The sequence below is a fragment of the Triticum aestivum genome, chromosome 3A (genome assembly GCF_018294505.1).
Source record: "Triticum aestivum cultivar Chinese Spring chromosome 3A, IWGSC CS RefSeq v2.1, whole genome shotgun sequence".
In the NCBI taxonomy this organism is placed as follows: Eukaryota; Viridiplantae; Streptophyta; class Magnoliopsida; order Poales; family Poaceae; genus Triticum; species Triticum aestivum.
Window position 1 is genome coordinate 231,248,799 of NC_057800.1, and position 144,179 is coordinate 231,392,977.

The window sequence follows — 144,179 nt, forward strand, 5'->3', positions numbered from 1 at the left end:
GCCTTTGAAGCTGAAATTGGGACGGCTTAAACGCCATTGTAATGACATGGGAACACTCATGGCGGCTCTGGTGAAGTATGCCAACTCTAATAGTACCAACGACCCCGAGTCTGAGGATGACAAGACATGGAAAGGAAAGAAGAGCGGCAACGCCAAGGGGCAGCAGCATAATCCGGCAGGTCATGCGAACAATGGTAAACGCAAGGCAGATAATAGCTTGGACTTTGTGGCTAACACCAACACCCAGGATAACGGTCAGCGGCGTAAGGGTAAACCGCCCCAGCGGGGTGGAGGGTCAGGCCTCAATCTAGAGCGCATGTTAAATCAGCCTTGCCCAAAGCACGGATCAAAGGAGAGACCTGCTACGCATATTTGGAAAGGTTGCTTCATTATGTGGGAGTTGAAAAATTCAAATCTTTTTCAATATCATAATGGACAGCCCGGTGGTTCAGGAGGCGGTTTCCATGGGCCGGGTTATGGTGGTGTCAGTTCCGGTTCAGGGTTCGAGGGCAACCAAACCGGACATGGCAATCAGAACAGTCAGGGCAACCAAGGAGGTTACAACCATCAGGGGAATCAACAGCAGCAACAATCGGGTTATCAGAGCAATCCAAAACAGTTGAATAGTGGGCAGTATCATGTCTTCACCACTAGCTTATGTAAGCACGATCAGAAGCTTCATAAAAGAGCTGTGAACTCTGTTGAACCGGTGGTACCTCATTATCTGCGCTGGTCTGAACAACCCATCCTGTGGAGTTGAGAGGATCATCCACCCTGGGTTGACAATCCGGGTCATCTGGCTTTAGTGCTGGCACCCCAAGTTGGGGGGTATAAATTTACCAAGGTGCTTATGGATGGAGGAAGCAATATCAATATCCTTTACTATGAAACCTTTCGTCGCATGGGGTTAACAGATAAGAATCTTAAACCGTCGAACACGGTGTTTCACGGGGTAGTGCCTGGTATATCGGCATACCCGATTGGCAAGATAGCTCTGTAAGTTGCTTTTGGAGATGATCATGATTCAAGATCAGAGGTGTTAACTTTTGATGTGGTGAAAATCAAGATTCCATATCATGCCCTGTTCGGACGGCCTGCTTATGCTAAGTTCATGGCAAGGCCTTGTTATGTTTATTTGCAGCTTAAGATGCCGGGTCATAAGGGGGCCATCACGGTGCATGGGAGCCAGAAGATTGCTTTGGAATGTGAACAAGGTGATGCAGCTTACGCTGAGTCAGTTTGTGCCACGGAGGAGCTGAAATTTTACAAAGACAATGTTGATCCGGTAGATATGACTTCTCTCAAGAAGCCAACTACTGAGGATGATCCGGCACTGAAGTTTAAATCAGCCGAGGAGACTAAGCTAGTTGACTTTGTTCCCGGCGATTCATCCAAGCAGTTCAGCATCAACGCTAACTTGGATCCGAAATAGGAAGGCGCGCTCATCGAGTTCATCCGTGAGAACCGGGACATCTTTGCATGGAAGCCTTCTGACATGCCAGGTGTACCGAGGGAACTCGCTAAGCACACCCTTAATATAGATCATAAGTTTAAACCCGTCAAGCAGTTTCTTCGCTGCTTCAACAAAGAAAGGCGTAAAGCTATTGGTGAGGAGGTAGCCCGGCTCTTGGCAGCAGGGTTTATTGTGGAGGTCTTTCACCCTGAGTGGCTAGCTAATCTGGTGTTGGTACTTAAGAAAAACGGCACTTGCCGTATGTGTCTGGATTACACAGACTTAAACAAAAGCATGTCCATCTGACCCCTTTGCTCTCCCTCGAATCGATCAAATTATTGATGCTACAGCAGGTTGTGACCGTTTATGTTTTCTGGATGCTTATTCTAGTTATCATCAGATCAAAATGGCTGTTAAGGACCAGGAGAAGACAACCTTCATAACTCCCTTTGGAGCCTTCTGCTATGTTTTATGCCTTTCGGGCTCAAAATGGATCACTTCGTCTGGAGTGATGCTGCTGATGAAGCACTTGCAGATCTGAAAAGTCAGTTAGCCGAGCCACCCGTCCTTGCGGCTTCGGTTGATAAGGAGCCCTTATTGCTATATGTCGCTGCTAATGCCCGAGCTGTTAGTGTGGCTATTGTTGTGGAGCGCAAGGAGGCTGGGAAATATTAGCCGGTTCAACGGCCGATTTATTATATCAGCGAGGTGCTTATCGAGTCCAAACAGAGATACCCACATTGGCAGAAACTGGTGTATGTAGTTTTTATGGCCAGCCGGAAGCTCAAGCATTATTTTCAGGGTCATCCTATCACAGTGGTTAGTTCAGCCCCCCTGGGAGATATCATCCAAAATAGAGACGCAACTGGCCGGATTGGTAAGTGGGCTATTGAGCTTGGACCTCACGGGCAAAAATATACACCTCCCATAGCAATCAAATCCCAAGCACTTGTGGACTTCATCAATGATTGGACAGAGTCGCAAGCACCGGAGGAAAAGCCAGACAACACTTATTGGACTATTCACTTTGATGGGTCCAGGCAATTGGAGGGTTCGGGGGCTGGAGTCATATTAACTTCCCCATGAGGTGATAAGTTTTGTTATGTTCTCCGTTTATTGTTCCCTTGTACTAACAATGCAGCTAAGTATGAGGCCTTGCTGCATGGTCTTCGGATGGCTAAGGAAATGAACTTAAGCCAGGTTAAGTGCTTTGGTGACTCGGACCTGGTGGCTCAGCAGGTATCTGGCACTTGGGATTCCAAGGATCCACTTATGGCAGCATATAGACGAGAGGTGGATGCAGTGGCTGGTCACTTCAAGGGTGATCAAGTGGACCATATAGACCGGCAGAAGAATGAAGCAGCAGACACTTTAAGTTGCTTAGGCTCTCAACGTAAACCGGTGCCACCCAATACCTTCCTCGATGTACTGCATAATCCGTCAGTGAAGATTCCTACGGAGGAGGATTTGGCTATGCCCGACCCGAAGGCTCAATTGGTGGCGGCTCTTCATGTTATTCTGGATTGGACGGTCCCGTACCTGGCATACATGAACTGGGGCGAGTTGCCATATGACGAAACCTTGGCCCGACAGATAATCCGGCGATCCAAGTCAATGACCATTGTCAATGGGGAGCTACATCATTGTAGCATCACACGAGCATTTCAGCGTTGTGTCTCTCCTCAAGAAGGTTGTGAGATCTTGCATGAGATCCATGAGGGAGATTGTGGTCACCACGCCGGTTCAAAATCCTTGGTGGCTAAGGCTTTTCGTCACGGCTTCTATTGGTTGACGGCTCATGCTGATGCTGAGGATTTGGTAAAGAGGTGTGATGGTTGTCAAAGGTTTGCACGCCGTGCTCATGTTCCGGCCCAAGAATTAAAAATGATCCCAATAACTTGGCCGTTTGCAACTTGGGGGCTCGATATGGTTGGACCTTTTCAGAGGTACAAGGACAAGAAGACTCACCTGTTGGTAGCAGTTGATAAGTTTACCAAGTGGGTAGAGGCAGAGCCAGTCAGTAAGTGTGATGCAGCCACGGCGGTTCAATTCATCAAAAAGGTGGTATTCCGGTTTGGTTTTCCACACAACATTATCACTGATAATGGTACTAATCTTTCCAAGGGTGCTATGGAGGAATTTTGTCAAGGAGAGCACATCTGACTTGACATGTCATCAGTGGCTCGCCGCCAGTCGAATGGTCAGGCAGAAAGGGCCAATCAAGAAATTTTGAGAGGTATCAAGCCCCAGCTTATGGTTCCTTTAAAGCGGACACCAGGTTGTTGGGTGGAGGAGTTACCTTCCGTGTTATGGAGCATCAACACTACACCAAACAGATCTATGGGTTACACGCCTTTCTTCATGGTTTACGGAGCAGAAGCAGTTCTCCCTAGTGACATACGTCATGACTCGCCCCGTGTGGCGGCTTATGTTGATGCTGATAATGAGAAAGCACGTCAGGACTCACTGGACCTGTTAGATGAGGAGCGTGATCTTGCGGCAGCACGTTCAGCGATTTACCAACAAGATCTGCAACGTAATCACAGCCCCCGTGTTAAAACCAGGACTTTTCAAGAAGGCAATCTGGTGCTCCGGCTCATCCAGGATCAGACTGATATGCACAAGTTATCCCCACCTTGGGAAGGGCCTTTTGTGGTCAGAAAAAGTTTGCACAATGGATCATACTACCTTATCGATGTTCGAGAGCACAAAGACTCATGTAAATCGGAGGAGGAGACCAAGAGGCTGTGGAATATAGCTCATCTTCGGCCTTACTATACTTAAGCCACAGGCTCTTTTTTATGTACATAATTATGACAACGTATATATTATGATCAATATAATAAACCGGAGCCTCAGCTAAAGCAGGGTCTCTATTGTCTTTACATCCAGTATGTTTACATAAGGGCTACTGTTCATAAAAGCGGAGTTCTGCTGATTCGGTTTGTTTAGCCACACATATGAAATCACTTGGGGGCTTGGTCGTATCGGAACCTGAGCTACACCTCTTGATCGGATTAAAGCCAAAGGGAAATCACTAGGGGGCTTGGTTGTATTTACACCATAGCTACACCTCTTGATAGGCTTAAGGCCAAAAGGAAATTATGTGGGGCCAAAGAGAGTGTTGCACCAGCACAACTCAAACATAGGCACCCGCAGAGCACAGCTCACATGTTGCTTAGGGGCTCTTTGCTTCTCAAAGAACAAAGAGTCTGCACCTTTGCAATAGGCTATCAATCCAGGCTTGGAAGCCAGGTGTATTCACCTAAAACCCTGGGTTATCCTGCCTCTTTAAGTAAGCCACTCCGTCCAGGTAAACCTGGTATGACCCGTCGAATGTTTGACAAGTCAATCTCATAGACCCTGAACTTGTCAAAGTTAAAACGATGATTGGTTAAAGATTGAGGTCCATCTTAAAAGGCTTTGAAAAATAGTTTAACTCAGTGGCCTGGCAGCCCATGAAAAGCCTCGATTTAGGGTCTGGCAGCCCATGAAAAGCCTTGCATATTCTTCTTGTGTTTTTTTGCAAAGTTTTTCTTTTTTTATATTCATAAGTATTTTCTGATAAACCGGCGTTTATTACAACCCGTCGTGGCTTACAATGCTAAATTGTTTGTACACGTTCAGTTATAATCTGGCGTTCATTGCGCCGGTCTAGTTTTGACTACAAGTCACCAGTAGAATATGGATAAAACTAGTGTTTATCATGACCCGGTACGGTTTTCTCGTAAACCGGCAACCCTGGAAGGAGTCATAAATACTACAGATTGGTGTCATCATCCTTTTTCGAACAACCATGGGTCAAATAAACGAGGTAACATGTATTCTCTATTTTGTATATCTGGTTGTTTTAAAAAAACAACCTTGGCTCTACACCTAGGCCATATATTTGGGCATCATGACCCGTCCAGCGGTAAATCGCCAGGACCCTTTTTCAGTCTCTTATATGCAGGAAGAAGTTAACACATAGCCATTGCGGATTATGCATATAATAAAAACCCCAAAAGCATGGTGAGTTATCAGTATCCAGCAAAATAAGTATGCTCGATGGCATAACAGACAAAGTGTTTGAGCTAGCCTATTACAAGGCGTTTTTATGCCCACACAAGATGATTGTTTCAGCAAGAATGGTAGGCTGCAACGATTTAAACCGGCCTTCGGTTCAGGATTCATCACCGGGACGACTTGAAGATTGCGGGTCATCTTGAGTCGGTGCATCATCCTCCTCTCTACCCAGTGGCTGGAAGTCAATGGTTGTCCAATCGATTCCAGTTGAAGCTTGGAAAACGGCTTCTTCACTTATAAGGGGGGAAGGATCAATGTCAGGGGCATTAGTGTGCTTACGAATTGGCGGAACAAGATCCCCTACATCATGTATCGGCGTAGGATATCTTTTCTGATCAACATCATAAACCGAGTGATAATGAGACAGATCCGTTTCATACGCCAATTTTCTCGCTATGGGTCGCATTTCCCTTGTTAGCCTTCGGAGATCATCATTGTTAAAATCTGTACCATCTTCCTTCATGCTGGGGTAGCCTTGGCCGATATCTGCCTGTTCAAGATCTGGAATCCATGCCTTGGCCCGGATTAGCGCAGTCAGCGCGCCTGACCTTGAAGCTGATCTTTTGAGTTCATCCAACCAGGCAGGCAACATGGACATCTTCTTGATAGTTTCTTTTATCAGTGTTGGAGGAGGCCTGTTATAAGCAGCAGTGCAGATAGCCCGTTGGGATCCGGAATACAACTGCTCTATCAAGGTGTAGGCTGCCTTCAGCTTCATCCGCATGTCAGAGCCCAGATGAGTAATGCGGGTCCCTGTGACATTGCAAGCATCAGTAAACCGGTAATTTATATAGTAGAATGACTTGAAAAATATCAAATGAGGATACTTACCAAATACAGCAGAGGTCATAGCATTTATTTGCCGCTTTAAACCGGTCAGTTCTTCGACCACCGGTTTAAGGGCCGCCTCTGCGTCTTCGGCCTTTTTTTTACTAAAGGGGCCTTCTCCGTGTCCCAATCTGCACGTTCCTTCTTGAAGTTTTCCTTCAGCTTCTCCATGGCTGTTAAGGCATTGGTCGGTTCCTCTTTGGCTTTAGAAGCCTCCACTTGCTGAGATTTGATGTTCTCTTGAAGATCAGCGGTTTGGGAGTCCTTTTTGCTCAGCTCAGCCTATAAAGAACAGACATGTCATCAACAGGTTGTATATATTTGAAGTACCAAGCGTATAACAAGTTATGCACTTTGCACTTGGGGGATAATGCCTACTCGCTTCATTCTAGAAAATTATTTCAAGTCCCAAGTGTATAACAAGTTATGCACTTTGCACTTGGGGGCTAATGCATATCTGCTCAAAAGTAACAGTGGTTAAAGTCCCGGTTCACCATGGAAAGGTAAACCGGCCCTTGGGGACTACACAGGCGATAGTTACGAGGATACAATGCTAAAGTACCGGTTCATTTTTAAAGGATCAACCAACCCTTGGAGGATAAGTATGCAGAAGTATGGTATTATGAAGTCCCGTTTTTTTATTACTATGATAAATTGTCCCTTGGGAGCTACTGGAATTGGTACTTACAATTGGACTTAAGAGAGAAAAGGATTTGTACTTACTTCATAACGTTCCTTCATCAAATTCACTAAACCGGCTTCATAGTCACGGTTTGTGTACAGACGGTTCAGAAAACCAGAATGGAGCTCTTGGGCATTAAGGTGGGCATAGCTTGATAAATCGGTGCTCCACTTGCCTTTCTCCATGGTAGCATGTTCTTCTTTGGCACTATGTTTTGCCAGTACAACAGGATGGCCAGGGGAGGTGTGGCCAACGCCAGTAATGATAACCTCATCTTCCTTGTCGCCAACAGCCTTTTCTGGAGTTGATAGAATATCAGTAGCCTTAACTGGACTAGAAGGTCCATCATCAGTTCGGACTGGACTTGGCGGTTTATCAGCTTGCACAGTGGTATCAACTTCTGCTTGTTCATCAACATTATGATCTTGAGGGGGCGGTTCATCAAATGTGGCCTCAGTATTTGGACCTTCCGGTTCCGTAGTCGGCTCCGGTTCAATCACCACATGGTCGTCAGACGGGTTATGTTGGGGATATTACTACTAGAGGTAAACCGGCCTTATGTAGCCGGGTTGACTCTTTGAAGATTAGAAGCCCATGAAGATGTAAAGATGCTGGCGCTTTACGGAGGGCCCAAAGGTGGGTTACACTCTGTAAATGTAAACCGTCCTAGTCATGTAACTTGTATAGTAAGATAGAAAGAGAGAGGTCGAACCGGAAACGTTTATAATCCGGCTTCGGGACTCTGTAGCCCGGCGGGCGTCAACCTATGTATATAAAGGGACGACCCGGACGCGGTTTATAGAGAACAACAACTCAAGAGCCAGACAAAGTGGATTCGCTCCCTGGCCTTCGAAACCCTTGCAATACCAATCACAACTAGACGTAGGCTTTTACCTTCATCGAAGGGGCCAAACTAGTATAAACTCCCATGTCCCCTTGTCCAGTTTAACCCCTTTAAGCTAACCCGTTGCGATGGCTCCACGACTAAGTCCTTTCACGAGGACATCTGCCGTGACAAACCCACGACAGTTGGCGCCCACCGTGGGGCTATCGCACGATGGTTTTGAGTTCTTGAAGGGCAGCTTCGATGGACTCAAGGGATATGCTGTGGGCCGGATGACAAAGAGTCGCCACGGCAAGCTCTACATCGACAACGCAGGATGGGGTCCCGAGGCTGATTCAATCGAATACGGGTACCGGGTCCCCTTTGGTGGGATTCACGTCTTCATCGGCAAGATCGGCGAACTGGCCCCCAAGCCGGACATCTGCACCGACATCATCGAAATGGCTCGGCGTGCAAGTCCTTCACCGGTTCAGCCCGAGGCAAGGCACGTTTTCGTAGGTGTCGTCCATGGATCGGGGTACAAGGACGGACCGATGTCCGATGGAGAAACCATAGTCTACTCTGATGACGAGTCTTCTGGAGAAACCGAATCGCTTTACCAGTTGCAGGACGGCCGGATTGAGGGAGGATCCGAGGGCAACAGTATTCCGGATTCCCCCGGTCTGCCAAACCGAACCACCATCTTCATGGCCAGCACACAATGGGCGCCTCATTCATCTACCGCCACAGCAATGCTCTCCGGTTCAACGACGGCCACACCAGCGGGGGCAGGAAGCTCGGCACCACCTCCGGCCCAAGTCTTGTCTGATTTGTTTGATGCTCTGGCAACATTGATGTCCGCAGAGGTAGACACAGCAGCCAGGGATCAACACGATGCGGAGATTGTAAAAGTGAAAGATCAGATAGCCCAGGCTAAAGCGGACCTGGCAGCAGAGAATGCCAGGATGGCTACGGAGCGGGCCGAGTTGGAAGCACAGGCTTACCGGATTAGACTGGATCAGAATGCTTCAGAGGAAGTCATGAGAAGAAGGCACCGATCACGTCTCCCGTTGATTTATGAGCCGCAGAATCTTTTCAACACGCCAGGTGCAGGAGCTGGTAACCAACCCACGCTAAACCGGGTGGGGGCGCCGGGAGTAGGAGCGCCGGTTCAGCCGCGCACGACGGACCTGCCTCGCCAGAACAACATTGTGCCATCAACGCCGCCCGGGCATTATTCCAACCCGTTGGACAACATTGTGGCCGCCGCTTCACGCCTGGCATCCCTCCCAACTGACGGCGAGTCACCAGTTGCAGTGGAAGCGCGTCGGGCCAGGGATCTCCTTCAGATAGCACTAAATCAACAGCAAGCATATTCACACAGCCGTGAGAGGATCCATTCCACTCCCCGTCCAAGCCGGACTTATAGCAAACACGTGGAGGACAAACCGGCCATGTCCAGTAGTGCACGTCGCCGAAATTCGCCACGAGGGAACAACCCGGCTGGGGGAGGTGCTAATGCGCAAGATGTTGTGGACCATGGCCGCGCACGTCGAGAGGCCGAGTTGACAGCTCGACACGGAGCACGACAGCATACTCCGGTTCACCCCACCGCCTCCATGGAGCCAGGGCGATGTTCAGTTCCTTAGGGGTACCATGTTTAACTCCCGCTTTGCGTAATGTGCGACTACCCAAGGATTTCAAGGGACCTCGTAAGGTACCAAATTACACCGCTGATTTGCAGCCAGAGGCATGGGTGGAGAGCTATGAGATGGCAATGGAGATGTTAGATGTGGATGAAGCAGTGTGTGCTAAATATTTCACCATGATGTTGGAAGGAACAGCTCGCACTTGGTTGAAGAGCTTGCCGACCAACTCTATTGGATCATGGGACGAACTGAAGCCTCAGTTTATCCAGAACTTCAAGGATACGTGTAAGCAGCCAATGTCAATTGTAGATCTGGACGCTTGTGTCCAAGAGGAAGGGGAGTCCACGACCTATTGGGTCAAACAGGTCTCGGCGATTTTGCATTCATCAGATCGTATCAATGCAGACACTGCAGTGTTAACGTTAGAGGGCAATTGTTGGTTCAAACCGTTGAAACAGAAGTTGGGAAGGCTCAAACATCACTGCAACGACATGTCAACACTCATGGCCGCTTTGGTTAAATATGTCGATTCAGATAATACCGAGGATCCAGATTCAGAGGAGGACAAACTGGAGAAGGGTAAGGAAAACGGCAATGCCAAAGGCCAACAACATAATCCGGCAGGCCATGGAAATGCTGGTAAGCGCAAGGCTGACAGTGGTTTGGACTTTGTCGCAAATACCAACACGCAGGAGAACGGCCAGCGCCGTAAAGGCAAGCAGCCCCAGAGGGGTGGAGGTCCAGGCAACAGTTTGGAGCGTTTGTTAAATCAGCCCTGTCCAAAGCACGGATCGAAGGATAAACCGGCATCACATCTCTGGAAAGATTGTTATATCATGCGGGATTTCAAGAATTCCAATATGTTCCAATATGATAGCAGCCCGCCTGGCGGTTCAGGAGGAGGTTTCCACGGGCCGGGTTACGGAAGTGGTGGTTCTGGTTCAGGGTTTCCAGGCAATCAAACCGGACACGTCAATCAAGGACACCAAGGCAACCAGGGAGGTTACAACCATCAGGAGAGTCAGCAACAGCAGCAGCAGTCGGGTTATCAGAGCAATCCCACATAGCTGAACAGCGGGCAATATCATGTCTTCACTACTAGTTGGTACAAACGTGATCAGAAGCTTCACAAAAGGGCAGTCAACTCTGTTGAGCCAGCAGTACCTCAGTATTTACGCTGGTCGGAGCAACCTATTTTGTGGAGTAGAGAGGATCACCCCCCCGGATTGATAATCCAGGTCATTTGGCCTTGGTGGTAGCCCCTCAAGTTGGGGGATACAAGTTCACTAAGGTGCTCATGGATGGGGGAAGTAGTATCAATATTTTGTATTATGATACATTCCGCCGTATGGGGTTGACAGGTAAGGATCTTAAACCGTCGAATACGGTATTTCATGGTGTGGTGCCTGGTAAGTCTGCATATCCTGTTGGTAAGATAGCTCTGGAGGTAGCTTTTGGAGATGACTACGATTCAAGGTCAGAAACATTAACATTTGAGGTAGTGAAGATCAAAAGTCCGTACCACGCCTTGTTTGGGCGGCCGGTTTATGCTAAGTTTATGGCAAGGCCATGTTATGTTTACCTACAGCTTAAAATGCCAGGTCATAAGGGGACTATCACAGTACATGGAAGTAGAAAGATTGCTTTAGAGTGTGAAGAAGGCGATACGGCTTATGCTGAGTCGGTTTGTGCCACGGAGGAGTTAAAATTCTATAAGGAGCAAGTTGATCCGGCAGACATGACCTCCTTAAAAAAGCCAACTACGGAACATGATCCAACATTGAAGTTCAAATCAGCTACAAACACTGAAATGGTTGACTTTGTCCCTGGCGATTCATCCAAACAGTTCAGCATCAGCGCTAACCTGGATCCCAAATAGGAAAGCGCGCTCATCGAGTTCATCCGTGAGAATCGGGACATCTTTGCATGGAAACCTTCTGACATGCCAGGTGTACCGTGAGAACTCGCTGAGCACACACTCAACATTGATCCTAAATTCAAACCGGTCCAACAGTTCCTCCGCCGTTTCAATGAGGAAAGATGCAAGGCTATAGGTGAAGAGGTAGCCCGTTTGTTGGATGTTGGGTTTATTGTGGAAGTTTTTATCCAGAGTGGTTAGCCAATCCGGTGCTGGTTCTTAAGAAAAACGGCACTTGGCGCATGTGTGTGGACTACACAGATTTAAACAAGGCTTGCCCTGCAGACCCCTTTGCTCTCCCTCGCATTGATCAGATAATTGATGCTACGGCGGGTTGTGACCGTTTGTGTTTTTTGGATGCTTACTCTGGTTATCATCAGATCAAAATGGCAGCTAAGGACCAGGAGAAGACAGCCTTTATAACTCCCTTTGGAGCCTTCTGCTATGTTTCCATGCCCTTTGGACTCAAGAGTGCCCAGGCAACTTACCAGCGATGTGTTCAGAATTGCCTTCATAAGAAAATTGGGCGCAATGTTCATGCGTATGTGGATGATATTGTGGTCAAATCCAGAAAGGAGGGGACATTGATAGATGATCTACGGGAATCCTTTGACAATCTCCGGGTTTACAAGATGATGCTCAATCCGGAGAAGTGTGTTCTCGGTGTCCCGGCAGGTAGACTCTTAGGCTTTCTGGTTTCAAACAGAGGCATTGAGGCTAATCCGGAAAAGATTGCAGCAATTACATCCTTGGCTAAACCGGCGTGTATTAACGATGTGCAACGTCTGGCTGACCGGATTACAGCCTTGAGCCAGTTTATCAGCCGCCTTGGAGAGAAGGCCATCCCCTTATATCAGATGCTCAAGAAAATAGATAACTTTGTCTGGAGTGAAGCAGCTGATAAGGCGTTTGAAGATCTGAAGAGGCAGCTAGTGGAACCGCCCGTGTTGGTAGCACCGATCGATAAAGAGCCATTATTATTATATGTGGCTGCTAATGCCGGGCTGGCAGCGTAGCCATTGTGGTAGAGCACAAGGAGCCTGGCAAAGAGTATCCGGTTCAACGGCTGGTTTATTATATCAGTGAGGTGCTCATTGAGTCAAAGCAGAGGTATCCACTCTGGCAGAAACTGGTGTATGGGGTGTTTATGGCAAGCCGGAAGCTCAAACACTATTTTAAGGGCCATCCTATCACAGTGGTCAGTTCAGCCCCTCTGGGTGACATCATTCAAAACAGAGAGGCAACTGGCCGGATTGCCAAGTGGGCCATTGAGCTTGGACCTCACGGGCTCAAATATATACCCCGCACAGTGATCAAGTCCCAGGCACTTGTAGATTTCATCAACGATTGGACAGAGTTACAGGCACCTGAGGAGAAACCAGATAATACGTATTGGACTATTCATTTTGATGGATCCAGATAGTTAGAGGGTTCAGGGGCTGGAGTCGTATTAACTTCCCCACGAGGTGACAAGTTTTGTTATGTCCTCCGTTTAATGTTCCCTTGTACTAACAATGCAGCTGAATATGAGGCTTTACTCCACGGTCTTCAGATGGCTAAAGAGATGAATTTGAGCCGGGTCAAGTGCTTCGGCGATTCAGATCTAGTGGCTCAGCAAGTGTCTAGCACTTGGGATTCTAAGGACCCACTCATGGCTGCATATCGGCGAGAGGTGGACGCAGTGGCTGGTCACTCTAAAGGTTATCAGGTGGACCATATAGACCGGCAGAAGAATGAAGCAGCAGACGCTTTAAGTCGTCTTGGTTCCCAACGTAAACTGGTTCCGCCCAATGTCTTTCTTGATGTATTGCACAATCTGTCAGTCACAATACCAATCGAAGAAGATTTGGCTATTCCTGATCCGGAGGTTCAGTTGGTGGCAGCTCTGCATGCCATACCAGATTGGACGATCCCATATCTGGATTACATGAACCGGGGCGAGTTACCAGCTGAGGAAACGTTGGCTCGACAGATAATCCAATGGTCCAAGTCCATGACCATACTCAATGGGGAGTTACATCGTTACAATGTTTCAGGAGCAATTCAGCGATGCGTTTCTCCTCAAGAAGGTTGTGAGATTTTGCGAGAAATTCATGAAGGGGATTGCGGTCACCACACCGGTTCAAAGTCGTTGGTTGCCAAAGCTTTTCGCCACGGTTTTTACTGGTTGACGGCGCATGCTGATGCAGAGGATTTAGTCAAAAGATGTGATGGATGTCAAAAATTTGCCCGCCGTGTGCACGTTCCGGCTCAAGAGTTGCGGACGATTCCAATTACGTGGCCGTTTGCAACTTGGGGGCTGGATATGGTTGGACCCTTCAAGCGCTCCAAGGACAAGAAGACCCATCTATTAGTAGCAGTTGATAAATTCACTAAATGGGTAGAGGCAGAGCCAGTCAGCAAGTTGATGCAGCCACGGCGGTTCAATTCATCAAAAAGGTGATATTCTGGTTTGGCTTTCCACATAGCATTATAACAGACAATGGTACTAACTTATCAAAAGGGGAGATGGAAGAATTCTGTCAACGTGAGCACATCCGGCTTGATCTAGCATCAGTGGCTCACCCCCAATCTAATGGTCATGCAGAAAGGGCAAATCAAGAAATTCTACGGGGTATCAAACCAAGGCTTATGCTTCCCTTAAAGCGGACGCCGGGTTGTTGGGTCGAGGAGCTACCTTCTGTGTTATGGAGCATCAACACCACACCCAATAGTTTTACGGGTTACACGCCTTTCTTCATGGTTTATGGAGCGGAGGCGGTTCTTCCTAGTGACATCCGTCACGATTCGCCCCGTGTGGCAGCTTATGTTGAAGCTGATAATGGGAAGGCACGTCAGGATTCTCTGGACCTGTTGGATGAAGAGCGGGATCTTGCAGCACCACGTTTGGCGATTTATCAACAAGATCTTCGATGTTATCACAACCGTCGGGTTGAAACTAGAACCTTTCAAGAAGGTGATTTGGTGCTCTGGCTCATCCAGGATCAGACTGATATGCACAAGTTATCCCCCCCTTGGGAAGGACCCTTTGTGGTCAGCAAAAATCTGCACAGCGGATCCTACTACCTCATTGATGTTCAAGAGCATGAAGACTCACGTCAATCGGAGGAGGAGACAAAGCGGCCATGGAACGTAGCTCTCCTTTGGCCTTACTATACTTGAAGCCATAGGCTCTTCACCTGTACATATTTATGATAGTGTATATACCATATAATAAACCGGAGCCTCCATTATAAGCGGGGTATCTGTTCTTTCTTATATCATATGTGTGCTTTACAAGTTAACGGTCAAAGCGGAGTCTTTGTTAAACCGGCTTTAGCAGCTGCATAAAGATAAAGAAAATCACTAGGGGGCTTGGTCATGTTTGAACCACAGCTACACCTCTTGATAGGCATTTCAGCCACACAAGGAAAAATTTGTGGAGCCAAAGAGGGTATTGTACACAGTACAGACTCAAACATAGGCACACGCTGAGCATCGCTCACAAAGTTACTTGGGGGCTCTTTTTTGCAAAGCAACAAAGAGTTTGAAAGGACCCTCGTAATTGGCTATCAAGCCACGGCTTGGAAGCCTGGTGTATTCACCTAAAACCACGGGTTAACCTGCCTTCATCAAGTAAGCCACTCCTATCCAGGTAATCCTGGCATGACCCATCGAACGTTTGACAAGTCAATCTTTTATAGACCCTAAACTTGTCACAGTTAAAACGATGATTGGTTAATTGGAGGCCCATCTTAAAAGGCTTTGTTAAATGGTTTAACTCAGAGGCCTGGCATCCCATGAAAAGCCTCGGTTTGGAGCCTGGCAGCTTGTAAAAAGCCTCGCATATTTTCCTATTTTAATTTTGTTTGTTGACAATCATAAGTATTTTTTTTGATAAACCGGCGTCCTTGACCCAGCTTGCTTTCCAACCACCAGTTGTTGGCACATGATCAATTATAAACCGGTGGTCATTAACTCGGTCTAGTTTGACTAAATCACCAGTGTTATAAAGAAAATCCGGTAGTTATACCGGTCCGGTTTAATAGATAGACCGGCATTATGAAGATGAAATTACCAAACGTATCGGGTTGGTGTTAAACACCTTTGCTGTATACACGTTTGGTCAATCAATGAGGTATGTTCTGTACATTATTTTTTGTACAAACAGTTGATGATTTAGCTAAAGTACTATATACTTCTTAGATATCATGACGTGTTTAGCGGTAAACCGCTAGACACTTTTAAGTTTTTTGGACCCAGGAAGGCAAGTCATCATAGGCTATGCATAAAATATACCCTGAAGGGCGGCACAGATTGTCACAAAATGTTATGAAACATGCTCGATGGCATGGCAAATAAACAAAGTTTCATCTATCCTATTACATGAAGCTTCAAAGCGGTTCAAACAGTGCCATTGTTTTTCATAGTAGCCATATAAACTGGCGACCGGATCAGGACTCTTCATCACGACAGTTTGACGGTTGCAGATCAGTTGGTGTTGGAACTTCTTCATCCCTCCCCCGCCGCTGGAAATCAGACGTTGACCAGTCGATTCCGGTTAAAGCTTGGAACACTGCCTCCCCATGGATAAGATCAGAAGGGTTAATATCAGGGGCATAAGTGTGCTTATGAATCGGAGGCACAAGTTCTTCAACTTCATGGATATCGGCCGGCTGTCTTTTCCCTTTTGCATCATAAAACGGTTGAAAATGGGACAAATCGGTGTCCTCAGCCAATTTGCTGGCCGCTGGCCGCATCTGTTTGGTCAGCCACCGAAGATCATCATTGTCAAAGTTTGAACCGTCTTCTTTAACGCCTGGATATCCTTTAATCATATCCTCCGCTTCAAGGTATGGAATCCAGGCCTTGGCTCGAATAAGGGCGGTTAATGCTCCTGCTCTTGCAGCGGCTCTTTTCAACTCGACAATACGCGCCGGTAACATGCCCAGCTTCTCAAGGGTCTCCTTAATCAATGTTGGCGCAGTTTTGTTATAAGCTGCTGTACTAATGGCTCGCTGAGATCCAGAGTATAGCTGCTCAACCAATGTATATGCCGCTTTGAGCTTCATCCGCATATCTGCACCAAGATGAGTGATCCGAGTTCCTGCCAAAGATTTTATCAACATTTTGGTCAGTTTTAAGATTCATTGACTGGTGCAACATACATAAGTAGACACTAGACACTTACCAAAGATAGCAGAGGTCATAGCATTGATTTGGCGCTTCAAACCGGCTAGTTCTTCAACCACCGGTTTCAGAGCTTCCTCGGCATCTACAACTCTTTTGGTCAAACCGGCTTTTTTGGTTTCCCATTCAGCATGATCTCGGTTGAAGGATTCTTTCAATTTTTCCATTCCAGCCAGGGCCTGCGTGAGCTCCTCTTTGGCTTTTGCAGCTTCGCCTTGTTGGGACTTCACATTTTCTTGCAAGTTAGAGTTTTGGGCATCTTTGCTTCTCAGTTCAGCCTGCAACATTGAAGGTATATTCAACAAAACAACATATTTATGCACAAAGTATAAAGCATATAACAAGTTATCCACTTCATACTTGGGGGCTAATGCCTATTTGCTCTCAAATACTACCCTCTATACAAGTCTCCAAAACAATGCAAGCATTATCCTTGACACTTGGGGGCTAATGTATGTTTGTTCTAAACCGGCGGTGTGGATTAAAAGCCGGATTAACTTGCCAAGTTAAACCGTCCTTTGGGGGTTATGCTGCAGAATGTTATCTAATTCTTTTTCAAATATGAGTCTTATCTATGATTGAGGACACGCCTTTGCAAGGATCAATGATGGGATGCTTGAAGTGTTACAAAGACCCGGTTTATGATTAACAATCATAAAACGACTCTTGGAGGCTACTTGGAATAGTATTTCAGCTATAAATCAATGTACAAGGGAGAAGCATTTACCTCATATTGTTCTTTCATCAAATTCACCAAACCGGCTTCATAATCCCGGTTTGAGTGCAGACGATTCAAGAAGCCAGAATGAAGCTCATCAGCGTTAAGATGAGCATAGTTTGATAAGTCGCTGCTCCATTTACCTTTATCCCTGGCAATTTTCTCTTCTTTGGCACTATGTTGAGCCAAAATGATGGGATGACCAGGAGAGTTGTGGCCTGTTCCAGTAATAATAACGTCATCACCTTGGCCTTCAGGATTTTTGGTGGATGATGATGGAATTTCAGTGTCTTTCATTGGATTAGCCCGGTTTGGTTCTGCCGGATCAGTATCAGGGGCGGCAGGCTCAGCATCTGTTGGTTCGTTAATATGTTGGCTATCAAGGCGCGGATCATCAAAAGTTGTTTCAGGATGGAGGCCTTCCGGTTCACCAGTCTGCTCCGGTTCACCTCTTGGTTCTTCTTCTTCAGCAACAGGGTCTTATGGAGGATTGGTGACCTGAGTTTTCTTGCTAGGTCTCGCTTTGGCCCTGCAAACAGAATAAAAAAGGATTAACATCCTGTTCAAAAGATGTAAGGCGCATTGAAAGGAAAGGTTTTTTCATAACTTACCCGGCCACAGTTTTCAAAGGGGGGAGTTGAGTTGCTGTCGATTCACCAGAAGAGGAAGGAGGTGTCACCTGATAATTTGAATCGGGCGGATTAAGAGGCTGTCTAAAATAACCTGCCTTGGGTAAGAATGGTCAGAAGTAGGAGAGACCTCAGTCCGGCGCTTCCGAACCAGAGTATCAGGTAAACCGGTAGAGGTGACCTGTTGGCCACTATGCCGGGTTGTCCGGCGAGCTTCATGCTATTGAGTCTTCAAAATAAATGTTGGATTCAAGTGAGCAAGAGGATGAGAAAAGCTTGCTTTCCGGATTGCTTGGCGAGTTTTTTGTGTTGGCATAGAGTCTGAACCGGAGGAATGGGTAATTACCTCTACGTCATCAGCCTGACTAGCTTCTGCCTCCTCCTGAGGAAGATCATTGTTAACAAGATGCATAAAAAGAGAGCCAAGTGAGTCAAGTTCTACCTCAACTTCTGGGTCATCAGTATCATCATCAAGTTCCATATTAATCCAGTCAACCGTTTTCCGCTTTGACGTCCGCTTTACGGCTTTGGTCTTCGGGCGGGTTGGTTTGACCACTTTGTCTCTAGTTGGCTTTGCCGCTTTCTCTATGGATTTCCGTTTCCAGAAAGGGTCATCACCCTATATATATACAAAGAAGAAGGGTTACAGCTTATATAAGTTAAAGATATTAGAGATGAAGAGGAAGTGTAATGCTTACAGCAGGCGGTTTGTTCTTGGTATAGAAAGGACTCAGACCGGATTGACTACAGACCAGTTCTGATTCATTCAAAATTTTCTTTACACCTTCGATAACTTCTTCCTCAGATAATTGGATATTGCAGTGGCATTGAGGATCGTCAACTTCGCCGGTATATTCACACATTAAACCGGGACACTGGCTTAGCGGCAAGATACTCCAGGATATCCAACAGCGCACAAAATCCACGCCCGTTAAACCGTTTGCCATAAAGGCCCGGAGCTTGGCAATTTGAGGAGCGTATTTTGCCCTTTCTAAAGAGCTCAAGCGTTGTGGCATTGGGTGAGTATTGGATAATCTATGATCACGGAAGCCGGGGAGGGGATTTTCATCCTCAGGCGAAGTGTCTCTGCAATAGAACCATGTTTGGTTCCATTCCTTTGGGTGGCTATGGTGTTTGGCATGAGGAAATTCCACTTCTTTCCGCTTTTGAATTGAGACACCACCAAGATCTGTGTTCGGGCCATTCACAAACTCTGTGCACCGGTTTAAGTGAAAGAAATCCCGGAACAATTCTGCAGTTGGTTCTTCTTGTAAATAGGCTTCACAGAAGACTTGGAAATTACATAAGTTGGAGACTGAGTTGGGACCAATATCTTGTGGATGCAGTTGGAAGCTGGCAAGTACATCTTGATAGAATTTTGACCCTGGCGGTTTGAAACCACGACCTATATGGTCAACAAATATTACCACCTCGCCTTGTCTTGGGGTTGGAGGATTCTCTGTTCCTGGAACTCGCCATTTGATCTCAGTTTTCTTAGGCAGAGAGCCGATGCTAACCATCTCATTCAATTGATCCTTAGTAACCCGAGAACGATCCCAGTTGCAGGCAGTGAATTGTTTGGCCATTGCAAAGTGAACAAACTGAAAATGAAAGGTCGGTTTATAAATTATGCATGATTATACACAAGAGACAAGGGAGTAAGAAACATGCTGATATGATAAATGGTACAACCCGGAGACTAGTATAATGAGAGAGAAAGGTAATGCTAGCACATGGTTGATCAGACACTGTTAAACCGGAGCACAATTGTGAAGGTAACATGCTCTTCCGGTTTATTAGAGGGCTAATGGCATAGACTATTTATACAATGCTAAACCGCTTATATTCGTGCGAGGAGAAACGGATCTCACAGGAGCATAGAAACAAATCTCATAGTGATGTATAAAACTTTTGGATCTGAAGCTAAGACAGAAAAGCAAAAATAATTGGATCTTGAAGGGGTGCAGAACTGAAGCAATTTTTGACAGACTGGATCAGTTCGTTGCGCATAAGGATTTGTGATGACCATGGTAGGTAAGCTACGGCAAGAGATGCATCAAGCATGAAGTGTCCATCTATTAAAAGGAAGAACAGGGAAGAATAGCACTGATGAACTTCGGAAGAACTGTGAAGAATTTCGAAACCCTAGAACAGATCTATGGTGAAAGAAGCAGAGAACTTACCGGAGCTGGTGAGGAAGCGGAAGGGCGCCACAGTATTCTGGTGCATTCAGGGTGATGCAGCGGCCAAGGTCGGAGCAGAGGCGACGGTCGACAGTGGCGGCGGAGCTCTAGAGGCTGAGCGGCGCGAGGAAGACGACGCGAAGAGGCACGGGGGGAAACGGTGAAAATGACCCCTCGGTCCTATTTATAAGGCGAAGTGATAAAATGGCAAGTACGGGAATCGAGGAGCCCAAAAAATGGATAAGTTAATAAAGGTGTCGCCTCGATGACTGGATATATATTAAATGAAGGAAATCTCTGACATCAACGGATGGATGACGTCACGACGGTTTATCGTAATTTTGAAGTATGACGTCACGGTGGTTTACAAGATCAAAAATGAAGATAAGAGAGAAGATTTTTTCTAAAGTGTGGAAGATTGACATGAACAAGTTCAAACCAATATGGGGCCTAATGTTGGGGATATTACTACTAGAGGTAAACCGGCCTTATGTAGCCGGGTTGACTCTTTGAAGATTAGAAGCCCATGAAGATGTAAAGATGCTGGCGCTTTACGGAGGGCCCAAAGGCGGGTTATAGTCTGTAAATATAAACCGTCCTAGTCATGTAACTTGTATAGTAAGATAGAAAGAGAGAGGCCGAATCGGAAACGTTTATAATACGGCTTCAGGACTCTGTAGCCTGGCGGGCGTCAACCTATGTATATAAAGGGACGACCCGGCCGCGGTTTAGAGAGAACAACAACTCGAGAGCCAGACAAAGCGGATTCGCTCCCTGGCCTTCGAAACCCTAGCAATACCAATCACAACTAGACGTTGTCTTTTACCTTCATCAAAGGGGCCGAACTAGTATAAACTCCCGTGTCTCCTTGTCCGGTTTAACCCCTTTAAGCTAACCCGTTGCGATGGCTCCACGACTAAGTCCATTCACTAGGACATCTGCCGTGACAAACCCACGACAGGTTATTCACCTGAGCCTTCTTACTGGGTCTAGCCTTGGCTCTAAAAAGAACATATGCAAAGGTTAGCATAGCATACAAAGTGTAAAGCATCAAAAGATTGAGTTGAAATACTTACCCAGCAACGGTCTTAAGAGGAGGGATTTGTGTGGCCGTCGATTCACCAGATGATGAAGGAGGTGTTACCTGATAATTCAAATCGGACGGATTAAGAGGTTGTCGGAAATAGCCTGCCTTGGGATAAGAAGTGTCAGAAGTGGGTGAGACCTCACGTCGGCGTTTTCGAACCGGGGTGTTCGGTAAACCGGTCGATGTGACCGTTTGGCCACTGTGCCGGGTTGTGCGGCGAGCCTCGTGCTGCTGCTTCTTCAAAAGAAATTTTGGATCCAAGTGAGCAAGAGTGTGAGAAAATCTTACTTTCCGGACTGCTTGACGGATTTTTTATGTTGGCACAGGGTCTGAACCAGAGGAAAGGATAATTACTTCTACATCGTCAGCTTGGCTGCCCTCAGCGTCCTCCTTTAAATATCATTGTCAATGAGGTGCATGAAAAGTGAACCAAGAGAATCAAGTTCTACCTCTGCTTCCGGTTCATCAGGGTCGTCATCAAGTTCTAAACCGATTGGTTCAGTTGCCTTCCTCTTGGAAGATTTCTTAACAGCCTTCATTTTTTGATGACGAGCCTTAACTGTTTTCTCCTGAGTTTTCTTTTTCCAGAACGGGTCATCACCCTGTTTAAAAGATGGGCAGAGGGTATTAAAAGTTGCACAGTTCAAAAATATCAGGTGTAAAGCGGAAGCAAAACAATTCTTACAGCGGGCAGTTTGTTCTGTGTGTAAAAGGGACTTAACCCGGTCTTGCTACACACAGCTTCCGGTTCATTCAGCATTTTCTTGATAGACTCAGTAACTTCATCATCTATTAGCTGAATCTCAATATGACGTTGGGAGTCTTTTACGTCTCCAGTGTACTCACACATTAAACCGGAGCGGCGACTTCACAGCAAGATACTCTAGGTTATCCGGCAATGAACGAAGTCCACACCTGTTAAACCGTTGGCCATGAAAGTTCTAAGCTTGGTGTTTGTGGTGCATACGAGACCCGTTCCTTGGCACTTAGTCGTTGCGGAAGCGGATGAGTATTGGCAAGTCGGTGATCACAGTAACCTGGTAGATGGTTCTCATCTTCAAGAGAGGTGTCCTTGCAATAGAACCAAGTTTGATTCCACTCCTTTGGGTGACTGTGAAGTTTGGCGTGAGGAAAGCTAACATCCTTCCTTTTCTGAATGGAGATGCCACCGAGTTCATTATTTGGCCCATCTACGAATTTAGTGCGACGGTTTAAGTGGAAGAAATCCCAGAACAGCCCGACAGTCGGTTCTTCTTGTAGATAGGCTTCACAAAACACCTGAAAGTTGCAGATATTGGATACATAGTTTGTCCAATATCTTGAGGGTGGATCTGAAAGCTGGCAAGTACAACCCGGAAAAACTTGGATCCAGGCGGTTTAAAACCACGACCCATATGATCAACAAACACTACTACTTCACCATCTCTCGGGGTAGGAGGATTTTCCGGACCAGGAACTCGCCACCGGATTTCATTCTTCTTCGGTAAGGTACCAATTTTGATACATCCGTTTAGTTGCTCCTCAGTAACCCGGGAAGGGGCCCAGTTACAGGAATATAATTGTTTGGCCATTGCAAGTGAAGAGCTAGAAAGGAATAATGCCAGTTTATGATTCATTAATGACAATGCATAAAGTACAACAAGTTGAGGAAAAAGGAATTCAAGCATGTAAAATTGATAAACCGGAGGAAGTTATAAACTGCCTACGACAGAGTGTTTATAAGTGGTAAAGCGATGAACGGTTTACAAGGGCACTAATGGCATATGACAGATTATTTTCTACAGAGATAAACCGCCTGTGCAGGTAAAGAAGGTACAGATCTGAAGCAAAAATGGCTAAGTGAAGAAAAATAGGTTTCACAAAATCACGTTCGTGTTTTGGATCTACTACAAGCCAGGAAAAGAAAAAGATTTAGACCTATAAAAGGTTGGTCCTGGAGCAGTTCATTAAGGAACAGATCAAAGTTTCTATGTGTATAAAAACTTTCTTTGATAACCAAGAAAGGGAGCACTAGAGCTATCGCACAGAGCGTATCAAGCCTAAGGTCTACTGTCTAGGGACTGACGAAGAACAAGAGAGGAACGCCATGAACCTATAGGAACCCTAAAATGGATCTACAGAGGAAGGAGGGAAGGACTTACTACGACTGCAGAAGCAGCGGAGGTGCGCTGCGGTTCTCTGGTGCGAACAGGTTGATGCAGCGGCCGGCGGTGAGGCAGAGGCGAGGCTTGACGATGGCGGCGGCGCTCGGGTGTAGAGACGTTGCGAGGAAGAAGAAGGGATGAAGAGGCAATGGAAGAAAAAGGAAGGGGTCCTCCGCCTTATTTATAAGGACAATGAGATAAGCGGCAGGCGCGGGAATCGAGGAGCCCAAAAATGGATAGATAACGAGATTGTTGCCTCGATTGTTGGATGCTCATTAATAAAAGGGGTATCTTTGGCTTTAAATGAACAGGTGATGTCAGGCGGTTTACTACAAATCCGGAGGATGACGTCAGGGCGGTTTACAAGATCTATGCGAAGGTGCAAGGGGAGGAATTTTTCTAAGTGTTGAAGATTGACATGAACAAGTTCAAATCAATCTGGGGCCTAATGTTGGGGATATTATTACTGGACATAAACCGGCTAGGAGTGGCCGGGTTAACTCTATGAGGATTAGAAGCCCAGGAAGACAAAGGATGGTGGCACTTTATGAAGGCCTAAGTCCCAAAGGCGGGTTAAGGCCTGTAGACATAAACCGACATTATCCTGTAACTTGTATTGGAAGATAGGAGGAATATAGACCGAGTTGGACACGTTGATGATCCGGCCTTGGGACTCTGTAAACTGACGGGCGTCGACCTATGTATATAAAGGGGTGACCCAGCGGCGGATTAGGGAGAACACACAACAACCCAAGAGCCAGGCAAAGCGGATTTGCTCCCAGGTCATCAAAACCCTAGCAATTCCATCACAACTTGAGTAGGCTTTTACCTTCATCGTAAGGGGCCGAACCAGTATAAAACTCTCGCGTCCCTTGTCCGCTTTAACCCCTTTAAGCTAACTAGTAGCGATGGATCCACGACTAAGTCCTTTCACAAGGACATCTGCCGTGACCAAACCACGACAGAAAGTAAACTAGCTAAAAGCTACAACTATTCTTTTTGGTTTTTCTTAAGATTTTTCAAACACACAAGAAGAAGGTTTAGAAAATAAAATAAACTAGCATGGATGGTACAATGAAAAAGCATGAGCACCGACAACTGGAATGAGTGTGTGAACATGAATGTAATGTCGGTGAGAAATATGTACTCCCCCAAGCTTAGGCTTTTGGCCTAAGTTGGTCAATGCCCACGGGTCGAAGCTACTCTCTCCGCTGTACTGAGGAGGGTCCTCAGGGTGCAACTGGTTGGCGATCTCCTCCGGATCCCACTGATAAACTGATTGTCGATATGGGTCAAGTGGTGGCTCAGGCTCGGGCTCTAGGACTTGTGTCAGCGTCCAGTATGCATAAATGTCCTTGGGTAAGATGAGGTATGTGCCTGAAAGTATGTTAAACAAAGAGGGTGCAAGCAAGGTAATATCTCACAGTGAGTTTTATTAAATATCAAATTATACTTAAGCATCTTCTTCTTATTTTTAACAATAAAATCATGTGCTACCATACTCTTATAATCTAGAAAAATAGGGGGCGGCAACTTTTCCTCTTTCTCATAGTGCCTAATAGGTATCTCAAAGTGTTCAGCAAGGCGTGAAGCAAAGATGCCTCCGAAGATGGGGCCCTTTGTATGGTTCAGGCATGATCATTTAGCAACAATAGCCCCTAAGCTGAAAGTTGTATCATGAAACAAAGCATGTCGCAAAATGAAAATATCAGGAGCACTAAGATTTCCACTGTTCCCGCGAGCAATTAAGCATCTACTAGAAAATATCGCAAAGTAACATAGAACAGGAAAATGTATACTAGTAATTCTTGCATCGGAAACTTTCCTAGTTTCTCCTACAGCAATTCTATCAATAAACCCATCCACATCACTACGATGTGGTTCCTCGATGCTGCCCTCAAAGGGTATCTTGCAGACTAGACCAAAATCATGGGGTGACATCTCCTTAACCTCATCATATAAGTGAAACTACACTGAAGGTGGTGACTTCTTAGCATGGAAATAAAAAATTTGCATGAAAATATTAGTGAGTAGGCGATACTGTTTGCGCTGGTCGTGGAGGAAGTTGGTGAGGCCTGCATTCTCAGCCAAGTAATAAAAGTCATCATGAATTCCAACGGCTCTTAAGAACGCATCACAAGGCCATTCGCACGCCCGAACCTTCGCAGTGCGAGGAAGATTGTATTTTAGCTTTTTATTCTCCTCATTCTGCTTATCCTTCGAGCTTCGGCTCTAAGAGCCCCTCAATAATCTCTTCAACATTTTCTTTTTCTGAAAAGTTTCTGAAATTTTTAGTGACTCAAAATAAAAGTGAACCAAACTCAGGCCATATCATGCATTAAAACTACTTTGGACCATATAAATTTGACATGCAAGCTCAAGAACAGGTTCACCTTAGCAGCAAAAATTTGCAACAAATAAAGCACTAGAATAAAAATTAATTGGACCATGGGAGGAGTCACATGCCGAAGAACAATCTCCCCAAACAGTTTTGTGAATGGAGCTTTGAGCAAGGAGATCGAAAATGGCAGCCAGATGAGCTAGAACACGGGTTTGAGCTATGGGAGGATTTTTTCTGGAGGAAGACAAAGTGAGTTGGTGCTGGAATAAGTGGAGGGGATCCATGTGGGGTCCACGAGGCAGGGGCACGCCCAGGGGGGTGGGTGCGCCCTGCACCCTCGTGGCCAAATGGTGGGCCCCCCTGGTGTGTTCTGAGTGCCAAAAATTCTTAAATATTCTACCAAAAATCATATATCATTTTCAGGACATTTGGAGAACTTTTATTTCTGGGTATTTTTATTGCAAGGATAATTCAGAAAACAGATAGAAAATACTATTTTTTGCTTTATTTAATCTAAATAACAGAAAGTAAAAGGAGGGTACAGAGAGTTGTGCTTTCTAACTTCATCCATCTCATACTCATCAAAAGGAATCCACTAATAAGGTTGATCAAGTCTTGTTAACAAACTCTTTCCAAATAACATGAAACTGGAGAATTTTCAAATAACACTAGGTTACCACAACGGGGATGTGCATGTCCCCAACAATAAGAATATCATATTTCTTCTTGATAGTAGGAACATGGAATTCAAAACCTCCAATAGTAATCGTTGAAATTTTTCCAATAGAATTGGTAATGTGGACTTTGAGGTTGTTTCCTTGGAAAGTGTACCGTATTCTCATTACCATTAACATGAAAAGTGGCATTGCCTTCATTGCAATCAATAACAGCCCCTGTAGTATTCAAAAAGGGTCTACCAAGGATAATAGAGATACTATAGTCCTCAGGAATACCAAGAATAAGAAAGTCCGTTAAAATAGTGACGTTTGCAACCACAACAGGCACATCCTCATAGATACCGACAGGTATAGCAGTTGATTTATCGACCATTTGCAAAGATGTTTCAGTAGGTATCAACTTATTCAAATCAAGTCTACGATATAAAGAGAGAGTCATAACACTAACACCGACTCCAAGAACACATAAAGCAGTTTTAACATAGTTTCTTTTAATGGGGCATGGTATAGTTGGTATCCCTGGATCTCCTAGTTTCTTAGGTATTCCACCCTTAAAAGTATAATTGGCAAGCATGGTGGAAATTTTAGCTTCCGGTATCTTTCTTTTATTTGTAACAATATCTTTCATATACTTAGCATAAGGATTCATTTTAAGCATATCAGTCAAATGCATACGCAAAAAGATAGGTCTAATCATTTCAGCAAAGCGCTCAAAATCCTCACCATCCTTTTTCTTGGATGGTTTAGGAGGAAAAGGCATGGGTTTCTGAACCCATGGTTCTCTTTCTTTACCGTGCTTCTTAGCAATGAAGTCTCTCTTATCATAATGTTGATTCTTTGATTGTGGGTTATCAAGATCAACAGCACGTTCATCTCTACATCATTGTTATTACTAGGTTGAGCATCAACATGAACATCATCATTAACATTATCACTAGGCTCATCTTCATTACCAGATTGTGTTTCAGCATCAGAACTAGAAATATCATTGGGATTCTCAGGTGTGTCAACAACAGGTTCACTAGAAGCATGCAAAGTCCTATCATTTTTCTTGTTCTTCTTCTTAGAAGGACTAGGTGCATCAACATTAGTTCTCTAGGAATCTTACTCAACTCTCTTAGGGTGGCCCTCAGGATACAAAGGTTCCTGATTAATTTTACCCCCTCTATTCACAACTCTAACAGCATTATCATTTTTATTATTATTTAATTCTTTGAGCAAATCATCTTGTGCCTTAAGCACTTGTTCTACCTGAGTGGTAACCATAGAAGCATGTTTACTAATAAGTTTAAGCTAACCTTTAACTCTAGACATATAATCACTCAAGTGTTCAATCATATAAGCATTACGTTTCAATTATCTACCAACATAAGCATTGAAGTTTTCTTGTTTAACAATAAAATTATCAAACTCATCCAAGCATTGGCTAGCAGATTTATTACGAGGAATATCACCTTCATCAAATCTATAGAGAGAATTTACCTTTACTACCTATGTCGGGTTATTAAGACCATGTATTTCTTCAATAGGTGGTAAATTCTTAACACCTTCAGCTGTAATACCCTTTTCTTTCATAGATTTCTTTGCCTCTTGCATATCTTCAGGACTAAGAAATAGAATACCCCTTTTCTCCAGAGTTGGCTTAGGAGTTAGTTCAGGAAGTGTCCAATCATTATCATTACTCAATATATTATTCAATAGCAATTCATCTTGCTCAACAGTTCTTTCCCTAAAAACACAACCAGCACAACTATACAGGTGGTCTCTGGAAGCATCGGTTAGTCCATTACAAAAGATATCAAATATTTCATTTTTCTTGAGAGGATGATCAGGCAAAGCATTAAGTAATCGGAGAAGCCTCCCCCAAGCTTGTGGGAGACTCTCTTCTTCAATTTGCACAAAATTATATATTTCCCTTAAGGTAGCTTGTTTCTTATGAGTGGGAAAATATTTAGCTGAGAAGTAATAAATCATATCCTGGGGACTACGCACACAACCAGGAGCAAGAGAATTAAACCATGTTTTAGCATCACCCTTTAATGAGAACGGAAATAACTTAAGGATATAGTTGTAACAAATTTTTTCCTCATGACTGAATAGGGTAGCTATATCATTCAATTTAGTAAGATGTGCCACTACAGTTTCAGATTCACAGCCATAAAAAGGATCAGATGCAACCAAAGTAATTAACTCAGGATCGACAAAGAAATCATTATCCTTATCAGAAATACAGATAAGTGAAGTAGCAAAAGCAGGGTCATATTTCATTTTAGCATTCAAAGACTTTTCTTTCAGCTTAGCTAATAGTTTCTTAAGATCATATCTATTTTTGCAAGCAAAAAGGTCTCTAGCAGTTTCTTTATCCATAACATAACCCTCAGGCACATCAGGCAATTCATATCTGGGGGGAGAATCTTCATCATCACTTTCATCAATAGTATCTATTTCAATAATTTCATTCTCTCTAACCCTAGCAAGTTGTTCATCAAGAAATTCACCTAATGGCACAGTATTATCAAGCATAGAAGTAGTTTCATCATAAGCATCATGCATAGCAGAAGTGGCATCATCAATAACATGCGACATATCAGAATCAATAGCAGGAGTAGGTGTCGCAAGTTTACTCAAAACAGAAGGAGAGTCAAGTGCGGAGCTAGATGGCAATTCCTTACCTCCCCTCGTAGTTGAGGGAAAACTCCTGGTTCTTTCATCTTTCAAGTTCCTCATAGTGATCAACAGATATAAATCCCAAGTGACTCAAAGAATAGAGCTATGCTCCCCGACAACGGCGCCAGAAAATAGTCTTGATAACCCACAAGTATAGGGGATCGCAACAGTTTTCGAGGGTAAAGTATTTAACCCAAATTTATTGATTCGACACAAGGGGAGCCAAAGAATATTCTCAAGTATTAGCAGTTGAGTTGTCAATTCAACCACACCTGAAAGACTTAATATCTGCAGCAAAGTATTTAGTAGGAAAGTAGTATGGAAGTAACAGTAAGGGTGACAAAAGTAACAGTAGTAGTTTGTAGCAGTCCTAATAGTGGCAATGGAAAAGTAACTAAGCAAAGATCAATATGTGAAAAGCTCGTAGGCACTGGATCAATGATGGATAATTATGTCGGATGCGATTCCTCATGCAACAGTTATAACATAGGGTGACACAGAACTAGCTCTAGTTCATCAATGTAGTGTAGGCACCTATTCCGAATATAGTCATACGCGCTTATGGAAAAGAACTTGCATGGCATCTTTTGTCCTACCCTCCCGTGGCACCGGGTCCTATTGGAAACTAAGGGATATTAAGGCCTCCTTTTAATAGAGTACCAGACCAAAGCATTAATACTTAGTGAATACATGAACTCCTCAAACTACGGTCATCACCGGAAGTGGTCCCGATTACTGTCACTTTGGGGTTGCTAGATCATAACACGTAGTAGGTGACTATCGACTTGCAAGATAGGATCAAGATCTCACATATATTCATGAAAACATAATAGGTTCAGATCTGAAATCATGGCACTCAGGCCCTAGTGACAAGCATTGTAACATCCCAAATTTTCAATTTGGAATGTTATACATTAGATCATCCTTGCATATCATATTTTACTGCATTTTGGTTGATCCTAGAAAATTCTACGCAACTCAAGGACCCTCGGAGAGAGTTGGGGATTTCGTTATTTTCATATTTGAGTTTTCTCAAATTTTGAAAATAGGATCATTTGATTTGATTTATTTTATCTTCAGTTATTTCTATTATCAAAATACGAGAGAGGGAATAAAATGACTTTCCCAAACTAAAGAAATATTGAGGATTTATTAAAAAAAACAAATAAGATTTAATTTTGGATTTTTTGCTATTTTAATTGAATTTAGGAAAAATGTGTGTTTTTCAATATTGCATTTAGGCCCCAAATAAATGTTCATCCTATGCGGCTTGATTTTAGAAGCCGGGGAAAATTTATTTTGGGATTTTTGGAATCCGTTTAATATTCCTTTTGTTGTTTTTTGAGCGTAACTATTTAAAAACTACCCGAACCGACTTTGGGCCGTAACCAGCCAAGACTCCGCCTGGCCGGGCCCTTAAATAGTGCCGCCCGAGGCCCGAGCCAGCCCAAGTCACCACGCCCCCAAACCCTAACCCTAGCCCCACCGCGCCGCTGCCACGCTGCGCCACCCCTGCGCCGCCTGCCCGCCGTGCCACGCCGCCACCGCGCCGCCGCCTGCCCGCCCCGCTGCCCGCCGCCGCCGCCGCCGTTCGCCGGAGTCGCCGGAGGTAGACCTCATGCCGCCGGTTTTTCTCAAAAACCAATCGGTTTTCCGTCAGTTTTGTTCAGTTTTTTTAGTTTTGTTTTTTTTAATAAATCAGTTTTTCCGGTTTATTTATTTAGCGAGCGTTCGCTCATTCGTTCATTTTAACAAACGGGTTCATTGTTTAGATTCAGTTAACGAACGTTCGTTCGTTAATCTGTTCGTCGTTTTTCTTTATCTCGGATTAAATCCGCGATTTTTGTGATCGCGATTCCTGATCCGATTTTCGTTCTACTATAACTTTTCGCTCGTTTATCGGAATCAGGCGATTCAAGCGCCTGGAGTTTCGTCTTGAAACCCTCTTTCCGTTTAACCAACTCAAACAAGTTTTTCCCACTGTAAAAATTGCCCTAGAATCCAGAATAGTAAACGAAGCTTGTTTCTTTTGCCGTTTGTTTTTTGTTGCTTCGTTCGATTTGATTCTTTTTGCCAACCGGAGTTCTTAAGTTGAACTTTCTGGTTAGATCTATTATTTGAGTTTTACCTGTGCTTTAGTGGAGTACTTATTGTATGCTTGTTTGCTTGCGATAGAGTACCCGGAGTGCGCCGCTTGCTACTTCGAATCTCTAGGTTTTGCGGATCATCAGCAAGGCAAGTAGCACTTTGATCATACCTCCTACTACCTAGTTTTTATTGCATTAGATCAATCCTCACACATTGCATGATTAGGATCTAATTAAATTGTGGGTTTGGGAAGTAGATGAGGTAGTACCTATTACCTATTATCATCAAACCTTTGGGAGTTACTTCTACGTTTGCTTATTATGCCATGCTATGCTAGTAGACGTGGATTGGGTGAGTGTATCCATGACAGATGTGAGATTGTTAATTAAATGGTTTATCTAAGGTGGCAACTTAAATACACATCTGGGTGGATTGAGGCACCTGGGTATTCCAGCGATTGCCTGTTTTCTTTTGGACCGCCACCCAGGCTCAAAGGGATCATGAGATTATTCATGCTAGAAACTTCCGTGTGCAGCCACAAGCTACTATGGGCTCTATCATAGTTGAGTAAGTCGTGCGAACTCTTACAGTGGTAGACTAGCAGATGTAGGGGAAAGTAGGTGTAACGGTCTACCCGATTGTAAGGTGCTAGCGCTTCTGAAAGATATGTCTCGGTCATCCGTTTCTCAAACACCCTGTATTGCGAGAAATCAAATGGAGGCGATCGAGTCTTGTTGGGAAATGTGTGCAAACCTCTGCAGAGTGTATAAACTAATCATGGTTAGCCATGTCCCCGGTTATGGACATCTTGAGTATCTAGTACCTGGATTATCATGTGAATCTCATCATGTTACTCTAAAATAAATATTGTCGGGTTTTGTTTAATGGTGATGTTTAATTGGGATTGAGAATGCTGTCAACCATTCTCAATGTTTAACAACTACCATGATAGTTAAATAAAATTTATTCCTTTGCAGTAGGGAAAAATTGGCTTTACGCAAAACTATAACCATAGAGCTTTCCACCAGCCAAATATGCATATAGTATAGCCTATTTTCTTCCATTACTCTCTATGTGTTACATTGCCTGCATATTCCATGTGCTGACCCGTTTCGGGCTGCAACATTAATGTTGTAGACTTTTTAGACGACGACTAAGGTACTTTTAGGTCGCGGTTCTATACTCATTGATGCCGTTGGAGTTGATGGACTCACTTATCTTCCAAGCCTTCCGCAGTTATCGTTATTAGATGGCCTTAAGCCATATTTATTGTAATAAGTTCTCTTTTGAGACTCTCGATGTAATAAGTGTGTGATTGCTACTCTGTTATAAATCCTTCAAGTGTTGTGTGGTGCCAGCATTACTGATCCAGGGATGACACCTGAGCACAGAGATTGGACCGTTTGAGGTCTAGTCGCTACAAGATGGTATCAAAGCACACGCTGACTGTAGGACACGACCACTAAGCTAAATACCTAGATCACTACTCACTCTTCTCACTCTGACCTCTCTTCTTTTCTACTCTTCTAGGATGGCGGATGGAAGGAACAAGTTCACGCAACTGGATGAAGATACACCCTTTGGACGTCACTTGAAGGAAGTCACTAGTTACCTGAACATAGGAGTACCAAGCTTCACCGAAATCTACAACGCCACTCTACCTGAAGAAGAGCGCTGGATGATTCAAGTTCAAGTTCCAGGAAGGACGTTCATGCCAGTCACTGAGCCCATAGAGTTTTCTTTGATGCACCAACTTGGAATCTAGGAAAGAGCATGGCAGCTCACATCGCCATGGGACGCATTGGAGAAGTTTACCGCAATGATCTCAAGGATACTATCTACCAGATTTGTGGGCGCCGAGATGAGCACTGGGAGATGATCAGCACTAGGAAGGATAGATCAGTTGCAGCTTTTATCCGGGAGTTAAACCAGCACATACGACGATAGGAGAACCAGATGTGCACAGATATGATAGATCTGAAGAAGGCGAGGACAAGAATCAAGGAACTGGAGGAAGAACTCAAGGCTACACGTGAAGATTATGAAGAGGAAATCGAAGTATTAGTGGAGAAGAATGACGATCTGATCAAGAAGATTGGAATATTTATGGGAGGCCCTACACTAGTAGAAGAAGACGAAGAACCCAAGGAAATTCACCCGGAAGACTACATCATCATCGACTACACCGACTCGGATCCAGATGATAGCGATGATGACTATGTTGATGAAGCTGGAGCAGATATCATGGAGTCTGCAACCGAAGAAAATTTCTAGTAGACCACCCCAACAGTAGTAGTAGTCCACCATGTAAATATAGTAGTCCGAGCACTTTTGCGATAGTTAGATCGATTGTATGCCCTTGTTTGATTGATTGAATGAAGTGAATTGTTTGCTTTTGCCTCATGTGCATATGAGTAGTGTTTTCTCTCTAGACCCCTCTCTATTCTTAAATCTCATCTTTTCTAAACCCTCAGATGCCTCCAAGACGTGACCCCGGATTTACTTTCCCACCGGAGCTCACCCAGTTGATCCAGCAGCAGAACACATTGATGCAGTTGCTAGTCCAGAATCAGAATCAGGGGAACAACAACAACAACAACCCACCACCACCACTACCTGTTGATCACTTAGCCCGTTTTCTTAGGCTGAATCCGCCGGTGTTTTCCAGTAGCACCGAGCCGATAGTAGCAGATGATTGGCTCCACAAGACAGCTAGGGAGTTGACCATGGCAGGATGCACATATGCGGAAAAGGTGAAATTTGCCGCACATCAGGTTGAAGGACCCGCGGCATCATGGTGGGAGAATTTCACAGCCACTTTCCCTGTCGACACTGTCACATGGGACCAGTTTCAGCAAGCTTTTCGTACTACCCGTGTTTCAGCAGGAGCTATGGCCATGAAGAAGTGAGAGTTTTGCAACTTGCGCCAAGGAGGACGGACAGTTGGCCAATACGTGGAGGACTTTAGTAAGTTAGCACGTTATGCCCCAGATGACGTTGCTACGGATGCAGCTAAGCAGGAGAAGTTTCTGGAAGGACTGAATGATGAGTTGAGCATGCAGTTGATGGTAACAACCTTCAACAACTACGAGGAGTTGGTAGACCGTGCTCTCATGATTGAAGGGAAATAGCAGCAAATTGAGAATTGCAAGAGGAAGTATGGACAAGGGAAGTACAATTCAGGAGCTCAGCAAAAGCCACGTTTTACCCCTAGACCGGGAGGACATTTTCAGCATACCCATGGAGGAGGTAGCTTGCACAATCACAATGGCACAAAAAATGGTAATGGGAATGGAGGAAGCAACGGCCAGAACCACACCAACCCCAGCAAAGAGAGACCTGAGCCAAGTCACTTGCTTTAAGTGCCAGAAGACTGGACATTATGCCAATGAATGTCCTAAATCCTAGAATGGAAATGGCAATGGAAGCTCTGGGAAGAAGCCGAACCCTTTCAACAGGGGACAGGTGAACCACGTTAACGTGGAGGAGGTTGAAGAGCAGCCGGATGCAGTAACCGGTAAGTTTTTCGTTAAGTCATTTGTTGTACTCGTTCTTTTGATACTGTTGCATCACATTCATACATATCAAGGGGATTTGTTGATAAGTATAATCTGCCCACCAAAGTTCTTAGAACACCTATGTTAGTAAGCTCACTAGGAGCGGAGTATATGGCTAGCCAAGGATGTTTTCAAGTGCCATTGAGTATAGGTAGGCATGTGTTTCCCTTGGATTTAATCATTTTGGAATCACAAGGATTGGATGTAATTCTGGGTATGGATTGGCTGTCAACGTATGGAGGAAACATCGATTGCGCCAGTAAGTCGATCTTGCTTACCACCCCAGAAGGCAGAAGGATCAAGTATGTATCCCGACATGTGCCAAAAAGGACTCAAGTAAATTGTTTAACATGAGTTGTCCAGGAGGTAGTACCAGTGGTGAAGGATTTCCCTAATGTATTTCCAGAAGAGTTGCCAGGCATGCCACCGGATAGAGATATTGAGTTTTGGATTGAGCTTTTGCCACGCACGGGGCCAATATCAAAGAGACCATACAGGATGCCCGCAAATGATTTGGTGGAGATTAAGAAGCAGATTAAGGAGTTACTGTATAAAGGATATATTCGCCCAAGTTCTTCACCTTGGGGATCGCCAGTACTTCTAGTGGAGAAGAAGGATGGATCGTTAAGGATGGTTGTTGATTATTGAGGATTGAATGAGGTAACCATTAAGAACAAGTACCCACTACCGATGATCAATGATCTGTTTGATCGATTGCAAGGAGCTAAGGTATTTTCCAAGATCGATCTGCGATCAGGATACCACTAGTTGAAGATTCGAGAATAGGATATACCCAAGACGGCTTTTACCACCAGGTATGAGCTGTACGAGTATACCGTTATGTCATTTGGACTGACTAACGCACCTGCATATTTTATGAACATGATGAACAAAGTGTTTATGGAGTTTTTGGATAAGTTCGTCATAGTGTTCATTGATGATATCCTGGTTTACTCGAAGAATGAAGAGGAGCATAAGGAGCATTTGCGTTTGGTTCTTGGAAAGCTCAGAGAACATCAGTTATATGCCAAGTTTAGCAAATGTGATTTTTGGTTGAAGAAAGTTGGATTTCTCGGACACGTTATATCTGGAGAAGGTATAGCAGTAGATCCCACTAAGGTTGACACTGTGACAAATTGGGAAGTGCCAACAATAGTTGGAGAGATCCGGAGTTTTCTTGGACTTGCAGGATACTACCGGAGGTTTATTGAGAATTTCTCAAAGATTGCAAAGCCTATGACAGAGTTGCTGAAGAAGGATACCAAGTTCATATGGACTGAGGAATGTCAGGCCAGTTTCCAGGAGTTGAAGAAACGTTTGGTTACATCACCTCTGTTGATTCTGCTAGATCAGACCAAGGATTATGAGGTGTATCGCGACGCTTCACGTCGAGGACTTGGAGCAGTGCTTATGCAGGAAGGAAGAGTTGTTTCATATGCCTCACGACAGCTTATGCCTCATGAGTTAAATGATGCTACGCATGATTTGGAGTTAGAAGCCATAGTGCATGCATTGAAAACTTGGAGACACTTTCTCATTGGAAACCATTGTGAGGTGTACACGGATCACAAGAGTTTGAAGTATATTTTCACACAGAAGGAGTTGAATCTCAGGCAAAGAAGATGGTTAGGGCTCATCAAGGATTATGATATGAGATTGCATTATCACCCCAGGAAGGCTAACGTAGTAGCCAACGCGTTGAGCTGTAAAATTCATGTCAACACCTTAATGACGGGAGATTTACCAAGGGAGTTAGCTGAAAATCTTCGTGAGCTATGTTTGGAGATAGTCCCGAGATGCTATGTAGCAGCATTGGAGATTCAGTCTATGTTGATGGATAAGACCAGAGAAGCCCAGAAGACTGATAAGGAGATTGCCTCTATAAAGGAGAAAATTAGCAAAGGAAAAGCTAAGGGATTTCGTGAAGATGAGCACGATACCTTATGGTTTGAAGACCGTGTTTATGTGCCTAATAACCCGGAGATCAAGAAGTTGATTCTGCAAGAGGCCCATGATTCACCATATTCGATTCACCTAGGAAATACCAAGATGTATATGGAGTTGAAGGATATTTTGCTGGTGGACTGGAATGAAGAAGGATATTGCGGAGTACGTAGCGGTTTGTGATGTGTGTCAGAGAGTAAAGGCTGAGCATCAGGAACCAGCAGGATTGCTACAGCCATTGTCGATACCCAAGTGGAAGTGGGATAAATTAGGCATGGATTTTATTACGGGTTTGCCCCGAACTCGTTCAGGCTATGACTCGATTTGGGTTGTAGTTGATCGTTTGACAAAGGTAGCTCATTTCATTCTAGTGAAGACTACCTATACCAGTGCAAAGTTGGCAAATATATACATGACCAGAATCGTATGTCCGCATGGAGTTCCAAGGAGCATTGTATCAGATAGAGGAACCCAATTTACCTCAAAGTTCTGGAATCAGTTGCATGAAACTTTGGGTACCAGGCTAGAATTCAGCATAGCTTTCCATCCGCAGACAGATGGACAGATCGAGAGAGTCAATCAGATTTTGGAGGATATGCTAAGAGCTTGTGTGCTAGATTACGGATCTAGTTGGGACGAGAATTTGCTGCATGCAGAGTTCTCTTACAACAACAGCTATCAATCCAGTTTGAAGATGGCCCCTTTTGAAGCCTTGTATGGAAGGAGGTGCAGAACCCCATTGTCGTGGGATGAAGTTGGAGACCGCCAGTTGTTTGGACCGGATCTGATTAAGGAGTCTATTCAGAAAGTGAAATTGATTCGTGATAGGCTCAAGGTAGCTCAATCCAGGCAGAAGAGCTACGCAGATTCTAAACGCAAGGAGACAGTTTACGAAGTCAGAGACTGAGTTTATCTTCGAGTATCTCCACTTCGAGGAGTTAAGCGCTTTGGAATTAAGGGAAAGTTAGCGCCACGTTTTGTGGGACCATACAAAGTTTTGGAGCGTATGGGAGAAGTTGCTTACAAGTTGGAATTGCCCGAAGGATTGTCAGGAGTTCACGACGTGTTTCACGTTTCCCAGTTGAAGAAGTGCCATGCAGAGATGGCTGATATGCCGCTGAGAGATACATTGCCACTGGAAGCAATTCAGTTGGACAGTGATTTGACCTATGAGGAGAAACCAGTTAAGATTCTAGAGTATGCCAGTCGAGTCACCCGCAGCAAGGTTATCAAGTGTTGCAAAGTTCAGTTGAGCCACCACACGGAGGATGAATCCACCTGGGAGCGAGAGGAAGAATTGCTGAAGGACCACCCTCACCAGTTTTCTAGCCAACCCGAATCTCGAGGTGAGATTCATCTTAAGGGGGGTAGGTTTGTAACATCCCAAATTTTCAATTTGGAATGTTATACATTAGATCATCCTTGCATATCATATTTTACTGCATTTTGGTTGATCCTAGAAAATTCCACGCAACTCAAGGACCCTTTGAGAGAGTTGGGGATTTCGTTATTTTCATATTTGAGTTTTCTCTAATTTTGAAAATAGGATAATTTGATTTTATTTATTTTATCTTCACTTATTTCTATTATCAAAATATGAGAGAGGGAATAAAATGACTTTCCCAAACTAAAGAAATATTGAGGATTTAATAAGATTTTATTTTGAATTTTTTGCAATTTTATTTGAATTTAGGAAAAATGTGTGTTTTTCAAAATTGCACTTAGACCCCAAATAAATGTTCATCCTGTGCGGCTTGATTTTAGAAGCCGGGGAAAATTTATTTCGGGATTTTTGGAGTCCGTTTAGTATTCCTTTTGTTTTTTTCTGAGCGTAACTATTTTAAAAAAATCCGAACCGACTTTGGGCCGTAACCGGCCAGGACTCCGCCTGGCCGGGCCTTTAAATAGTGCCGCCCGAGGCCCGAGCCAGCCCAAGTCGCCCCGCCCCCAAACCCTAACCCTAGCCCCACCGCGCTGCCGCCGCCACCCCCGCATCGCCGCCGCCGCGCCGCGCCGCCACCGCGCCGCCGCCTGCATGCCCCGCTGCCCGCCGCAGACGATCGCCGAAGCTGCCGCCGCCACCGTTCGCCTGAGTCACCGGAGGTAGACCTCACGCCGCCGGTTTTTCATGAAAAACCGATCGGTTTTCCGTCGGTTTTGTTTGTTTTTTTAGTTTCATTTTTTTAAATAGATCGGTTTTTCCAATTTATTTATTTAGCGAGCGTTCGCTCGTTCGTTCGTTTTAACGAATGCGTTCATCGTGTAGATCCACTTAACGAACGTTTGTTCGTTAATCTATTCGTCGTCTTTCTTTTTCTCGGATTAAATCCGCGATTTTTCTGATCGCGATTCCTAATCCAATTTTCGTTCTAGTATAACTTTTCACTCGTTTATCGAAATTAGGCGATTCAAGCGCCTGGAGTTTCGTCTCAAAACCCTCTTTCCGTTTAACCAACTCAAACAAGTTTTTGCCACTGTAAAAATTTCCCTAGAGTCCAGAATAGTAAACGAAGCTTGTTTCTTTTGCCATTTGTTTTTCGTTGCTTCCTTTGATTTGATTCTTTTTGCCAACCGGAGGTCTTAAGTTGAACTTTCTGGTTAGATCTCTTGTTTGAGTTTTACCTGTGCTTTAGTGGAGTACTTATTGTATGCTTGTTTGTTTGAGATAGAGTACCCGTAGTACGCCGCTTGCTACTTCGAATCGCTAGGTTTTGCGGATCATCAGCAAGGCAAGTAACACTTTGATCATACCTCCTACTACCCAGTTTTTATTGCATTAGATCAATCCTCACACATTGCATAATTAGGAGCTAATTAAATTGTGGGTTTGGGAAGTAGATGAGGTAGTACCTATTACCTATTATCATCAAACCTTTGGGAGTTACTTCTATGTTTGCTTATTATGCCATGCTATGCTAGTAGACGTGGATTGGGTGAGTGTATCCATGACAGACGTGAGATTGTTAATTAAATGGTTTATCTAAGGTGGCAAATTAAATACACATCTGGGTGGATTGAGGCACCTGGGTATTCCAGCGATTGCCTGTTTTCTTTTGGACCGCCACCCAGGCTCAAAGGGATCATGAGATTATTCATGCTAGAAACTTCCGTGTGCAGCCACAAGCTACTATGGGCTCTAGCATAGTTGACTAAGTCGTGCGAACTCTTACAGTGGTAGACTAGCAGATGTAGGGGAAAGTAGGTGTAACGGTCTACCCGATCGTAAGGTGCTAGCGCTTCTGAAAGACTATGACTCGGTCATCCGTTTCTCAAACACCGTGTAGTGCGAGAAATCAAACGGAGGCGATCGAGTCTTGTGGGGAAAAGTGCGCAAACCTCTGCAGAGTGTATAAACTAATCATGGTTAGCCGTGTCCCCGGTTATGGACATCTTGAGTATCTAGTACCTGGATTATCATGTGAATCTCATCATGTTACTCTAAAATAAATATTGTTGGGTTTTGTTTAATGATGATGTTTAATTGGGATTGAGAATGCTGTCAACCATTCTCAATGTTTAACACTACCATGATAGTTAAATAAAATTTATTCCTTTGTAGTAGGGAAAAATTGGCTTTACGCAAAACTGTAACCATAGAGCTTTCCACCAGCCAAATATGCATATAGTATAGCCTATTTTCTTCCATTACTCTCTATGTGTTACATTGCCAGCATATTCCATGTGCTGACCCGTTTCGGGCTGCAACGTTAATGTTGCAGACTTTTCAGACAACGACTAAGGTGCTTTTAGGTCGCGGTTCTATACTCAGTGATGCCGTTGGAGTTGATGGACTCACTTAGTTCCAAGCCTTTCGCTGTTATTGTCATTAGATGGCCTTAAGCCATATTTATTGTAATAAGTTCTCTTTTGAGACTCTTGATGTAATAAGTGTGTGATTGCTACTCTGTTATAAATCCTTCAAGTATTGTGTGGTGTCAGCATTACTCGTCCAGGGATGACACCTGAGCATAGAGATTGGACCGTTTGAGGTCTGGTCGCTACAAGCATTAAGCATAGCAAAGTCATAGCAACATCAATCTTAGAACATAATGGATACTAGGGATTCAACCCTAACAAAACTAACTCGATTACATGGTAAATCACATCCAACCCATCACCATCCAGCAAGCCAACGATGGGATTACTCATGCACGGCAGAGAGCATCATGAAATTGGTGATGGAGGAAGGCTGATGATGACGATGGCGACGGATTCCCCTCTCCGGAGCCACAAACGACCTCCAGATCAGCCCTCCTGATGAAGATTAGGGCTTGGGCGGCTCCATATCGTAAAACATGATGAATCCATCTCCCAGATTGTTTCCTCCTCGAACGTGAATATATAGAGTTGGAGTTGAGGCTGGTGGAGTCTCAGGGGGCCCACGAGGCAGGGGGCGCGCCCTAGGGGGGCGCCCTGCACCCTCGTGGACAAGGTGTGGGCCCCCTCATGCTGATCCTTTTGTCAGTATTTTTTATTAATTCCAAAACGTGTCTCCATGGATTTTTAGGTCATTCTGAGAACTTTCATTCCTTCACAAAAATAACACCATGGCAATTCTGCTAAAAACAGCGTCAGTCCGGGTTAGTTCCATTCAAATCATGCAAGTTAGAATCCAAAACAAGGGCAAAAGTGTTCGGAAAAGTAGATACGTTGGAGATTATCAATGGCCATCGCATTGCATAGACGGTGGCAGCGACGAGTCCTGCTGTTCGAGAGGAGCAGGGTCAGTGGCGGCGTTAGCCATCAGGGAGGCGGACCGGCGGGGAGCGTTGTTGCCCATGGGTGTCGTCTGAGCGACACGAGCGGCCCGGTGCTTGACACGAACACAACGAGCGTCAGCCATAGGATCGACGGAACGGCGGCGAAGTGAACGGTGGAAGAGAAGCTTCGACATGCCCCTACCTGGCACGCCAAATGTCAGATTCAAGGATCCATAGCCCCAAGAAAGGTTTGAACTCTGGGGCATGTGTGAAGAACTCAACCAATCTAGCGTACCATCCCGTCGCCCCACGACCTAGCTCGTTTCACGTGAACAAGGGCGAAGATGAATGTGACAGTCTACCCAGGTTCGGGCCACCTTCCGGTGTAAGACCCTAATCCTGATTTGTGGTGGATTAACCTCACGAGGGGCTGAGGATGAACTAGTACAAGGAATGAACAACCTCACGAGGTTCGGGGGTGAGGGAAATGAGTCGGCCCCCTCGACGGTGGTGGCTAACCTATACTTATAGTGGCCTCAGTCCTCTTCCCCCAAAACGTAGGCGGGAAGGGATCCCACAGTGGCCAATTTGAAAGGGGACAAGTAGTACATCTTATCCTGACGAGAGGTGGTCTTCGCCTGCAAAGGCTGTTGTCGTGATGCAGAGGTGGGCTCAGCGATGACACATGTCCTGCCGCGCTGGTGGTCTTGGTCTCGTAGCATCGGAATGGAAACCTTTGCCAGATTCCTCAGGAACCCACGCCTGCTCTTGCCTCCTTAGCACAGAAGAGGAAGCTGCCTCCTCTGCAGCCACTGGTGTCCGCCTGCCTTAGTCGTCATGGCTTGCGTCATCTGAACCTCATGAGGTTGGGTACCTGCATAGAAATCTCCGCTCCTCAGGAGGCAGCCTGGGGAGGCCGCTCCCTCGGGAGGTCTTGGTGTCGTCCGCCTCACGAGGGTTGGACCCTTGCGAGGCTCTTGTCTTGATAGTATTGGAGACGTGCCATACCGGGCCATTGAAGGAGCCACTCCATGGGCTGCACGCAGGCAATTCTGGCCACCCTGGTTCCCAGAATGCTGACAGCATGTGGGCCCCCCGTGGCTCTCCTAATCCTAACTCCAGCTCCTTAAATACCCAAATATCCCCCCTATACCAGAGGGCACACTGATATGTCTCCAACGTATCTATAATTTTTTATTGTTCCATGCTATTATATTATCTGTTTTGGATGTTAATGGGCTTTATTTTACACTTCTATATTACTTTTGGGACTAACCTATTAACCCAAGGCCCAGTGCAAATTGTTGTTTTTTTGCCTATTTCAGTGTTTCATAGAAAAGGAATATCAAATGGAGTCCAAATGGAATGAAACCTTCGGGAGCGTGACTTTTGGAACAAACATCATCCAGAGGACTTGGAGCGGACGTCAAGAAACGAACGAGGAGTCCACGAGGCAGGGGGCGCGCCCTCCCCCCGCGTGGGCCCCTTGTGGCTCAACCGACCTACTTCTTCCTCCTATATATGTTCACATACCCTGAAAACATCCAGGAGCACCAGGAAACCCTATTTCCACCGCCGCAACCTTCTATACGCAAGAGATCCCATCTTGGGGCCTTTTTCAGAGGTCCGCCGGGGGGGGCATTGATCACGGAGGGCCTCTACATCAACTCCATGGCCCCTCCGATGATGTGTGAGTAGTTTACTTCAGACCTTCGGGTCCATAGCTAGTAGCTAGATGGCTTCTTCTCTCTCTTTGGATCTCAATACAAAGTTCTCCTCGATCTTCTTAGAGATCTATTCAATGTAACTCTTTTTGCGGTGTGTTTGTCGAGATCCGATGAATTGTGGGTTTATGATCAAGTCTATCTATGAACAATATTTGATTCTTCTCTGAAATCTTTTATGCATGATTGGTTATCTTTGCAAGTCTCTTCGAATTATCAGTTTCGTTTGGCCTACTAGATTGATCGTTGTTACAATGGGAGAAGTGCTTAGCTTTGGGTTCAATATTTGGGTGCTCGATCCTAGTGACAGAAAGGGAAACGACATGTATTGTATTATTGCCATCGAGGATAAAAAGATGGGGTTTATATCATATTTCTCAAGTTTATCCGTCTACATCATGTGATCTTACCTAAGGCGTTACTCTGTTCTTATGAACTTAATACTCTAGATGCATGCTAGATAGCGGTCGATGTGTGGAGTAATAGTAGTAGACGCAGGTAGGAGTTGGTCTACTTTTCATGGACGTGATGCCTATATACATGATCATGACTAGATATTCTCATAATTATTCGCTTTTCTATCAATTACTCGACAGTAATTCGTTCACCCACCGTAATACTTATGCTATCTTGAGAGAAGCCACTAGTGAAACCTATGGCCCCTGGGTCTATTCTCCATCATATAAGTTTCCAATCTATTTTATTTTGCAATCTTTACTTTCAATCTATATCATAAAAATACCAAAAATATTTATCCTATCATTATTATCTCTATCAGATCTCACTCTCGTAAGTGATCATGAAGGGATTGGCAACCCCTTTATCGCGTTGGTTGCGAGGTTCTTATTTGTTTGTGTAGGTATGAATGACTTGCGTGTGGCCTCCTACTAGATTGATACCTTGGTTCTCAAAAACTGAGGGAAATACTTACGCTACTTTGCTGCATCACCCTTTCCTCTTCAAGGGAAAACCAAAGCAGTGATCAAGAGGTAGCAAGAAGGATTTTTGGTGCCGTTGCCGGGGAGTCTACGCACAAGTCAAGACATACCAAGTACCCATCACAAACTCTTATCCCTGGCATTACATTATTTGCCATTTGCCTCTCGTTTTCCTCTCCCCCACTTCACCCTTGCAGTTTTATTCGCCCTTTTTCCATTTGCCTTTTCTTTCGCTTGCTTCGTCATTATGGCTAGTCCTTTATCTACCCCTTTATCTCGCGAGAATGAGGTCCTTAATTTTAAACAAAGGTAGGGAGAAAATCTAAAAGATGCTTGGTTCAGAATTTGCAATGCGCAAAATAGATCTACTAGGAAGCAATCTACTTTCGTTCTTCTTCGCAATTTTTATGTAGGCATCATTCCTTGGAATATATATATATATTCTTGATACCATTACCGGAGGAATATTTTTGGGTAGCCATACTTTTGATTCTTATAATGCTATGATAGATTTGTTTGGCACACCACCTCTCTTGGTTAATGGAACTATGTTAACTTTGGAACATGTTATGCAAAGGCTAGATATTATTGAAAATAAAGTTGCCACTGTTGAATTGATTGAGAATTTGGATAAAAAGATCCACAACCAAATTATCCAATATGGATCTAAGGTAGGAGTTACTCTGAAATATTTTAAAGAAAAAAACATGTGGTTAATGAAAGAATAGACCAAGATTCTACTAGAATTGATAAACTTGAGGGGTTATTACCAACTTGGGGTCCGCTTTTTCTGCCATAAGGAACACTTCAAATCCTCCTACCAAAGTTGCCAAAATTATGTACGTTCCTAAAAATAAGGGTGAAACTTCAAGTAAGGAAAATGCGGGTCTCAAATCCATTAGTGTTCGCCCCAACTTTCTCACTATCATTAAGGAACCTTTTTCTACAAATGATTTTCTTGATTTCTTGCTTAGGAGTTTAATCATTAATATAAAGAAGGAAACTCCTAAGGGTTATGAGTGTTCTATTGAATAATTGCATACCAAAGATGATAATACCTAGATCTATCCTTGCTTTTATGCCTAGCTAGGGGCGTTAAAGATAGCGCTTGTTGGGAGGCAACCCAATTTTATTTTTGTTTCTTACTTTTTGATTCTGTTTAGTAACAAATAATCCATCTAGCCTATGTTTATATGTGGTTTTATGCTTTTAGTTAGTGTTTGTGCCAAGTAGAACCTTTGGTAAGACTCGGGGAAAGGCTTTGCGATCTTGCTGTAAAAAACAGGAACTTTAGCGCTTACGAGAATTGCTTCCATTTATTATTGGAGAGTACTATTTAGTTAATTATTTTTGCAGATGATTAAAAGATAAATTCCTCACGTCCATAAATTTATTTTAGAATTTTTGGGGTTCCAGAAGTATTCGAAACCTACAGATTACTACAGACTATTCTGTTTTGACAGATTCTGTTTTCCGTGTGTTGTTTGTTTATTTTGATGAATCTATGGCTAGTAATAGAGTTTATAAACCATAGAAAAGTTGTAATACAGTAGGTTTAACAAAAATATAAATAAAGAATGAGTTCATTACAGTACCTTTAAGTGGTGGTTTGTTTTCTTTTACAAACGGAGCTCACGAGATTTTCTTTTAAGTTTTGTGTTGTGAAGTTTTCAAGTTTTGGCTAAAGATTTGATGGATTATGGAACAAGGAGTGGCAAGAGCCTAAGCTTGGGGATGCCCAAGGTACCCCAAGGTAAAATCCAAGGACAACCAATATCCTAAGCTTGGGGATGCCCTGGAAGGCATCCCCTCTTTCCTCTTCGTCCATCGGTAACTTTACTTGGGGCTATATTTTTATTCGCCACATGATATGTGTTTTTCTTGGAGCGTCTTGTATGATTTGAGTATTTTATTTTTAGTTTACCACAATCATCCTTGTTGTACACACCTTTTGGGAGAGACACACATGAATTGGAATTTATTAGAATACTCTATGTGCTTCACTTAAATCTTTTGAGTTGGATAATTTTTGCTCTAGTGTTTCGCTTATATCTTTTAGAGCACGGCGGTGGTTCTATTTTATAGAAATAATTGATCTATCATGCTTCACTTATATTATTTTGAGAGTCCTTTAGAACAGCATGGTAATTCACTTTGGTTATAAATTTTAAATGCTAAGAGAAGTTGGATGCTTGATAGATTGTTTTGAGATATAAAGGTGGTAATATTAGAGGTGTGCTAGTTCAAAAATTGTGAAATTGATGAATAATTGTGTTGAAGTTGGCAAGTCCCATAGCTTGCACGTATGCTAAACGTTATGTGACAAATTTGAAGCACGGGGTGTTCTTTGATTGCTTTCCTTATGAGTGGCGGTCGGGGATGAGCGATGGTCTTTTCCTACCAATCTATCCCCCTAGGAGCATGCACGTAGTGCTTGGTTTTGATGACTTGTAGATTTTTGCAATAAGTATGTGAGTTCTTTATGAATAATGTTGAGTCCATGGATTATACGCACTCTCACCCTTCCATCATTGCTAGCCTCTTCGGTACCGTGCATTGCCCTTTCTCACCTTGAGAGTTGGTGCAAACTTCGCCGGTGCATCCAAACCCCGTGATATGATACGCTCTATCACACATAAGCCTCCTTATATCTTCCTCAAAACAGCCACCATACCTACCTATTATGGCATTTCCATAGCCATTCCGAGATATATTGCCATGCAACTTTCCACCATTCCATTTATTATGACACGCATCATCTTTGTCATATTGCTTTGCATGATCATGTAGTTGACATCGTATTTGTGGCAAAGCCACCATTCTTAATTTTTCATACGTGTCACTCTTGATTCATCGCAATCCCGGTACACCGCCGGAGGCATTCACATAGAGTCATATTTTGTTCTAAGTATTGAGTTGTAATTCTTGAGTTGTGAGTAAAAGTGTGATGATCATCATTAAAGCATTGTCCCATGTGAGGAAAGGATGATGGATACTATGATTCCCCCACATGTCGGGATGAGACACCGGATGAAAAATAAAAAATAAAAAAAGAGGCCATAAAAATAGAAGGCCCAAACAAAAAAAATGAGAGAAAAAGAGAGAAGAGACAATGTTACTATACTTTTTCCACACTTGTGCTTCAAAGTAGCACCATGATCTTCATGATAGTGAGTCTCTTATTTTGTCACTTTCATATACTAGTGGGAATTTTTAACTATAGAACTTGGCTTGTATATTCCAATGATGGGCTTCCTCAAATGCCCTAGGTCTTTGTGAGCAAGCAAGTTGGATGCACACCCACTTAGTTCCTTTGATGAGCTTTCATATATTTATAGCTCTAGTGTATCCGTTGCATGGAAATGCCTACTCCCTGCATTGACATCAATCGGTGGGCATCTCCATAGCCCATCGATTAGCTGAGTCAATGTGAGACTTTCTCCCTTTTTCTCTTCTCACACAACCTGAATCATCATATTCTATTCCACCCATAGTGCTATGTCCATGGCTCGCGCTCATATATTGCGTAAAAGTTGAAAGAGATTGAAAAGGCTAAGTATGAAACAATTGCTTCGCTTGTCATCGGGGTTGTGCATGATGGGAGCATTTTGTGTGACGAAAATGAAGCGTGGCCAAACTATATGACTTTGTAGGAATAAGTTTTCTTTGGCTATGGTATTTTCATAAGACATAATTGCTTAATTAGCATACTTGGAGTATTACTATTTTTATGTCAACAATAAACTTTTATCTTGAATCATTCGGATCTGAACATTCATGCCACAATAGAGAAAAATACATTGAAGAACATGCTAGAAAGCATTTCACATCAAAAATCCTGTTTTTATCATTTACCTACTCGAGGACGAGCATGAATTAAGCTTGGGGATGCTGATATGTCTACAACGTATTTATAATTTTTGATTGTTCCATGCTATTATATTATCTGTTTTGGATGTTAATGGGCTTTATTTTTCACTTTTATATTATTTTTGGGACTAACCTATTAACCCAAGGCCCAATGCAAATTGTTGTTTTTTTGCCTATTTCAGTGTTTCATAGAAAAGGAATATCAAATGGAGTCCAAATGGAATGAAACCTTTGGGAGCGTGATTTTTGGAACAAACATCATCCGGAGGCCTTGGAGTGGACGTCAAGAAACGGACGAGGAGTCCATGAGGCAGGGGCGCGCCTACCCCCCCTGGGCACGCCCTCCGCCCTCGTGGGCCCCTCGTGGCTCAACCGACCTACTTCTTCCTCCTATATATGTTCACATACCCTATCGTGGTTTTGTCACAGCAGATGTCCTCGTGAAAGGACTTAGTCATGGAGCCATCGCTACGGGTTAGCTTAAAGGGGTTAAACCGGACAAGGGACATGAGAGTTTATACTAGTTCGGCCCCTTCGATGAAGGTAAAGCCTATGTCTAGTTGTGTTGGTATTGCTGGGGTTTCGATGACCAGGGAGAGAATCCGCTTTGCCTGGCTCTCGAGTTGTTGTCTGTTGTCCCTAAACCGCCGCCGGGTCATCCCTTTATATACATAGGTCGATGCCTGTCAGTTTACAGAGTCCCGGGGCCGGATCATCAATGTGTCCAACTCGGTCTCTATCCTCCCTATCTTACAATACAAGTTACACGAGAAAGTCGGTTTACATCTGCAGGACTAAACCCGCCTTTGGGCCTTGGGCCTTCGTAAAGCGCCACCATCCTTACGTCTTTATGAGCCTCTAATCTTCATAGAGTTAACCCGGCTACCCCTGGCCGGTTTACATCCAGTAGTAATATCCCCAACATACCTCGAAAACATCCAGGAGCACCACGAAACCCTATTTACACCGCCGCAACCTTCTGTACCCAAGAGATCCCATGTTGGGGCCTTTTTCGGAGCTCCGCCAGAGGGGGCATTGATCACGGAGGGCCTCTACATCAACTCCATGGCCCCTCCGATGATGTGTGAGTAGTTTACTTTAGACCTTTGGGTCCACAGCTAGTAGCTAGATGGTTTCTTCTCTCTCTTTGGATCTCAATACAAAGTTCTCCTCGATCTTCTTAGAGATCTATTAAATGTAACTCCTTTTGCGAAGTGTTTGTCGAGATCCGATGAATTGTGGGTTTATGATCAAGTCTATCTATGAACAATATTTGATTCTTTCTGAAATCTTTTATGCATGATTGGTTATCTTTGCAAGTCTCTTCGAATTATCAGTTTGGTTTGGCCTACTAGATTGATCGTTCCTGCAATGGGAGAAGTTCTTAGCTTTGGGTTCAATATTTCGGTGCTCGGTCCTAGTGAAAGAAAGGGAAACGACACGTATTGTATTATTTCCATCGAGGATAAAAAGATGGGGTTTATATCATATTGCTCGAGTTTATCCGTCTACATCATGTGATCTTACCTAAGGTGTTACTCTATTCTTATGAACTTAATACTCTAGATGCATGCTGGATAGCGATCGATGTGTGGAGTAATAGTAGTAGATGCAGGTAGGAGTTGGTCTACTTGTCACAGACGTGATGCCTATATACATGATCATGACTAGATATTCTCATAATTATTCGCTTTTCTATCAATTGCTCGACAGTAATTCGTTCACCCACCGTAATACTTATGCTATCTTGAGAGAAGCCACTAGTGAAACCTATGGCCCCTGGGTCTATTCTCCATCATATAAGTTTCCAATCTATTTTATTTTGCAATCTTTACTTTCAATCTATATCATAAAAATACCAAAAATATTTATCCTATAATTATTATCTCTATCAGATCTCTCTCTCGTAAGTGACCATGAAGGGATTGGCAACCCCTTTATCGCGTTGGTTGCGAGGTTCTTATTTGTTTGTGTAGGTAGGAGGGACTTGCGTGTGGCCTCCTACTAGATTGATACCTTGGTTCTCAAAAACTGAGGGAAATACTTACGCTACTTTGCTGCATCACCCTTTCCTCTTTAAGGGAAAACCAACATAGTGCTCAAGAGGTAGCACACACCAAAAATACTTTTCCGCCACCGCAAGCTTCTGTTCTCGTGAGATCCCATCTTGGGGCCTTTTCCGGTACTCCGCCGGAGGGGAATTCGATCACGGAGGGCCTCTACACAAACCTTGCTGCCCTTCCAATGATGTGTGAGTAGTTTGCCACAGACCTACCGGTCCATAGCTAATAGCTAGATGCCTTCTTCTCTCTCTTTGATCTTCAACACAATGTTATCCTTGATGTTCTTGGAGATCTATTTGATGTAATGTTCTTTTGCGGTGCGTTTGTTGCGATCCGATGAATTGTGGATTTATGATCATATTATCTATGAAAATTATTTGATTCTTCTCTGAACTGTTTTATGCATGACTAATATAGCTTTGTATTTCTCTCCGATCTATCGATCTGGTTCTTTTTAGTTAAGAACTGATTCCAGAATTTCCGAGCTGATTCGCCCTCCTTCTGGACTACATGGCTAAGGTCATCGGCATCTGGGGGCCGTACATAGGTACCATGGAAATTGTCCCTAAAAGCCTCCTCGAGCTCCTCCCGGCTTCTGATAGAATTTCCAGGGAGGCTATGAAGCCAATACCTTGTCGGTCCTTTGATCTTGAGGGGTAGATATTTTATGGCATGGAGGTCATATCCTCGGGCCATGTGGATCTGGATAAGGAAATCCTCTATCCAGATATATGAGTTGGTTGTTCCTTCATATTGATCGACGTTGATGGGCTTGAACTCTTCATGGAATAGGTGCTCCATGACCTCATCTGTAAAACATACAGGATGCGCGGGCCGTCAAAAATGAGTTGTGTCTCGTTGAGCATGAGCCATGGTTGTAGGTCAAACTTGTTCTCGGGTCCTTTCGTGCAAGTCCAGCCAAGCGTCATAACCGTCCAGACCAGCTGGTAGGCGCCTCTGTGACCCATAATGGATTGGGAAGGGGCCTTATTGGCCTATAGCTTATCACGCAGATCGAAGGTCTTTGGGTGCTCAACCGTAGTCTTGCCGTGAGGGTGGGTTTTAACAAGGGGTACCTTAGGTGCCCCTGTTGGCCAATCTCACCCTCTAGGTGGTTGCTTATCTTGGCCTACATGGTCGTGCATGAGTGGCTCGTTATCCGTGGTCTCGTCGTCGAAGTCAGGTAACACCCGCCTTTTTGGGAACGACTTGGGGGCCACGCCTTGGGTCTCGAGGTCTGCTTCAAGTGCCAGGATTTGCATCCATTTGTTGTTGAGTGCATTCTCATGAATGTATAGCTACTATTGCTTCCTTTTCATGCCCCCAGTTGCAATTAGCTATCGCTAAAACCGCACTTGCTCAGATGGGTTTATGGGCACGACGAAGTCTTCGGGTCTGAGGCTTACATTGTTTTCATACTCTGGCATATAGTCCTTGTCTGACTCATCGTCGAAAGTGCCCATGTCCTCGAGGTTTTCCTCTGCGGGTGTTCTAGCGGGCCCATTCAACTGGGTAGGGGAGGCTTGAATGTCCTTGTGTAGGTTCTTAAGGGCCTCAAGGGCGGCACCATTATCGGTGGCACCCAAGGTGCTGGTCATGTTGCTACTTCCCTTGTGACCCTTGGATTGCCTTTTAGGGTGGCAATGCTTAGGGTTTTCATTGGGTTTCTCCTTAGACTTTTCTTTCGGAGTATCAACCATGTACACGTCATATGTGGACGCTGCGACCCAATTCCTGTATGGGGTATGGCCGTGAGTGAATCTGATCCGGAATCGCCGCCGACGTCTTTGTCCATGTCGGTGGCCTCGTCGAAGCTGTGGTTGGGCATATCAGTCAGGTCCTCCACCGTGGCGACTAGATGGGTGGTGGGTGGGATAAAAATTTCCCTATCGTTGGCTTACATCCGATCTGATCATAAACAACGGATGAGATCGCCATGTTTTGGATGCTATCTAGCACATCATTGATTTGCAAGAGCGCCTCGGTATCCAGGACCCGTGTGTATGCCGGACTGAACTGGAACAATTTGTCTGGGCCACTTGACGTGGCGCCGACCTCTTGCTCGCTCAGGGTCGACCCTTGGGTAGCAAGAGTAGTTACTACATCGATTGTTGGTGGTGCGCTCTGCGTTGCTGGGTCCGAAGACAAGATCGGCACAAAGGAAACATCCAAGGACCTAGTGTTCAAGCTGGATGTACTGATCATCGGGTCTATCTCCGGGTCGGCTTTGGGAGGAGGTTGGATCCGAGGATCCCATCATAGGCCGGCGCCGGAGGGTTCATACTAATCCGAGGTCCACCCCGAGAGGACCAGATCTCCTCGAGCATCCGTGATGTACTCCAGACTTCCGAATGTGATGACTTGGTTTGGGGTGAAATTCTCCACATAGCCTAGATGTCCGGTTGGATCGGCATGCAACACAATACTGCCAAAGGGGAAAAGTGAAGGAAATATGCCCCAGAGGCAATAATAAAGTTGTTATTTTATATTTCCTTATATCATGATAAATGTTTATTATTCATGCTAGAATTGTATTAACCGGAACCTTAACACATGTGTGAATACATAGACACTTAGTCCCTAGTGAGCCTTTGTTGGGGAACGTAGTAATTTCTAAAAATTCCTACGCATATGCAAGATCATGGTGATGCACAACAACGAGAGGGGAGAGTGTGTCCACGTACCCTCGTAGACCGAAAGCGGAAGCATTAGCACAACGCGGTTGATGTAGTCGTACGTCTTCACGATCCGACCGATCAAGTACCGAACGCACGGCACCTCCGAGTCTGCACACGTTCAGCCCGATGACGTACCTTGAACTGCGATCCAGCCGAGTGTTGAGGGAGAGTTTCATCAGCACGACGGCGTGGTGACGATGTTGATGTTCTGCCGATGCAGGGCTTCGCCTAAGCACCGCTACAGTAATATCAAGGTGGACTATGGTGGAGGGGGGCACCGCACACGGCTAAAAGATCAAACGATCAATTATTGTGTTTTGGGGTGCCCCCTGCCCCCGTATATAAAGGAGTGGAGGCGGGGGAGGGCCGGCCCTCTCTATGGCGCGCCCTAGGGGAGTCCTACTCCCACCGGGAGTAGGATTCCCCCTTTCCTAGTAGAACTAGGAGCCCTTCCAAGTAGTAGGAGTAGGTGGGAAGGAAAGGGAAGGGAAAAGGAGAAGGAAGGAAGGGGGCGCCCCCCTCCCTAGTCCAATTTGGACTAGCCCATGGGGAGGGGTGCGGCCACCCTTTGAGGCCTTTCTCTCCTTTCCCGTATGGCCCATTAAGGCCCAATATAAATTCCCGTAACTCCCCGGTACTCCCGAAAATACCCGAATCACTCGGAACCTTTCCGATGTCCGAATATAATCGTCCAATATATTGATCTTTACGTATCGACCATTTCAAGACTCCTCGTCATGTCCCCGATCTCATCCGGGACTCCGAACTCCTTCGATACATCAAAACACATAAACTCATAATATAACCGTCATCGAACTTTAAGCGTGCGGACCCTACGAGTTCGAGAACTATGTGGACATGACCGAGACACGTATCCGGTTAATAACCAATAGCGGAACCTGGATGCTCATATTGGCTCCTACATATTCTACGAAGATCTTTATCGGTCAAACCGCATAACAACATACGTTGTTCCCATTTGTCATCGGTATGTTACTTGCCCGAGATTCGATCGTCGGTATCTCAATACCTAGTTCAATCTCGTTACCGGCAAGTCTCTTTACTCGTTCCGTGACACATCATCCTGCAACTAACTCATTAGTTGCAATGCTTGCAAGGCTTATAGTGATGTGCATTACCGAGTGGGCCCAGAGATACCTCTCCGACAATCGGAGTGACAAATCCTAATCTCGAAATACGCCAACCCAACAAGTACCTTCGGAGACACCTGTAGAGCACCTTTATAGTCACCCAGTTACGTTGTGATGTTTGGTAGCACACAAAGTGTTACTACGGTAAACGGGAGTTGCATAATCTCATAGTCATAGGAACATGTATAAGTTATGAAGAAAGCAATAGCAACAAACTAAACGATCAAGTGCTATGCTAACAGAATGGATCAAGTCAATCACATCATTCTCTAATGATGTGACCCCGTTTAATCAAATGACAACTCATGTCTATGGCTAGGAAACTTAACCATCTTTGATTCAACGAGTTAGTCAAGTAGAGGCATACTAGTGACATATTGTTTGTCTATGTATTCACACATGTATTATGTTTCCGGTTAATACAATTCTAGCATGAATAATAAACATTTATCATTATATAAGGAAATAAATAATAACTTTATTATTGCCTCTAGGGCATATTTCCTTCGGCCTCTACTTGACTAGCTCATTGATCAAAGATGGTTAAGGTTTGCTAACCATGGACATGAGTTGTCATTTAATAATGGGATCACATCATTAGGAGAATGATGTGATGGACATGACCCATCCGTTAGCTTAGCATATTGATCATTTAGTTTTATTGCTATTGCTTTCTTCATGCCAAATACATATTCCTTCGACTATGAGATTATGCAACTCTCGGATACCGGAGGAATGCCTTGTGTGCTATCAAACATCATAACGTAACTGGGTGATTATAAATATGCTCTACATGTATCTCCAAAGGTGTTTGTTGGGTTGGCATAGATCGAGATTAGGATTTGTCACTCCGAGTATTAGAGAGGTATCTCTGGGCCCTCTCGGTAATGCATATCATAACAAGCCTGGCAAGCAATGTGACTAATGAGTTAGTTGTGAGATGATGTATTATGAAACGAGTAAAGAGACTTTCCGGTAACGAGATTGAACTAGGTATGAAGATACCGACGATCGAATCTCAGGCAAGTAACATACTTATGACAAAGGGAATAACGTATGTTGTCTTTACGGTTCGACCGATAAAGATCTTCGTAGAATATGTAGGAGCCAATATGAGCATCCAGGTTCCGTTGTTGGTTATTGAAAAGAGAGGTGTCTCAGTCATGTCTACATAGTTCTCAAACCCATAGGGTCGGCACGCTCAACGTTCGATGACGATTTTGTATTATATGAGTTATGTGATTTGGTGACCGAATGTTGTTTAGAGTCCCGGATGAGATCACAGACATGACGAGGAGTCTTGAAATAGTCGAGAGGTAAAGATTTATATATAGGACGATAGTATTCGAACACCAGAAGTGTTCCGGAGAGCATTGGGTACATATCAGGTCACCGGAAGGGGTTCCGGGCACCCTCGGCAAAGATATGGGCCTAATGGGCCAATAGGGGAAATGTAGCAGCCAACAGGGGCTGTTGTGCCCCCCATATAGGTCGAACCAGAAGGGGAAGGAAAGAGGGGAAGAGAGAAGGAAAGGGAGGGATTAGGCCTCCCCCTTCCTTCCCTCCTCCCTCCTCCTTCCTCCCTCCTCCGGAAATTATGGTAAGGGGGCAAATTGGACAAGGCCCCCCAAGTAGGATTCCTCCTACTTGGGGCGCCCCCTTGGCTACTCCCTCTCCCTCCCACCTATATATATGAGGGGGGAGGTGCCTAGAAGACACACCAATATCTGTTAGCCATGTGCGATGCTTCCCTCCACAGATTACACCCTCGGTCATATTCTCGTAGTGCTTAGGCGAAGCCCTGTGCGGATCACATCACCATCACCATCACCAAGCCATCGTGCTGACGAAACTCATCTACTTCCTCGACACTTTGCTAGATCAATAGTTCGAGGGACGTCATTGAGCTGAACGTGTGCAGAACTCAGAGGTGCCGTATGTTCGGTGCTTGATCGGTCAGAAAGAGAAGAAGTTCGACTACATCAACCGCTTTGTGAAACGCTTCCACTTTCGGTCTACGAGGGTACATAGACACACTCTCCCCCTCTTGTTATTATGCTTCTCCTAGAGAGATCTTGCATGAGCGTAGGATTTTTTTTTGAAATTGCATGCTACGTTTCCCAACAAAAAGTTATCCGGGGACAAAGATGCCACCACATCCAATACTACTGTTGATCTACAGATGAGCCATCGACCCTAGGTGATCAAACATCGAGCTCTGAATGAAAGCACTAATGTCGGTGTCAAAACCGGCAGATCTCGGGTAGGGGGCCGGGCTGTTAGATCTCATCGATGGATAACAAGAGTAACACATATGAAGTTTACCTAGGTTTGGGCCCTCTCTATGGGGTAAAACTCTATGTCCTGCTCTTGCTTATATTATGGAAGTATCAAGGTACAGACTAGATCTATCATGAGATCGTGAGTTGTGGTCTAAACCCTAGGGTATGATGAATCTATGAATGGGTGTATGGATGGCCTCTATGAGCTAAACCCTCTGGTTTATATAGGCACCAGAGGTATCTTGGGTTACACATGGTCGGTTGCCATCTAAGGATTTACATGCCGAATTTAATCAGATATGCTTGAAGTACACACCAAGTCTCCTATCGCAACACTTTGAAGGCCTCCAGAGTCCTCCTTCCTTAGTGGGTTGGCAGTCCGCCCATACATTAGTCCAGTTGGGCTAGGACCCCCTAGGCCTGGACACCATCATTAGGGTTACAGTTCATTCAAAATTTTGTGTTAAGTTTTTACTATTTTTTTGTAGTTTGTATGATCTATCACCAGAATTTATTGACGTTGTTGTTGGAACTAAGGAGCATCTTGGTTTAAGTTATGGTGTGGTTGACAATCTAGTTGTGTTCACTTTTCTTCACATCATGTTTGTAGCATCATTTAGTGTTGTGTATGCATTGTTTGACTATTTTGGAGATCAATATTTTAAGGTAGCTGATCATTACATCAAAGAACATGTTTTGGTTAAGTTTGACAACCGTTTCAGGGTTGATACTATACATCGCCGTAGTTTGAAGCAAGGCATTGGCAGTGAAAATTATGAACTGATGATGGCTACTAAAGTGTCTGAGTTGAAGCCTTGCAAATGTGACTCGTTTGGTTTCAGGAAGATTCAAATCATGCGCCCTCTGCCTAGTAGTTCAGCTGTTGAAAATGATCCTAACACTATAGTGCATGTCCTAATGGTTGTACTGATCTTCTTGGTGGTTCTACTTGAAGAATTTCTCATGTCTTTAAGAGTATTTATGTTGATGATATTTAGCTTTTGAAGTTTTTTGTGTCGATGTCATAGTGAACTATCAGTTGGTGTATTTGTCTTGTATCCTTTTATCTTTCATTAGGTATCTGGTTTATGTGTCAAACTTTAGTTTGTTATTCGCAATGTTTCAGAAATTACTATTTTGTAACGGTTAGTGATCTTTATATATCATTGAGTGTGGTCTTTTTTATTGGTTATTTATTTATTTTATTGATTTAAGCAATTTTGGCGGTTCACTATTTTCGTCTGCTTTAATATTTATGGAGCAATCAAAAATTGACCCCCGCATGTTTTTTAATTATTCACCATGAACTAAAAACTTTTCAATTAATGAAATTTATGTTGTATCTTATATTATTTTAGTTTCTCTTTCCTTTTTGGTCTAGTTTTTTCCGTTGACACTTCTATGTTATGGAGTGTGAGTAATTATTTTTCTTTTCAGTCAGAGGAACTGTGTTAGCCCACTAATTTCCTCAACATACACCACTTCCCCCACGTTTATGTGTCCACTCCCCAAATTTCTAGTATGTTGCCCCTTTTTCTGCTTTAAACCTTCTCTCTTTCTTCTTTCTAACTCTCCTGCTGCACGGTTTCCTTTTCTTATTCTCAATGTTTCTTTTGCTTGTTGCCTTTTGGTCCTCAGTTTATAATTTGATATGTGATTGATAGGTAATTTTACTTTTGTATAAGTGATACTGTTTTCATCCTTTTCGATGATTATTCTTTTTTTTGATTTATAGTATTTTTCTGTTTGTTGCTCAGATTGCTATGGAGCATTCCTCTAGTGTCAAGTGCAAGTGTTCTGACGGTGGATCTTCTTTTGGGAGTTCCAAGGTTTGTGACAAAGATTGGATGGGTGTAGTGTTTTTCTTGTGTCTTGTTCGCATGGTCATATCTATGTTCTTGATATTATGTGTAGTGTGCAATTTTTGTTTGTTTAGTGTGTAATTTTGATTATTTTTATCCTTTTTTATAGAAAGGTGCAGTTGTCAACATGTCTATTGTTTCCAGAGCTCTCCTTGATGTTCCTTTTGGAGAAGTAGATAAGTCATCATTGTGTAAGTTAGTGGTAACACTCCAAGTTCATGATTTGTCGTTGCGCATACTATGTTTGATTTGTGGGAAACATGAATTTCAGGATTGCAGATCATTTCGTCAAGGACACTGTTTTTATCATTGTTTTTTATTTTCCTCTATGTTCTAGTTAATTTATTTTATTTATTTTTGAAGGTGTGTGATCTCATTCGTTGTGTTCTTGTTAGGCTTATTATGATCAGCCAAAGACTATTATTGTTGGTGCTGCTGAAGTTGATGTCCTTGACGATGCTGATCATGGTTCTATTGGTGGTGGTGGTGGTGGTTCAGTTGTTGGTAGTGAATGCAATACTCCTTGAACTTTCAGGATTAGTCAATACAACTAGTTTAGGATCAGAAATTGAAATTGACAGAGTAGAAAAGCTGGTGCTAGCAACACCTCATGATGAAGCTTCTGAAAAATCAAACAACACTGTCTCATAGCAATCTGAAGGACAACTTGAAAGAAGAATAATCCTTGATCCAGAATATATAAAATCTAAAGGCAGAGCGAAGAAGATGGGAAGGTAGAAAGGATTATTAGAAGAAATAATAACGAAGTCAACAGTAACTTACTCATGCTGTCAGCTTAAAGGTCACAATATACAAACTTGCACAACTATCATGGAAGGGACTCAACCAGGCAGGCCTATCAGAAAAATAAATAAACTCATGCCTATAGTAATATTATTTGAATATATACTCCTTGAACTCCAAGAAGCCTTCATTGTAGCCTAATCAGCCGGACCTGTTGCCGTCTCCTGATGGACGGCGAAGGCCTTTGCCGTCCGCCAGGTATGCCTTTGTCGTCCGCCATGGCGGACGGCAAAGTGCCTGATTCCTACAGTGAAGTAGGGATTTGTAGAGGTGCCAGAGCTCAAAGAAAAAATTGAGAGATAATTTTTTTGTAGGCATACTTTTCCCACCAACGAAAACGACTTAGAGTTCCCAACACTTTCCATGTTAGATATATCATAGGCGGTTCCCAAATAGAAAATAAAGATTCCTTTTTCCACCATACTTTCACTTTCCATGGCTAACCGTATCCACGGGTGCCTTCCATACCAACACTTTCCAAGGAATTTATTACTTGACAACATAAAGTAAATTCATTTTTCATTTTGGGACTGGGCATCCCTAATACCTTTGCCTTACTATCGTGCAATGACAAGTGAATAAACACGCATCGTGAGAATAACACATCTAGCATGGAAAATATTGGCCACCCCTCACCGTCTTGCGAGCGGTACGAGCACACAAAAGAGAAATTTATTTTGGAAATTAGAGATGGCACATACAAATTTTCTTAGAACGGAAAAATAATACTGCATATAGGTAGGTATAGTGGACTCATGTGGCAAAACTGGTTTAAAGGATTTTGGATGCACAAGTAGTGATCATACTTAGTGCAAAATGAAGGCTAGAAAAAGATTGAGAAGTGACCAACCAAGAAACGAATAACCTCATAAGCGAGCATTAAGCATAATTAACACCAAATAATGCACCACAAGTAGGATGTAATTTCATTGCATGACTATTGACTTTCGTGCTTGCATAGGGAATCACAAACCTTAACACCAATATTCTTACTAAAGCATAATTACTCATCAACATGACTCACATATCACAACATCATATCTCAAAACTATTACAAGGAATCAAGTTTATTTTGTCCAATGATCTTCATGAAAGTTTTTATTATATCCTTCATGGATGTCTATCACTTTGGAACTAATTTTTCATGTGTTGCTTTTGATAAGCTCAAACAAATATAAGTGAAGATCATGAGCATAATATTTATTTATCTCCAATTATTTTAAGTGAAGCAAGAGATAATTTCTTAAAAAAATTACTAACTCTCAAATAAATCTAAGTGAAGAAGAGAGCATTTCTTCAAAAATACTAAAGCACACCATGCTCAAAAAGATATAAGTGAAGCACTAGAGCAATTCCATAGCTCATAAAGATTTAAGTGACGCATAGAGAGCAATTCTAACAAGTCATGGAATAATTTTGGCTCTCTCAAATAGGTGTGTCCAGAAAGGATTCAAGACTTAAAACACAAATAAAAACAAGCAAAGACTCATATCATACAAGACGCTCCAAGCAAAACTCATAGTATGTGACGAATAAAAATATAGCTTCGAGTAAAATACCGATGGTCGTTAGAAGAAAGAGGGGATGCCACTCGGGGCATCCCCAAGCTTAGTTGCTTTCTTCTCTTTGTATAATAGCTTGGGATGCCATGGGAATCCCCAAGCTTAGGCTCTTCTTATTCCTTATTCCTTCATCCATCGTAACATCACCCAAAACTTGAAAACTTCAATCACACAAAACTCAACAAAACCTTCGTGAGATCCGTTAGTATAAGAAAACAAATCACTACTATAAGTATTGTTGAAAACCAATTCATATTTTATTTTTGCATTATATCTACTGTATTCCAACTTTTCTATGGAAAAAGTCTTCAAAGAAAACCATGGAATCATCAAAACAAGCACACAACGCAAAGAAAACAAAATCTATCAAAAACAGAACAGTCTGTAGCAATTTGGGTATTTCGAATACTTCTGTAACTCCAAAAAATCTGAAAAATTAGGATGACCTGGGAAATTTTTATATTAATCTTCTTAAAAAATAATTGGTATTTTATCATGCTCTAAAAATGCAAATTATTTTCGTGAGTGCAAAAGTTTCTGGTTTTCAGCAAGATCAAGTCAACTATCACCCAAGAAGATCCTAAAGGCTTTACTTGACAAAAACACTAATTAAAACACAAAAAACACAATCATAGCAGTAGCATAATTGTGCTAACACTCAAGAATAGGAAGCAAAAAGCAAAAATAAATTTTATTCATTGGGTTGCCTCCCAACAAGCGCTATTGTTTCACGCCCCTAGCTAGGCATAAAGCAAGGATCTAAGTTTTGTCATCTTTGTTCCTAGATCCATAAGATGCCCTCATGATTGATTCATATGGTGGCCTAATTCTTGTTCTAGGGAAATGTTCCATACCCTTCCTTAGCGGAAATTGTAACTTAATATTGCCTTCTTTCATATCAATCATGGCACTGAGAGTGTGTAAAAACGGTCTACCAAGAATAATTGGACAAGACATATTGCAATCAATATCAAGAACAATAAAATCTATGGGCACATAATTCCTATTTGCTAGAATAAGAACATCATTAATTCTTGCCAAAGGCCTTTTAATAGTAGAATCTGCCAAGTGCAAATTTGAAGAACACTCTTCAATATCGGTAAGACCAAGCACATCACATAAATATTTCAGAAGTGTAGAAACACTAGCACCCAAGTCACATAAAGCAAAACACTCAAAAAATTTAATCTTGACTTTGATAGTAGGTTACCACTCATCATATAATTTTCTGGGAATTGAAACTTCTAATTCCAATTTTTCTTCTAAAGCTTTCATCATAGCATCCACGATATGTTTAGTAAAAGCTTTATTTTGTTCATAAGCATGGGGGGAATTTATCATGGATTGTAACAAAGAAATACAATCAATCAAAGAGAAACTATTATAATTAAAGACTTTGTAATCCAAAAGAGTGGGCACATCACTAGTTAAAGTCTTGACCTCTTCAAACCCACTTTTAATAATTTTCTCAACAAGATTTTCACCCTCCGAATTATCGGGACGCCTTCTAGATAAAGTTAACTCTTCTTCAGTCCCTTTTTAATCAATCTTAATTTTACTAAAAAAAGGAATCAATAGAAGAAACACCAATCATTTTAAGATCTTCATCACTTTTATGACACCAATCACTAGAAAACGCTTTTTCTAAAAATTCTCTTCTAGCTCTAAGCATAGCGGTTCATCTCTTACTTCCATCCATAGAAACATAAAGACTTTAATTGATTCCTCAACCTTAGGCACAAAAATTTTCATCTTGAGATTTTCTACATCATGAGAAATTCTATCAACACTTCTAGACAAATCATCAATCTTATTCAAGTTTTCTTCCATTGTAGCATTGAAAACCTTTTGCGTGTTGATAAATTCTTTAATATTATTCTCAAGAGAAGAGGTGTTCCTATTATTATTATAAGAAGGATTGCCATAGGAATTACCATAATTATTAGAGGAATTACTAGGAAAAGGCCTAGGATTAAATTACCTCTATAAGCATTGTTATTGAAATTGTTTCGTGAGATAAAATTCACATCTACAACATCACTATTTTGCTCAATCAAAGTATACAAAGGCATATCATTGAAATCAGTAGGAGCACTTTACTAGCAACCAATTTCATAAGAGCATCAACTTTTTCACTCAAGGAAGAAATTTCTTCAACCGAATTAACTTTTGTACTAGTAGGAGCTCTTTCGGTATGCCATTGTGAATAATTTGCCATAATATTATCAAGCAATTTGGTAGCTTCACCCAATGTAATTTCCATAAAAGTACCACCCGCCGCGGAATTTATAAGATTACGAGAAACAAAATTCAACCCTGCATAAATTTTTTGTATGATCATCCAAAGATTTAACCCATGAGTTGGGCAATTCCTTATCATCCTTTTCATCCTTTCCCAGGATTGTGCAACATGCTCATGTTCAAGTTGCTTGAAATTCATGATCTGGGTTCTAAGGGAAATAATTTTTGCGGGCAGAAATTACTTAGTGATAAAATCATCCTTGCACTTATTCCACGAATCGATACTATTGCGGGGCAAAGAAGAAAACCAAATTTTTGCAGAAACATGCAAAGAAAACAGAAATAATTTCATCTTCACAACATCATTGTCCACATCTTTTTTTCTTTTGCATGTCACATAATTTCATCTTCACAACATCATTGTCCACATCATTGTTAAGATGGGATGCGACATCCTCATTAGGAGTACCGGAAAATTGATCTTTCATATAAAGATTCAGCAAAGCAGTATTAATATCACAAGATCCCGCACTAGTGGCCGGAGGAGCAATCGGAGTGCCAATAAAACCATTGTTGTTGGTATTTGAGAAATCACACAACTTGGTGTTCTCTTGAGTCATGGTGACTACACAACAAGATTGCACTCAAAAATAGATCTGGCAAGAAAATGGCGAAGGCAAAAGGGGGCGAATAAAATGGCAATTTTTTGTGAAGTGGAGGAGAGGAAAACGAGAGGCAAATGGAAAATAATGTAAATTGCAAGGAGATGAGATTTGTGATTAGGAACCTGGTAGATGTTGATGATGTCTCCCTGACAACGGTGCCAGAAATTCCTTTTGATGTCTGGTAGAACTACGTCAGTATTTCCCCAAAGAGGAAGGGATGATGCAGCACAACGACGGTAGGTATTTCCCTCAGTGATGAGACCAAGTTTATAGAACCAGTAGGAGAACCAAGCAACACTACGTAAACAACACCTACACACAAATAACAAATACTCGCAACCTGACATGTTAAAGGGGTTGTCAATCCCTTTCGGGTAACAACGCCAGAAATTGGCAAACGGACGTGATAAAAATATGATAGATAGGATAAAATAGATCTTGGATAAAATAAATTGCAGCAAGGTATTTTTGTATTTTTGGTTTAATAGATCTGAAAATAAAAGCAAAGGAAAATAGATTGCAAAGGCAAATATATTAAAGAAGAGACCCGGGGGCCGTAGTTTTCACTAGTGGCTTCTCTCGATAAAAATAGCCGATGGTGGGTAAACGAATTACTGTTGGGCAATTGATAGAACTTCAAATAATCATGACGATATCCAGGCATTGATCATTATATAGGCATCACGTCCAAGATTAGTAGACCGACTCCTGCCTGCATCTACTACTATTACTCCACACATCGACTGCTATCCAGCATGCATCTATTGTATTAAGTTCATGGAGAAATGGAGTAATGCAATAAGAATGATGACATGATGTAGACAAGATCTATTTATGTATAAATATACCCCATCTTGTTATCATTAATAGCAACAATACATACATGTCAGTTCCCCTTCTGTCACTGGGATCAAGCACTGTAAGATCGAACCCATCACAAAGCACATCTTCCCATTGCAAGATAAATAGATCAAGTTGGCTAGACAAAACCCAAATATCGGAGAAGAAATATGAGTCTATAAGAAATCATGCATATAAGAGATCAAAAGACTCAATTAACTTTCATGGATAAAAACATAGATCTGATCATAAACTCAAATTCATCGGATCCCAACAAACACACAACAAAAAGAGTTACATCATATGGATCTCCAAGAAACCATTGTATTGAGAATCAAAAGAGAGAGGAAGCCATTTAGCTACTAACTACGGGCCCGAAGGTCTACAAAATACTACTCACGCATCATCGGAGAGGCACCAATGGGCATGATGAACCCCTCTGTGATGGTGTCTAGATTGGATCTGGTGTTTCTGGACTCTGTAGTGGCTGGAATTGATTTTCGTCGACTCCCCTAGGGTTTCTAGAATATTGGGGTATTTATAGAGCAAAGAGTTGGTTCGGGAGGCACCCGAGGTGGGCACAACCTACCAGGGCACGCCTGGGCCTCCAGGCGTGCCCTGGTGGGTTGTGCTCCCCTCAGAGCACCCCCCCAGGCGCTTCTTCGGCCCATTGGATGTCTTCTAGTCCAAAAAAATCCAGAAAAACTTTCGCTACATTTGCACTCCGTTTGATATTGATTTCCTATGATGTAAAAAACATGCAAAAAACAACAACTGGCATTTGGCACTATGTCAATAGGTTAATACGAAAAATGATATAAAATGACTATAAAACGATTATAAAACATCCAAGAATGATAATATAATAGCATGGAACAATCAAAAATTATAGATATGTTCGAGACGTATCACTTCCCCAACATGATTGTGCGCCGGCCCGAACCGCTAGCAAAGAGCGCGTGGAGGGACGCGACCCGAGCGAGCCTTGGCACCTAAACGGTGAGTAGAGCGTGCAGAGGGATGCGACCCAAGGGAGCCTAAACGGCGAGTAGAGCAGGCGGAGAGACGCCAGGGCGGAGCGCGCCGTGGCTGCCTCAATGGGGAGCAAAACGCGCGGACGGACATGGGCAGAGCACGCCGGGGCCGCTTCAACGACGAGTAGAGCGTGCTGCGGCCGCCTCAACGGTGAGTAACCACACCTGCATATCGCAATTCTGGTCAACCTTCTGGCACCCCTGGTAGGTGCGACGGTGCATCCATCAGACACGATGGTGTTATTTGGACCGTGTGTGATAGTGGGCAGACATGTACTTGTACATCCGAGAACGTGGGCCCACGTGCGCCATCCAGGAACCATTTTGGGCTTCCGATGTGTGTGCGATGCGTGGCATACGGTTGATCCAGAAGAACTGTTTGTGATGAGCCAGAACAACAGAAATAGACAACCATATGAAGTTGTGTTTCAGGCTTCGAGCCCAGAACCATCAATAAATTTTGACCTTGTTTCTCTTCACATTCTAGATTACAATGCAATAAGTAGCAAATCTATCCACACCGATCAAACCTAAATGTGTTCACACTTAGCACTGGGCTATAAAAACTATCCACTAGAAAATTACTTCACAGTTCCTCTCCTCATCACCAGTGGTAGAGACAGGGGTGCCAGCAAGGGCCCTGGCCCCCATAACATCCTTGAATTCAAGCTAATATGCACATTAGTAGGTCATTAATTCCTGCTAAAATGGAGTAATTTGACAGGCCGGTCCTTCCCAATGCTACCTCTTGAGCTTGCGTTGGTTTTTCTCTTGAAGAGGAAAGGGTGATGCAGCAAACTTGAGTAAGTATTTCCCCAGTTTTGAGAACAAAGGTATCAATCCAGTAGGAGGCAACGCGACAAGCCACCGAATACCTGCACAAACAATCACCAACTTGCAACCAACGCAATAAGGGGTTGTCAATCCCTTCACAGTTATTTGCAAAGTGAGATATGATATAGATGGATAAATGGTAAAATAACATTTTGGCTATTTTTGGTTTATGGAACAGAAAGTAAAAGATTGCAAAGAAAGTAAATCGGAAACTAAAATTATAGATCAGAAACTTATATGATGGAAAATAGACCCGGGGGCCATAGGTTTCACTAGAGGCTTCTCTCAAGATAGAAATTATTACGATGGGTGAACAAATTACTGCTGAGCAATTGATAGAAAAGTGCAAAGTTATGACGATATCTAAGGCAATGATCATGAATATAGGCATCAGATTCGTGTCAAGTAGACCGAAACGATTCTGCATCTACTACTATTACTCCACACATCGACCGACTCCTACCTGCATCTAGACTATTAAGTTCATAAGAATAGAGTAACGCATTAAGTAAGATGACATGATGTAGCGGGATTAACTCAAGCAATATGATGAAATCCCCATCTTGTTATCCTCGATGGCAACAATACTATACGTCTCGGTTCCCCTTCTGTCACTAGGATTGAGCACTGCAAGATTGAATCCAAAGCTAAGCACTTCTCCCATTGCAAGAAAAACCGGTCTAGTTGGCCAAACCAAATCGATCGTTCGAAGAGACTTGCAAAGATACCAAATTATGCATATAAGAATTCAGAGGGGATTCAAATAATGTTCATAGATAAGTTGATCATAAATCCACAATTCATTGAATCTCGGCAAACACGCCGCAAAAGAGTATTACATTGAACAGATCTCGAAGAACATCTAGGAGAACATGGTATTGAGAATCAAAGAGAGAAGAATCCATCTAGCTACTAGCTAGGGACCCGTAGGTCTGTGGTAAACTACTCACGCTTCATCAGAGAGGCAATGGTGTTGATGTATAAGCCCTCCATGATCGAATCCCCCTCCGCAGGATGCTGGAAAAGGCCCCAAGATGGGATCTCATGGGTACAGAAGGTTGCCGTGGTGGAAAAGTGGTTTTGTGGCTGGAAGTTTTTGGGGTATTTGAGAATACATATAGGAGGAAGATCTAGGTCAGGGGGTCACCGAGGGGCCCACAAGGTCGGGGGCGCGCCCTACCCCCTGGGCACGCCATCCACCCTTGTGGCTGCCTCATGGCTCTTCTAACTTGCACTCCAAGTCTCCTGGGTGTCTTCTAGTCCATGAAAAACCATCGCAAAAGTTTTATTCCGTTTGGTATTCCTTTTCTGCGATACTCTAAAACAAGGAAAAAATAGAAATCGGCACTGGGCTCTAGGTTAATAGGTTAGTCCCAAAAATCATATAAAATAGCATATTAATGCATATAAAACATCCAAAACAGATAATATAATAGCATGGAACAATAAAAAATTATAGATACCTTGGAGACGTATCCCCAAGCTTAATTCCTGCTCGTCCTCGAGTAGGTAAATGATAAAACTAGAATTTTTGATGTGGAATGCTACCTAACATATTTATCCATGTAATTATCTTTATTGTGGCATGAATGTTCAGATCCGTAAGATTCAAAACAAAAATTTAATATTGACATAAAAACAATAATATTTCAAGCATACTAACAAATAATTATGTCTTGTCAAAATAACATGGCCAAAGAAAGCTTATCCCTACAAAATCATATAGTCTGGCTATGCTCCATCTTCATCACACAAAATATTCAAATCATGCACAACCCCAATGACAAGCCAAACAATTGTTTCATACTTCTGATGTTCTCAAACCTTTTCAACTTTCACGCAATACATGAGCGTGAGCCATGGACATAGCACTATAGGTGGAATAGACGGTGGTTGTGGAGAAGATAAAAAGAAGGAGATAGTCTCACATCAACTAGGCGTATCAATGGGCTATGGAGATGCCCATTAATAGATATCAATGTGAGTGAGTAGGGATTTCTATGCAACGGATGCAGTAGAACTATAAGTTTAAGAAAGCTCAAAAATAAAACTAAGTCGGTGTGCATCCAACTTGCTTGCTCATGAAGACCTAGGGCATTTTGAGGAAGCCCATCGTTGGAATATACAAGACAAGTTTTATAATGAAAAATTCCCACTAGTATATGAAAGTGATATCATAGGAGACTCTCTATCATGAAGATCATGGTACTACTTTGAAGCACAAGTGTGGCAAAAAGGATAGTAACATTGTCCCTTCTCTCTTTTTCTCTTATTTTTTTCTCTCTTTTTTGGGCCTTCTCCTTTTTTTGGCCTTTCTCTTTTTCTCCTCACATGGGACAATGCTCTAATAATGAAGATCATCACACTTTTATTTACTTACAACTCGAAAATTACAACTTGATACTAGAATAGAAATATGACTCTATGTGAATGCCTCCGACGGTGTACCGGGATGTGTGATGAATCAAGAGCGACATGTATAAAAAAATGATGATGTGTGTCATAATAAGCGGAACAGTGGAAAGTTACATGGCAATATATCTTGGAATGGCTATGGAAATGCCATAATAGGTAGGTATGGTGGCTGTCTTGAGGAAGGATATGTGGTGGGTTTATGGTACTGGCAAAAGTTGCACAGTACTAGAGAGGCTAGCAATGACAGAAAGGTGGGAGTGCGTGTAATCCATGGACTCAACATTAGTCATAAAGAACTCACATATTTATTGCAAAAATCTATTAGTCATAGAAACAAAGTACTATGTGCATGAACCTAGGGGGATAGATTGGTAGGAATAGACCATCGCTCGTCCCCGACCGCCACTCATAGGGAAGATAGTCAAAAAACATCTCATGATCCAACTTCGTTACATAACGGTTCACCATACGTGCATGCTTCGGGACTCTAATATCACCATCTTCATATCTCAAAACAATCATCTGGAATCAAACTTCTCATAGTATTCAATGCACTCTATATGAAAGTTTTTATTATGTCCCTCTTGGATACCTATCATATTAGGACTAATTTTATAACCAAAGCAAATTACCATGCTGTTCTAAAGGCTCTCAAAATAATATAAGTGAAGTACGAGAGTTCATCAATTTCTATAAAATAAAACCACCGTCGTGCTCTAAAAAGATATAAGTGAAGCACTAGAGCAATTTTGCCTAGCTCAAAAAATATTAGTGAAGCACATAGAGCATTCTAATAAATCAAAATTCATGCATGTCTCTCTCAAAATGTGTGTACAGCAAGGATGATTGTGGCAAACTAAAAATCAAAGACTCAAATCATACATGCCGCTCCAAGCAAAACACATATCATGTGGTGAATAAAAATATAGCCTCAAGTAAAGTTACCGATACACGAAGATGAAAGAGGGGATGCCTTCCCGGGGCATCCCCAAGCTTAGGCCCTTTGGCCTCCTTGAAAATTACCTTGGGTGACTTTGGCATCCGCAATCTTAGGCTCTTGCCACTCCTTATTCCATAGTTCATCAAATCTTTATCCAAAAGTTGAAAACTTCACAACACAAAACTTCAACAGAAAATCTCATAAGCTCCTTTAGTATAAGAAACTAAATCACCACTTTTGGTACTGTTGTGAACTCATTCTTTATTTATATTGGTGTAATATCTATTGTATTACAACTTTTTCATGGTTCATACCCCCCCCATACTAGCCATAGATTCATCAAAATAAGCAAACAACCTGCAAAAAACAGAATCTGTCAAAAACAGAACAGTCTATAGAAATCTGGATGTTACAAATACTTATGTAACTCCAAAAATCCTGCGAAATTAGGAAGTCCTAGGAAATTTGTTTATAAATGCTCTGCCAAAAGAATCAGTATTTTATCGCGCTTGTGTTAAAAACAAAATCTAATCTCCTCGGTGCAAAAGTTTCTATTTTTTAGCAGGATCAAATCAACTATCACCGTAAGCTATCCCAAAGGTCTTACTTGGCACAAACACTAATTAAAACATAAAACCACATCTAATCAGAGGCCAGATGAAAAATTTATTGCAAAACAGAATCTAAAAAGCAAAAACAAAAATAAAATTGGGTTGCCTCCCAACAAGCGCTATTGTTTAATGCCCTTAGCTAGGCATAAAACACGAATAGATCTAAGTATTGTCATCTTTGGCATGCAATTCCTCAATTACACACTTATGATTCTTAGAATATTCTTTAGTTTTATAAATGATCAAACTCCTAGGCAAGAAATCAAGAAATTCATTCGTGACAATAGGTTCCTTAATAACATCGAAAAAATTGGGGTGAACACTAATTGATTTGAGATCTTCATTTTTTTTTACTAGAGGATTCGCCCTTAATTTTAGGAACATAAGAAATCTTAGCAATCTTAGGAGGAATATTTGGAGTTGTTTTAACGGAGGAAAAAGCGGTACCCAAGTTGGTAATAATATCTTCTAGTTTGCCAATTCTAGTAGAATCTTGATCTATCTTTTTCATTAACTATGGGTTCCTTTTCCTTAAGGTTCTTTAGAGTAACTCCTACCTTAGATCCATATTGAGTAATATGATTATGAATCTTTTTACCCAAATGTTCAATCAACTCTATGGTAGAAATTTTATTTTCAATAATATCTAATCTTTGCATCACATGTTCCAAGGTTAAAATAGTTCCATTAACCAAAAGAGGTGGTGGGCCTAGAAAATCTATCATGGAATTGTAAGAATCAAAAGTATGGCTCCCCAAGAAATTCCCCCGAGTAATGGTATCTAGATCATATGTATTCCAAGGAGTAACTCCTACATAAAATTGTGAAGAAGAACAGAAGTAGATTGCTTTCGAGTAGATCTATTTTGAGCATTGCAAATTCTATACCAAGCATCTTTAAATTCTCTCCTTCCCTTTGTTTAAAGTTGAGAACCTCATTATCGAGAGTGCTAACAAGGATGGGAGGACTAGCCATAGAAGCGAGAAAGGCAGAAGAAGAAGACGAACGGAAGAAGGGCGAAGAAAAGGCAAATCAATTCGAAAATCATTTTAGAAGTGGGGGAGAGGAAAATGAGAGGCGAATGGTGAATCATGTAATGCGAGGTATGAGAGTTTATGATGGGTACTTGGTATATCTTGGCTTGGCGTAGATCTCCTCGGCAACGGCGCCAGAAATGCTTCTTACTAGCTCTTGAGCTTGTGTTAGTTTTTCCCTTGAAGAGGAAAGGGTGATGCAACAAAGTAGAGTAAGTATTTCCCTCAGTTTTGAGAACCAAGGTATCAATCTAGTAGGAGGCAACGCGACAAGCCACCGAATACCTGCACAAACAAACACCAACTTGCACCCAACATGATAAGGGGTTGTCAATCCCTTCACGGTTATTTGCAAAGTGAGATCTGATATAGATGGATAAATGGTAAAATAATATTTTGGGTATTTTTGGTTTATGGAACGGAAATTAAAAGATTGCAAAGGAAGTAAATCGGAAACTAAAATTATAGATCAGAAACTTATATGATGGAAAATAGACCCGGGGGCCATAGGTTTCACTAGAGGCTTCTCTCAAGATAGAAATTATTACGGTGGGTGAACAAATTACTATCGAGCAATTGATAGAAAAGCACAAAGTTATGACGATATCTAAGGCAATGATCATGAATATAGGCATCACGTCCGTGTCAAGTAGACCGAAACGATTCTGCATCTACTACTATTACTCCACACATCGACCGACTCATGTCTGCATCAAGAGTATTAAGTTCACAAGAACATAGTAACACATTAAGTAACATGACATGATGTAGCGGGATTAACTCAAGCAATATGATGAAAACCCCATCTTGTTATCCTCGATGACAACAATACAATACGTGTCGGTTCCTCTTCTGTCACTAGGATCGGGCACCGCAAGATTGAACCAAAGATAAGCACTTCTCCCATTGCAAGAAAAAACAATATAGTTAGCCAAACCAAATCGATAGTTCGAAGAGACTTGCAAAGATATCAATTCATGCATATAAGAATTCCAAGGAGATTCAAATAATGTTCAAGGATCTCGGCAAACACACCGCAAAAGAGTATTACATCGAATAGATATCCAAGAACATCGAGGTGAACATGGTATTGAGAACCAAAGAGAGAGAAGAAGCCACCTAGCTACTAGCTATGGACCCATAGGTCTATGGTCAACTACTCACGCTTCATCAGAGAGGCAATGGTGTTGATGTAGAAGCCTTCGGTGATCAAATCCCCCTCCGATGGGATGTCGGAAAAGGCCCCAAGATGGGATCTCATAGGTACAAACGGTCGCGCCGGTGGAAAAGTGGTTTTGTGGCTCCCCTCGAAGTTTTCAGGGTATTTGAGAATATATATAGGAGGAAGATCTACGTCAGGGGGTCACTGAGGGGCCCACAAGGCCGGGGGGCGTGCCCTCCAACCTTGTGGCCGCCTCGTGGCTCTTCTGACTTGCAGTCCAAGTCTCCTGGATGTCTTTTGGTCCAAGAAAAATCATCGCGAAAGTTTTATTCCTATTGGACTCCGTTTGGTATTCCTTTTCTGCGAAACTCTAAAACAAGGAAAAACAGAAACTGGCATTGGGCTCTAGGTTAATAGGTTAGTCCCAAAGATCACATAAAATAGCATATTAATGCATATAAAACATCCAAAACAGATAATATAATAGCATGGAACAATAAAAAATTATAGATACGTTGGGGACTTATCACCCAACAAAGCTAAACAACACTTGGCCCCCCTTATTCAACTTTCCTGGTTCCGCCATGGCTCATCGCCCACAAAACCGGCCTTTCCTATCAAGTCGTTCCGCCATGACTAGTAGGAGGAGTTTTGGGTGGACATATAACCAGGGAGCAAAGACCAAGGCCGTGGAAGCACTAGAGAGGTCCCGCCGCTATGCGCAGCCGCAACAGAGATATCCCGGCGCGCCGTGGAGCCCTCAAGCGAGCTCTTACCGGCACATGAGGGCTCTCAAAGCGCACTCACCTCATCTGCGATCACAACAAGCTGGCGTTGCTGAAGTCCTTGGCCAGCGACGAAGACATTCTCGCTGGCCTCATTAAGCAGCAGGAGCTGGTCGACAGCTTGATGAAGCTACTCGAGATCAGCGATGCCTCGGTTGAGATGGCGACCAGCCTCGTCGAGCAACTCATGGGTGACAATGCGGAGCTCCGCAAGGCGCTCACCAAGAATAAGGAGGAGGCCGCCGACTGGAAGATGCTGCATGAGCAGAGCAATGCCTCGAGGATGACTCTAAAAGAGGTCGTCGAGGAACTGATGGGTGACTTGAGGAAGCTTCGAATCAAGAGCGAGCAGGAGGTGGCGAAATCCATGGCTGTTGTCAAGAAAAGTTGTGAGGAATTGGAAGGAGCTAGAGGATGTCGTCACGTGGCGATCCATCGAGGAGTGGAGACAGTAGCGACCAGATCATTGTCTGCGATTTCCTTCTTAACTTGACCTCGTGTCTTCCGGGCTTTGCCGCATGTGGTATTTTAAATTATCCAGAATATGTAAGACAATTATTATCCGCGTCATAGTAAATTTGTCATCGTATTATCCGTTGCCATTTTATTCGTCGTCGTATTATTTTTTGCCCTATGTGGCATTTTAAATTATCCGGAATATGAGTTGAAAACACGAACAAAGCAAATGCTAACGTTGAGCGGGGCCATGGGATCACAAGCAAACACCCTCCATCCAGGTGCTTTAATTAACTGTGTGTTAAACAGCGGCTCGGCCTCCATTAATGGAGAAGTTGTGAGCGAGGCGGGCGGCTGATGGATGGAGGTCAAAGAGCTCTCTTCCCTGTGAGCATGGACGGCCTTGCTGCTCGCACGTGTCCAGTCGAGCCTGCGAGGTGGACATGATGCATGCGTCCTGTCGAGCCTGCGTGACAGACTGCTTGCACGCGTCCCGTCCAGCCTGCATGGCGGACTTCTCTTGCTCGCCCCGTCTAATCAAACAGATGCACGCACGCCACTGAGTATGGTTAAATTTTGGCACAAAATAAAAAGATGACCAATGAACGAGGACATAGGTAGTACTATCCACGGGAACACACGGTTCATATAATACAACCATTTGCGATATCAATGTGTCAGCTATTTGTTTCAAAAGGACCGTTGGCTATTACTGTGTGCGCCTTGTCTCAAACTAGATGATATTTTACCATGGGATATATGTGTCATGTCATGAAACCATGCCAAGTTTCATGTTTCTGGGTGAGTTTTTGATTTACTCGGATTAAAAAACCGAGATTCTCAATGTTTCAGGACGGCGAGACATTTGTAATTCATTCCCATTCCTTCAATGAGACCTAAACATGCACCCAATGACACATGCATGATTTCCCACCCGTTTTGCTTCACTTTAGCATGTGCTTGTAGTTCAAATTTGAATTATGGACTACATTGAATGCCTAAAAACTGAATTAATATATAAAATGGCCAAACGAACCCTGAACAATTTCAAATTTCAGCACGACACTCTTGTTATTCTATGTTGCCCGTAGAAAACAAAATACAAGGTGAGAAGAGGCAGCAATTATCGTTTCACCCACAAGAGGCTTTGGTTTGTAAGAGTCTTGTAATATAGATGGGCCCAAAATGGACAATTTTTTTACCATGACATATATGTGCCACATCATGACACCATGCGAAGGTTCATGATTTTCTGGCGAGTTTTGGATTTACGGAGATTTAAAAACCAAGATTTGCAATGTTTGAGGTTGAGCCAGGACACCGAGACGGTTGAATTCATTCCCATTCCTTCCATGGGATCTAAACACGCACCCAAAGGACACATGTACAATTTTCTAGCCATTTTGGTGCACTGGAGCATATATTTGTAGTTTGGATTTGAATTATGGACATTAAATGCCTAGAAAACTCAATTAATGAATAAAAAGGTCAAATGAACCCTGAATAATTTCAAAGTTCAGCGCGAATCTCCCATTGTTCCATGTCGCATGTAGAAGAAAATATAAGGCTAGAAGAGGGAGCGATTATCGTTTCGCCCACAAGGGGACACGTTTCCCTATAGAAACCACGAGGTTTCTTGCGAGAGGCTCCAGTTTGTAAGAGGTTTGTAATAAATCTTGGCCCAAATTGGACAATGTTTTTACCACGACATATATGTGCCATGACGTGACACCATGCCAACTTTCATGATTTTCTGGTTAGTTTTGGATTTACAGGGATTTAAAAATCGAGATTCCAAATGTTTGAGGACGAGCCAGGACGCCGGTGCGGTTGCAATTCATTCCCATTCCTTGCATGGGACCTAAACATGCACCCAAGGACACATGTATGAATTTTCTAGCTATTTTGGTGAACTGGGGAATGTATCTGTAGTTCATATTTGAAATATGGACATTAAATGCCTAGGAAACTCAATTAATGTATCAAAAGGCCAAACAAATCCTGAATAATTTTAAATTTCAACACGGATATCCTGTCATTCCATGTTTCCTGTAAAAAAATACAAGGCGAAATGAGGCCGTGATTATCGTTTTGCCCACAAGGGGGACATGTTTCCCTATCGAAACCACGAGGCTTCTGGAGAGAAGCTCCGGTTTATAAATGGCTTGTAATAAAACTTGCCCCAAATTGAACAATTTCTTTCCTCGACATATATGTGCCATGTCGTGACACCATGCCAAGTTTCACGATTTTCGGGTGAGTTTTGGATTTATGGGGATTTAAAAACCGAGATTCTCAATGTCCAGGCCGAGCCAAACGCCGAGACAGTTGTAATTCATTCTCATTCTTTGCATGGGACCTAAACATGCATCCAAGGACACATGTATGATTTTTGTAGCCATTTTGGTTCAGTAATTTGAATTATGCACATTAAATTAATTCTTATAAAACTTAATTATAATGTATAAAATGTTGGGAAACGTAGTAATTCAAAAAATTCCTACGATCACGCAAGATCTATCTACGAGAAGCATAGCAACGAGATGGGAGAGTGTGTCCACGTACCCTCGTAGACTGAAAGCAGAAGTGTTATGTAACGCGGTTGATGTAGTCGAACGTCTTCATGATCCAACCAATCCAAGTACCGAACGTACGACACCTCCGTGTTCAGCACACATTCAGCACTATGACGTCCCTCGAGCTCTTGATCCAGTAGAGGGTCGAGGGAGAGTTCCATCAGCACGACGGCGTGGTGACGGTGTTGGTAATGTGATCCGTGCAGGGCTTCGCCTAAGCACTACGACAATATGACTGAGGTGGTAAACTATGGAGGGGGAACCACACATGGCTAAAGAACAATTGATGTGTCTTTAGGGTGCCCCTGGCCACGTATATAAAGAAGGGGGAGGAGGAGGCCAGCGGCCAAGGTGGGTGCGCCAAGGGGGGAGTTCAACTAGGATTCCCAATCCTAGTTGGATTCCCTTTCCTATTCCAAGAGAGGGAAGGAGAGCGAGAGGGAAAGGAAAGAGGGGGTTGCGCCCCCTCCCCCTAGTCCAATTCGGACTACCTTGGGGGGGGGGGGCGCCACCTTGTTGCCTGCCCTCATCTACTCCCTTATGGCCCATTAAGGCCCATAACTTCCCCGGGGGGTTCCGGTAACCCCTCGGTTCCCCGATAAATATCTGAAACGTCCTGAAACCTTTTCGGTGTCCGAATACGTTCATCCAATATATCAATCTTTACCTCTCGACCATTTCGAGACTCCTCGTCATGTCTGTGATCTCATTCGGGACTCCAAACAAACTTTGGTCACCAAAACACATAACTCATAATACAAATCGTCATCGAACGTTAAGCGTGCGGACCCTACGAGTTCGAGAACTATGTCGACATGACCGAGACATATCTCTGGTCAATAACCAATAGCAGAACCTAGATTCTCATATTGGCTCCTACATATTCTATGAAGATCTTTATCGGTCAAACCACATAACAACATACGTTATTCCCTTTTTCATCGGTATGTTACTTACCCGAGATTCGATCATCGGTATCATCATACCTAGTTCAATCTCGTTACTGGCAAGTCTCTTTACTCATTCCGTCATGCATCATCTCGCAACTAACTCATTAGTTACATTGCTTGCAAGGCTTATAGTGATGTGCATTACCGAGAGGGCCTAGAGATACCTCTCTGATACACGGAGTGACAAATCCTAATCTCGATCTCTGCGAACTCAACAAACACCTTTAGAGACACATGTAGAGCATATTTATAATCACACAGTTACGTTGTGATGTTTGATAGCACAGAAGGTGTTCCTCTGGTATTCAGGATTTACATAATCTCATAGTCAGAGGAATATGTATAAGTCATGAAGAAAGCAATAGCAATAAAACTAGACGATCATAATGCTAAGCTAACGGATGGGTCTTGTCCATCACATCATTCTCTAATGATGTGATCATGTTCATCAAATGACAACACATATCTATGGTTAGGAAACTTAACCATCTTTGATTAACGAGCTAGTCAAGTAGAGGCATACTAGGGACACTCTGTTTTGTCTATGTATTCAAACATGTACTAACTTTCTGGTTTATACAATTCTAGCATGAATAATAAACATTTATCATGATATAAGGAAATATAAATAACAACTTTATTAGTGCCTCTAGGGCATATTTCCTTCATAAAAAAGGCCAAACGAACCTTGGATATTTAAAGCAGTTCTGGTCAACCGTCTGTCACCCATGGGTAAGCATAGTGCGCATGCGTCGTGCTAGCTCACGCTTCCTTCTCTACTAAGTTTTCCCTATTAATGTTGTTATATATACAAACACACTACCGTTTCCCGCCACTCCTCCCATCAGTTTCCCGCCTCTTCTCCCATCGGTTTCCCGCTGCCAGTGTTAGTGCTCATGGAAGGCTAGGCGGTGACACACCGGCCATGTAAATATTGCACACAGTTTCCAAAAGCACAAACGTGTGTGATAGTAGGGAGTAGGTCCCATACGGTGACCAGCGTGAAACGCCTTAAAGGCAAGGAGGCAATTCTTGTCAGCAAGGGGCGGCTTCCCATCCGCTAACCTAGTCGAAGAGAATGCAGAAGTTAAGCATGCTCGGGATGGACTAGTCTAAGGATGGGTGACCCCAGTGGGAAGTTGCATATCTCAAGCTTCATTTAAACGTCATGATATGATCATTATAGACATTTACCATCTAAATGTCTCTATAGTGACCTATCATGACGATTATATAAACCTTGGGATCCTTGTTTGCTAATTTGTAGAATATGTTTTTATTGGTAATGTTACTGATGTAGTTGGTGCCCCATCGAACTTGTGCTTTTGGGATTTGAACAAATCACACACTAGACACGTACATTTTTTGGGGCCGCATGCAGGGTATAGGGGGCCGGGTTTTCTGACTGAGCACATCTCCCTTGTGCGGTTTATAGACGCCGCACATATCTGTGGGCTCCCCGAGGTCTATATATCATCCTTATCCGATAACGAGGGGGCCCTATACAATCTATCTGTTTGACCCAACATACGAGAAGGGTTTGATCATGATGGATTCCTATTGCTATGTGTGCTATGTTAGACCAAATAAAGTTTGAGCGCATGCATTGGACGACACCCCCCCCCCCCCCGCGCGCGCCTCGAAGTTGGGGAACCGACATCGTACATATTGAACCTGGCTTGGGGTCGGGTATGGTGTTCAGCTTGTAATGTAGTTGGGGCCCCATCAAAGTTGTGCATTGGGGATTTGAACACATCACACACCACCCATACATATTTTTGGGCCACATGCAGTGTATAGGGGGGTCTTCTGATCGACCACGTCTCCCTTGTGTGGTTTTTTGTGATGACACACATATCTTTGGGCTCTCAGAGTGTATATATCATCCCTTTGACCGATAACGAGGGATATGTGTTGGCCATGAAAGTATTTCTCCTAGTTTGTGTTAGGGCCGGTCACCGTCACATGTCGTTCAACAAAAGTTCGACCTCATGCGTTGTCAGGATTCCCTCCCACACACTCGGATTGGTGGGTTCGACCGACATCATACCCTGCGTATCTCGTCCTTAATTACCTGACTTTCATGGTTGTTGTCTGTATCAAGAGGCAGGCGCCACAGCTAAATTGTACATTATTCAATATTGAAGACACAAATCACACCTTCCGACATACATCATTTTGGGGCCCATCTAGGCGGTGCTGGTTTTGTGGTCCATCTCGTGTGATTTTTTGATGATGGTTCAATCTATTGGCCCAAGCGGTTTATATATATATATATATATATATATATATATATATATATATATATATCCATTTTTTATCGACAACAACAGTTGTCCTTTGACCAGGCGATAGATTCACTGGTCCGTCTTATGGTAGGTCATGGCGACATGCATGTATGACCAAAGTATCATTACGTGCATCCGCCCCGCTGACATGAAGTGGGAGGTGGGTCAAGCACCCTTGCTAGGTAGCTACGACATTATGACATTGTAGATATATCCAAGGGTGCTTTTGGGTTTGCGAGGCAGGTGCCACCAAAGTTGTGCATTGTGTATTTAAAGTTTTAAACATCACACCTATATTCCTACATATATTTGGCCACTTCCAGGTGGTTCTTGACTTCTGACCCCTCTCATCGATCTTCGACGACACACCCAACCATGGGCCCACGCGGTCAAAGTTGTGCATTGGAATTTTGAACATCATAGACCACCCTTTTCACTCATATATATATATATTTGAGCCACATGCTGGTGTGGCTGTCTTCTGACCCTCTCTGACATTTTTTGCTGCAAAGACTTGAATGACGCTCAACGGACACGGGTGTACTGGCTGCACCGTGTGCCATGCAAGTGCATTGTGAAATCACCACGACTGTGCAAGCGAGATCAAGGGTGTAGGTAGTGATTAATCGTGTGCGGTGCTAGTGGGCTGTGAAATCACCACGACTGCGCAAGCGCGAGCAGAGGTGGAGGTAGTGGTATAACCATGTGTGATGCAAGTGCGCTATGAATCCCCACGACTGCGCAAGTGATGTCGCTTGAACTACGTCGTATTTCCTCAAAGAGGAAGGGGTGATGCAGCACAACTAATGTAGGTATTTCCCTCAGTTATGAAACCATGGTATCAATCTAGTAGGAGAACCAATCAACACTATGTAAACGTTACCTGCACACAAAGAACAAATACTTGCAACCCGACGCTTATAAGAGGTTGTCAATGAAGGAAATATGCCCTCGAGGCAATAATAAAGTTATTATTTATTTCCTTATATCATGATAAATGTTTATTATTCATGCTAGAATTGTACTAACCGGAAACTTAGTACATGTGTGAATACATAGACAAACAGAGTGTCACTAGTATGCCTCTACTTGACTAGCTCATTAATCAAAGATGGTTAAGTTTCCAAACCATAGACATGAGCTGTCATTTGATTAACGGGATCACATCATTAGGAGAATGATGTGATTGACTTGACCCATTCCGTTAGCTTAGCACTTGGTCGTTTAGTTTACTACTATTGCTTTCTTCATGACTCATACATGTTCCTGTGACTATGAGGTTATGCAACTCCCGATTACCGGAGGAACACTTTGTGTGCTACCAAACGTCACAATGTAACTGGGTGATTATAAAGGTGCTCTACAGGTGTCTCCGATGGTACTTGTTGAGTTGGTATAGATCAAGATTAGGATTTTTCACTCTGATTGTCGGAGAGGTATCTCTGGGCCCACTTGGTAATGCACATCACTATAAACCTTGCAAGCATTGTAACTAATGAGTTAGTTGCGAGATGATGTATTACGGAACGAGTAAAGAGACTTGCCGGTAACGAGATTGAACTACATATTGAGATACCAACGATCGAATCTCGGGCAAGTAACATACCGATGACAAAGGGAACAACATATGTTGTTATGCGGTTTGACCAATAAAGATCTTCGCAAAATATGTGGGAGCCAATATGAACATCCAGGTTCCGCTATTGGCTATTGACCAGAGACTTATCTCGGTCATGTCTACATAGTTCTCGAACCCGTAGGGTCCGCATGCTTAAAGATAGGTGACGATCGGTATTATGAGTTTTTGTGTTTTGATGTACCGAAGGTAGTTTGGAGTCCCGGATATGATCACGGACATGGAGTCCCCAAAATGGACGAGACGTAAAGATCGATATATTGGACTACTATATTCGGACACCAGAAATGTTCTGGGTGGTTTCGGAGAAAACTGGAGTGCCGGAGGGTTACCGGAACCCCCCCCCTCGGGAGAAATAGTTGGCCTTATGGGCCTTAGTGGAGAGAAAGAGAGTGCTGGCCTAGGGCAGGCCACGTGCCCCTCCCCCTCTGGTCCAAATTCGACTAGGAGAGGATGGCGGCGCCCCCTTTCCTTCTCCCTCTCCCCCTTCCTTTCCCCCTCCTAGTAGGAGTAGGAAAGAGGGGAGTCCTACTCCTACTAGGAGGAGGACTCCTCCTCCTGGCGCGCCTACAGGGGCCGGCCGGCCTTCCCCCTTGTTCCTTTATATATGGGGGCAGGGGTCACCTCTAGACACACAAGTTGATCTGTTGATCTCTCCCAGCTGTGTGCGGTGGCCCCCTCCACCATAATCCACCTCGATCATATCGTAGCGGTTCTTAGGCGAAGCCCTACATCGGTAGCATCATCATCACCATCATCATGTCGTCGTGCTGACGAAACTCTCCCGTGAAGCTCTGCTGGATTGGAGTTCGTGGGACGTCATCGAGTTGAACGTGTTCTGAACACGGAGGTGCCGTGCGTTTGGTACTTGGATCGATCGGATCGTGAAGATGTACGACTAAATCAACCGCGTTGTGCTAAAGCTTCCGCTTTCGGTCTACGAGGGTACATGGACACACTCTCCCCTCTCGTTGCTATGCATCACCATGATCCCGTGTGTGCATAGGAATTTTTTGATATTACTACGTTCCCCAACAGTGGCATCCGAGCCTGTTTTATGCGTAGATGGTATATGCACGAGTAGAACACAAGTGAGTTGTGGACGATACAAGTCATACTACTTACCAGCATGAAAACTTTGGTCCAGCGGTATTGTAGGATGAAGCGGCCCGGACTGACATTACGCGTACGCTTACGCGAGACTGGTTCTACCGATGTGCTTTGCACACAGGTGGCTGGCGAGTGTCAGTTTCTCCAACTTTAGTTGAATCGAGTGTGCCTACGCCTGGTCCTTGAGAAGGTTAAAACAACACTAACTTGACAAACTATCGTTGTGGTTTTGATGTGTAGGTAAGAACGGTTCTTGCTCAGCCCGTAGCAGCTATGTAAAACTTGCAACAACAAAGTAGAGGAGGTCTAACTTGTTTTTGCAGGGCATGTTGTGATGTGATATGGTCAAGATATGATGCTATATTTTATTGTATGAGATGATCATGTTTTGTAACCGAGTTATCGGCAACTGGCAGGAGCCATATGGTTGTCTCTTTATTGTATGCAATGTAATCGCCCTGTAATGGCTTCACTTTATCACTAAGCGGTAGCGATAGTCGTAGAAGCAATATTTGGCGAGACGACAACGATGCTACGATGGAGATCAAGGTGTCTCGCCGGTGACGATGGTGATCATGACGGTGCTTCGGAGATGGAGATCACAAGCACAAGATGATGATGGCCATATCATATCACTTATATTGATTGCATGTGATGTTTATCTTTTATGCATCTTATTTTGCTTAGAACGACGGTAGCATTATAAGACGATCTCTCACTAAATTTCAAGGTACAAGTGTTCTCCCCGAGTATGCACCGTTGCGAAAGTTCGTCGTGCCAAGACACCACGTGATGATCGCGTGTAATAAGCTCTACATTCACATACAACGGGTGCAAGCCAGTTTTGCACATGCAGAATACTCGGGTTAAATTTGACGAGCCTAGCATATGTAGATATGGCCTCGGAACACTAGAGACCGAAAGGTCGAGCGTGAATTATATAGAAGATATGATCAACATAGTGATGTTCACCATTGAAAACAACTCCATCTCACGTGATGATCGGACATGGTTTAGTTGATATGGATCACGTGATCACTTAGATGATTAGAGGGATGTCTATCTAAGTGGGAGTTCTTTAATAATTTGATTAACTAAACATTAATTTATCATGAACTTAGTACATGATAGTATTTTGCATGTCTATGTTGTTGTAGATAGATGGCCCACGTTGTTATTCCGTTGAATTTTAATGCGTTCCTTGAGAAAGCGAAGTTGAAAGATGATGGTAGCAATTACACAGACTGGGTCCGTAACTTGAGGATTATCCTCATTGTTGCATAGAAGAATTACGTCCTGGAAGCACCGCTAGGTGCCAAACCTGCTGCAGGAGCAACACCAGATGTTATGAACGTCTGGCAGAGGAAAGCTGATGACTACTCGATAGTTCAGTGTGCCATCCTTTATGGCTTAGAACCGGGACTTCAACGACATTTTGAACATCATGGACAATATGAGATGTTCCAGTAGTTGAAGTTAATATTTCAAGAAAATGCACGGATTGAGACATATGAAGTCTCCAATAAGTTCTATAGCTCCAAGATGGAGGAGAATAGTTCTGTCAGTGAGCATATACTCAGAATGTCTGGGTATAACAATCACTTGATTCAACTAGGAGTTAATCTTCTGGATGATAGTGTTATTGACAGAATTCTTCAATCACTGCCACCAAGCTACAAGAGCTTCGTGATGAACTATAACATGCAAGGGATGGATAAGACGATTCCCGAGCTCTTCGCAATGCTAAAGGCTGCGGAGGTAGAAATCAAGAAGGAGCATCAAGTGTTGATGGTCAACAAGACCACCAGTTTCAAGAAAAAGGGCAAAGGGAAGAAGAAGGGGAACTTCAAGAAGAACGGGAAACAAGTTGTTGTTCAGGAGAAGAAACCCAAGTCTGGACCTAAGCCTGAGACTGAGTGCTTCTATTGCAAGCAGACTGCTCACTGGAAGAGGAACTGCCCCAAGTATTTGGTGGATAAGAAAGATGGCAAGGTGAACAAAGGTATATGTGATATACATGTTATTGATGTGTACCTTACTAATTCTCACAGTAGTGCCTGGGTATTTGATACTGGTTCTGGTGCTAATATTTGCAACTCGAAATAGGGACCATGGATTAAGCGAAGATTAGCAAAGGACGAGGTGACGATGTGCGTGGGAAATGGTTCCAAAGTCGATGTGATCGCGGTCGGCATGCTACCTCTACATCTACCTTCGGGATTAGTTTAGACCTAAATAATTGTTATTTGGTGCTAGCGTTGAGCATGAACATTATATCTGGATCTTGTTTAATGCGAGACGGTTATTCATTTAAATCAGAGAATAATAGTTGTTCTATTTATACGAGTAATATCTTTTATGGTCATGCACCCTTAAAGAGTGGTCTATTCTTTTTGAATCTCGATAGTGAAGATACACATATTCATAGTATTGAAGCTAAAAGATGCAGAGTTGATAATGATAGTGCAACTTATTTGTGGCACTGCCGTTTGGGTCTTATTGGTGTAAAGCGCATGAAGAAACTCCATTCTGATGGACTTTTGGAATCACTTGATTATGAATCACTTGGTACTTGCAAACCATGCCTCATGGGCAAGATGACTAAACCACCATTCTCCGAAATAATGGAGCAAGCAACAGATTTGTTGGAAATCATACATACTGATGTATGTGGTCCAATGAATGTTGAGGCTCGTGGTGGATATCATTATTTTCTCACCTTCACAGATGATTTGAGCAGATATGGGTATATCTACTTGATGAAACATAAGTCTAAAACATTTGAAAAGTTCAAAGGATTTTAGAGTGAAGTGGAAAATCATCGTAACAAGAAAATAAAGTTTCTACGATCTGATCGTGGAGGAGAATATTTGAGTTACGAGTTTAGTCTTCATTTGAAACAATGCGGAATAGTTTCACAACTCACGCCACCCGGAACACCACAACGTAATGTTGTGTCCGAACGTCGTAATCGTACTTTACTAGATATGGTGTGATCTATGATGTCTCTTACTGATTTACCACTATCATCTTGGGGTTATGCTTTAGAGACGGAAATAGGGCACCATCTAAATCCGTTGAGACGACTCCTTATGAACTGTGGTTTGGCAAGAAACCAAAGTTGTCACTTCTTAAAGTTTGGGGCTGCGACACTTATGTGAAAACGCTTCAACCCGATAAGCTCGAACCCAAATTGGAGAAATGTGTCTTCATAGGATACCCAAAAGAAACATTTGGGTACACCTTCTATCACAGATCCGAAGGCAAGACTTTTGTTTCCAAGAATGGATCCTTTCTAGAGAAGGAGTTTCTCTCAAAAGAAGTGAGTGGGAGGAAAGTAGAACTTGATGAGGTAATTGTACTTGCTTCCTTACTGTAAAGTAGTTTATCACAGAAACCGGTTCCTATGACACCTACACCAATTAGTGAAGAAGCTAATGATGATGATCATGAAACTTTAGATCAAATTAGTACCGAACCTGGTAGGTCAACTAGAGTAAGATCCGCACCAGAGTTTTCGGGGATATACCCCGCGGCGTAAACCGGCCGGAAGTTAACCCGGCCAGGACTTGGCGGTTATCTGAAGACCCCGCTGACACTTGGCGAGTTACTAGCGACCCGCCCTGACCTGGCGGTTTACAAGCAACCCACCTGGTCATTATGACTCACTGGTGATCCGGCGTGCGGGACAGACGGATGATAAGGCCCAAGGCCCAGAAGGCCGGTTCACGTTTAACGGTGGGCCGGTTTAAGAGGAAAGGCATGAGGAATATTTGTCCTACAAGGAGTTAAGACCTGGACTTATATCCGGTTTGTATTAGAGATAGACTAGTCCTAATACTAATAGGACTACACATGTAACCCGCCCCTCCAACATATATAAGGAGGGGCAAGGCTCCCCAAAAGGGAGAAGATGGACAAGTTCCACAAGTGGGACAAGTTAGTTTAGACAATAGCTCTCGAAATAGAGCACTCTTGTAACCGTGATCATCATCATCAATATCAATGAAGCAGGATGTAGGCTTTTACCTCCACCGTGAGGGGCCGAACCTGGGTAAAACATCGTGTCTCTCGTCCCGCTCAACCCCTCTCAAGCTACCACATAGATGCGTTGGCCTCGCGACTAAGTCCTGACACTAAGGACATCTTCCGTGACAATTCCACGACAAGAGTGGTATGGTAATCCTGTTCTGGAGGTCATGTTGCTAGACCACGACGAACCTACGAACTATGTGGAAGTGATGATGTTGGGGTATGGGGTCTCGGCAAACCCTTAAGGTTCGAACACTGGGGTGCGCGCGAAGTCTTTCCCTCCAACTAATCTACGCTCTAGCTTGCTAGGATCTCGCGGACGAACTCGATGAACTCACAACACAGAAGGACACAAGGTTTATACTGGTTCGGGCTACCGTTGTGGTGTAATACCCTACTCCAGTGTGGTGGTGGTGGATTGCCTCTTGGGTTGATGATGAACAATACAAGGGCAGAACGGCGTCTTGAGGTTGAGGCGTTCTTGTGCTCGGGGAGCTTGTGTGTGAGGTGGTCTCTCTTTTTTGGCCGGGGATCCCCCTTCCACTGTGGTGGCTAGTCCTATTTATAGAGGCCCTGGTCCTCTTCCCAAATATCGAGCGGGAAGGGAGCCAACAATGGCGGGCTAATTTGAAGGGGGACAGCTAGTACAAGCTATCCTGACAATAGGTAGTCTTCGCCTGCACAAAGTGACCTCCGTCTTGCAGTCCTCGGTCTTGGTTTTGTTGCACTGAAATGACAACCTTTACCTGAGGCCTTGGTACTCCGCGGCTGCGCTTGCCCCCTTTGCACCAAAGAGGAAACAAGGACGCTGTGCGCGCTGGCGCCCGCCTGGTGTCGATCGTCACGGCTCACGTCATTAGAACCTCATGAGGTTTGCCTTGCCTTGATATCTCCGCTCCTCGTGAGCCTGCCGGGCTAGGCCGCTCCAGTGGAGGTCTTGTGTCGTCTGCCTCGCGAGGCTTGGCCCCTCGCGAGGGTCTTGGGCACTTCGTTGGTGAGGATGGGCCATACGGCCTGCTGGCTTAGCCACGCGGCGGGCCGCAGGCAGGCAAGTCTGGGGACCCCCGTTCCCAGAACGCCAACAGTAGCCCCCGGGCCCAAGGTGCACGCGGGCTTGGCTTGGCGGCGAAGCCAAGGGTCAAGCTCGAAGCGCCGCGGGCCCCCAAAGCCTGCAGCCTCGGTTGACGCGTGGCGGTTGATTGGACGTGGGCGTCTCCCTTCCCCACGCTGCTTCGGTGACTGCACGACTTGACAAGTCCCTGCGACATGCAAGGAAGACCATCATTACCTGTGATCATGGGAGACGCCGGTTGGCCTTCTCTTGCTATAAATGGGGAGGGGGGCAGAGCCCCCATAGCCCATCTCTTCCTTGCTTGCTTCCTCCTTCTTGCTCCACTGCTCGCAGTGCCTCCAATGGCGCATGTCGGTGTCAAAACCGGCCGATCTCGGGTAGGGGGTCCCTAACTGTGCATCTAGGCGGATGGTAACAGGAGGCGGGGGACACGATGTTTACCCAGGTTCAGGCCCTCTTGATGGAGGTAATACCCTACGTCCTGCTTGATTGTTCTTGATAATATGAGTAGTACAAGAGTTGATCTACCACGAGATCAGAGAGGCTAAACCCTAGAAGCTAGCCTATGGTATGATTGTTGTTGTTGGTCCTACGGACTAAACCCTCCGGTTTATATAGACACCGGAGGGGGCTAGGGTTACACAGAGTCGGTTACAAGGAAGGAGATCTACATATCCGTATTGCCAAGCTTGCCTTCCACGCCAAGGAGAGTCCCATCCGGACACGGGATGAAGTCTTCAATCTTGTATCTTCATAGTCCAATAGTCCGACCAAAGGATATAATCCGGCTGTCCGGATACCCCCTAATCCAGGACTCCCTCAGTAGCCCCCGAACCAGGCTTCAATGACGATGAGTCCGGCGCGCTGATTGTCTTCGGCATTGCAAGGCGGGTTCTTCTTCAAAATCTGAGTACCTGCTAAATAGTGTCTGACTTCTCGTAAATGTTGTGCTTCTTGGCTTCTGCGTCCAATAATGGCCATCTTCCACGTGTCAAGCGAATGTGAGGAGCCAGGGTGTTTTTACATTTACCACCCCATCTATGTGAATGAATTGTCTATTAAAGAGACGAGGATCCTCAGATCCAAACCACACCATCCTCCCTCAGTGAGCATTCATCGGAGCATGCCCAAAAAAATCCATCCCAACATGGCTGGCCAGTGCAGCTCCTCCTATCGCCCCCGCAGCCCCAAGCCCGGAGACTGGGAGAAGTGTTCCGTCCCGCACAACCAATTATTGAAGCTGTAGACCCAGGGGTTCCTCCCTCCAGCGTATATGGTCCCGGTTCGAGCCGGGCTCGCCACCTATAATGGCGGGGAGCAAGCGGAGAGCTTTCCCAACCCCTGTAAGGGAGAGCGGGTATGCCTTGTCCCTTATTTGTAAGGGGACTCAGATTTCCAATCCATCCATTTCTCCGAGGGCTCCTGGAGTTCTACGGCCTCCAGTTGCACAACCTCACCCCTGCCTCCATACTGCATATCGCTGGTTACGTAGCCCTTTGTGAGCTGTTTCTGGGTTGCGAAGCTCATTTCGCGTTGTGGAAGAAGTTGGTCTGCCTTGTGCCCCGTACACAGAGGGGATCAATATATCAAGTGGGCGGAGCCAAAGTATGGCGCATCGCCGGGACCGGATACCTGTCCGGTACCCCGAAGAAGACGTCTGAGGACTAGCCCTCGGAGTGGTTTTATATGGAGGATGTTCCTCTCCCGGATCCTATCCGGATTGGTCTTCCTGAGTTCGACAACGCCCCTTTGAAGAAACGCCTAAGCTGGCACCCACGGAGCCCAAAGGAGGAAGATGATAGAGACGTATTTTATCTGATGGGCCGGATAAAGTTGCTGGTCAAATCAGGACTGACCATAACCGAGGTTATGGCAATATGCATTATGCGGGGGGTGCAGCCACTTTAATATCGAGGCCACCCCATGTTGCACTTCAACGGGGAAGATGATGCCACTCGCTGCGGGCGCAAGGGACCGGACTCAGTTGCTGCTCTAGCAAAAATTCTATCTGATATGTATAAGGGGGAAGAAGAGGAGTTCCTCCGCATCAAGCCACGGGATGGATTCTCCACGAACAACCCTCGAAGCTGGGTGAGCTTCCGCTCTTTTTACTTCCATCCTACCCTTGTTTTCGTGATAAATATTTACCTTGCCGTTTCATCACAGGAACTGCGTAAGGCGGTAGGGGAGATCAATAGCCCACCTCCACAACCAGAGGATCCTGAGTGGGTCCTCGACCCCGGCCTGAAAGAGGATCCGGACATATTCGTGGAGCTGATTGATAGGATTTTCTATCAGCTAAGCTGTGATGACGCCATGGTGGCCATTATAGCCGACTACCTTGGGCTACTCCCAGCCTCGCAGGTAAATGAGACCGGAGTCCCAACCTTTGAAAAGGATTTCCTTTTATGCACTTCATCTACCGTATACAAATGGTGTTTTATAGGGAAGGCCCTCGGGACGCCATGCCGAGCCCGCGGCGACTCGCCAACAAGGGGTTTCAAAGCCGGACATGCTAAAAAGGAAGGCGGTCCGGACGGAGATGCCGGCGTAGAGGTATGATGCAACACCTCACTCTGTGGTTGTCATCTTTAAAAACATAATAACACTCGTGTTTCCTAGAAGGAAGAACGCTCGCTGGACAATATCCGGAGAGGTCGCCGATCACGCCTCTACCAGTTGGGCTCCAGGGCCAGACACAAAGGTGAAAGCTAACACAAGGTACACGCCGGATGCTCCTTCTATAGAGGATGCGGATAAGATATCCGCTACGAATTCCGAAGTGGAGAGCGCCATGAATCATAGGCGTCGCCGAGACGTACTCCATGACGCTTGTTTCTCCCGAGAGGTGTTTGATGCATTCAACTCGGGAGATGCGTACATCCGTGCTGCTCAACATGGTCTAGCCAGAGCCACGGACCAGTATGTAAAGGATGTACGGGTAAGAAAATTTGATGAGTATATATATCAGTAGTCCCTGAGACTTGGAACAGTTGGCACAACTGATTTAAGGATCATTTATTGTGCAGGTTCTTATAGAGAAGAATACTCCATTGTCACAGGAGCTGGAGGAATGCAAGAACCAACTTTGGGCCGCCGTTGTCGCATTGAAGGAACCTGAAAAGTCCCCAGCTGGTAACATTTGTTTCAAAGAATGATAGGTACCATGTAGTGTGCGGCATGGCTGCAGATCTAACAATATATATTATAGATGACTCCAGAGAGAATCCGGAGGACTAGCATGTCGTACGACAGCTAAAGGCTGGCGAACGCGTGCTGACTAAGGCCATGCGGGAGAAAAACAATCTCCAAGACACCAATACCAAGCTGAGCGTGGAACTGAAAGATGTTCGAGCCCAGCTTGCAGACTCCGTGAAGGAGAATAAGCGGCTTCGACGCGACATTTTCAGTAAGTGCTTGAACGAACCCTTAAAATAGTGCGGCGAAGAAGCCGGCTAACAGAGTTATGTCTGCAGGTATGCTGACGGGTTGTCCCACGGAGGAGATGCCCGGGTCTGCGGGTGATCTTCTACCCGAGCTCTCACAACAGCACGCACAAGTTCGGCAGGTGATGCAAGGTATTGCCCAGGCCCTGTGGCCATCCGTCTCCCTGCCAACAGGCATTGGAGAGCTTGCGGAGAAGCTCAAGGGAGCACGGCGGCACTTCCGATTATGGAAGATATCAGCCTGCCGTCAAGGTGCCAGGGAAGCCTGAGCCATGGTGAAGACGCGGTATACCAAGGCTGACCCAAACCACATGGCCGAGGCCGGACCTGTGGGGCCCGATGGGAAAGAGATCCCCGTTAGCTTAGTATATGGGCAAGAAGAATTAGCCGCAAAGTATTCCCAATAGGATTGTAGGCTAGACAGCCTGTTGGATGGTATAGAAGAGGAATTTAGTCAGTCTACATGACTATGTAATTAAAGTGACATGTATAATGCCTTCTAGCCGGATTGTAAATCATTTGTCATGGCGGACCTTTTCGCTTCAACCTTGGGACCCGATAGTCCCGAGTGTATTTGAATACCCGCTCAGTTATATAAGAACCAAGGTATGCATGGAAACCAGGCGTAGGGGTCATTAGTGCTTGAACAGACATGTACCCAACTAGTTATGTCATATTACATGGGTAGTAAGAAACATCTTCCAGGGAGAATAGTTCCTTTAAGGGTTCCTTTCCTTGGGTACGCATGCCCTAAACTGCATGTCCGTACTGCGAGAGGAGACGTAGGCAAAAACATCTGGGGGCACATATGGAAAATAAATAAAAATCATCTTTTGTTCACCGACCGAATATTCCCTTAAGAACGCTAGCTTTCGGCTTCACCTAGTCTGAGGTACACATCCGGCTGACCCGGCAGTAACAATCGCAGAGGTGCTCCCCTTATGCCCTAGCCGAACTAACGGGAACGTAGGGCATAAATACAAGAGCCAGGCAACCCAGCTTGGCCAAAACTTAAGTCATATCGATGCATATAATGGCGAAGAAAAAGTACATGCAGAAGAATAACACATGTGCGGGGCATGAAGCCCAGATAAATAATTATGCTTCTGCATAAGAAGCCCCCAGGTATAATGAGCGCAGTTAGCGCGTCAATAGTGTGCAAGCAAGGCACAAGTTGGCCCTTGAAGGCCTTGAGAAAGAATAAAAGAAAGAAAGAGAAAAAAGACAGATAATGTATATGCAAAACATGGACAGAGGAAGGAGACGAACATAGAGTCCGGCACTGGGCGTAGAATCTTCGGAGCCTGGCTGCGTTCCACGGGTTCGGCTCAAGTCAATTATTCGATGCATCCCGCAGACGGTACACTCCACCGGTCAGAACTTGGTCAATAATGAAGGACCTTCCCATTTGGGCTCGAGCTTGGTCTTTTTCTTCTCCGGCAGGCGTAGAACTAGCTCGCCAATGTTATAAGTTTTGGCCCGTACTTCTCTGCTTTGGTATCTACGAGCCTGTTGCTGATAGAATGCGGAACGGGCTTTTGCCACGTCGCGCTCCTCCTCCAGGGTGTCCAGACTGTCCTGTCAATCAAGCTTGGCTTCTCTTTCTTCGTACATGCGCACTCGAGGTGAGTCATTTATTATGTCGCAGGGCAGAACCACCTCTGCGCCGTACACCATAAAGAAGGGTGTATATCCGGTAGTACGATTTGGCGTGGTCCGCAACCCCCAGAGTATGGAGTCGAGCTCCTCTACCCAGTACGTGTTAGACTCCTTTAAGGACCACACTAATCTGGGTTTGATGCCGCTCATGATAAGACCATTTGCTCGCTCAACTTGGCTGTTAGTTTGTGGGTGATAGACAGAGGCATAATCGAGCTTAATGCCCATGTTGCTGCACCAGAGTTTTACCTCATCGGCCGTGAAGTTCGTGCCGTTGTCAGTGATGATGTTGTGGCGGACGCCATAACGGTGTACAACCCCGGATATGAAGTCTATCACCGGTCCGGATTCTGCCGTTTTAACAGGTTTGGCTTCTATCCATTTGGTGAATTTATCCAACATGACCAGTAAGTATTTTTTCTTATGGGTTCCCCCTTTAAGGGGTCCAACCATGTCAAGCCCCCAGACTACAAAGGGCCAGGTAATGGTGATTTTTTGGAGGGTGGTGGGTGGCATGTGGCTTTGGTTTGCAAAAAGCTGGCAACCGATGCAGCGTTGGACCAAGTCCTGTGCATCTACCCGGGCCGTCGGCCAATAAAAACCTATACGGAAGGCCTTGCTTACAAGGGCCCGGGCTGTGGCGTGGTGGCCGCCGAGTCCGGCGTGAATTTCTCCCAAAAGCTTCCGCCCTTCCTCTTCGAAGATGCACCTTTGAAGGACTCCGGTAGTGCTTTTTTTATACAGCTCTCCCTCGTGGACCCTGTAGGCTTTAGATCGCCGCACTATGCAGCGTGCCTCATTTTGGTCATCGGGAAGCTCCTGCCTAGTTAGGTAGGCCAGGAATGGTTCTGTCCACGGGGCGATGATGGCCATTATTACATGGGCTAAAGGTGTTATTTCGGTGGCAGAGCCTCCGATTATGTCAGAGTGTTCGATATCAGGCATTTTAGCCGGGTCCGGACTATTGTTACCGGTGTCGCCTTCCCATACCACGGATGGCTTAAACAACCTCTCCAAAAAGATGTTGGGGGGACCGCATCGCGTTTTGCGCCGTCGGGCGAGGATATCCGCCGCCTGATTGTTTTCTTGAGCCACATGGTGAAATTCGAGCCCCTCGAACCGAGCTGACATGTTCTGGACGGTGTTGCGATAGGCCGCCATCTTCGGATCCTTGGCATCGAAGTCTCCATTTATTTGGGATATTGCGAGGTTCGAATCCCCACGCACCTCCAGGCGTTGAATGCCCATGGAAACTGCCATCCGAAGACCATGTAACAGGGCTTCGTTTTCAATTGCATTGTTGGAGTCTGTATACAGTATCTGTAGTACATATTGAACTGTATCTCCAGTTGGGGACGTCAGGACGACGCCAGCCCCCAGACCAGCCAGCATTTTGGAGCCGTCGAAGTGCATGATCCAATTGGAGTATAAGCCGTACTCTTTAGGGAGTTCGGCGTCCGTCCATTCGGTGACAAAGTCGGCCAATACTTGCGATTTAATGGCTCGCCGGGGTTTGTAAGTTATGTCGAACGGGAGGAGCTCAATGGCCCATTTGGCAATCCGGCCTGTGGCGTCACGGTTGTTGATAATATCATTAAGTGGAACTTCCAAGGCTACTGTAATTGAACACTCTTGAAAGTAGTGTCGCAGCTTCCGGGATGCCATGAATACTGCATAGGCTATCTTTTGATAATGTGGGTATCGTGATTTCCATGGAGTGAGGACAGTGGATACATAATATACCGGCATTTGAAGGGGGGATTTATGTCTGTCTATTTCTCGTTCGATGATGAGCACTACGCTTACAACCTGATGAGTTGCCGCAATGTACAACAACATTGGTTCACCGATGTTTGGCGCGGCCAGGATTGGGTTGGTTGCTAGTATGGCTTTTATTTCTTCCAATCCGGCTGTGGCAGCGTCCATCCACTCGAAGTGTTTGGTGCGCCGAAGGAGGCGATAAAGGGGTAATGCCTTTTCTCCTAAGAGGGAGATAAAGCGGCTTAGAGCCGCCACACATCTGGTTAATTTCTGGATTTGTGTGAGGTCCGTTGGGATAGCCAACTGTGATAGAGCTCGGATTTTGGCTGGATTTGCTTCAATTCCTCTACTGGAGACAATGAAACCCAGGAGCTTTCCGGCTGGTACACCGAAAATGCATTTTTCCGGATTGAGCTTGATGTCGTATGTTCAGAGGTTGTCGAATGTGAGCCTCAAGTCGTCTATTAGAGAGTCGACGTGTTTGGTTTTGACGACCACATCATCTACGTATGCCTCTACTGTTTTGCCGATCTGTTTCTCCAGACATGTCTGAATCATGCGCTAATATGTTGCGCCGGTGTTTTTGAGCCCAAAAGGCATTGTGTTGAAACAGAAGGGGTCGTATGGTGTGATAAATGCATTTGCGGCTTGGTCGGACACCGCCATCTTGATTTGGTGGTAGCCGGAGTATGCGTCGAGGAAACACAATGAATCGTGTCCTGCGGTAGCATCGATAATTTGATCGATGCGGGGGAGGGGGAAGGGATCCTTTGGGCAAGCCTTGTTGAGGTCCTTGAAATCGACACATAGGCGCCAGGATTTGTCCTTCTTCGGTACCATCACCAGGTTTGCTAGCCAGTCCGGGTGTTTTATTTCTCTAATGAATCCGGCCTCCAATAATGTAACACCCTCGATGCGGCTATATCTGCCACGTGTCGAAGCACGACTTAGAGGCATAACCCCATTGAAAGCAATGTCGCAAGTGAGGTAATCTTCACAACAACCCATGTAATACATTAGGGAAAGAGACACATAGTTGGCTTACAATCGCCACTTCACATAATTACATGAATAAAGCATTACATCATCCAGATACAATCAAGGTCCGACTATGGAACCAAAATAAAAGAAGACTACCCCAAATGCTACACAGATCCCCGATCGACCCTAACTGGGCTCCACTACTGATCGATTAGAACGAAACAACACAAAGGATAAGATCTTTATCGAGCTCCTCCTTGAGCTCGGTTGCGTCACCTGCTCGGTAACATCGACACCTGCAAACTAGTTTTGGAAGTATCTGTGAGTCACAGTGACTCAGCAATCTCACACCCTCGCGATCAAGACTATTTAAGCTTATAGGTAGGGTAAAAGGTATTAGGTGGAGCTGTAGCAAGCGACTAGCATATATGGTGGCTAACATACGCAAATGAGAGCGAGAAGAGGAGGCAAAGCACGGTCGAGAAACTATGATCAAGAAGTGATCCTAGAACAACCTACGTCAAGCATAACTCCAACACCGTGTTAACTTCCCAGACTCCGATGAGAAGAGACCATCACGGTTACACACGCGGTTGGTGCATTTTAATTAAGATCAACTTCAGGTTTTCTATAACCGGACATTAACAAATTCCCATCTGCCCATAACCACGGCACGGCTTTTGGAAGTTCAAAACCCTGCAGGGGTGTCCCAACATAGCCCATCACAAGCTCTCACGGTCAACGAAGGATATTCCTTCTCCCAAGACAATCCGATCAGACTCGGCATCCCGGTTACAAGACATCCTCGACAATGGTAAAACAAGTCCAGCAAGACCACCCGCTGTGCTGACAAATCCCGATAGGAGCTGCACATATCTCGTTCTCAGGGCACACTAGATAAGCTAAGCATACTGGAGCCAACGTAACCCAAGTTGCCAAGGGACGGCCCCGCACGGTGCTCTGGGTTGGACCAACACTTAGAGAAGCACTGGCCCGGGGGGGGGGGTAAAATAAAGATGACCCTTGGGCTGGCCGACCCAAGGGAAAGAAAAGTCTAGGTGACGAATGGTAAAACCAAGGTTGGGCCTTGCTGGAGGAGTTTTATTCAAGGTGAACTGTCAAGGGGTTCCCATTATAACCCAACCGTGTAAGGAACGCAAAATCCGGGAACATAACACCGATATGACGGAAACTAGGGCGGCAAGAGTGGAACAAAACACCAGGCATAAGGCCGAGCCTTCCACCCTTTACCAAGTATATAGATACATTAATATGAATGAGAGATATTGTGATATCCCAACAAAATAACCATGTTCCAAACATGGAACAAGCTCCAATATTCACCTACAACTAACAACGTTATAAGAGGGGCTAAGCAAAGTGGTAACATAGCCAAACAATGGTTTGCTAGGACAAGGTGGGTTAGAGGCTTGGCTTAACAATATGGGAGGCATGACAAAGCAAGTGGTAGGTATCGTAGCATAGGCATAGCAAAAGAGCTAGCAACTAAGCAAGCAAAGATAGAAGTGATTTCGAGGGTATGATCATCTTGCCCAAAATCCCGCAAGAAGAAGAACGAGTCCATGAAGAAGACAAACATACATAGCCAACGGATCCTCACAAACGCAACGTTACCGGATTACCGAGAAGAAGTACACCGGAAAGAAAGCAAACAACATAGTAAACAAACATCACATAAGCATGGCACGATGCGTAAACAAGTATGATGCATGTCCGGTTTAATGAAGCATGGCATGGCAAAGTGCACAAGCAACCCTACAAATTAAGTGAAGCTCAATATGCAACGGGTTGCATATTGACGGAACACCACATTCAAGTTATTTAGTTTGATCTCGTTTATGTACCCAACAATATTAAATGTTGTTAAACATGGCAAGAGGGTGAAGCAAATGAAAACTATCTAGCTAGGCAAGTTTAAATGAGGCCAGAACAACAAACAACAAGTCTGGAAAACCTCATGTGCAATATTATAGGTTTGGTACTGTTCTGCTCTAAACACAATTTTAGAGTTATTAAACATCCAAAGTGAGTACGCCATGTTAAACTAGGCATTTTTCTAACCCATTTACATATAAAGTTTGTTACAAACCGAGTTACGGTTATTTAGTTATGAATTAAACCGTTTTAGCAAGTTATTTAAGCAAATTTATACAAACAACTTTTTAAACATTTTAAACATAGATGAAAGTTGAATATTATTAAACTAGATGAAATTCTAAGCAAGTTTCATATTAAGTTTGTTTTAATCCGATGCATGGTTGGAGAGTTATAAAATGCATGACGTTTAGGGGCTATACTGTAAAACTGTAAAACCTGAGATAAAAGGAAAATCGTTGGACGAAAAAAACACGTAACGGGTTGGATCTGGAACAGAGCCGGGGAGCTGAATCACATTGGGCCTTAGCAGGCCGGCTGTTGTAGAGGCTGGCAGGGGAAGGAAGCGCCTGGGCCGGGAGGCCAAGCGCTGTGCCTTGGCGCTGGAAGGGAGGCAGCCCGGGCGGGTAGCAAGGCCGCTCGGTCAAAATGGAGGAAGTCAAAGCGGGCACTGGTCGCTGGTCGTCCTCATCCTCGAAGTAGCGGGAGTAGGTGCGCGACGGCGCCGGGAACAACAAGGAGGTGGGCTACGGTCAGGGATCGATGGACTTGGCCGCGGCGACTCCAGGCGATGCAGTGGCTGCTCCAACCGGCGAGGAAGGCAAGCGGTCGGGCAGAGCTGGAGGCCAAGGCGGCAGCGTCCTGGTAGAAGCACATGACAAAGGCAGCATCAGCAGAAACGGGGCGGCAGTAAGGAACCGTTGGTGCGAATCCATGGCGGCGCTGGACGCCGGTGACAGGGCGCAGGGGTCCAGGACCCGTGAGGATGAGAGGGGCGGCCATGGCGTTTCCTTGGACTTGGACGGCTCGATGAAGACGAGCAACAACGGACAGGTGCGGCTCCTGCAGGGGGACGAGGCGGCGCTGCACTTGGCATGATCTCCGGTGATGCGGGGAAAACGAGGGAGGCCGGAGATGAGACTGGGAACGCAGGTTCTTGACGCTGGATGCGGTCAGATCGAGCAGCATGGAGAGTTGACGAGGCCGACGATGTTCTTGAATTGGTGGCGCAGTCCTTGCAGGAGAAAACACGGTGACCACGCGATTAGTAGCAGCAGAAGAGAAAAACAGCGAGAAAACAGGGAGGAGGCCTTGCGGGTCGGGGCGGCTTGATGGTGGGGGCCATGGCGCGGTGTTGCTGGGGGCCTGACGGCGCTGCTCTCGATCCATCCTCGATCAAGGCACGGGAGGGGGGGATGAGGCGCTGGATGGAGGCCGAGAGGATTTTTGGATCGATGGGGATTGGGTTTGGATCGGGCAAGATGGAGGCTGGTTGGTTGGTTGGTTCGGCGCTGAGAACAAGAGAAGTGGCGGTGGCGTGGGGGTGGGATGGATGGGACATGATCCTAGATTCTAGGGTTTGGTCTAGTTATAAATACCGAGTGGATTTGGGTAGGGGCTAATCCGTCCCTTCGATCGTAATCGGACGGTCGGGAAAAATAGGCTAGGGAGCCCAAATAAGAAAATGGAGACGTTTTGTAGATGTTTGGGGATGATCCGGACACAACGGTGACGACTGTCCGGGTCGGGTCCGGGACAGCTTTCGAACGCGCGCGGGGGGCCGATGCACTATGCAAGGAGGAGGTTTCGGGGCCTGGTGGTAGGTAGTGGGCTGTGCAGAAGGCCTCAGGCTAAGAAAAGAGAAGAGAGAAAGGCCCGGCGACTGTTTCCGGAGACCGAAAACGTCCGACGATTGACCGACTATAATGCCGCTATAGTTTAACTGTTGGGCTATCAAACGAACTCCAAATGTGATGAAACTTGACAGGCGGTCTATCTACACTACAATAAGACCACACACCAACTTTCAACCCAATCCGAGAACATTTTCCGGCCACTTATAAAATACTATTTCGGACATGCCACGGGCGCGTGCAAGTGTGGTTGGGCTCAGAACAGACAACGGACGGAACTGGGGGAACCCGGACGGATGCATGTTTTGAAAACATGATGATGCAATGCACATGATGACATGATGAAATGCAACAAGCAAGCAAATGACATGGCAACAACAGCGAATAACTGGAAGACCCTGGCACATTGGTCTCGGGGCGTCACAACACTCCACCACTACGAGAGGTCTCGTCCCAAGATCTAGAATGGCACCGGAGGGAAAAGGGAAGAGAAAGAGAAGAGGTAAAACTAAGTTGCTTCTTTGACCAATGAGTGAAACCAAAGAACCTTGAAAAGGTTAAGCCATTTCGAGAAAAGAATACAGCGAAGATGAACGAAGTTGAAAACACTCCGTCAGAAAAGAGGAACAAGAAAGAACAACTTCGGGCAGCACTCCGATTGAAAAGAAAAAGGAGTTGAATAAGAGCTTGATAGGATGAGAAGATAATTGAATGAAAACACGACACTCCAGTTGGAAAAGGAAGGAATTGAACATGATCTTGACAAACCGAGATGAGGAGTGAAAATAGCAACCTCACTAGACCTCCGGGAGAAAGAATAGAAGTTGGATCGTCGGAGTAAAAGAACGGAGAAGAAAACAACATCTTCTACCTTAAATGTGTTTGCAAAAGCATCTTTAGGAGAAGATTCGAATGGAGTTGTTGGAAACCAACAACGAAAAAGAGTAAGCTTGTGGTGAGCTTATGGAGAACCTCTCAAAACTGAGTTGAAATTCTGCCACCGACGGAAAAGATAGATTGGATTGATATTCACAAGGAGACGAGAAACTATTTCACCAGGAGGATAGATGGAGAACTTGGGTCATTTATGAGCACCATAAATAGCAACAATCCTTATGGAAGGCTTTAGGTGAAACATGACACAAGATAACTCCAACAAAGGGATTGATGGATTTAAAATACCTCATTCTTAACAACATGTGAATCATGAAACATGAACTCAAATTATCAAGAATGACATAATACCACCTCCAATGATACGGAAGAAAGAATTGCACTTCGGAATGCGAGATGAAGAAATGCTTGAGCTCCTTAGAAAAGAATGTAGATGAACACTTGGAGAAGGAATTAAATCCTTTATGAACCATCATGTAGTGCCTCCATGAAGAACTCCGGTAAGAAAAGAACGAACAAATGAAATGAAGGAGAAGTTGAAAACACAAGGTGAAACCTTGTACTGATTTAAATGAATCTCTGTGGTGAAATAGTTGAAAAAGGTTGGAACTCTGGGAAAAGGAGAAGATGAAACAATTGAAATCAGGAATTTAATGAACCTCCGGAATAAGGAATTAATCATTTGGGTGAAAAAAGAATAGGAATTACATTATGCTTATCCTTCACCAATTTAAATAGATGACAAACCATGGATTTGGCATACTACTTATTCTCGAAGAAAGGATTAAGATAGATATCGCGCCAACTTGGGAAGGTATTGAACGGACCACCGGAAGAATTGAAAAATGAACGAAGAAAGGATAATGAAACACCGGGAAGAATTTTCAAATGAACGAAGATGCTTGAGAGAATTTAGATACAAGTGAAACGAATAGATCACGGACCGATTAGAGATTACTTGAACAATGCACCGGTAAGGTTGGAGAATGATAACTGAAAGCTGAATATGAATAATCCCGAAATGATGGCCTCCGGAGAATCAAACTGAAAAGACTCTTGAATAACTCTGGATGGGTGACAAGAATTATCACAATCCAAAAACAACTATGAGAGGATGGCAACAAGCTAGAATGACGAATCTTTGAGAGAACGAATAAGATATGGAGGTAAAACTCTTCTTTGGTCTTCCAGATTCGAGAATGATGACGAGAAACACCCCCATGATAATTGATTAGGCAATCTAGAAGAATCAAAAGCGAAGAGGTTGAGCCAACGATGAAAAGAATTTGAAACAAAATCTTGGAGAAAAACATTAGACTGATGATAACTAATTCTTACGTCAGACTTGGAAAAGAATTTGAGAGTAAACTCCGGGAGAATAAGAAGAGTCAGGTAAGATCCTGGGAAAATACTTGTGGGTTAGGGCCCACTCAAAAGAAACACTGTTGAAAAGGTCGTTTGGAAGATAGATTGCACCGGTTGAATTAAAAGACTTGAATGAGAGAACATCCTCGAAAGATCTTGAATGAAATGCAGAGTGGAAACACTAATCTTCGAGATATCTTGAGCACTCCGAAATAATTGAATAGTGAGAAGTGGATGATTAAGAGGTGCACCGGCATGAGAAGGTATTGAAATGATGAAAAAGTATGATCAACAAAGCTTGACTTGAATCCACCGGAGAAGAAAAGAATCATGAATGATGATCTTGAAGCTCCGTTAGAATCTTTCTGATAATCACCGGATAAGAACATTGATTGACAAGAAAGAAGATACTTCACATGAATAAAAGGATGCTAGATTAAGACATCGGATTCCTTGAAGGAAAAAGGGTAGGAGGGCGGGAAAAACAAAGGCAGCTTGGAACAGATGAAATGAGCACCGTTTAAAAGAAGTGAGTTGATCTTGCAGATGTTGAAATGACCGGATCCACTTGAAGCGAAAAACACCCAGTTGAAAAGGATTGACATGACAGACTCGATAATCGAGAAGGATTGGTATTCACATAGGAACATGAGAAAACCGCTTAGGAAAGGTATGGAATCAACATTTGACTTCGAAGCAACTCGAATACCACAACTCCAAAAAAACAAAGGATTGGCTTGCAGAATAAGCCGGAACAAACATATGATAGAGATTTCATCCAAAGTTTTCGTGGTGGGGCCTACACAGGCTCGATCGTGCAGAACCATCATGTACAAGGCAGTGCACATGACATACGAAGCGTCCCCGAGTCAGCATAGCCAAGGACTCTTTAAGGCACAACGAGACCACTTTAAAACCACCCGTGGATAGGCGGACCACTAGACGTCGAACCCCAATTTCAAATCATACATCTGTCGGAAAGATATCCTAAGAGCTACTTGAATTCCCACTTATAAACTCCCGAAAGTTTCCGGTTATGCATTCAGGTGTTGGGGATACAGGGGAAGCATAATATCTCACCCAAAACTAACAAATCCTACATCCAGTTGTATCCATCCTTCAACACATAACCAATAAACCTTCGGAAATCGTTTACCTCAACCGTCGAAAAGTATGCGTTATACAAGTTATGGCAATACTCCCGAACTCCCGCCCCAGTACTGAGTGGTGTCGAGGTTATCTCACCAACAACTGCATAAAAGAGATTTTCGATGTCGGCAAACTCAGGTATTCCAGAACTGCAACGATAAAATTGTGACGGCAACACCTCGGAGCTCAACTCCCCGGGACACTGCCACAACCCCTAAATGTCAGGAGGCAACAAGAACAATGTTCTCGTCACAAAACCATCGGAATGATTCCAAGATACCCGTGTGATCCTAATTTTTTTTAGTGAAATTTGAGAAGAGAAGAGTCAAAACTCTATGTCAGGATGCCTCACCAGAGCGACAAAGGGACTGAGGAGTAAAAAGAAGTCCTCTCTCCGATATATATATATAATCCTAAATGACTCAAAACATATTTCTAGACTCAACAACGCCAGCGATTCGATCAAGCAGGGGGCTCCTAAAGTCGGGGAAGGCTCTGACTACCAACTTGTAACACCCTCGATGCGGCTATATCTCCCACGTGTCGAAGCACGACTTAGAGGCATAACCACATGGAAAGCAATGTCACAAGTGAGGTAATCTTCACAACAACCCATGTAATTCATTAGGGAAAGAGATACATAGTTGGCTTACCATCGCCACTTCACACAATTACATGAATAAAGCATTACATCATCCAAATACAATCAAGGTTTGACTACGGAACAAAAATAAAAGAAGACTACCCCAAATGCTACACAGATCCCCGATCGACCCCAACTGGGCTCCACCACTGATCGACTAGAACGAAACAACACAAAGGATAAGATCTTCATTGAGCTCCTCCTTGAGCTTGGTTGCATCACCTGCTCGATAACATCAGCACCTGCAAACTGGTTTTGGAAGTATCTGTGAGTCATGGTGACTCATCAATCTCACACCCTCGCGATCAAGACTATTTAAGCTTATAGGTAGGGAAAAGGTATGACGTGGAGCTGCAACAAGCGACTAGCATATATGGTGGCTAACATACGCAAATGAGAGCGAGAAGAGGAGGCAAAGCACGGTCGAGAAACTATGATCAAGAAGTGATCCTAGAACAACCTACGTCAAGCATAACTCCAACACCGTGTTCACTTCCCGAACTCCGCCGAGAAGAGACCATCACGGTTACACACGCGGTTGGTGCATTTTAATTAAGATCAACTTCAGGTTTTCTACAACCGGACATTAACAAATTCCCATCTGCACATAACCGCGGGCACGACTTTCAAAAGTTCAAAACCCTGCAGGGGTGTCCCAACTTAGCCCATCACTAGTTCTCACGGTCAACGAAGGATATTCCTTCTCCCAAGACAATCCGATCAGACTCGGCATCCCGGTTACAAGACATCCTCGACAATGGTAAAACAAGTCCAGCAAGACCACCCGTTGTGCCGACAAATCCCGATAGGAGCTGCACATATCTCGTTCTCAGGGCACACCGGATAAGCTAAGCGTACGGGAACCAATGTAACCCAAGGTGCCAAGGGACGGCCCCGCACGGTGCTCTGGGTTGGACCAACACTTAGAGAAGCACTAGACCGGGGGGGTTAAAATAAAGATGACCCTTGGGCTGGCTGACCCAAGGGAAAGAAAAGGCTAGGTGACGAATGGTAAAACCAAGGTTGGGCCTTGCTGGAGGAGTTTTATTCAAGGCGAACTGTCAAGGGGTTCCCATTATAACCCAACCGTGTAAGGAACGCAAAATCCGAGAACATAACACCGATATGACGGAAACTAGGGTGGCAAGAGTGGAACAAAACACCAGGCATAAGGCCGAGCCTTCCACCCTTTACCAAGTATATAGATGCATTAATTAAATAAGAGATATTGTGATATCCCAACAAAATATCCATGTTCCAACATGGAACAAACTCCAATCTTCACCTGCAACTAACAACGCTATAAGAGGGGCTGAGCAAAGCGGTAACATAGCCAAACAACGGTTTGCTAGGACAAGGTGGGTTAGAGGCTTGGCTTAACAATATGGGAGGCATGATAAGCAAGTGGTAGGTATCGCAGCATAGGCATAGCAAAAGAGCGAGCAACTAGCAAGCAAAGATAGAAGTGATTTCGAGGGTATGGTCATCTTGCCTGAAATCCCGCAAGAAGAAGAACGAGTCCATGAAGAAGACAAACGGACGTAGCCAACGGATCCTCACAAACGCAACGTTACCGGAACCAACCGAAGAAGCACACCGGAAAGAAGCAAACAACATAGTAAACAACCATCACATAAGCATGGCACGATGCGCAAACAAGTATGATGCATGTCCGGTTTAATGAAGCATGGCATGGAAAGTGCACAAACAACCCTACAAATTAAGTGGAGCTCAAAGTGCAACTCCGTTGCATATTGACAAAACACCACGTGAACTTATTTAGTTCGATCTTGTTTATGTACCCAACAATATTAAATGTTGTTAAACATGGCAAGAAGGTGAAGCAAAGTAAAACTACCTATCTAGTCAAGTTTAATGAGGCCGGAAACAACGAACAACAATTCCGGAAAATCCTCATATGCATATATTAGGTTTGGTATTGTTCTGCCCTAAACCATATTTTATAGTTGTTAAACATGCAAAGTGATGCCACCAAGTTAAACTAGGCATTTTTCTACCCCATTTACATATAAAGTTTGTTAGGTTTGGAGCTACGACTATTTAGTTATGAATTAAAGCATTTTAACATGACATATGGGCAAAATTACACAAACAACATTTTAAACATTTTAAACATGGATGGAAAAGACATATGAAACTAGACAAAAAACTAAGCATCTTTCATATATAATTTATTTTAATATGATGCACGGTTGGTGAGCTATAATATGCATGATGTTAAGGGACTTTTCTGCAAAACGGGCGTTCTCTGGAATAATAGACAAAATCATCTAGAGGAAAAAAACATGACAGGGGCCAACAGTGCACTTGGGCCAACAGTGCAAGAGGTGGGGGCGGCAGAGCTCACCCTAGGCTTGGCCCGGTGGGTGGAGAGGGGAAGCAGGGCGAAGTAGGGTTGGCGACACGCTGGGCCTTGGCGCCCTTGCAACCCATTCTCGCGTCGAGGAGGCATGAGAGGCCTCGGGCGTGGTCCTCTGTTCGACAGAAAACAGAGGGGTGGCGGCGTAGAGCTTGCGGTGGATGGAGGCCGGCGGGCGCGGGACTTGCAGCAGGAGGGGTCGCGGGGCATGGCGCTGGCAGGACCTGATGAAGGACGTCGGCTGTGCAGGAAAGTCGATGCGGCACTGGGCATTAGGATCCACTGGATCGAGACGAGGTGAGGGCATCGTCTTCAGTCGAAGCAGGGCGCGACGGCGGCAGAAACGGAGCGGCGGTGAGGAACCCTTGGTGCGAATCCATGGCGGCGCTGGACGCCGGTGACGGGGCGCAGGGGTCCAGGACCCGTGAGGAGGAGAGGGGCGGCCATGACGTTCCTGGGACTTGGCCGGCTCGATGAAGACGAGAAGCAGCGGCGGCTCGCTGCAACTCAGGGACGAGGCGGCGCTGTACTTGGCGCGATCTCCGGTGACGCGGGAAAAGCGAGGGAGGCCGGAGATGAGACTGGGAACGCAGGTTCTTGACGCTGGATGCGGTCAGATCGAGCAACAAGGAGAGTTGACGAGGCCGACGACGTTCTTGAATTGGTGGCGCAGTCCTTGCAGGAGAAAACACGGTGACCACGCGATTAGTAGCAGCAGTAGAGAAGAACAATGAGAAAATAGGGAGGAGGCCTTGCGGGTCGGGGCGACTTGACGGCGGGGGCCATGGCGCGGTGTTGCTCGGGGCCGGACGGCGCCTGCTCTCGATCCATCCTCGATCAAAGCAGAGGAGGGGGGGATGAGGCGCTGGATGGAGGCTGAGAGGATTTTTGGATCGATGGTGGTTGGGTTTGGATCGGGCAAGATGGAGGCTGGTTGGTTGGTTCGGCGCTGAAAACAAGAGGAGTGGCTGCGCATGATGGGATGGATGGGACAAGGTGCCTAGAAACTAGGGTTGCCCATAACATATAGTAAGCCGGATAGGTTTAGGGGCTATCTCGTCCCTCCGATCAAAATCAGACGGTCAGGAAAAATAGGCTATGGAGGCCAAATAAGAAAACGGTGATGTTTTGTAGATGTTTGGGGATGTTCCAGACCCAACGGTGACGACTGCCCGGTTCGGGTCCGGGACAGCTCCCAGACGCGCGCGCGAGGAGGGCGACAGGCTGACGAGAGAGCTTAGGCTAGGCCTGGCGGTAGGTAGTGGACTGTGCAGAAGGCCTCAGGCTGAGAGAAGAGAAGAGAGGCCCGGCGACTGTTTCCAGAGACTGAAAGCGTCCGACGATTGACCGACTATAATGCCGCTATAGTTTAACGGTTGGGCTATCAAACGAACTCCGAATGCGATGAAACTTGACAGGCGGTCTATCTACACTACAATAAGACCACACGCCAACTTTCAACCCAATCCGAGAACATTTTCCGGCCACTTATAAAATACTATTTCGGACATGCCGCAGGCACGTGCAAGTGTGATTGGGCTCAGAACGGACAACGGACAGAACTGGGGGAACCCGGACAGATGCAGGTTTTGACAACATGATGATGCAATGCACATGATGACATGATGAAATGCAACACACAAGCAAATGACATGGCAACAATAGCAAATAACTGGAAGACACCTAGCACATCGGTCTCGGGGCGTCACAAATAACATGGCTAGTTCTTCTCCCATAGCTTGTCTCTTAGGTTCAGAGAAACGCCGAAGAGTCTGCTTGACCGGCTTGAATCCCTTTAGAATATTAAGGCTGTGCTCGGCCAGCCTGTGTGGGATTCCTGGCATGTCTGAGGGGTGCCAGGCGAATATGTCCCAATTCTCGCACAGGAACTCTCGTAGTGCGGCGTCCATGGCGGGGTTTAACTGTGCCCCGATGGAGGCTGTTTTTGTAGGGTCCGTTGGGTGGACTTCGAATTTGACTATTTCATTCGCTGGTTTAAAAGAGGTGGACTTGGATCTCTTGTCAAGTATCACGTCGTCCCTGTCCACTTGGAGCGTAGCGCAGTTAATTCCTCGGTCGAAAGGGCTTCAGATAATGCCTCGAGGGCCAATGCGGCTGTTTTGTTTTCGGCACGAAGTGCTGTGTCCGGATCACTAGCGAGAGTGATGATTCCATTGGGCCCGAGCATTTTGATCTTCATGTACCTGTAATGGGGTATGGCTTGGAAGATCGTGAACGCCTCCCGCCCTAAAATGGAGTGGTATCCGCTACTGAACGGGGCCACTTGGAATGTAATTTCTTTGGACCTATAGTTCTCCGGCGTGTCGAATACCACATCTAGTGTGATTTTCCCAACACAACGTGCTTCCCGACTGGGGATGATTCCTCTGAAGGTTGTGCTGCTTTGCTCAATGCGGTTCCAGTCTATTTCCATTTTTTGAAGAGTTTCCTCATAGATGAGGTTTAATCCACTGCCGCCGTCCATGAGTACTTTGGTGAGTCGAAAGCCGTCCACAATTGGACTGAGGACCAGTGCAGCTGGTGCTCGGGTTGTTCGGAATCTAGGTTCACCACTGGCATTGAAGGTAATAGACGTGTCACTCCATGGATTTATTGCTGCCACGTGGCAGATTTTGGCAAGGCTGCGGGCTGTTCGCTTGCGCCTATTATTTGATGCGAAGGTTTCAAAGACTGTTAATACCGTATTGTTTTCCTCGGGATGGTGCTCTGTGGCATCTCGGATGAGAAGATCCTCACCACTTTTGGCCACCTGCCGGAGTACCCAAGATGTTCTAAGGCTGTGGGTTGGTATGGTATCCGCTGTACTATGAATTTTGCAAGGTCCGTTGAGCCATCCTTCCAATACGGTTCCACGCCCTGTAGAGGCACTACAAAAAAATACACTTCCATGATGATACGTGTTTGTCATAGTAGGTCGCGTTTTCTATCATGCATGTACATCCATGACAAATTTATGACAGAATCAAGATAGTCATACCTGTGCTGTCGTAGAAGTGTTCCATGACATTGCCAAAATTATCATCATGGAAATGTCCACTTCCATGACGATAAATCGCGCGTCACAGAAGTGCTTTCGTCAAGGGTGACTGACACGTGGCATCCACTGTAACGGAACGCCGTTAAGCTATCGGGTCAGATTTTGGATCCGATAACCCATTAACAGCCACGACCAATGCCGATTTTCCATGTGTAAAATTCTCATTGGCTGACGGATCCACGCGTCAGCTCCGCGTTGGCACAGGTATCACTCATCCAAGGGTCGAGATGGGCCTATGATATGTTGACACATGGAGCGGCCCAAAAGTGGCCCACAAAGATTAAATGGGCCGGCCCAACCGAAGGCCCATAAGATTTAGCGGACCATAATGGGCCAGCCTAGCTAAAGGCCCACAAAATTTAGCGGACCATAATGGGCCGGCCCAGCTAAAGGCCCACACGATTTTGCAGACCATAATGGGCCAGCCCAGCTAAAGGCCCACATGATTTTGCGGACCACAATGGGCGGGCCCAGCTAAAGGCCCACAAGATTCTGCCGACCATAATGGGCCGGCCCAGCTAAAGGCCCAACATTCTTTGTCAAATCGGCCCATCAACGGCCTGTCCTAAACTTGTCATCAACGCGGCCCATGGTCACTTCTGGCCCGTTAACAGTCCGCTAAGTAATTGGGCCGAATTACGGCCTGGTGTATTTCCGGCCTGTTAAAGGTCTGGCTTCATTTGGGCCCATTTACAGGCCATCAAAACTTTCGGCCCATAAACGACCGTGAAGGATTTGGGTCATATTCGGCCATGTCTGACATTCGGCCTGTTAGAGGCCCACTATAGCTTTGGGCCACTTTCGGCCTGTTGTCATTTTCGGCCTGTTAACATCGGACGTAAACCATGGGCCATATGTGGCCCAACGTCATATCGGGCCCATTAACGGCCCATATAAAAATGATGATAATCTAGCCCGACCGAAGTTCCGGCCTGTTAAAGGCCCGTGTATTAGGTCGGTGCATTTACGGCCCGTCCGAATTTCGGCCTGTTAAAGTCCAGTGGGTTATTTGGCACAATCAGGGCCCAATCTCACTTTCGGTCTATTAAAGGCCCATGTATTTTATGGGCTCGAGATATTTACACCTGTAAACGGCCTATTTTTACTGAGGGCCCAAATTATGTTTAGGCCTGTTAAAGGCCCACTATGGGCACAGGCCTACCAGAAAAATATGAAAGCTTATGCTGATTTAGGCCCAGATATTTTTAGTGGGCTACATGCCAATTTCGGCCCGTAATCGTTTTTAGCCCAATTGGAATGGGCCCGACGAATGTTGGCATGTTGGGCTCCTACGAAGGTTTCGGCCGAATACATTACTAAGATAAACCTACACTATACAAAAATAGCGTCGTAATTACTGCAGCCTGAGGCAGCATCATAAATGTTGTATCACAACAAAATAAATTCCAACCATACAACAAAAGGCCTGTTGGCATAAAGTTTACAGTCCTTCCAGATAAAAGCACCATCAGATGTATAGAAGCACAGATCATTTGACCTGAGTGCTAATGTTTCAGGCTGTAGAATCTGATGGAGCAGCACGATCTCCACCTTTTTTCCGCCATTGCTCTTGAACAACGAAGCGAATGTCTGATAGTCTGGTTTCAAAACCATTCATATCTTGACGACATTTCTCAACCACTATTCTTGTTTCCGAAACAACGTCCATTAGGGATTGGACTTGTGTCTGGAGCACAGATATATCACTCTGTCTAGCAGGAAGATTTTGTTCAGTAGGCGATTTGGACGAGGTTACCTTGACAACCAACCCAGAATTACGCAGGAAGGTGCTTTTTGCACTGTTAGTGGAGAGATACTGACGCACTGCAGCAAGAGGTGACATTGTGCCTGTAGTAGCCTCGTCACCTTCAGGTGGTTGTGGCTGTTCAATCATTTGTTCCATAGCTTCCTGAAAGTTTGAACTTGTAGATTAGTGTACCAGATAAGTTACTAATGAGACAAAAACAAACAAAGTAGGTTAAACGTTTATACATAACTTATTTTGGTGAACTACTGTAATACATTAGCATGTATTGTAGTGCCAACTACATAATAAAATCACTTTCGGAACATATGTCCATGTAGCATGCCTACTGTATTGTCTATTTCCTCACATTCGTTGACATCTAAGGATAAAGAGACATGGTTTAAAGTAGGATGAACATAGTATGACATCATTCATATCATGGGCAAACAGATATAAAACAAACAGGCTATTTTATCATTGTGTGCGCACGTGAACATAACAACTAGATTACAGATCAAGACCAAAAGAATATCCTTCATCTCTTTTAAACCATGTAAGGTGAAATGATACGTTAAGACAACTGTGAATAAAAGTGAACAGAGTAACTGACATTGGCTGCAAACCAAGTAGTTAAATGAACACATCACAGTACCAATCAGTTCAAGGCAGGAGGAGTAAGGACTTACAACAGCGGCTTGAACTGGTGTGCTCATGCCCTTCATCTTGCTGGTGTGGCAATCCTTGAAGATTTGCACTGCATTCGGTTCAGGTTCTTTTTGGTCCGCACGGGATTTCCTCTGTATTTGGAACAAGTCAATATAGATACGATAATATGGCACAAAAAAGAAGGAAGTAGCAGCTATTTACAAGAGCCTCGCAGTGTGCAATATAGCTACGAGATCCTGTGGTCTGTTGGAATTTCACTTTAGAACGGTTGGTTTTGTTCTTCAAACAGTTAGCCTAGAAGAAGATACACTTGTAAGGCACATACATAAATACAAGTTCAATATGTGGTCTGATCAAATACATATAGCCTACCTGATACTTTGGATCAGACCAGTGTTTAACGAGGGCTGTCCAGTCTTCATCTGTAATATATTCCACTGGAGATGTTTGGGCGATTTCATTGTTAGCCTTGCCTTCAAAGTGAGATTTTCTAAGGTGGTACCGATACTGTCGCAGAGCAGACTGAAAAACATGAGTGCATGCTTGTCTAGTTGCATCATCTTTCGGATCCAACTTGAACCTCATCTGTTGAAAAAAGAATGTGAGTCTTATTAGGAGGAAGCTAGAAAGTATGGGACAGAGCAAGACAATATTACTAATTGCGATGAATAACATTACTTACGGATAAATGGTCAAGGAAGGTGTTAAACTGGGTATTGTCTTTCTCATTCCTGTACTGGATCCACGTTGGGAGGATACGTGCATGACACCTAACGGCAACGGCTGCCTCTGATACTAACTTGGCTGACTCTGTAGCATCACGTGGCCTTTTTAAACCTGCCTCAAAATGGATCTCCATTCTTCCTCCTTTAGATTTTGTTAATCTGTCAAGCATTATCCCTGATGTCTGTTTCCGCTTGCGCCGTGGTGCTAGTTCAACAACGAATATGGAAAGTGTTAGTGTACATCAAACTGTGAGAGTACATATAAAGGAGCATGCAACTGCAACTTGACTCGGTCAGGTACCGTCTTGGTGTTGATGCTCATGAGGTTCATCTGATCTTGCCAAGTCCTGTTGTGTCAGCAGTGCTTCGGAAGTAGTGTTAGGTGTGAAGGCAGCTTGGGAACTGGCCAGTTCCGGAGCAAACGAACGAGTAACTGGTTGAGATGCTGGTACAGTTGAAGCGGATGCTGCAGCTGGTGGAGCAGGTGATACTGTGTTTGTAGATTTAGCCGGTGGACTTGGACCTTCTACTGCACTATAAGTACCAGCAGAATCTCGACGGCAGAACCTTTTCCGTTTCACCCGACGAGTAACAACACTCCCTACTATATTATTTTCCTTGCTCTTTTTTGACTTTGCCATGTCAAGCTGTACCCACAACACAAAAGAATAAAATCACTCTTCAGAACTCATTGATGCATGATACAGACAAGCAATACTTTGATGTAAGACAACCGTATGAGGATGGAATATGTAAGAAAAACAGGACGGCATGACATATTCACAGCTACGATGTGCAAACTAAGCAGAAGGATTTTCAAGAAAATAGAAGTAATGCAAGCTAGACACCATATGAAAGATGCAACCAATATTACTCTGCCAAGTTAAAAGTGTCTTGTCATAAGTGGCAATTCGAAAAATTAGAAGCAGTACAACGTAGAAATCAATGCAAGATGCAACCACTATCAAACTGCCATGTTAAAAGCGTCCAATCATGAGTGACTGATGCGGGATACACAACAGCAGTACTTTGATGTAAGAACATGGTATGATAGATAGATGCAGTGTATTCTAGACACAGAAAGCCATGTCATATGCACATGTATAACGTATAAACTCAGCAGGTGCAATTTAATCAAAATAGAAGAAATACAGGCTAGACAACATATGCAACATGAAACCAATTATCACACTGTCAACTTAGAGCAAGCACCTGCGATGGTGGAGTACGGGAGATGAACTCATCATGTAGACTTGGGACTTCAACTTCATTAGCAGTAGCAGTGGCAAATCTAGAGAGTCTCTGTTTGCGTCGGTGCGGAGGACCACCAACATCCCCTAACTTACTCTTTTCCTTCCTATTTTCTGATATTGCCTTATGAAGTCAAAACCACAAGAAGATGAATAAAATTAGCTCTGCATAACTGGTTGATGCATGATACAGACGAACACTACTTTGATGTAAGGCAAGCGCAGGATAGGAGGATGGAATATATACAAAAAAGACAGCGTTTCATATTCACACGTACGATAGGAGGATGGAATATGTATGAAAAAACAGTAAGCGGAAGGCATTTCAACAAAATTAGAAGAAATGAAAGCTAGGCACCATATGAACATGCAACCAATATCACTCTATCAGGTAAAAAGTGTCTCGTCGTAAGTGCCATTTCAAGAAATTAGAAGCAGTACAAGCTAGAAGACAATGCAAGATGCAACCTACATCACAGTCCCAAGTTAAATGTGTCTTATGGGTAAGTGATCGTTGCAGGTATAAGTTGTAAGCTACGCAGATGCAATTCAACATAATCAGAAGCAATACAAACTAGACATCATACGGAAAACGCAACCACGTATAACAGTTCCAAGTAAGAGCAAGCACCTGTGATGGTGGAGTAGGGGAGATGTGCTCATCATGTACACGTATGTTCTAGAAACAGGAACACGTGTCATATTCACAGGCATTATGTGTAAAGTAAGCAGATGCAATTCAAGTTAGAAGCAATACAAGCTAGACATCATACGCAACATGCAACCACATATAATAGTGTCAAGTTAGAGCAAGCACCTGTGATGGTGGAGTAGGGGAGATGTGCTCATCATCTACACAGCTACGTTGACTGTCCAGCCTTGTGTTGTCTTGCGAATCTTGTTGGGAGGATGGCGGAGTAGAATCTGTAGAGACCCCCTGTTTGAGTTGCTCCGAAGGACCACCATCATCCACTGCCGGACTAATTTCCTTCAGCTGTAATGATTTTGCATTGTGAAGTCAAACCGATAAGAAAAAGGAATAAAATTCGCTCTTCAGAACTCATTCATGCATGATACTGACGAACACTACTCGGATGAAAGGCAAACACATGATGCGAGGATGGAATATGTATGAAAAACAGGATGGTGTGACATATTCACACCTATGATGTGGTAACTAAGCAGAAGGCATTTCAACAAATTAGAAGCACTGCAAGCTAGACACCATATGAAAGATGCAACCAATATCACTCTGCCAAGTTCAAACTGTATGGCGTTTCAACAAATTAGAAGCAGTACATGCTAGAAATCATATGCAAGACACAACCAATATCACAGTGGCGACTTAAAGGTGCCTTATCATAAGATATAGTATGTACCAAAAACAGGAAAGCGTGTCATATTCACATGTATCATGTGTAAGCTAAGCAGATGCAGTTTACACTAATTAGGAGCAATACGAGCTAGACACCATATGCAACATGCAACCAGATATCACACTGCCAAGTTAGAGCAAGCACCTTGGATGGTGGAGTAGGGGAGCGGAGACTTGGACCTTGTAATGCACTATCAGTACAAGGAGAATCGGTACAGATGCTCCGTTTACGTTGCTGCAGAGGACCACCATCATCGCCTTCCTTACTCTTTTCCTTCCTCTTTCTTGATTTTGCCTTGTCAAGTCAAACCCACAAGAAAAAGGAATAAAATTTGCTCTTCAGAACTCATTGATGCATGATACTGACGAACACTACTTTCATGTAAGACGAACACTACATATCACACTGCCAAGTAAGAGCAAGCACCTGCGATGGTGGTGTGGGGGAATTGCGGTGATCAACTAGAGAGCTACGTTGACTATCTTCATTTAGCCTTGCTGTTTCTTGAGAATCATGTGGGGAGGATGACACTGCACTCTTTAAACGAGTATGGCGTCTCACAGAAACCCACCCGGGTGACTGTCTCATCATAAGTGATTGACGAGGGATACAAAAGAGCATTAGTTTGATGTACGAACATGGTTAATAGACATATGTAGTATGTATCAAAAACAGGAAGGCATGTCATTATCAAAGGTATAATGTGTAAAGTAAGCAGATGCAATTTAACCAAATTGGAAGCAATACAAGCTAGACACCATATGCAACATGCAACCACATTTGACAGCGCGAAGTTAAAGCAAGCACCTGGGATGGTTGTGTGTGGCAATTGAGATCATCAACTGCAGAGCTACGTTTATTGTCTCCAATTGCTGACACTGCACCCGTTAGAGCGCTAGAACGCTTAGTGCTTATCTTCGAATTACACTGGAGCGACTTCTGTCTTTTCTTTTCTGCATTCATCAACACTGCGTCAGAGTCTGAAATACCCATGCATAAAAAACAATAGTGTGAGTATGGGTGAAGTGTGTGCACAATTAGTACAGTGTAAAGGTAGCAGATAGCAGGTCGGTGAGAAATAAATGACGGGAGACATATGATAGCTCTACAACATGCATGGCACACTAAATTACTACAGGATTCTATGAAAATAACAGTCAACTGAAAGCAAATAGGTCAGTCCATTTTTTCTGCACCGTCTGATGTACAAAGAACGGGCAGATCGCCTTCATCTACCTCCAGCGAGTCAGTGTTGACGATCTTCCTCGAAACGCCAGCGACCACCGGCCCAGTATTCCTCCCCTGCCTGCGCCCTCCCCTCGACCTCACCGCACCGCCGTGCTTGGCACCGCCCCCCGGCCATCCATTCAAGCCTCGCCGACCTCCAGATCAGGCGCAAGCAGCTCCTGCGCCCACACCCCTATGATAGACACCGATGCGCCGCTTCCCTGGGGAACAGGCGGACTAGGTGCTCCGCGCGCCTAAGCGGGTGCTGCTTCTTTTAATTGCGGTTCGACTGACCCTGAATTGAAATCCAGGCGGGCTACTGACCTCTAGCAAAGGTGAAATAGTAAAAGGGAGGAAACCTTGTGCATTTAGTATCACGAAGAAGATGCAGTAAGAAGCGCTCAACTAGTTTCTTTCGTGGGATGAATACGGTGTGAGCGGAGACGTAAGATTTGCACGAATAAGGGAAGAGGAGTACCTCTTTCTGCTGGCAGTGTTGTGTCCTCCTTCTGTTTTTCCGACGATCTTCTTGTTGTTCGCCGGAAACCAGAAGTTGTGGAGGACGGTGCAGCCTTGGACGAACCCATGGCCAAGTTGTTGAGTGTGGTGCGGTGGCCGTCTGTCGGCGGCGGGGAAGCAGATCCGAGGCGGCGAACGACGGCGTAGCGGGAACAGCTCCGGTGCGGTGGACGGTTGCGACAGTGGAGCCGCAGCAGTGAGGCGCAGGACGGCGTGGTCGGAGTGGTTCTGGTACGGCGCACGTCGGCGTCGGCGTCGTGGAGGCAGCTCTGCCTCGGCTTCAGCTGCTAAGTCCTTGAGGGCGTTGCGGTTGCGGTTGCGTTGGACGACGACGTCGGGGTACCGGCTCCGGCGTGATGGAGGAGGGCGGCGGTGGATTGGCCGCTATGGGGTGGAGGACGGAGGAGGCTGGGGTTTCGCGGCTGGTGGAGAGGGCGTTTTCGCGCCCACGGAGTATGAATGGGGAAACGGAGGGAGGCGGGGAACTAAGGGGGAACAATGTTTCGGTTTGAGACGCGCTTGTTTGAAATTTGGGGAAAGTTACAAACTTTCCCCCCATCTAAAATTTCGGACATATTGCGGGTTGGGGGTAGGACAGTCATGTCAGGTGTCCCAAATGTGGGCGGGATAGATTTCGGCCGAGCGCATGGGTAGGCGCCCACGGCGTATGAATGCTTCTATGGCGTCTTGGTGAAGTTACAAACCTACCCCGGTTTAGACCTTTGGACATCGGGCCGATAGGCTACATGGGCCAGAGTCAGGACAGTAATTTCCTACCACCAAAACATTAGTCTCATGCGGTTTCGGGTGACCAGAGGCCTATTTGGCGCTTCGTTCAATATTTGGGAGCAGAAGCATTAGGCCTCCTTTGGTTTGTAGGATTTTTGTAGGAATTCTATAGGATAGGATTTGCAAAGGAAAAATTCCTTTGAAGCCCTTTGGTTTGTAGGAATGGATTCCTATTCCTATGTAGGATAGGAATCAATCCTTCACGTTTTGGAGGAAAAAAACATTGACTCAATGGAAAAATCCTATCCTATGCACCAAATGACATCTCTTTCTCTATAGGAATTGACATGCATGTCATCTCACTTCCTATGATTTTCCTATTCCTATAAAATTCCTATCCTATGAACCAAAGAAGGCCTTAACGTTTTCGGTTCTCTTGAATTGAACTTTCAGGATTTGTCAAACTTCACAAATCTTTACTCTTGAAAATCCTAAAGCTACGATTATTTTGGAATGGAGGGGGTACATTTGAATATACATTGTACACGAGTATATATTAAAAAATATGCAACTTACCTCAGTTCATGCATGGTTCCAGATATAATCTCCTTGGTTGCAAAAAAAAGTTAGATATGCGTATGAATATATATAGCATGTTCAAACTCACAACAAAGATTGATGCCCCCTTTTACATCTGATTTACAAATGCCATTATCTCGGGTTCAAATAGATGAATGCACTTCCTATGAATTCGAATCTTCGAAACCCCCTTTATGTTGAATTCGACATGTATTCTATTTCGTAGCTAGCAATTTGGAATGTATCCATGCAAGTGACAAATGTATAAAGTGCTTCACACTAACAACATGGAGTGCACTAATTAATGTTTATATATGAATTGCAAAAGCATCCATTGCCTGTATTTCAAACCGCTCTCACTCTATGGATCGATAATATGAAATAAACACATGCACATGCTAGAATTCAATTGCAGTTGAAGAAAGAGCCTACTCCTGGTACTGTATATTAGTGATAGGGGTGTGTACAAAGTACACGTGAATACCAGGCATTGTGCGTGTGTGTATACTATCGACGAACTAGCCCCCAAGCTTGTATAACATACTAAGGGCCTAGGGTTACAAATCATATATAGTCGGCTTATCACCAGTGGGGATAGAGTCCTCCGCGACTCTGGTAGCTTCGTGTTGTACGCCGAGTCCTCCACATGGGTCTTCGTATAACACGTCTCGGTCCAACCTATATGTGGCGCAGGATGGAACCGACCCATGAGTCTTCATGTTGACCCACCACAACTAGAAATGATGTGCCCACCACACCACACACGCAATCGGCCACTAAGAAAATAAGCATATACAATAGTACAACGGTATCTAGCTCACGATACGTCTCCATATTTTGTTGATGACACTGACGGACTTTGCATTTGATGCGTGCTCCGTATTTTGTTGACGACACTTACGGTCATTGTATTTGAAGCGAAAGCACGATATGGTCACTGGACTTCAGAATAAGCTCATCACGGTCACCACATACATTTTGTCATGCTAACCAACATGTGGTTGGATGGTTAGAGGACAGTGGTTTCTCGAGCCCACCAAGGTTAAAGTCCCGGTGCTCGCATTTATCTTGTGTTAATTTCAGTATTTTCCGGCGACGTACGTTCAGTGGGAGGAGACGTTCCACTCGACTACGAGGCACCTATGGTGACTTCGTAAAATCTCAAGATCATATATGCTGGCCCACTCTCTCGAAGGTGCTCATAGGGGTAGGGTTCGCGTGTGTGCGCTTATAGCGGTGAGTGCTTGCGCGTATATATGAGCCCTTGCGTCTGTACCGTGTTAAACAAATACATATCATGATTATACGGTCACTGGCTCACCCGTACAACTCCGTATTTTGTTGATGACACAATCAATTGACCAGTCAAACGTTCCACGCGGCGCAACTAGTGTTGCACCATCGGGGCGCGTAACCGTGGGGCCCACCTGTCAGCCCGTATATGAAAGAAAGAAATGGTAGTTTGAGTCTGTACTGTGTTAATAAAATAGGAGTACATTTTAGGGTGATCATACGGTCACTGGCTCACCATACAGCTCCGTAATTTGTTGATAACACGATCAATTGACCAGTCAAACGGTCCACATTCAGCAGCGCACATTACCATAGGGCCCACCCGTCAGCGCGTATATGAAGGACAGAAATGGTAATAAATTAGTGGTCGGTGGGTATTCGAAGTCGTGAGACCTCTGGTTGGCAGTCACCGGCGGTTGGGGGCGTTCATTGGGCGGTGGGGTGGGGATCCCCGGAGAAAAAGCTCGGAGGGGGGGGGGGGGTAGAGGGATGGCCGGTGCGGCGGCGGACCGGCGGTGGGGAGTGGTTTCGGGGAGGGCGGGCCGGCCGCGGGCGGCGGGGGCTGGCGGTTCGGCCGGTGGTGGCTGGCGGCTCAGGGGGGTGGAGTTTGATGATAAACTGGAGGCCCTTGATTTCGTATCCAACGGCTGGAAAATCTAATGACCAGAGATGAAAAAGTCAGTCGACTGACGTGTAGCCTCACCACGCAAGACACGCACGCATGTAGGCGTGCAACACTGACACGTACACACGCACGCATGCTGGCGTGCAACACTGACACGTACACATGCACTCACGAACACACACACGTACGCACCCATGCATGCAACACTGAAACGTACCCTTGCACGCATGCAACACTCGCACGCCTGCATGCACACAGCACACGACGCAAGACACACGTTCAACCTATGCGTGCATGCACCCTTTGTTAAGGACATGGATTGTTACGGGTATTAATCAATCTTATTTGTGATAAGCAGAACATTGATGTTTGCAGCGGTCTTTATGAATCACAACGTATCGAACGGGCTATCAACATAGTAGGCTTATCTACATGAAAAAGATGACGTCACACTCAATGAACAATCATCGGTTTATGAAATGCCCGCTTCTGACCGCCCTGGCCCACCAAAGGTTCGTCTACTGTGCGCTGCCTGTGTTGGGTCACTGACATGCATGCCATGCACCCAAAGAGCCCACATGTCAGTGGAAGAACGGCGCGGTGTCCTAGGTCAGAGTCGAGGGCGCCACTCGCGGCACGCCCGGCTGAACACGCCTCCGTGCCGCATTCAAACGCCTCCATGAAACCCGCCCGTGTGGAAGCCGAGAAACCCACTCTGGACACACGTCCGTTCATGACCGGGCCGCTCCCCTATCTCCTCCACCATTTTGTCCACTCTTACAATGGCTTACGAAGAGTAGTTATTCCGCATCCAAGCCGGCTGGGTAGCCCGCCGGATACGAGCTATGCAGCTCGCTGATCCACCTCCCTCCCCTCGCCCGACGGAGCCAGTTGCCGCCCCAAGCCGGCGCGCGGTTCAGCAACTCGCCGCTCCAGGCCAGCTCGACGAGGAGCGGCGCACGGGCGTCGTTGCTGCCGTCCACGCCGCCGCCTCGTACCGCGTCTCCCGTTTCTGTGGCCGAGACTCCCATGCCGGCGGCCGCGCCATGCAAGCAGCGACAGAAGCCGGGTGCGCGGAGAGCGACGAGTCGGTGGCCAGCGCCTCCGCGTCCGCCGCCATCATCGAGGAGAAGTAGAACACGGGAGGCCGCGCCGCTTGGGTCCCATGAAGGCCACCGCGGAGGCAACGCCGGCGTACACAGCAGGTGTCTTGCCGGATCCTTTTTTGCAAGGACCTTCGTCGACCCCGCATGGGCTTCACGGAAGAGGGGAATGTTAGGATGAACTCGAGCCGGTGCCGGCCATGGCGAAGTAGTGGCCGGTGATGAACTCGAACCGGTGCCGGCCACCATCATCTTCGGCACCAGCCAATGATATCAGTTGGGCAGTGGGGAAGCGAGCCGTCCTTTGCGCTGAAGCATATACCTCCGGGGCTCCCGGCAGTCCGGTGATCGTGCTGCCGGACATGAGGAACACAAATCGATCGGCGGGCGACCATTTAGGCCAGGTATTATATACCTGTGCTGTCCAGAACTAGCACCGCGTAGTTCATTTGAATGTAATGAAATCCGTCATGTTTGTATGAAAATCCGGTATTTTATATGATTTCCGTCGTTGTTTATATGAAATATCAGTTTGTCTACGTGTTTGCGTGAATTTCGTCCGGTTGGTTGAGTTGCTGTCATAATGTGTGCGGCTACGGTTGGATGGCGTAATTTGCGGGTCGCCGGTCGGTCTGCGGGCGGCTCGGGCGGCGTTGTGGGACAAAAAAACACAGCTCGTGCGAGCTCGTCTCCAACGTGCGCGCTGGAGGATGCATGACAGCATGAGCACCCGAGCCATTCCTCGTTCATCGGTGGCAAAGGCACCGGTGGACAAAAGGGTCGCCAATATTTTGGCTACCCCGGGCAAGATCCAAACAGCCCCTCCCAATAGATTCAAATCCCTCGTTCGCCGTGGAATTTTGCCATGTGTTGTTTTCATGGACTAGCAAGATGCCCGTGCATTGCACGGAACATCAAGATGCATTTTTTTACAAACTCCCGCATGCATGCAAGGGATAATTAATGTCCTCCTTTGCTAGTACCACGAGGCAAACACCATTAATATTGCATCGATTAGTGTTAGTGGCCTTGTATATCTGCAAATTGTAATTTTGATAGTGGCCCCTTGTATATAAAAATGGAGGGAGAAAGATGAGAGATAAGGTGAGGAGGAGTGGGGCGTGGTGGTGACTGGTGGTCGGACTGGGCGGAGGCATGGGGATGGACGGCGCATTATGTCTAGGTTTGTATCTCTCTCACACACACCCACGTAGGTGGGGGACGTGCACGAAGAGAAGAGGTGCACGCACGGCGCACGTACTCCCGTCTCTTTCCCAACCACACCCGCGCGGGTACACGGTGGAGCTCATTTCTGTACGAAAAAGGCAGCCCACGTGGTAATTTGGCACGTGTACTGGTTGTCCACTTGGTGGAGGGAGGATCGTCTACCACGGGTGAACAAACAAATTGCGACTTGACGCGTTATGTTAAATTAAAAAAAGAGGCAAACCATGTGGGGCCTACCTTAGAGGCAAGGCTCTATACACTGGAGTACTTTTGATGTGTCCCGTCAACTCGCAGAACGAGGAGAAGCTTGCTTAGTACGCCGTCTCCCCCGCCCACGGGCGCGGTGGCTCGCAGGATGAGGTGAAGCTTGCTTACTACGCCTTACGCCCGCTCCCTCGCCCACGCGCGCGGTGGCTCGCAGCACGAGGAGAAAATTTTACTACTCCCTCCGTTTACTCCTCGTCCCTACTACGTACTTTGGTTAGTACTCCCTCCATTTACTTATACAAGGCCACTATAAAAAATACATTTTGCATCTATACAAGGCCACAAATAGTAATCGAGACAAAAGTTACTACTCCCTCCTTTCCAGTTTATGGCTCAATTTCAAAATCTCTCCAACCAAGGTAGACGGTGAGTGGTCGAATTAATTTCGTATTTTGCACAAGTAATTAGTACGCTCGTTTTTCTCAAGAAGTTATGTTTACCGAGGCATTAATTAGAACGAATGCATGAATGACCACTAAATTTCCATGAACTTGTACATGCATTGGTTAGTTTCCTCTTGACACTGCTTGCGTCGGGTGATCTAACGCACCTCGAAATCCAACATGTAATGGTACTACTACTAGTATAGTAGAATTGAGACTTATCAAACGGAAAAACGAATGTTTTTTAGATGAGCCCTATAAACCCTAGTGGGTACGTACTCCGTAAAAACAGATTTTTCCAAAACTAAGTCGCTCCCTTTCATGAATTCTGTAGTATACTCCTCCGTCGACGCTCCCTTTCATGAATTCTGTACTTCCTGTCGCCGACATGTGGGACATATAGCAACCGGGTCGACGTGTCAAGCACCAAATAACAGTGCAGAACAGCAGGGGGACGCACCCCACTCGTACCGGCCCAGTAGTAGTAATGAGCAATGAGACGTCAAATCACAATGCCGCACTTTCCCAGACGGACGAAGCAACCATTATTTCACACTTCGGTTCGCCATCATCTCAAACCACGTACTAGTATTGCTTCTGCCTCAAGAGGGACACGCGCATCGCCTTGGTACATCATGACACGTGGGACCGCATGACAGGCCATGCTCCCCCGCCGATCGCTCGGTAAAATCACCTCATTTTTACTATACTTCCTCCGTATCGGTTTACTACATGGCATGCACGTCGTTCTAGGTTGAGAATTTAACTGGCTATATATGTGATGAACAGTACTCTAGCCTTTTAAAAAATGTATACTTTTGTACAGTAGTACTATCGATGGATTGCGCCATGGAGCAAAAATTGAAATTAAAAAAAGGTGGTACATATAGAGAGCGCTCGTCGCCAAATTATGCATATAGTACTATTAAAAAGGCTAGTCACAATAATGGTGTCCAGCACAACCCACCCCTCAAATAAAACTAAGAGGGTGCTTGGATACGTTTTAGTCCCATGACTAAAAGTAGTGGGACTAAAACATGCTAGCCTCACCCATGCTTGGATCCAAATACTAAAAAGGCTAAAATCAAGTTAATGAGCATTTATTATCCTCCAAACCCTCCAATCCAGAACTCGCCTGTGTTAAAGGAGAGGAGTTAAATGAGTAGAGAGAGGACTAATCCACATTTTAGTAGGGGTACCCCTGACTAAAAAATTTAGTCTCAAGACTAGTTTTAGCCCCTCTTTAGTCAGGGGTGCTTGGAACTTTAGCCTCTTAAAGAGACTATTTTTAGTCAGACTAAAATAAGTCCCTTGGATCCAAGCACCCTCTAAGCATCCTGGAATTCTTTGACAAAACTAAGCACCCTGAAATTCTTTGACAACTAAACTGCTGGCTATATGATGTTGGCCATATATATTGTACGTATATAATGTGAAGAAACGAGTGGTAGTACTATACCAACTAAAAGATGAAATGTAAGAAATACTAGTATGTACGTACTGAAGAGTTAAAGTAACGAGAAGAAACATAACATAGTTCTGCTGGGGGCTCAGCACAACACACCCCTCAAATTAAATTAAGCACACCTGAAATTAAACTTTGCAACTATTCCGGTAGACACTGCATTAGAACCACCATGAGCAACGACACTGCCACCTTACTCGGAGTCCTCGTCCACGTCCTCGACTTCGTCCTTGTCCCTCTTCCTCTTGGCCGATACTTCTTTGCTTGAACCGCACACTTGGCTGTTGCTCTTCATCCAACCCTTGTAGATATTGAAGCAAAGGTAGCCATCCATTGCAGCATAGTGGATGTGGTCTATATCTAGTACATTCCGCTGCCATGCATGACGATGAAACGTGTAATGAGGTTTCTCCAGTTTACCGTACGAAGGATGAACCATGGCTCCTGCCAGGGTCAGCATTGAAGGCTGACGAGAGGACACCAGCCGATTCTTCTGGAGGTCGAAGGTGTTGCCTACAACGAGGCCTATCCGACGCAGGACTTCTTTGTCGTTACCAAAGTCTACAGTAACGAATTTCACTGTTTTGTCCTTGAGGAAGTTCTTAAAATCCTGGCACTCAACGTCGGCATGGCATATGTGGTAGACCAAGCAAACGTTATGTACGCAAACCTGGATCACGGCGGGCTTCTTCCTCTCTTCGTCCTTTAGATCCTTCTCTCGTCCCAGGACTGTGGTGTACTCAACATCTAGCCCAGCGACCCACTCATCATCTGAGTTTTCGAACATGCGGCTGAAGCGAGAAAGGCATCCTTTCACCGTCGCGGAAGAACGGGTGTAGATGACGTCGAACTCATCGCCGGTGATGGTTCTAACCTTGTACTCACCGCCGATCGTGGAGATTTGGGACGCCATGGATTTGGGAGGAGGGTTAGGATTAGTGGAACTGCCGTAATGTGAATGGACGGGACGACTAGGAGCGAACCGCCGTAGTATTGAAGGACGTGCGGGGACGAGTAGGAGCGAACTGCCAGCGTGCGAACGGCAGGGTAGTGGCTTTCCATTCTCCCATGATACGGGCTTCCGAGAGCCCTTGGATCTGAGATCGAACGGTTGCATGGCGTGATTCTAGACCTATGGGTGAATATCCTATCCTGGAGGGTTATTCTGCAAATTTTCAGCAACTTAGCATGCGACCGTTTGATCTCAGATCCAAGGGCTGCCAGCAGCCCGTATCATGGTCGCGCCTACCACGACCGTCGCGTCGCTCGCGCGGTCGCGCCCTTGGAGATTTAACACGGTGCGTTAGGCTATCTGATGTTGGCATGTCATACATAGTCATCACTTAGTCACTCATACTACAACAAGGTTGGCTATAAGTGTATTTTTTTACTCCTCTCTATCTCTTTCTTCGTACTCAAGGAAGAAACGGTGCTAAGCGCGTGTATTTATTGCATTTGCCAAGGAGTGACCTCTTCCAATGAAATGGTGTTGCTAAGTTTGCTTCATTTAATTAGCTATAGACTCAAAATTGTCTTTTCACCTAGGTACACGCGCTTAACACCGTTTCTTCCTTGGGTCACCAAACTAGTCTCTCTCTTCTTGATTAACTTGCCACATCAGACTTTATGCCTATGTGGCAAGCTTAAGCACCTGTAGGAGCAAGTAAAAGTAAGTATAATAGTGCGCTTTACATGGCATTTTTGCATATGTGGAGGAAAGAGAGGCAAGGAAAAAGTGGAGAAGTGGGCTCTCATGCAAGAGCCAGCCTCTACTACATGGTGGAGCATTGGGAGAGGCACCTGTATGGAGGTGGTCAGGAATCTATGAGACTCACGACGGTCATAGCGCCGCAGTTAAAATGATAATGGCAAGTCAACTCACGGGGCCCCACCTGTCCAGCAGTAACTCGCTGTCAAATCACACAACCCTACGTTTGCAGCAGCCTACTCCCTCGTCTTCTCGCATCTTTGTCAAACCAACTAGGCGGAACTGCCCCGCCACCTACCGCGCAGGAAAAGCCCCGCCCTCGACTTTTAAATACAACTACATCCGCTTAAGAATCCAATGATATACTTTTTGTGACATAGTAACTCATATTTAGTTAGTCAAATGGATGACCTAGAACTACGTGCAGGCCCTATAAACCGAGACGCCTAAAAATAAAAAAACCGAGACGGAGAGGGTAGTTCAGCAAGTATCTTTTTAGATCAATATAGTCAGGATTCACCAAGGAGCAAAACCAAGTGGTAGGCTACTCCTGTCGTGTTGGCGTAGCAACTCAAGCAGGGTCAGTCCGCACACGAAATGGCGACACACTTAGCAGGACCCCTTTGGCCAACATGTGGCTCATCCACCATCTTGTTCCACGTGCGATGCACCAAATTACAGTTCGGAGCAGCGGTTGGAATTGGAGGCACCCCGGTCGTAGCGCCGCAGTAGTAGAAAATGAGCGACAAGGGGTCAAATCACAAAGCCCCACCTTTCCCGCATTAAGCTGGACGGACCAAGCAACCATCATTTCACTCTAGGGCGCAAGAGCGTAAAGAAAAGAGAAAACAATGATGCGTGCGGCAGCTACCTAGGGCACCCTAGGGTAGGGGTCTCCACTACAGATCCTTTTTTTTGAAAGCGCCTCCACTACAAATCAGCTTCTCCTCGTCCTCTTGAAGAAAACCGATGATGAGTGCGGCAGTAGGGTTTGTAGGAGTACTACAGCGTGCGGGGCCACGTCATAGTAAACGGGTTCGAGTCGACGCCTTAAATATGTGTGGGCCTCTTGGTTTTACGGGAACGAGGCAGCATTTTGGGTTCGGGGACCAGTGGAGATATAGTACATACAAAAAGTTGTGGACGTAGGTTCGACCGAAAGGCAATGATGCATGGGCCGTGCATTTTGATATACCCGGGGCCGCGTGAAATTTGCTACTCTACTCAAAACTAGTAAGGTACACATGTATTGAACGCATGAGATTTTGAAACCAAATTATGAATAAATACACACTATAGGATGTAAAGCTTTGAGTCATATATGCATGATGTAGATGTTCGTTTAGTTCTTATAGTTCATCTCATTCAAAATCAATAAGTTTTATGAAAATGTTAAGATTCATGGAGTTGTGCATTGTACTCCCTCCAATTCCAAATAGATGACCCAACTTTGCACTAACTTTGTACAAAGTTAGTGCAAAGTTGGGTCATCTATTTTGGAACAGAGGGAGTAAATCATAAAGTAAAAAACAAATAATGGCAATTCATTTAGAAAAAATAATCAATTATGATACAGAAGATTCTAGAACAAAGGAGAAGTGCTTGTGTTTTGAGGTTTGTGCATTATGCTTAAGTTCAACCATGGAGTCTTCTAAATTGTACATGTGGCAGATCTGGTGGAATGTTGATGATATCCAACGGCCAGTAGTGCTCAGATTTGCCTATCTCTGCACCGTCGGGTTAGCTTGATCCAGCGACCATCTTTCAAAGTTATTGGCACACTATATAGTTCTTGTGCCATAGTTGCATGTTTTGGAAAAAAGCTACTAGTGGGTTGTACTATCTATTTAGGAATACAACATGTATACATGGAAGTTGTAGGGAAAGAGATGACATGGAGCATCTCAATTCCTATGAGTAGGGTTTGGAAAAGAGATGTCATTTGGTTCACATCATAGGAACTTTTCTATTGAATATATAGATGACATGTTTCTCAATTCCTATGAGGAGGGATTAGAAAAGAGATGTAATTTGGTTCATATCATAGGAACTTTTCTATTGAATATATGCTAACGTTTATTTTGCTTTGAAATTAAGGGAGTATAGGAATCCATTCATATGAACCAAGTGGCTCTAAAGCTATAGAAATGATATCATGTTTATTTCCTTTGAAATGTGGAGTATATCAATCTATTCCTATCAACCAATTGGCTCTAAAGAAAAAATCCTATAAAAATCCTATCATATAGAGTTCCTATGATAATCCTCAACACTAAAGGATGCTTGAAATTGTTGCGGGTGATACGATGGTCTTTCTTTGTAGACTCCTCACCCAACTTTATAGTTACCTCTCGAAGATGAATGAAATGATATATACATGGTATTCTACATGTGCAATTTGGTACACGAAAACTCGGTAAAAGTTTGCGAGGTTCGAATTTTCAATAAAGCTATATGCACTGCATTTCGGTACGGAGGGAGCATACGGCAGTTGCTAACACTCACGTGGAAGATTTGTGTGTAGGAGGAGTGGCTATTCTGTTAAATGACATGGCAAAACTGACACTGTCGGATGCCAATCTAACAGTCCTTACGGCGTTCATCAGGAAAAGGCTTGTGGCGAACGTTTGTCGGATAATGATTTACGAATACATGCATTGCATTGATACGTGCCCCCTCTCTCTCACGCACACGCACCCTCACGAGTCACGACTCTCCCGAGTCCTCTCGCAGACTCGCACGTCGCACCCACCGTCTATCTGCAGGTAGACGTCACGCACATATGTGCCCTTCACACCGTACCCTCAGAACTTCTAAAAAACAAAAGACGGCACACACATTTTATTTTAGCTCACACGTCACACACTTGTACTATTACTCTTGCGGCGAACGTTCTTTGGTCATAGTATATTGTACTCTCACGAAGAGAAGCGGTGCACGCACACACTAGTTCTCTCACACCCACTCGCGGGTACACGTAGGAGCGCATTTTTTTGAAGCTGGTACAACAAAATCACTCCACTATATATAAAAGCAGGAGCCTTAGCGCTTGCTTTACTAGGGTTCCTCTCGTTCACTCTCTCATGCTCTCCAGATCTAAGCAACACATAGGTGGCCACACTCTCTCTTAGCTCACGGCTGGTCACAAATCCGACCGGACAACCTCGAGCGGGGCAGGGGTGTAGGTGCATCGTTCACGCTGTCGTCGGCGGCGAGGGAGGAGACCAACGGCTACCCGCGCATCCTGATCGGTGGCCGTGCCGTTCTCTCCGAGAGAGCGCCGGCTCGGGAGGGCCTCCGACCCCTTCTTCCTCCCTGCGGTATTGTGGCCAAGATGCAGCCTCCCGACGGCGCCTTTGCGACATGCCGATGACCCTCAGGTATATATTCCTTCGAAACCTGCCTTGCTCTACTGCCCCGGCTCCCTTCGTGTGGATCCTTTTCTACTTTCGTCCGCTGTTCTAAAGACACTTAGACTTCTACTAAGGCACGTGCTTTGCACGTATGTTCTGTATGATAGATACTCATATACCTTCTTTTTAGAGAGAGAAATGGGTACTCGTATCTTGAGTAGATATCATAGCGTGTTTGTTTGCATGATCTAAGGACTATTCTGAAATAAGAAGCAAATCACTTGCACAAATCAAACTGAGTTCCAAGTAAGAATTTTATTACAAGATAAAAGTTGTAGTTTTATTATATGCTGTTTCCTGGGTTCCACTGATGTATAGTTCCAGAGTTGTTTGACGGTTTACATGCATGTTTATGGACTATTTTGTGCAACTAAATAAGTCATTTAGGTCTGACAGACACTCATGTCCTGTATTAGCTTGAGGTATAGCTTATGTATGACTGAAATAAAATATTACACTTTTCTGCGAATAATAAAAATATTACATTTCTCGATGAAGCAGAACAAAACTTTAGCTAGCATCAGCCATGCAATGTTATGTTATGTGAACAGTGTAAACTTTGCAATATAGCGACATCTAAAAATCCATTTTTACAGTAATCTAAAAAAATAAGTTAGTAGTAGAGTGTTTATTTCCCAGGTGACAATGGGGAACCAAAATGTGCTAGCTATTTGCCAACTTGTCGTACTTGCATGTGAGGAGGTGGCAGCAGTTTCTAGACATTTCTCAACTTCAGTAGGTGCAATCCAGATTCAATGGGGACTTCTTTATTTGTTTTACTTGGAGAGCAGAGTCGGCCATGTGCACAAGGAGCGGGAGTGAATCCGGCAGCTTTTAGCCGTCAGATCATGTCATCCTTTGTTTGATGGACGGCAGTGATATGCATGAGAGGGGAAATGAACGGTGGATTTTGAGCCAATGCTTGTTTGGGCGGGAGAACCGAAGATGGAGTGGTAAATCCAATTTCAAAACTGCCGCATTATAGTAGTAGTAGATTAGAAGTAAAGCTATTTCATACAGTCGACTCAAAGCATTGGTTCAAACAGGGAAGAAAGTGGGAAAGCTGTAGCATGAATCCAAGACTTGGTTCTGAGAGGAAACGGGGGAAAGTAGTAATATATGTCATTGTTTAAATAACCGTACATCGTATTTACACAAACAGGGATGTTTGTCTCCATATTGTTTCGGGATGTCTGTCTCCGTATCATTTCTATCCGCGCAATCAAAAGCACACACCTCAGTTTTAGTACAACTGCGCAAAATGAGATGGCTATCCCTCGCTGCCGTCGTCTAACCTCCCGTCTTCAAGGTATCCCTACATTGGTAGTAACTAAGGTAGAATGACCAACGCAATCTAAAAGAAGCTGATTCATACATTATACTTCCTGATTGCAGTGCAGGGACGAGCGAAAACAATTGCATCCTAGTCTGGAATGCACTTTCTACCAGTTCATCCATGGACCAAGGACTAGCTGGCACGGTTGCACGGTGGTTTTTTGGACAGGTGCGCGGACAAGAGGCATTGTGGTCTGCTTATTTCTGCGAATAGCGGTGCTTAAATTTAGTGGAATGCACAAGCATTTCAGCTGGTCAGTACACTGCATGGTTCAGTTCAGCATTCCAGCTGATACCACAATTATAATTGGTTATTCTGGAATAAGAGAACCTAACCCTGAATGGTGGCAACAAGAAAAAACCAGAGTGAACTCCAGGAAATTTAAGCCTGCCGGGAGGCCCTTTGCTCAGAGAGAAGCCTTGCTTGTTTTTTCCTGATTTGTAAACCTTCTCACAACTTTGTATTTTGCTGTGAACTAGTATATGTTTGTTATGTTCTATGAATCATTGAGATGTATAAAATTGCTTAGCTTATGCTTTTCAAGTTTTTTATGAAGACGATTTTAATGTGAGTGTTCCACATGAGCGCTGGACTAGCATTTGAACGTTTGGAATTTATTACATTGTGGCCTCAATTAACTGCATGAACCACTGTAACAAGATACATAGTTGCTTATATGTCAGATAGCAGATTGTTGATTGTTAGCTGGTTGATAGCCTATGTTGAAGCGAGCTGAGCCAATGTGCCGTGTTTTGCACAACTGCTTACAAGTGGGGTAGCACCAACAGTGTTTACAAGTACTTATGTATACGTCGGCGCACGGTTCTCGAACGAGTGCTCTATTTCATCAAAACACACACTGCTCGTATGATAAACCGTGACAACTTATGTCTTACCATGCCATATTCATGAAAAAACTAGTGAGGACGCATCTGTTTCGGCAACAATTACGATGGTTCTCACATGATTCACGGGCACAAAAAGTAGCAGCAGTTCCCATAGACGGATTCAAACAGACTACTAGCCCCAGAGGGGTCGATAACAGGCAAGGTTCGGATAATTAGACACAATCCAAACTACTATTAAACACTAGTTGGGGCAACTATTTCATGCCTCGATCTAATTTGGGCTGGACACAAGACGGACCTTGCCATGAACATCACCGAGGACGTCCTGCAGCAGCTCAATCCTGTGAACCTTCATGAAGACAACCTTGTGGCCTTGCCACTGATAAACTTGTTTGTGGAGGCATGCCACGTCATCTTCCTATGTAAGCTTGACAAGAACAGTATTCCTCACAAATGAAGGAGTAGATTTGAACTTCTTGTGCTTCTGTACACCCTGGACAACACGCCTGACAACAGTGAGGCTGGAATACAACTCTTCATTGGTATAACCACAAATGGCTTCCAGGATCCAACAGCCTAAGAACTTTGTTTTCCCAGTGCGTATATTCAGGTCGTCCGCCTCATAGCGAGTGACATGTACAACCACACAATCCTTGTCTGCATCAGGGCTCTAATTGAAACAAAAACAAATTTTGAATTACTTTTCAGTATAAGAAACACAAGTTATTTAAACCACTATGTATACCATGGCATCGAAGCTAATAAAATTTTGCATTATTAATCACCACATACTTCCTTTTCTAAAAAAAATCACCACATACTTAGATGAAAAACCACAATCGAGATCGGCAAAGAAGGAAATCACCTTGGGCAGCTCAGCAGGGGGGCACATCCTCGAAGGGGGAAAACTGCTCCTGCAGTGCCACGGGGGCTGTAACCTCAAGCGGGGCGTTGACCATCTCAGTATCTAGGGTCGCCTTGGTGGTTGCCTCCATCTTCTTGGAGCTCTCTGTCTCATGGGTATCAGCCTCCCGCGTCTGCTCCAATATCGGCAGATCTTTGCCTGGTTCTCCTTGGTCCATCATAAAACTGACGAATACTAGGAGTCCACTGAAAGGAAAACACAATCGCAATGACAATGAAACAAAAAAGAGAGTGAGGATCAGTTACTGCTTTGCAAAAGTTCTTTTTTTCCTCTGAACAAAAATATGCCAACATCACGGATCCGCTTACCTTCCCTTCGTTCGGAGAGAAGAACAGTGGCAGATGCAAGTGTTGCCTTTCTTGAAGACGGTGAGGGAGAAGGGGATTCAGCAAATAGTGAAATGATGGTTGCTTCGTCCGTCAAACTTACACTGCGGGGAGGTGGGGTTTTGTGATACGACGGCTCGTTACTGCCGCGCTACGACCGGTGACTCTCCGCCTGCATACTGCCTTCTAATTGGGTGGATGGCATTTGGGCCCGCGCGCTGCATGGCCCGCATGTCGGTGAACAAAAGTATAACGGCATTCAGTAGACGGAGACGTTTCAATGACCTAGGAGGAGCCAGAACTGGTAGAGTGTCTCCACTGTACTAGTAGTAATTGTTTTTTGGGTAGCTGTAGAGTGTCTCCACTGTACTAGTGGTAATTGTTTCTCGGGTCCCAAGACAAAACAGCCCATCCACACTAGTAAATAGTAAAATCAATTCAAAAACCTAGGTGCTCTTCTTCCTCCTTGCTCCCACCCACCTCATGTCAGCTCGCTCCACTCGTACCCCCAAATTCCTCACCTCACTCCTACATAAAACCCCAGCTCCACTTCTTCCTCACTCCTACAGAAAACCCCTAGCTTCCCTTCTTCTTCGCTCGCACTACAACTAGGCTCGTCATTCGTTACTCTGCTCAAATTCGTGAGCACGACGCGACGCCCTCGAGGAAAATGGAGTCGGCTGACCCCAGCGCCAAGAAGATGAGGCTCCCGCCAGTGGCGACGCCTGTTGTAGATCCCGCACTCGGCAGCGCGGGGAGAAGCGGCGACCCCGCCCCCACCGGATCCCAGGAACCTATAGAATCTCGGGTGGACCACATCAGTGATCTCCCAGACGCCATCCTTGGGGAGATCATCTCGCTTCTCCCCACCATGGATTGCTGCCGCACCCAAGTCCTCTCAATTTGGTGGCGCCCTCTATGGCGCGTCATTCCCCTTAATCTCGACTGTCGTCAGCTATCTCTCTTCAATGATTTTGAAATCCCCAGAGCCATCATCTCCTCCCACCAGGGCTCCGTTCAAAGCCTCTGCATCCCGTCATGCTACCTGAGCAAGCATACCATGCCCTGCATGGTGGACGCCTGGCTGGAATCCCCCTGAATTCACAGAACTACAGCTGCTTGAGTTCTACTATTCCCCTGGAAATCACATACCATACCGAACGCCATGAGCTTGTGCCCTCAGCACCGATGTCCATCTCGGGGTTTTCGTCCTCTCTCCACACCGCCACCATTGCACAATGCTACCTACCAGACAATCTGGTACTAAACCATCGACTCCCATTTCTCAAGAAACTTTCACTTGTGCGGGCTCGTATATCAGAGGCCTCATTGCATAGCATCATCCACTCCAATTGCCCTGCGCTGGAGTGCTTGGTGCTTGTTTTCAAAGTTTGAATCGGTTGTCTCCAAATAAAGTCGCCTAACCTTGTAAGAATTGGAATTTCTTTTGACGGAAGGCAGCTCATCATCCAAGATGCCCCTTCACTTCAAAGGTTGATCCTTGATTCTAGTTATTCACCGTTGCAAATAACCGTCCTCTCTGTGCCTAAACTGGAGACCTTGGGTGTAATACATGATCTCTATGCTCATTTCAATATGGTGTTTAGCTCCACAGTTCTTCAGGTACTTTATATTATCATCTACACTTGTAACCATAAGCTGCATTTTAAATTTCTGCGCATAATTTATATATCATCTTGGAGTACACATTTTGTACTAATATTATGTTCTATGCTCAATGAAGAGTTTCTCCATGGATGGCCTATCAATGGTGCTAGATTTTGTCAAGATCTTATATATCCAAATGAATAGTTTTGATCTGAACAAGATTATTGGCTTGCTGCAATGCTTTCCATGTCTGGAGAAGTTGTATATAAAGGTAATAATTTCACGCACATTGGAAGCCCGCATATAGTGTACTAGAATTAACCGTTCAGCTGTTACTCTTTCGACACTCTTCTTTTAGACCTTAACTGTTTTCAATCTTCATGTCTATTTAGGCAACAAGACGGGGTAAGAAAGTTATAACCAATTGGTGGATTCGTAAGCATCGGGATTTTCTCACTTCTCATGATATTCGATTGAAGACAATAACGCTAGAACAATATGTAGCCAACCGTGCAAACACAAGATTTGTCACATTCTTCATGCTGAATGCGAGGTTACTATTGTCCATCAGGCTTAAGTTTATCAGCAGCATGGTTTTGACGGATGGGTATGTCGAAGAGCAAAAAAAGGAGTTTCAGGTGGGCAAAAGAGCTTCTGAACGTGCCGGGCTTCTATTTACAACATATTGTGGTCATAATCAAGTAAATTTTATGACCCAGGATGTTCATTCTATGGACCTGACCGATCCATTTGACTGTGACTGCCGAAAACAGTGCTGGAGTTAGATGTTGTTGCCCTTTTCAATCTGTTTTTTTTGTAAACCTGATGAACAATTAACCCTCGTGCTTTTGTACAGTTTGTAAGCTGGAGTTAGATGTTCCTGCCCTTTTCAACTCGGCTATGACTGTCATATTTTCTTTGAAACAAGGAAAATGGCTTGCCATTCATTTAATTTAGAGTGAAATATTGTAACAAATCCAAACCAAGGGAAATAATATCACTCTCGCCGGCTGCTTGAGCTCACTGTGCATTACAGAAGCCAAGTGATTATCCCCCACCAGCACCCACAAACTTATTTCGAACTAGCACATCAAATAGCCTATCCAAGGTGGTGTCGACTTACTAGCCAGTCAACAAACGATTCTTCCTACCAGCCGTTGGATTGACATCCAACATCTGTCGTGTATCTTCTATCTCTTGTCTTCTTCTTCCTCCAATCGCCCAAACCTAACCACCCCGTCGGCTCCACCTGCTCCCGCCTCCCATGGCTGGCTGCGCCTCCGCCGCCCTACCGTACGTACCCTCGAACATTGGCCAGTCCCTCCCTCTATTCCCCACACATCCTGTTATTCTCCGGCGACGTCAGCCCCAACACGCACCTGCGCCCGAACCAGTCAACCCTCGTAGTCCCCTCCGCCTATGACTGGACTGGCGCATCTTCAACGGCTCCTGTTCGTTCCGTCCGAGGCCTCGCCGTCGTCCTCCGCCTTGCGGCCTTGGTTCATTCGCCATGCGTGGTGCACCGCCCTCTTGTGTTGTCAACGTCGTCAACAACCGAGAGGAACAAGGAGATGACTGTACGTGGAGAGGATGACAGTAGGGACCCACCAGCGTCATGGCAGTATGCAAGCAAGTGCCTCTATAGTACAAGCCCAAAAATATGGTTCCTCCTAATGGTTGGACATCTGGGGCTCACGCCATTGTCAACATAGTAAATAAACGAGAGACTTACACTACGAGCGGCTGACACCAGGGACCCAGCAAGTCGCGTAGTTTTTTTTTGAGGAACAAGCAGTTTTTATTTATACTAGTTTTAGTGACGGATCAGGGTAACAACCGGGCTGTGCGGGGGCTGTGGCCCGTCTAGCCAGGGTTTTATTTATGTTTACCACATCATGAGCCCAGTTGTGTTTTTTTCTTGCTGAAAATGGCTAGCCTAGTTCTATTTTTTTAAAAGAAATACCCAAACAAGGCCTACTTGCTTTATCAGCCCTGCTGGGCTGCAAATCTTTCAAGACGAGGAGAGTTTCATTCGGTTTGCCCAGAAATGGGCTGTACATTTTTAAAACACATCAAACCGGGAATTAGTTTCAATTTTTTTTCATTACAAGATCTTAAATTCCATTGATTTTTATGCGTGGACAATTATTTGGATTTTATATTTATATAAATTATTTTTCAAAATAGTTTGAATGTGAATCGATATTTCTGGATTAAAAACAGTTGACCGCACCAAAATATGCAAAATTTCATATACTTTTTAACCGTGGCCACAATATGGGGTGTGATGCTAACAAAAAGAAGATGGGCTCCAAAAAAATTCTTAAGAATTAGCAAATGGGTTGTACATTATTAGAAATAATGGCAGATGGGTTGTATGCTGTTTTCCACTGATTTGAGGCTGACTTGTGCGCCTACTACAGGTTGACGTGTATGCTTTCATAAAAAAGGTTGACGCACACACAACTCCCTGTCAACTTAGTCAACACACGAGAGCAGTGTCTGTTGGATGCCCATCCAACGGCTGTCGTGCTTCTTCAATCTCTTCTCTTCATGCTCAAGCCGCTCAAACAAGCACCGGCAGGACTGCCTGCTCCCTCCTCCCGTGGCCGGCTATGCTGCCGTGCAGGCCTCACGGCCCCATCGTACTCCCATCGCTGGCCTAGCCATCCCTCTACTCACCCACACATGCTGTTATTCTCCGGCGACACAGACGAACCAGTAAACCCTCATACTCCTCTGCGTGGGAAACAACTGCCGAGTCTTCCCTGCCTCTGTGTTGTCCCCTTCCTAGGCCTCGCCGTCGTCCACCGCCCTGGTGCTCTCGGCGCGGCCTGGTCAACATGGTCAACGACCGACATGCATTTGAAGTGGACTTTACGTGGAGAGGCCGACAGCTGGGTCCACGGCCACACGCAAGGAAATGCCTCCTTATTACACGCAAAATAATGATTCCTCCACCTGACATCAGGGACCCACTGAAAGGGCCTCTGTATTTCTCCAAAAAACGTTACCGCCGCTGACAGCTCGGACCCACCAGCTATATCTTCGCACGCAAGGAAGTGCCTCCTTATTACGCACAAAAAAATGAATACTCCCCCTGTTAGCAGTGACCCAGTGCAGTGGCAGGCTGACTTGTGGGCCTACTAAGTTGACGGGGACGGAGGGCGTTGTCAACTTAGTCAATATTGACGATTCTAGCTCCGGTGACCGTACGATGTCCATCCAATGGCTGTAGTGCTTCTTCAACCTCTGGTCTTCTTGCTCCAGCCGCCCAAAGCAGCGCCGATCGTGCCGCATGCTCCACACTCCCATGGCTGGCTGTGCTGCCGCAGAGGCCTCATCGCCCCTACTATTACCACCGCTGGCCAGGCATCCCTCTACTGACCCACACCCCCCGTTATTCTGCGGCGACTGCAGCCTCACACCGCGGCGAACCAGTGAAGCCTCATACTCCTCCATGCGTGGGCATCCACTGCCGCGTCTTCCCCGACTCCGCGTCGTCCCCTTCCTAGGCCTCGCCGTTGTCCACCGCCCTGGTGCTCTCGGCGCGGCGTGGTCAACGTGGTCAAGGAACGGCTTCCATCAGACGTGGACTGTACGTGGAGAGACTGACAGTTGGGTCCACGGCCGCAACAAGGAAGTGCCTCCTTATTACGTGCAAAATAATTATTCCTCCACCTGACAGCGGGACCCACCGGACGGGCCACCGCATTTCGTGAAACAAACGTTTCCCCCTGACTGCTGGGACCCACCAGCTACATCTTCGCACGCAAGGAAGTGCGTCCGGGCAAAAAAACGATTCGCCCCCTGACTGCTGGGACCCACCAGCTACATCTTCGCAGGCAAGGAAGTGCCTGACAGTCGGGACCCACCTGGTCGAAGCGTACATAGCATTGTCATTCTGGTCACGAACGTGTACGTACATACTGGTCGATGTAGAGGCGGGCACGTGTCATAGTAGAGGCATGCACGTGTCGTAGTAGAGGCGCGCACGTAGCATTTACACGTACGTACAGCGACCAGGGTGCAAGAAAGAAAATGCGGCCACGTATGTGTACATACGGGCGGGGTCTCGAACGCCTACTTGCGCATATGTACGGTCAGGGCTCGTGTACATGGCTAGGTCGGAACGGAGAAACAACGTCGTCGTCGTGTTCATGGGGAGGCAACGGAATGCGTCGTGTTCATGGGGAGGCAACGGAATGCTTGTGTTCATGGGGAGGCAACGGAATGCATCGTGTTCATCGGGAGGGCTTGGACGGAATAGGCGATGGAACCGAGGCCTGGCATACCGCAGAGCGGAGGAAACGGCCTTGTGTTCGACTTGCCATGTTCGAAACGGGATCCTGTTCATCGGGAGGGGTCTGGCATACCGCAAAACGGAGGAAACGGACCTCCTACGATCGAAACGGGTGTCCTGTTGATCGGGAGGGGTGTGGCGTACCGCAAAACGGACGAAACAGACTTGTGTTGGAGCGCAACGGTCGAAACGGGGGTCCTGTTCATCGGGAGGGGTGTGGCGTACCGCAAAACGGGACTCCACGGGATACTGTTCATCTCCACCGTCGACCCCCTCCAGCCTCCACGAGCTACTGTTCATCCACCGTCGACCTCCTCCAGCCCCCACCTGTGACTGTTCATCCACGGGCTCCTGTTCATCCAGCCTCCACCGCGCGCTACTCCACCTGCTACTGTTCAACTAGCCCTCTCCACGGGCTCCTATTCAACCACCCCTCCATGAGCTACTGTTCATCATGCCCTCCACCATCTACTATTCATCCTGCCCTCCATGGGGTGGTCCTGTTCATCCAGCCCCAACCGGCTCGATCGATCGGGGTCCTGTTCATCCAGAGGCAACACCACGGGGTCTTGTTCATCCACCCCCACCGGGAATAGTTCATCCAACCCCCCACCCCCCGCAGCGCTCACTGTTCATCCAGAGGCAGCATCGATCGGCTTCAGTTAGCAGCAGTAGCGAAGGAATCGCTCGATCGGGTTCAGTTAACAGCCATCGATCGATCGCTCGGGTTCAGTAATGCGTAGCCTGCAGTGCAATCGCTCGGGTTCAGTTAGAGACCAATGCCTCGCTCGGGTTCAGTTAGAGCCAACGCCTCGCACACACGCGTGTACGTGTATGAGAGAAACGCGCATCGCTCGGCCCCCGACCTCCCACCGTAACCGAGAACTCCCCAAAATTTTCCTCGCCCTCGCTTCTATCACGGTTTTTTCCGTCATGGACGGCCCAAAGAATGTCATGCAGCTGCGCCTCCAGCCCTCCTAGGACAAAAAGCCCATTTTCTGTCAGGATTTTTTGTCATAGAAGTAGGAGCCCACCACATCTATGATGATACCGGGTTTTGTCACAATTATCGTCATAAGTGTCATATGTATGACAGAAAAAAATTTCGTTCGGCCCAAAATGTCATGGATGTGTCTTTTTTTGTAGTGAGGGTTTTCGCTTCTTTGTAATTAACTCGGGTGTCTTATGATAGTGCACCCTTTTACTTTGGACTGGGTGTATATTTGGAGCCGGATTATCCCAAAATTTCGTTTTGGTTTTCCAGGCGCTTTCCATTGCATGTACTATGGACTCGTACTTTCGTACTATGGACGCCAAGTCAGCGAAGCGTGATATGTCACGGTGACTTATGGCGTTAAGGATTCCCTTGTCCGTGCAATTATTGCGGAAAAATCAGACTGCGTCTTCCTCGCCACAGTCCTTAACCTTGTTCATCACACGGAGGAATCTGCCCAAATAATGATGTGTTGTTTCCTGGGGCACTTGCCTGATGTGGGAAAGATCATTTATGTTTGGGTAGGTGGGTGGATTTGAGTCCGAACCCTTACCCGATCTGAGACCCAGGGGCCGAGGAGTCTCCAATCTTGGAAGTTCGGGTTCCGGGATGTTGCCCGATAAGTCTGGCCCGCCGCCTGACTCTAGGTACAGGGCTTGGGTGATGTCCTCCCGTAAACGGGTATCCGGCTCGGAGAGCTCAGGAATCCGGACATAGTTAGTCCTCAAGATAGAGGAAGAATCGTTGCATTGTTCCTCCACCACCGCAATATGATGGGTGACCAGTGGACAGTTAATCTCCCTTTGATCGGGTTTAAGCCCAATCCTATCATAGTCCGTAGCAACTCCCAAGGTGGTGATGTGATCCAAGAGCTCGTTTAGGGATGAGAGCCCCATTGGATCCATCTGCTCGGCAAATTTCGAGCCGACGTGGAGGTTGTTTTCGATGACCTGAGAAGTCATCGTCGGTGCAGCAGCCGAACGGGCGGTCATGATGAAACTGCCTAGCCGGAGAGTTTCCCCGACAGCCAGGGCTCCCCAGGTGGTAATGTTGTTTTTAACAACGAGACGAGGCATCCTTCCTTACGGTGACGGCACAGTGGAATTTTCAATGAAAGCACCAATGTCGGTGTCAAAACCGGCGGATCTCGGGTAGGGGGTCCCGAACTGTGCGTCTAGGCGGATGGTAACAGGAGGCGGGGGACACGATGTTTACCCAGGTTCGGGCCCTCTTGATGGAGGTAATACCCTATGTCCTACTTGATTGTTCTTGATAATATGAGTAGTACAAGAGTTAATCTACCACGAGATCAGAGAGGCTAAACCCTAGAAGCTAGCCTATGGTATGATTGTTGTTGTTGGTCCTATGGACTAAACCCTCCGGTTTATATAGACACTGGAGGGGGCTAGGGTTACACATAGTTGGTTAAAAGGAAGGAGATCTACATATCCGTATTGCCAAGCTTGCCTTCCACGCCAAGGAGAGTCCCATCCGGACACGGGACGAAGTCTTCAATCTTGTATCTTCATAGTCCAACAGTCCGGCCAAAGGATATAATCCGACTGTCTGGATACCCCCTAATCCAGGACTACCTCAGCGCCTCAAAGGAAGTTCTCTGCCTCCGAGAAGGGTAAGGCCCCTCGCGAGGGCCCTGGATCCCCAGTGCCCAAGCGCGGTCGCAGCCGCCCGCGCAAGCACGCTGCGACCTCTGCCGTGGCTCACCATCGAGGCGGCGCCACGGCACGCGGAGGGGGCCGTCCCAACCATGGCGGTCCAGTCGACTGGGGGGAGGGGAGGTGCGCGATGGTGGGGAGGCCTCCTCGCCCGTGCTTCCATTCAGCGGAGGCATCGCCAGAGTTTGTTGTTTGGTCAGAAAACCCGGCCGGCAACCGGCTCTAGCTTCCGTGTTTCTTTGCCGCTGAGCTGTCGGCCCCTGGTCCAGGAGGCTCTGGTTGCAGGTGGATGGTTGCTGCAGCAAGGCCTCCTGGGTCGCGGTCGAGACTTCTGCCGCGGGCAACATAGCCCTGGCCCGCGGCTGGCAGACGTTCACCCGCGCGCGCGGCCTGGTCAGGCGGTGCACGCTCCACTTCAAGTATGACGACGGGTCGACCCTTTTCGTGAGGGTGTTTGGGGAAGATGGCCGCCGTGCCGGATGCTGCCCCTAGATGAACGACGGCGAGGAGGTTCTCGGCCTTGGCGACGGTCATGACGAGGGTGAGGGCGAGCCTGCCCTCAGTGGCGACCGCATCTCCTCCAGCTATGACAGCTCTCCCTCCTGCGACAGCTCCAGCAGCAGTGGCTACAATCAGCCGCCGCACCGCCGCGCTCACTTCGAAGGGGGCAGCGGGTCATCCCGTCGCCGCGCCTCCGTGAAGCGCGAGGAGGGGTCTGGCTAGGCTTGGGCGCCGCCAAGGGCCTGCCCCCGCATATTGTTGAAACGCCGCTTTGTTTGGGTTTTCCCTTTCTTTCCCTGCACCAGAAAATTAAACCAGTATGGGCCCAGAGGGGCGTGTATCGAACTATGGTTCTTGGTCAATGCAACGTGTGTGTTATTCCCATGTCATGCTGTTATTTTGCGCAGAGATAACCTAACCTGGCGTGTTTGGGATGCCCTTCCTTCACGAGATATCTACATTTTCTCAGGAACTGCAAGAATTTGTTAGGGGGCGCTAGAGGATTTTACCGTTCACACGAACCTTGACTCGGCGCTTTGCAACACGGTACCCGACAGGCACGGATTTAGGGGAGTTGCGCCAGCTTCCAGGCTCGAACGAGGGTGACTCGAAAGAAAGCAGAGGGAAGGAAAAGCTCGCGAGGGTACCAGCTTAGCCCCCTCGCGAGGTAAGCGAGAGAGAGATCACGGGTAACCCAGAGCCGAAAAACATGGTAAAAGGCAAAGGAACCAAATCAGCAAGGAACGCCAAAGGCAAACTCGATTAAGGAAAAGCAAGCCAACTACGGAAAGCAAATGAAAAGCCGCGTCCGGCACCCAATCTAGTCTTCGAGTCTTCTCACCAGCGCGGAGCTAAGTGCTGTCCACTAGGCGTGGGAGGGAGCCCCAGGGCCTGAGGCCGGCGCTCCTGAGACTCCGGGGCATGTACAACCCCAACTCATTATTACGTGAGAGTGTCACGGGCGGCGATTCTTCACAGGCACCGGGCCTTGCTTCACAGACTCTAGGCCTTGCTTCATAGGCACTGGGCCGTGCTTCTCAGGCTCTGGGCCTTGCTTCTCAGGCTCTAGGACTTGCTTCTCAGCCTCTAGGCCTTGCTTCATGGGTAGAACTTTCGGAGGTGCTGGATGTTCCAGGAATTTTGGATGGGTGTCCCCTCTTGCGTCTCCAGTCGCACGGCGCCAGGCCTGGCGATGTGAGCGACCCTGAACGGGCCCTCCCACATGGGTGAGAGCTTGTGCAAGCCTTCCCTGGAGAGGACCCGCCTCAGGACCAGGTCACCCGTCTCGAGCATCCTGGAGCGAATGTTGCGGCAGTGGTAGCGACGCAGCGCTTGCTGGTACCTTGCTGCTCTTAACGCAGCTTCGCGACGTTGTTCCTCCCCCAGCACGAGATCCATCCCCCACATGGCGTCCTGCTGCATTTCATTGAACGCCAGGACCCGTGTGGGGCAATGCCTGACCTCATGAGGGAGGACTACTTCAGCTCCGTAAACGAGGAAGAACGGAGTCTTGCCCGTTGGCTTAGTAGCAGTGGTGCGGATGGACCACAACACGGACTGGAGCTCGTCGTGCCAGCCCCTGCCGCGGGCCTCCAGCTTCTTCTTGAAGGTCCTCGTCTTGAGGCCCCTCAGGACCTCAGCGTTGGCGCGCTCGTCCTGACCATTGCTCCTGGGGTGGGCTACCGAAGCATAGCAGATCTGCGTTCCAAGGTTAGCAAAGTAGGTCTTAAAGAGGTTACTAGTGAACTGCGAGCCGTTATCTGTGATGATGCGGTCGGGGACCCCGAAGCAGCTCACAAGGCCCTTGATGAACTTGACGGCAGAACCGGCTGGAATGGTTTGGACGGCTTCCACCTCTGCCCACTTAGTGAACTTGTCGATGGCGACGTAGAGATAGCGTTAGCCCCCTGGCGCTCGTGGGAACGGGCCTAGGATGTCCAGCCCCCAGACCGCGATCGGCCACGTGAGCGGAATGGTTTGGAGGCCCTGAGAAGGCTGATGGATTTGCTTGGCGTGGAATTGGCAATCTTCACACGACTTCACCAGCTCGGCTGCATCGTTAAGTGTTGTAGGCCAATAGAATCCGCTGCGGAAGGCCTTGCCGACGAGGGTCCGTGATGACGAGTGATGTCCATAGTCCCCGTCGTGTATGTCAGTCAGCAGCTCCCTCCTTTGATCACTGGAGATGCAGCGCAGCGTAATGTCGTTCGGTCGTTTCCTGTACAACTCATCGTCTTGAATGCAGTATGTCGTGGCCTGTCGGGACACGAGCTCCACATCCTCTTCTTTCTTCGGCAATGTCCCGTGCATCAGGTACTCTCTGAACTCCTTGGTCCAGCACTCCCCCTGGGGCTCGAGCGCCAAGAGCAACCGAGCTCCTGAGGTTGGGCCGCAATCTGGGGCTCCCGAGGCCGGGGTTAAGGGAGCTCCTCCCGAGGCTGAGTCGCGCTTGACGGAGGCGACATAGCTGACGGCTTGAAGAGCCGCTCTTTGAAGACGCCGGGCTCCTGCGGTTACCGCTTGGATGCTCTTTTGGCGATGTCGTCGGCTTCCTTGTTGGTGCCCCGGGGCACGTGCTGCAGCTCCAAGCCTGCGAACTGCTTTTCCATTTTGCGCACATCAACAAGGTAGGCCTCCATGTGCTCGTCCTTTGGCTCGTACACTTTGTTGGAGAAGTTGACGAGGAGCTGCAATTCGCCCTTGATGGTAAGGCGTCTCACCCCCATAGTCGCCGCAGCCTTCAGGCTGGCTATCAGGCCCTCGTATTCTGCGATGTTGTTAGAGACCTTCTCGCCGTGCTGAAAGCAGAGTTGCACGGCGTAGCAAAGCTTGTCCTGAGTGGGAGAGATGAGCACTGCTCCAGCCCCCACGCCCTGGTGCGCAAAGGCACCATCAAAATACATGACCCAGCCGTCTGGCGCCTCGCTTCCTGGGGAAGTGGACCGGTCTTCTCCTTCCTCAAGAGTCGGGGCATCTGCCCATTCTGCCACAAAATCGGCAAGCACGGCTCCCTTGATGACCCTGGTGGTGCTAAACTCCAGCTGAAATGCTTGCAACTCGATGTTCCATTCAGCGACCCTTCTGGCTGAGTTTGGGTTCCTGAGTATCCTCTCCAACGGGTAAGACGAGACGACCTTGATGGGGTGCCCCTGGAAGTAGTGCCGCAGCTTGTGCGAGGCCACCAAAAGTGCAAGCAGGAGCTTCTGCGGCATGGGGTAGCGCGCCCTTGCATCCCGCAGTACCATGCTGACGAAATACACTGGGTGCTCGGCGAGGGCCGGTATATCATTGAGTCTCGGGTCCCGCATAGATTGCGGCATATCCTGAGGAGATGGGTTTCC